Source organism: Parambassis ranga, chromosome 8 (genome assembly GCF_900634625.1).
Source record: "Parambassis ranga chromosome 8, fParRan2.1, whole genome shotgun sequence".
Classification (NCBI taxonomy): domain Eukaryota; kingdom Metazoa; phylum Chordata; class Actinopteri; family Ambassidae; genus Parambassis; species Parambassis ranga.
The window spans coordinates 11,016,293-11,138,188 of NC_041029.1; the positions used below are offsets into that span (position 1 = coordinate 11,016,293).

General features: G+C 42.7%; 1 protein-coding gene across 1 annotated transcript; it reads right to left on the reverse strand.

Moving 5' to 3' along the window:
• Positions 1–1,638: 1,638 nt before the first annotated feature.
• On the reverse strand, positions 1,639–109,438 carry znf385c (zinc finger protein 385C). The gene is made up of 10 exons (XM_028412028.1): positions 109,359–109,438; positions 68,288–68,617; positions 20,774–20,916; positions 15,409–15,519; positions 11,550–11,769; positions 5,564–5,932; positions 5,290–5,477; positions 4,106–4,204; positions 3,493–3,582; positions 1,639–1,873 (listed from the first exon to the last, which is right to left on the reverse strand). The coding sequence occupies exons 2-10, from the start codon at positions 68,613–68,615 to the stop codon at positions 1,643–1,645; spliced, it is 1,779 nt and encodes a 592-aa protein (XP_028267829.1). The 5' UTR covers positions 68,616–68,617; positions 109,359–109,438; the 3' UTR covers positions 1,639–1,642.
• Between the last annotated feature and the right edge of the window lie 12,458 nt (positions 109,439–121,896).

A 121,896-nucleotide genomic window follows, 5' to 3' on the forward strand; every position in this document is an offset into this window, starting at 1 on the left:
TCTTCTGCTGACAAATCAGAGTTGGCCCTTGGCTGTGTTGGAGTACATGATACATCATTGCAGGTGTACAATATAGAATAGATAAAGCCAGTGATACACTTAAAACACATCATAAACATATTGAATGTATTGCTTTTAAATGTGAGACTCGTCATGGATCATGTGATCATTCTCACCTGATTGTTTTTTTTGTCACTGAAATCAACATGGGATAGTAAAACATACATCTAGAAGTGAAAATAAAAAAATCAGAATATCAACACAATTTTCATTGCTTTTGTAGGTAAATCAGTTTTAAGGTGCTTTTTAATGTGGTTGCCATGGCACTGTGCTTTGTTTCCTCCCACGCTGTGTGCAGACACTGCAACAAGATGTCAATCAAATACCGGCGGAGCAGCCTCCCCAGCAACTGTCATCCAAACTTTTTTTTTTTTTTTTTTTTAAGCCCCATCAAGTCCATTGTGTTTTCATTATGTGCGTGTGCGTGATCTGTGTGTGCGCTTTCCCCCCTCCCGCTCCTCATCATCTCACGCTGCGATAACGCCAGAGAAAATCAAGGGCAACAACGAGGCGATGGCGGCGGCGTGAAGGAAAAGAAAAGTCATGAGGGAAGGAAAAAAAAATGGCATTTTGCAGAGTGAGACGTCCATGCCGCTAGCAGGACAGGAACAGGACAGGAACACAATGTTCAAGTTGCACTGCGTGACTGATGCAGTGGAAGAAAAAAAAATCAGTGTGAAGACAGATTTGTAAACTGAAATAAAGTTGAGTTGACAAGCTGACCTTTTATGGACCTTAATGAGTGCTTAATCCTGGGGTTACAGGAAAGGAAAGAATCTGGAGGGCCGTGACTGTGGCTTTGACTCAGAAAGAAAAAGACAGACATGTATTTTTTAAGGGCTTGGGGAACAGTATTTGGCAGAGGGCTGGAGGTGCAAAATGGTGCTAATGGAATTTTAACACATAGACACACAGCATGTAGTTATAGATCCACGTACCACACACAATGTGGAGTCACTATTGTCCTTCAAACGCTTATGAAGAAGTAATAGTCCAGGGAGCTCTTTGATAATTACCATGTGACCTCACATGATCAACAGACTGGCTTGTGCGGCCACACAGGTGCAGTATGGCTCGGGTACAGCTGCTTTGATGACCTGTAATGACCTTCCATCATACCTCCGAACCAATAAACCCATAAGTTAAAAATGTTTTTAAAAGAGCATCAAGTAAAGGGACCTTATTTTGTGGCAACCACACTAAACATACATCTAGACTTGTCTATATTTGTTCTCTAATAAATTACACAATAATATCCAGAATCCAAACCATGTTGACCCATGAAATGGCTATAAAAGCGGCCTCAGAGCACCAGTCACTGTCTGGAGGCCTGTCCTGCTCCGTAGGTCAGTATAAGAGGAGCAGATAGAAGGCATGATGGGGGATCTTGGCCTTAATGATAAGAACAGGCCCGATGGCCTAAAGAGCAACAGGACCTTGTGCACTCTTCCCATTTTAAGTCAGGCGGGCTGCATAGTTTGCGTGTGACCTTTGTTGTGTGGTTCACACGAAAAAAAAAAGGGCCTCGGGTTTTGGTAAAGGGACAGAGAGGAGGAGCTCAGACGGGAGGGTGGCTGAGTCTTCAGTAAGGGGAGAAGATGATAGGTGTGTGTGTGGCTCGCAGTGGCCCCGGGGCAGGCCGGAACAGTGCAGGGCCCAGGATTGGCGTCTGGATGAAGGTGGTGGTGCCCACTGGGTGGCGCAGGGCCAGTGGGTTTGTTGCCACTGTGCACAGAGTTGGCGGGGTGAGGGGGCTGGGCAGGAAGCCAGTTGTCAAACTCTTGGTCAGCTGCTTCTGCAAGGCCAGTTTAGTCTGGAGAAGACAAGAGGGAGGACACTGAGAAATGAGAGAAGGTTCCCCCACACCCACAGCCCCGTGCTGAACACATAAAACATGTTCATACTACATACAACGAGGGGACCGACGGATTGCTGCTTACATCAACACTCAGCAAACTGTTTGTCAAAGTGACCTCAATGAATGTAAAGCAGCATCAACATCGACCTCTGATGCATCCTTTATATTGTTTCGTAAATATAAATAAATAATTAATGAGGCAATGCAGAAATGTGGTCACCCTGCTAAGCCAGATAAGTAACTTAGTAGCTCCTCCATGACTTCACCTCGACTTTAATGATAAGGTAAGACCTTGCTTGTGCATCATTGCTTCACAATGGTCCAGTGCACCACCATCCTTATATCAGCTAACTCTCCCTGCAGCACCTTCACACTCCTGCCGATGCTTCTGTTTTGCCTGTCTGCCCAGCAGACTGACAGTTTTATCTGAACACTTTCTTGATTTTTTTTTTTTTTAAGATCATGTCTCAACTTCCACAGCTCCACTCAACTGCCATTTCCTATTGACATTTCAGACAGTGGAAAATTGCAAGCTGGAAGTGCTTTGACATTTTTTATAGTTTCTGTTTTGTATCCTAATTATTTTTGGACAAGTTAAGTTCGTCACTTAACAGTGTTACCACAACCTTTGAAGAGTCAGAACGTCCAGCAGCAAATGACATTTAGAGAGTGTGCACGTGGAAGAATGCACAAGCATTTCTCATTTAGTGTTTAATGTTAATGTTGCAAAACATCAGGTCTGCATTCAACTATACAGAGTAGCCTTAATCTAGGTCTGCAGAGATTAGTACACATGACAACCTCCTCAGGAGCACAAGGGTTAATTAAACACACACTATACCTCTGTAAGTCTCTCTAATGTAAAAAGGATGGTTCTGACTTATAACTAAATGTTTCACTCACTGGTCATTTATAGGTTGACTTTTTCACAGAGGACCACTTGGATACCACAGAAACGACTGTGCTGTATTAGTATAGCATGAGAAATGTAAGGATGATACTCTGCATGATATCAACAAATGCTGAAAGAAAACCTTTTTTTCCACAAAGATAAATAAATGTTTTTTACTTACTTACTTCACCCTTTGTGACCTTGTCTAGTTTTGGAAATTGCTTTAACAGCACTACAACTCTTGGACCAAAGTGGATAACCCTGGTCTCCATGGATAAGAGACATTTTGAGTGAGCTCTACAAAACTCAACAACGACTTAGTAAACACTGATGATAGTGCATCTCTAATAGATTTAATTTAACAATGCTTTATTCATGTTAATCATACACTCTACTCTTCAGATTACATCACAAATGTTCAATTTTAAATCTTTTTCCACTCTAAGCATTAGGCTGTGTAGTAGTGATTAAACCAGAGGACTTTCATGTCTGTCAAGGACTCAGAAAAATGAAAGCTATGTGTGAAAATAAATGCTATTCTCTTATTTTCTGAATTAACTGACATCAGACACCAGTGAGTAAAAAAACCCAGAGCCATTCCACGGCCAGGCCTAAAGTCCGGCCATCTGAAGCTCTCGCCCTCCATTCCAACCCCAGTCTGGCCTCCTCTCCTGCCACTGACCTGCGAGGAGAGGGAGGTGAGGTTGTACTGGCTGAAGGCTTTCTTCATGGCAGACACAGCCACGCCTGCATAGCCACTCCACCTCACGTTCTGTAGGATGGGAGGAGGAGAAGGAGGAGAGATGGGGAGGTGTGTATATGACAGGAGCAGAGAAGTGATTAATCTGGAGTGCTGATTCAGGCTGCTGTTGTCAGAGCTGGTCAGTGGGGAGAGCAGGACTATTTTAGACCTGTCTCACGGGTTGGGGACTCACTGAGTACAAAAAGTGTGAGCTTAACCTCTGTGACAATACAAGCACACAAACATGCTGCCTCACCAAGACATAGAGGCCCCTAAGTACAATGTAATTTAATCTGTGTGTGTTTGTCTGGGCTGGGGTCAAATCAGTTCACTGTAACAGAGACGAATTAATGTGACGCTGTTTAAAAATGCATTAGTTTACAAGTTACGCTGAATTCACTCCAGTTTTTTTTTAACGAATTTGAACAGCATGTCCAAGCATATCTGCTGTAAGAAAAAGCCAATTATGCTTTGTTTGTCTTCCTCGAGTGTGTGTGCATGCACATTTGCGTGACAGTGTTTTGTTTATCCGTGTCTTTGTGCTCAGACTTACCGCTAAGCTGGAGCTTGGCTGGCTCTTGCTGTGGGGGGTAAATTTGGGTTTGGGTGGTTTTCCGGCCAGCCTATCCTTGTGCCTTCTGCTGTTCATGTGCTGCAGACACCAGAAGAAAAATACCATTAGGCAAACTAACAAGCATCTGTCGTACCACAGAGGAACAGCCCTCAAATGCTATCTGGTGAATTAATAATGGATACACATTGAGTACGACTGAAGTGCACAGAAATTACATCACATTACTTTCTACTGCTGCCACTCTCCTCCTCTGGCTGCAGTACTTACAGGCTTATGTCCTCCTGGGATGAAGGGGGTTTGTATAAGACCGGTGGAATGCATTTAAAGCTAAAGCAGCCTGGCCGCTGCTCGCACATGCCAGAATATCCCATATCTTTTCCACATTCCTCTCCAGCATAGATGGTCCCATGACGCAGATGTAGTATTTAAAGGGGATCAAAAGCAGAGAACTACCCAACCTGGTTTGATATGGTTAGAATAAATACTAGTAGATTTAGATGATATCTGTTAAAAAATAGCTTTTTGGCTGTACTCTACACTCTACTGCCCGACTTCAATGGCTTCATTCATGCGGCTGTAAAGGGAACGACTGCTTTGATTAGAGCTCACACACATTTCCTCCATCAAATTCTCTCGTAGGTCTTTAAATTCCCATCATTCATATTGATCACTTTATTATGCATCATTTTCGTTAGCTTTTATAATCGTGACATTACAGGTGATCCAAGTTCAACATCAATCTCTGGAAGTCTGAGGTAACTGCTCAGTGTGTGCAGGCGGTTCTGATTAATTCCACGGCCACATCATCTGTCTGCGTAGGTGAGGTAATTATATGCAACATTTTCTCTGCTGCCTGGAATGATTGGGCTCCAGTGTTTTTTTTCTCTCTCCAGTCAACATCACTTCTGTGCCCTTTTGAAGAAAATCCTATCAGGTTAGCAACACTCTCACTTGGTATGCCTTGACAAATCTGCAGGACTTTCCTGAGCTTCCATCCTCATCTTTCATTTCATACAGCACAGAGAGGATAGAGCAGTCCCAGAGTGTTGGCTCTGCTCTCTTACTCTCCAACTTCTTAACAGCAGAAACTTCTGAGGTGTTAAAAGTTCACTGAGGTCATAAGTTTGATGTCATTTACTACACTCGTTTATTTTTAACTTTACCTGGCTAAGTTGGGTCTCGGAGTTCACAAAGATCTCACACACTTCACACTGTAAGTTCTTGCTGGGCACTCCGACGCTGCCCTTGCTGGCCAGCCTCTTGCTCTTACAACCTGCACGAGCAGCCACCACTTTCCCCCTGCGCCGTGGCAGAACACTGTGACCCTCCAGCATCAGTTTGTGCTTTGTGCCTAGTGGAAAAAAAAGCAGAGAGTGGACAGGTTTAGTGTTGTGCAAACCTCTAACTGAGAACAAGTGCAAATGTGAAAAGCCTCACCGCTGTTATGTGCTTCCAGTTGGGAGATAGAATTGACTGTGACTTTACAAACAGGACAGTGGAGGTGAGTTTTGCTCTTCTTGGGGTCTTTCTCGTCATCTGTGTGTGGCTCCTCGTTTGTGCTTGAGGCGTCCGCCCGGCTGCCTGACTCGGTGGTAGGTCCAGCGGCTTCTGCGGCCTCTGGGACTTCGGGGGCGCTGGTGTCTGACGCAGTCTCGGAGAGCTGTGAGGAAGGTGAAATCTGAGGAGGAGAAAGGGTGACCAGGTCTACAGTGGACACCTCAGACACCGGCGTCAGCATGACGGAGCTCCTGGGACTCTCCTCGAGCTTAACCTCCAGGTTGGGTGGTTCTAGTTCAGATGGAAGGCCTGCACAAAAATGAGATAAAAGAGAGAATATCATGAAATATGATTCAGTTTAACTGTTGGGCAGCAGCATGTGATATTCAGCATCTGTTCAGGGCAGGTTTGTTAGCTTAAGGCAGTTGGCCTCTATATGTCTGTGCTGTTAATATTCAGTAAAATACCCCAAAACTGCCAGCTGGCTGCTTGATAAAACTTAAAAATATGTTCAGTTTTAGACATTAGATGATTTATTTGCAGAAAATAGTCATGTCTGTGCTGTGCCTGCAAGCACAGTTAATGATGCCTACTAGTTTGGAAATCATATCCGAGTCAAAAAGACAGTAAACATGTGATGTGCATTTTATTCAGGTTTACATGCACAAAATGTTTTAGCTGTTGTTTCAAAAAGGACAATAATTTATTATTTCATTGCAGTGTTTTTTTCCTTCTAACCAGAAAAGTCAGATTTCAACAGAAAGCAGTAAAAGACACAAATTAGTAAATGTGGTATAATACAATACATGACCAATGGACGCTCTTATATGCTAACAACACAATGATAATGATAATGTGCAATAGGACACTCCTAGAGGATAAATACATCATTGATCACTGATAATTTTTTCAAAATTTTTCAGTGAGGAAATGTTTAACTAAATAAATAGAAAAACATCTGTTACAATTAATCCAGTGAAGCTTCTTCCTAGATGTTTGCCCATGTTTTGCTCTAATAAATCAGTCATAATGATCAATGATGATGAGAAGAGATTATTATTTTTCATATAACACTGTCCTTCATGATGTGTGTCATGTGCAGCTGGAAATCATAAAAAGTTCCAAATTCAGGGCAGCATTTGAATATTTCATTCTGAATTTGTCTTGATTTCTGCATAAATTACAAAAACAAGCAGTATGTGGAGGCCTTAGAGGTGTTTACAGGGATTATTAAGAGGTGTGTTTGGTAACAAATATAATGACACAAGTATGATACTTATAGGATTAGTAATAAGTGAAATTGCAACTTCTTTTTCAATGTGTGACGTGTCTTTTAGTGACGTTCAACCTTGCCGTTCAGGGCAAAAAGAAACTAAAATCTCCTTGCATTTTAACCAGCAACTTAACCTTTTGACTGTAAATATGTAGCCATCAGAAATAATTCTAACAACCATTTTCAAGCTTTCAAGCATTACTTCTCTGATAAACTAAAGCCTTTGTTTTAAAAGCATGTGCAACAGACTAGATAAGAGTTGGTTTAAGAGGTAAATGCCATCAGCCTCTCTTCTCTTTTCCTCAGTCTCCCTCACTATTCAAAACATCAAGTGGACCCTGAGTCAATACAAACAAACCCATCGACTGCCAGGCCCAGCCGATAAGTCACTAGTGCTCCATTACACATCTCTCCTTCACCCCATCCGCCTCCCCAGGGAGTCACACACTTCACCCCGAAGCACTGCGTGCTACACTCTCTGAATATCTCTATTTCATTTAGTGAGCTTTCTCCCCACACACACACCACCCACCTCAGAGCAACTATGCTTCATTGATTTTTCCTTTTACGTCTCAGAGTAAATTCATCATTGGAGATAAGGGTCTTCCTCTCTCATTCCAGCTAAAGAAAAAGAAACTATATAGGAGCAAGATTAGACAGTCCCCTCGCTGTAATGAGAGTGACCCTTGAGGGATTTGAGCTCCTCTCTCTGGGAGAGGTACAATCCTGAGTGTATGTATGTGAAAGACGAGGCCACCTGAGAAGTCTCCAGAGGGGAGTGATACTGATCAATGGATTTAGCAGGAACCGTACAGAGGAAGACAAGGAGGTTGGTGGGAATCAAAGGATTCAGATCACAGGGGACCTAATTCAGCTGAGAATCATTTCAAATATCCCCGCTGAGTTTCAGGTATGTTCACTGTATTTAAGAAACACTCTAACCCCTAAGAAAACTTAAATGTTCTTCCATTACATACATTCTGAAGTCCCCTGTGCCATCTGACCATTGTCAAGACTGCAAAGACGTCCGCCATAAATTGGAAAAACTGTCAAAACCAAAGGCCAACATATTGGCAGTGCCAGCAAGCCCTCTGCGGAGTGCAACCACACAGCAGCAAATAATGAATTTCTGGATCGATGCTGTGCAGGCAATCACAACTTTAATCCATGTTTTTAATAGTCTGACAGGCTTAAACATAACTTGGACAATCTCAGTTCAGCAGATTGATCTGCTAAGAACTTTAACCACAGCCAAAGGAATATGAATATTGGACTCATTATGCATACACACACACACACACACACAGAGGGCTTGATTTAGCGGGCAAACACTGATTCAAGGCAGCCTCAGAACATAAACAACTTCCCAGGGGGAAAAAATCCTCACTTTAAATCATCATTACTGTGGTGACTGTCAGAGTCCCTGCAAAGACGGCTTCAACAGCGGAGTCAATCAAAGCCGAGGGTGATTGATGCTTGTCATGATTGATGCAGGCTCTCTGTCTCTTGACGCTGGCTCTTTCACTTGCTCGCCCAGTGTCCTTTGTTGGTCCAGGACATGGTTTATAAGCATTGATTAATCCCTTTCTATGACTGGAAAGACACATCCCTGCCTTCCCTGTCTCCTTCCTGCATGCATGAATTGTGATAATACCTTTGAATGTCTACAACATTTAAAATTTTGATTAGCTAGTGGATTGTATTGGTTGTACATGTAAATGAATATTGTTTATTTCGCTTCTACTTAGTCTGCAGCCAGCACTTCCTACTCATTAGCCTGTAAAAGTCTGGAGATGCAAATCGTTTGCCAGCTCTAGGGCTGTTATTCAAACTACAAATACTTCCACATTGTTTGTATGATGCTACAGACATAAGTGCAATGCTGGAGAGGCATTCAGGGCTACTTATATGAATCAGAACACAATGTGGAGGAATGGCAGCGCATGGAGGAGGAAGAGGCCCCTGCCAAGCCGAGTGTCCTACAACAAAACCAGTGATGGATCGTGTAGAGCTGCCTTGTACCAGGCAGGGGAGGAGTCCCAGTCTGCCAGACAGGCTCCTTCTGGATGAAGTTGCACAAGCATATGGAAGGTTAGACTTGGACAGGATGTCATAATCCCCCCCAAAAACAGGAAAAAGCTAAAAAAACAGGCTCAGTGAAGCAGATCTGAAGATAAAAAAACTGTTTTGCTTTTGTTTTACAGCAAAATTACTGTACTAAAAACATGCTATGCACATTTGAAATTAGGTGATAGATTATCATCAGTTTAGCTTCACTTTAGTGCAGCCAATTTTATGTTGCATTCTTGCCGCACTTGAAACTGAAATTTCCCAGTTTGTGTTCCACATGCACAAGACCAATGTCACCCTGACTTTAACACGTCTGAGGAAAAAGTCAGGGCCAAAATTTCAACATACGAGTACTCAGAACACAGCATTAATCACAAATAACAAAACATGAGCACATTGCATTGTGGGTGTTGAAGTTTACCTCATGTGATTTTAGGAGCCTGTGCTAAGCTTTATGAAAAGAGTACCCCTCCAGCAGTACACCATCTCTTTAAGGTTAGCTGACCTTGGTTGTCACGGTAACAAAATAACTAGTTGGTTAATGTAGAACCCTAAAGTAGTTAAAGGGAACCAGCATTTTATGGCTCAAACTATCCAACTCACTCCTTACTCTCTATGGACTTTGTAGCTTGTAGTTTCATAATTTGCCATAATTCCTCAGAGGTTCTGTCTCATCATGTCATATTGCTAAATTTGTATGTTTTACTATTCTTGTCAATTGTGCTGTGACACACCCACATTTTAATTACTTGGACCCATTCCACAGTGGCAGGGCCCCAGATTTAGGTGCATTGTGAACTCCATCCAACGCCTCACAGTCACAAGGTGTTGTATGAATAGTAGCCGCCTCCTGTGTCTACATGTGCATTAGCAGGTATTGTGATGCAGCTGAAGTGGCTGACCTTGGGGGTCCAGAGGAAGTCTGTTTATTCTGAGCCAGACAGTCAGCGTGCTTAGAGGCAGAGCCGACAGGTGTGTTATTGGTTCCTGATGGCAGACAATGTGGGCATTACCCTCAGACAGCTCCCTACCAGCCTTTAGTTTCATGGCAGACATAACTCATTTCATAGAGTGTTAATTTGGAGCACTATTCCATTACAGTTTGGCATTGTGGTGCATGCCAGCGCTGGCTCGCACTGCTGCATTTCAATTTCACATTAGGCCAATCACACAATTGGGCTTATTAAAGAGTGTTCCTCCTCACAAAATTGCCTTGGAGCTGTAAAATTATTCACAGCATAAGAACCAGCTATGACTTATCTACTTTCTCTCTCCACTGACCCTCTCCTCCACGTTCCTTCCTCTCTCCCTCAGTCTCCTTCATTCATTTCATCTTATCTTTCATTTTCCACTCATCATCTCGTTTCGTCTCCGGCGCTGCTTCCCTCTTTCAGAGCTCCTCTTTGCAACGGCGGAATATTAAAATGAGATTTGATGAGAAGCGTTATCAGGCTGCTGGTCTTTTGTCCACTTTCTCCTCTCTGAAGGAGAATGTTGGCGCTGGAGGCAAGAAATATGTGTGTGTCCATACACACATGAGCATGCCTGTCAGGGGGCATAAACTGTCTCCCTCCTCTCCCACTATCTTCATATCTCTTCTCTGATATTCCACCTTGCATCCAAGCAGATTTTGAAATTCTGCTCAGATATAGATCTTCTCTGGGGCAGGGAAGTTGAAAAGTAGAGTGGAGAGAAGGGGGGGAAATGCGCTTCCTCTTCTACACTGCCAACACTTTGGATGGATAAATGAAAAGTATGGAAGTGCAACATGAGATGGTCATGGGCTCACTCTGCAGTCAAATGCCATTGGAGCTGATAGAAAAAGTCAACAGAAAACTAATGCACTTCTCTTCCTTTATCAAAAGTTAAACTGTTTTTATTATATCCTTCTAAGCTTCTGTAGATTTTATTTTTAGACAGACTATTAAATGAAAAGCCTCCTCGACATTGTGCTCACAATTATCTCAACTGTTCTTTTCACGCAACACAAATACACCAACTCTGCTTCTGCAGCTACCCTCTCTGACAGAGATAGACAGGAGAGATCAGGGGGGAGTAAGGGGTGAGTCACGCAGTGGAAATTAAGAGGCAAAAGAGGGTAAAAACCATCCCAGTGAGGCGCCAATCGATTTCAGCCAGACCCTTTATTTACACAACATCTCTTGCTCCTAGACTTCCCACAATCCCACAGTTCTGCAGCGTTCTATCCATCACAGGGACAAAGAGGGCCAGGTCAGAGTAGTTCTAGAAGGGGAACAATGTGAGGTGAAATTGCTGAGGTTTCAATGCATAGAACGGATAGAGGAGCAGGAGGGTGAGGGATAAGGTGTACGGAAGATGTAATCTCAAAGTGTAACACAATGGAGCAGAAGGAAGCAGATAAGGGTGCCCGGGATGTGCAGCAGGAGGATGAAAGCTGTCAATAATGTGTGGAGCGTGCTAGTAGATGGGGTTTAGAAAGATGCACTGGAGCAAAGGGAGGGAATTAGAGGAACCAAAGCGTGATAGACTGAGAGGGGTGGAGATGGATCTGTTACAAAATACACACTCCTGCTGCTCCGCTCTCTCCATCGCTGTACCTACTTGTTCCTTCCACTAAGCTTGTATCCATAAGTGCAGGAAGAGTGGCCTCGGAGGTGGATGTCTTGTTTTTGTCCCGCTCTCTGTCTCTGTCTCTGTCTCGGTCCCTCTCCCTCGCTGTGGACGAGGCCTCCCCGGCTCGCCGCTGCCTATTCTTCTGGGCCTCCATGGCTTTAAGTTTGCGGGCATGCTTGTGTCCTTTATAGTGGGCCTCTGCTTGGTTCTGTGGGGAAAAAAAGAAAAAAGCAGAATGGACTAAATGCATTGTCTGCTGGAGGGACTGGAGTCCACGTGCAATAAATGTTAAAATGCATGCCTGAATATTCACTTTCTCGCAGGCATAAGCATAGATAGCTGCAAGGAGGAGAGTCTGTTTCCACCTGATAACAGTGCTGGCACATTGGGAGGCCAGAGGTATAATTGCATGTGTAATATGCAACAAGAGAGCAGGATTCCATCTCTACGACTACCCCATTTATGCGCACTGTAAGAGTCAGCCTGTGCAAAACCTAGACACGTGTGGCAATACACACTAATGTCACACACATTTGAGCACTCAAACACAAATCAGACGCAAAACACATTCTGACGGGAGCAATGCAGCAATAAACACGCAAATTTCCCTCCGGGTAGATCATGATTTACCTTCACATTCTCATCACTCCGACGGCCCTGTTCAGTCTCAGAACAAAGCCCCTGCTGTCAGAACAACCGTGGATACATAAGAATAGCAGAGAAATCAATACAGAGATCACTCATTAAAAACTACAACAACCTCTGGGGGTCAACCCTCATCGGCCTCTGATGTGAACAGAACACAATTATTGAAAATGTGAGGCATTGTGAAGGAAATACTGGTTCAATATGACACAATTATTACAAGACTATTGTTTCATATGAGCTTTAAACAATGTACAGATTACTGAGTAATATGAACATTTTCACATGGACTAATTAAGGATAAAGGAATACATACTAGTAGTCTAGTCTTATTGTATGTTTGTGTATGTGAAGCAGTGTGTGGAGCTATACAACAACAAAAAAAATCACACCATGTATTGTGTTACCGAACTAACAGACCTCCAAGTGTCAGACTGTGACTATACTAGCTGATCCTTTGTAGACCGACACATCCTAAGATTCACTGCATGCCTGTGATGGTTTGATACAGTTGATTTCACAAACAGAACTCAAATGGCCAAAGAGCAAACTTTAAAATTTTAATATTGACTGTTGCTAGGCAACAGACATATCAAGTCAGGACATCTTCCAAGGATCATTTAGCAACCATTGTTTTGACCTAGTAGTCTATGATGGACGCTATGTAGACTGTGTCCTGTGATGAGTGCAGACATATGGGACATAGCTTGTAGTACTACTTTCTGCCACAAGATGGGATAGTGAGTAAAATCTATTCCATCCCTGTGAAACGTGAGAAGGTGAAGCAGAGGGTATAATTGCCTTTTGTCAATCATACTGATTGGTCTGTTGCAACAAAAAACATTGCTGCTTGTGTAGCATTAGAGCAAAGACACACTTAAGGACATACATCACCATCTCCTGTCTGATGTAAGCTAGTGGTAACTATGTGTACCTAGCAAGCCTAATGGTGTGTTGCCGCTAAATAAAGTGACTGCCTAAGCATCTGTAAAAACAACTCAAACACATCAGCACATTGTGTGACTGATCGGCTGTAAAAAGCCTTGAGTGGAAAGCGAAACATTCAGCTGGTGGATTCTCAACCAACCAGCCCCTCCTTCCAACTGAGTCTCAGCGGAGGCCGAGGGACAAGGTGTGAAATGAGCTTTGGTTTTCACCACCACAGCAGGAGAGACTACAGGGAGACTTTTCAAAGGGATATGAGATTGTCCACTGATTAAGAGATCCCTGAGATAAAAGCAAACGTGGGACTGTATCTGTACATGTACATATGTTGAGGGGGTGTAAGACATATCACTTTCCTTAACCTGGAAAAGGCATTGAATCCTCTCTACATAATGTCACATTGTTGGAGGAAAAACCTGACACACGTTAAGTTGCTTGTTTAATTCAACAATCACTGAGCCGCCTCATCTGACTTCAGACTGCGCAATTTCCCCTCCAGTCACAATATGTACAGTGTAAATAATCCTTTTTTTTATCTAAATTACCAGTCAGTTGTCTGTTTTTCAGCTTATTTGCTATAAATACAGGCAGCCCAATCACAAGTGACAAGATAGTAAAGAAAAGGTAAGATACTAAATGATTTCTTTGCATAAGCACACAAAGAGAATTAATACTGTACAATGATTCTATTCATGTATGTCTAATATTTTCCTGTACAACAAGTCAGTCCCACTGTTCCTAGATGACAAAATCTCCCTGTAAAGCCAACATTCCATGTTTTTTTGTATGCATTAAACAAAAAATATACACGAGCTGTGCCTCACCTCAGGGAGCGCTTTGCAAACCAATCTGTGGCCTATGAAAGATTTCTTATTTATGTCACAAGCTGTCTTAAAGCATCCCTCACTTTAGCACTCAGCTGCAAAACTTTTGTTTGCAGAGCTTGCTATATTTCTATATAACGGTCAGAGGAAGGTACAAGGGATTACCTTACTGGATCAGCCAAGGAAAAGAAGGCAGCACCTTAAGGCCAGATATTTATGTGTATGTGAATGAATGTGTAATGAACTAGCCTTCCACAATGAGTAGGCATTTCATCATCATCATCATCATTATCATCATCATCAGCCTCAGCCTCAGCCTCAGCCTCAGCCTCAGCCCATCCATCCACACTAACCTCCACCCTCTATAGACTTGCTGTGTATTATAACATTCTCTATGTGTGCTCTTTTGCACCTGTATCCACACCCGGCAATGCTGTCACTATGCACTGACACAGCACACCTGTACATCTCTGCAGCAGAAACCAGACTGTCAGCTGCTGTTAAATTGCTCTTTTAGGTCAATTTGTGCTATATTAAGGAGCAGAGAAACCTGCTTCTCCTTTGAGCATTATGCATGGGGATAACTTGGTATAATATCTGAGCAGACTCTGAGGAAGGTGCATGGAAGTGTTAGGAGAGTATTCATGCTCTCCGAGAGACAGATAAAGCTACAGTCAGACCTGACACTCCTCTTTAAGTCGGTGTGCGGAGGCTGGGAATGGGATTTGCTCTAGTGTGCGAAGAGCACGTCTGCGTCTCCTCTCCCCCTCAGCTCACTGTCTCCTGTGCATCAGACTTGCTTTGAAGATAGTCCAAATAAAAGTGTGTGTGTGTTTTACTGTGCCCAGGCCTGAGATGTCTTAAGGCTGGACTATTATCTATGTGTGTATATGAATATGCAAGAAATGTCATGGGATGTCTGCCCGTGTGCGTCTGTGGATGCTCTCATGTATACAGTATGTGTGTGCAGTGGAAACAGAAAAAAAGGAACAGGCAGCTAAGACTTCTGTCTCCTGCTGTGGCGGCTGATTGTTTCTGCTCTTTGCTGATAAACGGCAGCTCTCCCTGCTGTCTAATCCCTCACACCAAAACAACTCAGTCACACACAGATTTCAACCAAGAAGAAAACTTTTACACACATAACCAAAAAAAAGTTACATGCATCCATCTGTAGAAAAAAAGACACAGTTTGTTTTGATACACACACAGCATACAAAATGCAGTGTCAGTGGGAATGATATGAGCTGAGGTAATTGTAGCGAGGTAATAACAAAGACCAACACTTGACTAGACTATCGCACATCCTCCATTCTTCTCCGAGGCTAGACTCACTTTCTGGTAGAAAGAGCTTCTATTTAAGTCTTTTTCTCTCTCACCATCCCACAGACTTCCTCATAAACACCACAGCATAAAGCCAATGAGCCGTTTCTTACCGTGGAGTTAAAGCGCAGGTGGCAAATGTTGCAGGAGATAATCTGTTTCTTCTTGAGGGGCTGAGGGACGCCAAACGTGTGGTTGATCACTGCCTTCTGGACAGGGTCCATCTGAGGGACAAAGAAAACGACCAGCACAAACAACATTAAGTCCATACTGTTTTGATTTTCCCAACAGAGAAAAGCAACTTCATCTCAGAGGTGAGCTGAGGTGATGTTATTTCTTATAAAGCCAAGTTCAATCTTCAAAGTGCGCTTTTTTCTTTTTTAATAAAATATCCTCCATCAGCAGACAGGAACACTTTTTGTTTTGCATCAATGTATTATACACACACACACACAGGACACACAGTGACCCACAGTTCGCTCAGTACAGCCACAGGCAGTGTTCCTAACCCTAAAGAAGTTGCCAAAAGGCTGCCAGACAGTCCTTGTCAGAGGCTGTTGTACTTATTTTTTGACTTTCACCTTCTCCTCCAGAAGACTTGATATCTTCATTTCTTGTTTTCATCTTCTATTTATCTTTAGTTTAAATACTTGGTTAGTTTTAGAAAAAGAAAAACAGCAATGTGATTGATACAATGCGACTGTCAGGGTCCCATGGCGTCCATTACTGATAATATACTATTTGTGAGTCATCACACCCTTGATCATCCAGTCTGCTTTGTGTTATTAGCATTTTGTGGGTGTGTGCAGATCAAACTCCTATATTTACAGCGATTACACCTTTGTCATTAATGCATAATGCCATTTTAGATCTAGTGTGTTTTCAAGGGATGCATTTATGTCACAGTAGATAAACCTAACATATGCATAGGATCACATATCAGTGAGTAATCTTCAGTATGCACTAAAGATCACAGATGATCTGAAAATGTCAGTATCAAAGAGTTCCTGATCTAGAGTTGCAACAATCTAAAACCTCCCCATGTGCCACCAGAGGGCATGAAGAGAATCTGCTCCTCACACAGTAATCAGTGCATCACTATAAAAATATATTCATAGTAACAACTAAGAAGATGGGATGTGCAGGGAGTGCGTTTCAGTGACAGCTGAGCAGGTTTATGCCTAAATCTGGAGCACATAAAGTCTCATGCTGTTGCATTACCCTTTAATGTGCAGTCATTGACTGAGCTTCATGTCTCTTTCGCCTACACAAAGAACGACGTGACCAGCAGCTGTATTTTGATTACATATGCTCATTAAGAGCCAAACATCTTAAGAGTGCACTTCAGATTGAAAAGATAAGATAACAGGGCAGCACCTCAGCAGAGGCCTGCTCTATCATATTCTCTTTATGTAATTATTGCACTGATGCTGCTACTGATCCAGCAGGATGCAGAAAAGAGATGGGACTAGTACAAAAGTTAATACATTCAGACTTACTGTCACTGCTGTTCGGTGGGAAAAAGGATTACATTTCTAAAGGCCGTCAAAAAATCATAAAGCCGATAAATTTACACAATGCTGCTGTTGTGTGGCCTAAAGCACCTGAAGCAAAGGGTCAGTCACATATCAGGTACTTACACCTTTATTATTCTGAATGCATAGAATTAACACAGGCATGTATGACAGACAGTGCACTCTTCTCATTCTCAGTAGCTACATGAGCAGAAGTGAAAGGACCATTAACCAGTTTTCAGAGTTGTACAAATATGGTGGCTCGGGTTGGTTGTCAGCAACTGAGTGAAAAAGTGAGCACACAACCTGCCATGTTTGATTTGAAACCACACAAGTACAAGTTCACTTAAATCATTTGGTACACACTGTGTTATATTTCATGATTTGTTAGATTAAACCTCTCCTCAGGGAAGGGGAGGCATGTAACAGTGTATTTGGACTCTAACTACATGAGATAATCGTTCTCTTGCACCTCAGTGAGTTAGCTTCCTCATTTTTCCTTGTCTTTTTGAGTCAATGTCTTTCTTTGTATCTATTTCACATTTTATAAAGTTCACACCTTCAATATAAGGTGGGCTCAGTGACCAAACTCCTTACAGTAAAGTTATAGAAAAATAAATGACGTCTCATTGATGTCAGTGACACATAACACAGATGAATGGTGTTGTGGAATGGTGGAGTGTTTTACTATTTGTTTTTCAATTTTTTTATACACCTGTAGTTTTTTGTGCAATAAAAAGATGAAAGGGAAAACATATTTTGATCTCAGATGGATGCTGCTTCTCATTCTATGTCTTGACCTTAGCTGAATTTTAAATCTTCTTTTTAAAGACAGTAGATGCTCTGCTGGTGTCATTTCTGCTTTGCTAAATTAAGTAACATGGCCACTGTGTTTAACTAATAATTAAGAGTGTGTCAGATTCACTCTTGATGCATTGCAGACTGTAAAGTAGTCATCAGGGCTGCCTCCTCTCACAGGGTAGAATATATTAATCAAACACCTCCCCCTTCTCATCACTATAAAAAAAAACCCCTTAAACATCAAAACCTCAAAGACAGGGCAGAGCCGTGATGTCTCAATACAGCACTATGCTGCAGTACAAGATAAAAAAAGATTCAGATGTTGCTTGACGATGTTTCTGAGAGGTGTCAATAACTCTGGGTGCTGTGCTATGCCTTGCATCAGTGGGTGAAATTTAAAGCATCCACTGGAGGATAAAGTTTGCTCTTCGTGACTGTATTGGCCATTAACAGCAACACAACTGTCATTATACATTCGGAGTCACTGTAGCCCACAGTAAAAGTGTTTCTAGGGAAGGTTTTAGACAGACTAATTCAGTTTTAACTGTCCCAGGGAGGCACACTATATACAGCAGAATGAAAGCTGATGCTTCATTATGAGATCTGCGTTCCACAGTGACAGCTGATTTCGCTGAAGCACCCTTCAGCACCATATCAAATATAACAATCACCTTGGATCTTGCCACAGGCTGGCACAGGGTCCAGCCAAGTCCATTCTTCTCACTCACAAGGGAGAGGGGTTCTGAGAATGGCTGAGAAGAGCACCGCTCTCACACTGACTTGTACGGCCATGCTCACCGGCAGCGGCACTGCTGACAGCCTCAGCTGCCCGGAGATGAAGGACTGTTGATGGCACACTGCCTTTCTTTCTTTCTGATACACAAGCTGTGAACATCGGATCCGTGCATGCCACACAAAGCTGTGCCGTGTCCAAGCAGCAGCCTTCTCTGCAGGACTCTGTTTACTACAGATTCCTCACAGCCAGGTGTGAGAGGGAACATAAACACACCTGACTGTGCAGGAGGTATATCTCTCCCTGAGGGCTATCTTTACCTTTGTTGCTTTACTTTGGCCTCTTCTACATGACTCAACGCTACCTCTGGGACTGACTGACTTTTCTCTTCAGCAGCTGCAGCCTGACCACAGAAACCTAGCTCTCCCACTCCTGCTGCCCTCTGTCCACCTCAGCAAGGCAGGCTGCACACAGCTATTTGTTTTAGGTACTGAAGAATGTGCCCATTGTCTGACTGCAGCCATCCTGAACCAACTGCTATAAATGCGTCTTTTGTCCAAACCCTCCGTTCTCCCCCGCCATCCTGGTGCAGACAGAAGTTATCCTGCGCCGGGCTGCTGAGCCCATGATGGGGTTTCAGGGAGAGAGAGAGAGAGAGAGAGAGAGAGAGAGAGGGATGAGGAGGGGGAGGATGTAAGAAAGGACACCAGGGGAACCAGGGGATATTTAGCTTTGGAGACAGGTGCATTCATCTTTCCCCCCCCCGCACACGTCTGGGACAACGTGTGCCTTATCAGAGCTAAGAGAACCTGGGGCTCCCCGTTGAATGGACTTTGTGATTAATGCCACAGCTGTGCTGTCAGACCGTGTGTTAGGGAGGCTAATCATCTCCTCCCGGGACTGAAGCGACACTGATTTGATGTTATTTCCGTGGTTATCATAATTTCTGCATTCTGGTTATAGGAGATTCCAAGTCCTACTGCGAGTCGTATTCTATCTTATACAATGACTGACTGAGTATCATTGCAACCCTGAAAATGTGATTTCCTTTGTACTGGTTTGCTCCATTTATCTGTAATCTACTGCCTTTTTTCTGCGATGGTGGCTACTAAATAAGCAGGAATAATAACACAGTGCTTTAAATGCTAACGTACTTTCAGAGGTTTGCCACAAATTATTTTTACCAGCACAGAGAAGCACAGACGTCAGTTTGAGAATAGCAATTTTCTCATAAGCAAAAGGCAGACAAAACAATGACCAGAGACCTGCCCCATTGCCTCCACCACTAATATAAATACGTGAGGGTGTTAGAGGAGTGAGTGTTTACCATGCTTCCTCTCCTGCTAGCATGCTCAGTCCTCCACATGGCAGCGCAGGCAACCTCATGAACCGAAGCAGTGGGCGGCAGAACAAATGAATAAACTGCACTTTTCAACATAATGTACACATCATGCACCGACCTTTTAGGTCTCATCCAGCCCCCTCACACACCACCAGCCAGATGTCTATATCCCCACCACTCAGTGTGAAAATGTATATGCTAAAGCCAAATGCTTTGGCTTATATTCATTTACCGCAGATAGTTTCGGAGTGCAATGAGAGGAGTGAACACGCACACAGTGTAAAAGTAGGATCAAAGAAATCAGAAACGCCTGCACACATACACACACAGAACGACAATGGGCATAGTGCTGGTAAGTAGAGGATCAAAGACACAAGCTTTTAATTCCAGGCACCAAGGCAGGGTAAGCATCAGAGCCAAGGTGCTTGAAAACCGAGCGGTTTGTTGCTGACGTTTGAAACAAAGTAATAAGGGTCTCGTCTGTTGAGATGCTGATGCTGAGGTGACAAATACTGAGAGGTGCAACGCTGCTAGAATAAAGATTATAACCTAAAACTGAGGCACGGCCTTTGCAGAGCTTTGGAGGCTGAGGTCTGACAGGGGGAATATAGTGAAAAACAGCATTAAGGGACACCATTATATTGGTCCATATTTCTTCACACAGTCAGTATGAGGTGGAACCCTGACACCAAATTATGGATCATAACCCCTGACCCTTTCACCATCGAGGTATGACCCAGAGCACAAAATGATGCTAATGTGTCTGCTGGGGGTTGTTTTTTTTAATCAATACCAGTGATGGTGCTCAGATTATTCACTGTTACTCCGCTTGCTGAGTTCAAAATGTTAAAAGACATTTTTTCTCTCCTCAAGATCAAACCAGAATAATCACAATATTTTTCTGCAGAGAAATGAGTCACCCCTTCACATGTCGCTTCTGCAAGATCTAATTAGGCACCTTGTTATTTACAGGCTATCCGAGGTGCTGCTAGGCGTCTTTGTTGAAATTCCTTGTTGATAAAAGTCACTCTTTAATTCCCCTGTTTATCCGACTGCATGATATGGAAAGGAGAAGCTGCTGGACTCACCGTGTTGAAGTTAGGGAAGAGGCTGAGAGGAGAGGATCCATTGAGTCTGAAGGGCAGGAGGTGTTTGAGGTCGAGCTGAGGCTGCACGGGCCGTCCTGGGACGGGGAGAGAAGCCAGTAGGGGGCTGCCCTGGGCTGATGTACCTGTGCACACACAATGAGATGGATGGTAGAAGTTAAGAAATGTTAACACATGGGACATTTCTGTCACAATGTGACTGCAGGATGGAACTGCGCTGATGGCTTTCAAGAGGTCAAGTGCAGTGCTCAGGGGAGGTCTGACTTTGATTTATTCGAGACCAGAGGCACCATTAAACCTCCAGCTGACACCCGGCACACATTGTACAGCTCCTGTGTGTGTGTGTATGCTTGTATCTGGGACAATACAGTGTGTGTAAAGATGTGTATGCAGAAAACAGGAAGTGTACATGTGTGTTTTGGATGGGGGATTGGGGAGTTTTTACCGTAGACCTCAGTTGCCCAAGCTTATCCCCCACAGACATGCACCTGCCCCCTCTCACGTGCATACACACACGCACATAAACACATCATTTAATTACTGATTTATTGGCTAAGGAAAGGTGCCTGCACAAGGGGAAGATGGGAGATATCGGATTTCAAATGGAGCAGGGATGAAGAGATTTCTAATTTTCCGCCTGGCTGCATTTCAGTGGGCCGGTGCGCTCAGCGGTGTGCAGGCACTTATCCCAGCACCAGGATCAATCATCGGTGTCAGCTGTGGGTCACCACCGCGGCCACCCCAAAGTATGCCTATCATATGAGTGCAACACACGCACAGCACAGCGTTACACTGTTGTGTGTGACAACACTCACACAACAGGAAAAAAACAATAAGTGACCTTACAATGATAACACTTTGACGCTTGGAGTCTGGTAGGACTTCAAATCAAAGCAAAAGATCGATGTTTATTTATGCCATTATGTTATATTAATTATTAACTTAAATTTCTCAAGACTAGTGGAATCATTGAACAAATTATAAAGCTATCATCTCACCTATATTTTTAGCCTGGTTACAAAACAACACACTCCTTCTCGTGCTGACTTTGAACACAATCCCTTGAAAGACAAAAGCTGTTCCACTTACAGTTCACCCAAAGACTCAAGGCTCAAACAGGCCTACAACGCTGTCACATCCAAAATAAGAGAAGCTGTCAAAAGAAAGCACTGCAGTTGCTCTGCAAAAAAAGTTTGTTGTGGCTTATAAATTGTGCATTTTTTAACAATAGCTGTCAAGGTTATGGTATGACAATGGTTGCTGTGTGAACTACAGAACAGAGTGATAAATGGAGACTCTGTCAGGAGCCTGGATCATGGTTTTTCTGCGGCTTGGCAGGATTGGTAGCCATGACGCTCTGTGTGTGTATGTGTGTGTGTGGTGCTGAAGCTTTGAGCATATGCTCCTCAGTGTTGGGATCAGGCTTGCCTTTGCCATGTGTGGGCTCTTCTCTGCTGTCTGTCTGACACCCAGAGTGAGGCAGCCACAGGACGGACTCAGCCTACAGACACGTGGGCGGCAGCCGGCAGGGGGCTGCTTCCACAGACACACACACAACATGCACCTTGACACACACACAAAATACTAGGAGAAGCTGAGTCTTCACTTGGCAGGGCTATCAGAGAAAAAGCTGGGCTTGCAGGGAGGACAGTTATCAGCTGATAGTGCTTTCCCACCTCTCTGTGACTCCCTAGGCAACTTATTAAATCAGCGCCTGGCTGTTTGCCTCTTTGGTTGATAACACTGGCACGGACGCGCAGCCTGAATCCAGGCATGTTCGACAGCGAGCAAGGGAGCGTGTGTGCATGCACTCGGCTCACATGTACCAGACGAGAATCACACACGCACATACAAACAAAAGTGCCTACGCACCTCTGAAAACAAATAGCTCCCGGGGCGAGGAGGAAGTCAATATAAACACAGTCACATACACACACACAAAAATCAAACAAGGTATAATTTTGCACTTGGCACACATTGTGTGTGTGATTCTAGTAGGAGGACACCTTAAAGAAGGTACTTTCTTAGCATTTAGTTTCTACAAGGAGGATGTATTTTTTCAGTTAATGTCCATTTGATTTAATGTGTATGTACACATATGCCCTGTCTGTCCAGAGTTATGTCTGCATCAAAAGGTCAGGTTTATTTACGCCTCACTTGTGGTCCAGAGTCCAGACAACCACTGGCAAGACCCTGAAACCAAATGTCCGGTCTCTTCCTCTCGTTCCCAGATGACTTTGCTAACGGATCTGACTGTCTCTGCCATTCCCTCCCCAGGCAACCCTCCTCCCCCTCCTCCTTCTCCTCCAACCCATCACAACAACGCATTCCTCCCTCTCATGACTCACTGGGCTTGATTACACAACAGCCACCATCACATTGCATCTACTCAGATGTGTGTGTGATGCACCCGAGCCGTGGAATTCAAACATCGATTTTTCAATTATTCTCTGCATGCTCATCTGAGAAAATAATGGATTCCGATGTACACAAGCAAACATCCTTCCTCATTCCTCTTCCGCTTTCACAGAATTAGCCGTTCAACCCTTAAGTCCTTCTACTGTAATTCTCCTGTCATCACTCCAGTGCTCCCTTAGGTTTCTGACAAATTGTCTTTCCTCACATCAAAACACCCCCGCCCGCCCCCACACTGTGCATATTCCTGCTGCTGAGGAAAGGAGAAGGGGAGGAGAGGAAACTGCTTTTCTATTTGTGGCCCAGTTTAATTATGTGGAATAGTTTCTGGCACGGCTGGGTCTTGGAGTTGGGTGACTGGATCTCCACCTTCTTTTCCTTCCGCCTGCTGTTGTCTCACCTCTCAGAGACAGCCTGTGATTTTGCTCAGGATGAACTTGGTGAAGACAGGTGACGCACGGCGCATGATTGACAGACCTCCGTCACCCTGATTGGATGAGTGCAGTCGGTCTGTTATTTTGCAGATATTCATTTTGGCTCTGCAAAGTGTGGTGTTTAGAGTCCGGTATGTCCTCATTTACAGCCCACAGAGAGTAGAAGCACAAGGACACTGTACCACAGCAGACCCCGAGGACCATCATGACATTGGCTGTGCTGTTTGTAATAGTAAAGTATTACAAAAAGTACACGCTGAGGTAAAGAGAAAGAACAACTTTTGTTATACAGTTTCCTGTGGAGGCTGCCTGAAAAGGCAAATATGATGAAATATTTTGTGTGAAACATTTTGAAGAACACACCAGAGATGCACCTACGTTTGTCTCAGCTTTTGTGTTTGTCTTTGAGACACACGAGAGCTGTTTCCTTCTATGATTTCTGCAGAATTTAAGGACATTATGCAACACATCTCTGATGCTCAGCTGTGACTGCCTGCTGACTAACAGTCAGACTGTCTGTTAGACCTTCATCATCAGGCCTCTGATCTGATTATCCAGCTGTGATAATGAATATCTACACATCTAAACTTAAATGAACAGGAATTTGCAAGGGAAATTGCTGACCGGTGAAATGATGAGCACTAAGTGCAGGCACGACATGAGAATAATTACCCCGCACCATGTGGATGATTCTTTTGTCGGCTGCCAAGTACACATAATAACCTCTCTTTTGATGAGCACAGCCCTCATATGCCAGTCAGTGATCGTAGCATTCATGCAAATACGCCGAGCCATGACATGCACGCTCAAGAGTCATGACACGATGTTGCTCATTGTGCATCTGCCACACTCTTGCCACACTGTTTCACCCCCCGCCCCAACCTCCCCCCGTGCCCCCCACCAACCGGCCTGCAACCTTCCCAGCGGCTTCTGCTGCTGCCCTGCCTCAGACCACTGGCTGATGGGACCAGATCTGACAGCGCAGGAAGAGCCGGCGACTCCAACTCACTGCATAAATATAGAAGCGAGCCTCTTTACTTACAACAACACAACCGACAGAGAGGTATGAAATAACCCCAGACGTGCTGTGCATACAAATGGCTGCTAGAGACCCGCTCTGCCTGGAGATTGTAAATTGGCCTCATGGTGTATTATAGGCTCACAGCCTTTCGAGGGCACGGAATGACATTGCGCTGCCGCTGGATGTCCGAATGCACTCGGAGAGGGAGAGAGAAAGGAAAGAGAGGAAAGTGACTCCTAACAGCCAATTAGCTTCTGCTTGATCAGGAGGTGGTGTGAGGGCCACCGTGAGAACTATTATAGCATGGGCAGAGGACATTAACCACAATCAGTTTTAATTAAAGATTTTTTTTCTCCACTCTTTCTTCAAGTGTGATGGTAATCAGCAAACCTGAGTTTTAGATAGGATGTGACAGTGAAACAGTGCAGTGAGATCATAAAAGGACTTCAATTAACCTTCCATTATGATTAGTTCATATGCTGATTTTACATGTTTCTCTGCATCAGCAGATATTATCTCCTCGTGTTAGCATACAGCCTTTAGCTGAAGGTTACTGTTTTTATTTCAACAAGCCACTTCAAGTGAAAACTGTAAACTCTTCTCAGCAGCATTCAATTTAAACCCCTCTCATTTTATCCCTCCTGCTTCCTATCTCTCATTTCCTCTCCTCACCTTAAAGCCTTTTAAAGTTGTTTATTTGAATTGCATTTTTTTTTTCATTTTTCTGGGTCACTCAGCATGCCGTGCAGGCTGCACCATGAGCTGTATATGTTGTGTAGTGAAGTGTGTAAGCTGTGTGCTGTGGCAGTTTGTACTTCAATGTGCGCGCAGCAGGCGGATACGTGGTAAATATGTGCGAGGAATATTTGAGTGGAGCTACGAGTTTACCCTGTTTGATGTCAGAGCGGTCGACCAATAAATACACAATCGAGTTGATTTTCCTCTCCAGTGTGTGTGTGTGTGTGTGTTTCTGTGAAGGATGAAGAGCTAAGAGATTAAAAAAAACATCATCAACACAGATAATTTCTAATGAGGATTAAGTTTAATCTCAGCAAGCTCTCTTCTTTTTGTGACACCTTTTGAAGCTTATCTTCTCTTTAAAAAAAAAATCCCTCATATGTAGTTTTGCCCTCGTTTTTCCATCTTTTCCTTAAATTGCAGAGGGTGGCAGACTGCTCCATGTGGCCCCATTATATGCAAGGCTAAGCACAGTTTGACCTGCGACTGAAAATAGAGCACTCTCAGGAAGAGGGATGACTTCATAACTCTTTACACAGAATTTGAATTTACCTTTCTGTCAACCCAGAAACCTCTCATGTGCTCCTGCATTAATTCCATCACACAAAAACACGTATGAAGTGTCCAAGAGATTTATAGACTCCAGGCAGCTCCTTCACAGTTTACTTAATGCTACACAGAGGCTAATTTACAGTTGATAAATAAAATACGAGCTGACATAGAGGTTTAAATTAGATCAATAAAACACAGCCTCTGGCTTCAGCGGTGACAATGTCTCATCACACTGTTAGCCTGTGACAAACAACAAGGATATGGCTCAAATGCAATTATTAAAAGTGTGACCCTGTCTGTATTTTACTCGTAGGTTTGATCCAACATTTTACACATACCCAGAGATCACATTAAAGTTTTCATTTGTGTGTTTGGGTCTAAAGTATTTGGCAGCCCCGGTAGCAGGACCTAGTAAAGATGCTCCTTCTCCCAGGGTGTGTCTGTAATGAGTTCTGTCAGGCAAGCACAGGGAGCAGCGCGTTGCTACCGAACCCAACCTGAGCAGAGGCAGAGGCCCATCTGTCAAGCAGAGACGATAAGCCTGGAGCCATCCAGAAACAAATTGCTCGGCTTCCCCACTGCGAGGCCCTACAAGGCAGCCGGCTACAGGCGGGCAACAGAGACGCCGCTGTTTCCTGATGCCACGGAGGGAAAAGGAGGCGGAGAAGGGAAGTATCTAAGGCATTAATCTATGCAGATGGCGCCGATGGCCAGTCATTGCTCTACTGAAGCAGCAGCTGTACTTCAACGTGACAACAAACAGAAAAAAAAAAAAAAAAATCACGAAACATTTTTATGTCTTTGCTTTAATAAATCTTCCACATTTGTCCTAATCCCTTCGTCTTTGGAATACAAACATAATGACAGCTGTCACAGTGTTGGAAAATCACCAAAGCAAAAGCACGACAACAAACAATTTAAAGATCGTCTGAAGGTTAGCATTCCTGTCCATCAGCAATGTAAGAGCGATAGCATGCGGGAAGGACAAACCCTAAGTTGTCATGCCACAGGATTGACAGGATCTCAGATGAGGTTCATTTCCGCAGCAAATTGAGTCATTTGTGAAAGTGGCATTTAGTGCGACATCGCTTTTACATGAATAAATATCAGGCTGGTCAACCAAGCGTCACGCAGCCATCATGCCAACTGTGACGACTCATTATAAATTGATTAGATATGGTAGGTGAGCCGGGCCGGTTGGATTCTGGGAGAGGGAGAGGACGGAAAATAAAGCACAAGACGAGAGGCTGCTGGTCTAATTTTAACTCCTGAGCTGATGAGACAAGAAGAGATGAAAACATCGGCTGAGATGACATAAAGGGTGGTTGTTGTGAGGCTGAGATGAATGCACAATGATGATGTAGTTGCAGCCTAAACACGATGGAACTATCCTCTCCTGAATTCCTCACCAGATGGGAACAGTGTAACAACTATTAATGATTCATTTACAGTTGCGAATGGTGTGAGATTTGTAACTGTGCAAACAAGAACATTCCCTTTACTTATATAAACAACAGTCTGTTTGCTGAGAGGATTGTACTGTACATTACTCGCATATTATTACATTTATTGTTATGCTCGTGATAAAGTTGTATTTACAGTGAGTCTGTAAACCGCCTTCCATCAAACGGCCTGATGATCATCTAACGCCAATTCCAGCTGAATCTGTTCAGCCTTTTCCTCGCTCATTCCAGGTTCTTTGTTTTAGACTTTTCTTATAACACACCTAATTTAAATTCTGCTTTCAGGCATGTGTCTACGTCCAATTAAAACTCTTAATGGAAATTTGTACTGGCTATAAAAAGGCAAAGCTTTCTTGTTCTTTTTAAGTCGTAGCTGTAGGGCCACTTTTTTCTCCTACTTTTTAACACAAAGCAAGGGGAGTAGGAGACAGCTCTTATATTATTTGAGAAATAGAAAAGCAGTTACACAGAGCGCCACAGCATGGGAATGACTGTGGTAATAAAAGTCCTCCAGCTGTGAGAGTTAGCACAGTGGTAATGCATATATTAGCTGAATTTCTATACTAGATACAGTAACATGACAGAAAACTAACTGAAATTCGCCACACATGCCTTCTTAAAGTATGTATGAATTGTGTGCATTTAACTCTCGGGTGTCCACAGGTAAAATGATTGGCTGAATGATGTGCTGGTGTTAAAAACCAATTACCCCCTGCTGTTTTTTAAAATGCCCTTGCTCTCAATCAGTGGCAGCTTTGGGAATTGAACTAGCTAATTTTGCCCAACCTAGGCTGTAATTGTTTCAAATCAGCCTCATGCCTCAGCATCACTGCCAGAATAATTGCTCATGAGCGGGGAGATTAATCTACAGAAGCACATCTGTGGAACTTAATTTACGGGTCGCAGTGCTTTGCCTTGTGGATCCATTAGACTCATTTGCTTTTCAATCCCGTACAAGCATATGCAGCTAAACAAAAGGTGAGACAGTGGTGGGGAATACCTGGAGGCAAGCAGATACAACACACAAAACTGCTGAATATTCATCCAAACACACAGTTTCCAACCCCCGTGTGGATGGAGGCACAGATAGCAGTGATGTTCATGGACACAAAGTGAGAAGAATACTGTAGGTCAGTGGTCCCCAACCACCGGGCCGGGGACCGGTACCGGTCCGTGGGTCATTTGGTACCGGGCCGCACAGAAAGACTGAGCAAAACATATATTATTCATTATCTGAGTCTGACAGCTGTTTCATTTATAAATCGATCAGATTCATCCGCCTGTGCCTTTAAGCACCTGCCCAGACGCTTGTCTCGGTCACGGGATACGGAACCCCAAAATTAAGCCCACAAGCAGCAAAAATAAATAAAAAACAAACGTCTTTGGAGAGCTTCTTCGGAAAGGGGAAAAGGCCTAACGAGGGGACAGAAGAAGAGGAGCCTACCCCTTCAAAGAAAAAGAAACCCGCATTTAATAGACTATATCAGGAGTCCTATTTAAAATACGGATTTATTGCAACAGGTGATTCTCACACACCAAGTCCGCTCTGAGTGATGTGGCGACAGACTCGCAAATGAGGCAACGAAGCCTTCAAAACTGCGAGACCGAGCACCCTGCATTAAAAGACGAGCCATGGAAGAAAACATGAACAAGAACGACTGAAGCAATTAATGACGGCCAAAACAAAATTACGGAGTGGACTGGACATAAGAAACACACTTCGGGTGTCATGTCTCCCATTATCCCCAGATGGGACCGCCTCATTGCTGAGAAAGCTCAAAGGCTCCCACTAATTAAGCATAAGAGTAAGAGTCTGTTTATGCACTTTGTTTTTTTTTGTTTTTCTGTGCCGGTCCGTGAAAGTATTGTTTTACATGATACCGGTCCGTGGTGCAAAAAAGGTTGGGGACCGCTGCTGTAGGTCAGACATAAATGAGTGCTGACAATGCACTGTGATTTAGGAAAAAAGCATGAAAACACCAAGAAAGTAATGAATTATCTCAGCACATGATGAAAATAAACACAGATGTTCACAGCATAAGCAAAGATGAGCTGTAAAAACTGACTAAAGAAATGTTTTCAGTGACAGACCTGGCTGGGACAAACATGTGTGATGCTTCGACGCTTTTGAAGTTATTAAGGTTGACTTTTCAGCTGTAACATCCTGCTCCAATAGTGTTGTGTTTATTTTTGTTTGTTAGTTACAGGCACCATCTGAACCACCATGCCGATGAGTCCTGCCTTAACTGGAAGCTTTTTCACTCACTCACATCATCACAGGATGTCACAAAGCTATGTAAACACCAGTCCTTTGAGCAGTTTTGAATCAGCTTTAGCACAGCTGTGCGACCCTCTCCTCCCCAAAATCATTTGTCTCTCACGTCCACGTCTAAACACCTGCTAATGTTGAAGACTCCAACACAGTCCACAAATTCTTACAAAAGGAGGAGAGGTGTCATCGCGTGCCAAACATCAGCCTCCAAACAGCGACGGCCAAGAAAATCGGTGATTGGATTTTGCACCACTTTTATGCAGAGAGAGGACAGGCCGTTCGACAAGCTCTCTGAAGAGAAACAGCTGCAAGCTGCAAATTGGAAAGCCTTTGTGAGAAGCTGTTCTGCCCTTTGTTGTCTCCTTCCTCCTCTCCTCAAAGTGCTGGCATGCAGATGTCTCCTCTCATTCCTCATGCGTAATTACAAAGATGGGAGAACGGCATAAAGGGATGATTCTTCATATGAGGCATTGTACTGCAGGCGGCACACCCGAGCCGTCGGCAGCTGGCGTGTTTTCAAAACTTCAGCACAGCAAAGGATTTAACACCCTGCTCCCGTGCCGATACTTCCTTGTGCTTCCGAGCCCTCTTCAACATGACATGCCAGACGGGATAATGCGGTTGAAAAACAATCAATGTGACCACCAGCAGTGGTGTTATATACCCTCCACTCCAGCTGTAGGGCCCTCCTGCTCTGCCTGGGTGTAGAGAAGAGACATGGGACTCGGCAGATAAGGATTCTTATCAGAGCCATTGCAGGTGTTTGGTGGAGCGAGGCCATAACAGGATTCCTAAGTTGCTATTGGCTGGCAGGATTTCACTTGATGGGAAAAGAGTAGAAGTGCAGAGGGATGGATGGGTGGAGGTAGTTGGGTGATGGGCGAGCCGGTGGCTATGGTGCTATAATTGTGAATCCCCCCCTCCCCCTCCCTCCCCCCACCGTACACTCCTGAGTGCCACAGTAAAGCGCATCTTAGACACCTGCTGGTGCAGCGATAAGGAGTGAAAACCAATCACTCCAGCTACCCAGCAGCACTGACTGGCATCGTGCTGCCTCTCAACTTACTACTTAGGAATTCTCTCAAATATAACTGCCTTTCTGTCATAGGTCAGCTCCCTCTGTGGGCAGACACCGTGGGGAGGAGAGGAGGAGTAAACAGGGCCTTCTTATATCTACAAATCTAAAGATGCAAAGCAGCATGTAGGGCAGAAGTTTCTCGTGCCACTTCAGACCGCCATTTCAAAGCAACTTCATCACCCGCAGAGGTCAAGGACGTGTGGTCTGGCTCTGAGTGAGTACTCAGACTCTCTGGAGAGCGTTTCTCATTAGTGCGATTCCAGCTGAGGATTATAATACGAATCCTTTGGATAAGTCTTCGCTCATCACAGAGAGACCATCAGCTGTTGCAGTCAACCAGCGCCAGCTCTTGAATTATTCATTTCCTGTTTACAGCAGGCGACAGGTGCGTGACCTCTGTGATGAGTGCCCTGGGTGTCTGAGAAAACTGGTGACAAGGGAACGGAAGGAGTTGGCGGGGGGGGGGGCGGGCTTGGAGGGACAGTGCACGGAGATGATGATGATGAGGAGGAGGAGGAAGAGGAGGAGGGGGGGCAGCGGGGGTTCTTCATGCTGTTATTTTGTTTTCTGCAACGAATACAGGTTTTTTAGGTGTCAGTTTGGGAGACTGTAATAGAAAAAAATCTGAGAATATTAGGGAGAGTGGCAGAGAGGTTAGGAGGGTCCGCCTTGAGCCGCACTTCAGCTGAGTGGCATTTACTGTAACCTTTCCCTTGGCTTTTAATAACTGGCGGAGAAACAGCAGAAACACGGATCACTGCAATTCACCAGGGAGCACTGAGAATTGCAAACGGATATCCCATTGCTCGTGGCTGCACAGAGCCTATAAACACCCAGGATGGAGCGTGAACAGTGACTCGTTTCAGCTCTTGAAGAAAACTTGCATATTTGGAACGGCAGGCAGCAAAGAAAAGGAGGGGAATAGCAGTTGAAAGGTAAAGAAAGAGGTCAGGAGAGGGAGATAAATAGAGATACTGCAGGCTGCTGTTGCAGAAGTCAGACAAAACATGGGGGTTGTTTAGTTTAACATCAATGAAGTACCAGTGGAATCACAGGAATTTAATCTAGTTCACTCAGCCTTAACAACAGCCTGTGACACCTGATGGCTTAAAAATAAGCCTCCTATTTTATACGCACATATTGATGTGGACATCTGCATGAGCACACACTTGCAGGAATGCATGCAAAAGCAAACAGGCTCTCTGCAAAATGATGAATGGCTTTCACCTTCAGGCAACTGGAGGAAAGAGACAGACGTTTCTCCCCTTCGGCCAACTCTGCTTCAGACAAAATAACAAACGGCTGAATGATATAGTGAGCTGTCCCCTCTGGTTGCAAAGTGGGAATGGAACCACATCTCTGAGACAGCAGCTACAAATGGCCCATCTCTATATCCACCATCTCTTTTTTCCCCTCTCTCTTGTTCCTTCAGCTGTGCACCCACAGAGACCTTGGCAGATCTCAAAGACAGATTAATCTCGATTGAAAGTTGCTGAAGTGTCCTCAACCATCAAAGTATCACTACTTATCAGGGGGAAAGAGTGTGGCGGAGAGGAGCCAATGAAAAGACAGAAAATAGGCTTAGGGGTCACTTGGGACAGACAAGCACCCCAGAAGCAGACAGTACTCTAAAGTACATCATCCTGAGGCATTGTCAACACCCTCCAAAGTCTGAGTTTGTCAGGGGTTAACAGGAGGAAGCAGACTGTTGTTGTTGTAGCTGCCCCTATTTTGGGTTTCTGTTCTCTTGTACTTTATACAGTGGTGACTTTTGGTCAGTAGAAAATAGGTAGAACTGCAGTGTGGTCTGCATTATTATGCTGAGTCGTTGCTATCCTGGAAGGATGCACATTAGACTACACTGTGTCGATTTGAGCACGAACCAAACAACTTCTCCCATCTGTCTTCTCCATTTTTGTCAGTTGCCGTGGCAATGTCCCTCCCCACTGAAAATATGACGATTTTGCTTAAAAAAAATAAAATAAAAAAATAACACTAACATATGGCCTTTATTTCTGATGCTAAGGGACTTCTATGTAAGTCAGTGAGGGCATAAGTGTTATCACTCCTGGAAGGAAAAATATTTTTAGTATGCCTTGATTATTTTGGACCTCTCAGTACAAGCAATACATAGGGATTCAGTTCTCCTCATTAGCATGGTTTGTATTTGGCTTTTTAAATGGACATCTGGCATGACATCTTTGTAGCATTTGTAGTGGTTAATTAGTGACTTGTCCTGGCGACTGTGCAATTTTATTTTATTTTTAAGATTATTATGACAGGAACAGCTAAATTAGAATTTAATCATTCTTGTTATGTTTATAATGTAAATTTAAGAGCCTGTAGTCATCCCTCTTGAATTATACAATAAAATTATATTTTTAATTAATCACAATTGCAAATTTAGTCCTTAGTTACTGTGTGGTATAAGCTACAATAATTATTCATTTGTTTGAATTATATAATTATATTAAATATAATGAATGTGTATTTATTTTCAGTGTGAGCTGCTTAGCCAGTGTGGGGCTGGGACATCGGTCCAGACATCATGAATCAATCCCATATCCTAAAAGTTACACACACAAGTGTTGCCCTCTCTATGCAGCTAATACACATGACATAATAGCGGTGTAAGTAGAGTTCGGTTGACCTTTGGCTAACATACTTTAACCTCGTCTGACTGTGACAGTGCGGGCCTCGCATCCGCACACGTCTGCTGCTGTCTGCCGAGACAAAGAGGATTTAGCGCTAATCTGGCTTTAACAGCAGGAGAGCCTACTCTCCACAACAACACTCCAGAGAATAGGACTAATCAAGACATCATGAACATCAAACAGGGAACAATTACCTCTAATAAAATCAATTTTCCTGATTGACTGAGAGAAAGAGAGCTGACACAGTGATTGGATTGGACTTGATTACACTTTGTGTGTGTTTTGTTTAGGGTCATGAAGAGAAAGAAAGAAAGAAAAAAAACACCAAACAAATGACTTAAACAGGCTGATATATACAATGGAACCCTGGTATTTTCACAGCTTGTGAACTCACAGTATTATTTTCATCCAAACACTTGGCACATCAGACAAAAACTCCACCGCTTCACCCCTTACTGATACAGTGACAACAACCTGCACATCAGGTCTGAGTACCAAAAAGGGGCCTGATGAGGTGGCAAAAATGGATTTGATTATAATAGAGAACAAACGTTGGATTTGATTGCAGTAATGAGCAAATGGTTTTAACAGGTGGAAGTGTAGCTGGGGAAGTGTACAATTCGCAATCCCTCTCTCATTAGTAAGCAAATGAATTCAATCACCTCTCTATGGTAAGCGGCTTGATAAATCCCTGCAAAGTGGTGTCTGGCTTCAACAGCAGCAAGCAGCTTTAATAGGTGCAGAGCTGTTAATGCATCATTCTCATTGACTCCCTGTTCCTCTAAGATCAAACCTGAACACAAGCGTTGGCCTCGAGCAAACAAACCCAAGTCAATGAGGCTGATGCTCCACAGGGAGCAGCAATGACTGTTTTTTTTTATGCATTGGCTCCAATAGCTTTACAAATTGTATTCATATGTCCCCCGAGACAGCGGCTGCATGTGTTCAAAGGGGAGGGGGAGGAAGACTCCAAACAATAGGGCAATGAAAATCTGAGGAAGCAAGCTGTGCCTTCAGCTGCTCCTTGGCCTTTAAACATCTACAGAATGAGAGCTTTTCACCAAGATCAGGAGCTTTGCAGCACAGTTACCACCTGCTGCAGCAGGACGTGACCACTGGGGCAAAAAAAAACATGAAGCACAAGAGACAGAATGATGATTTGCAAAAAAATTTGGGTAGCAAACACCAACATGGTCCAAAGCATGTTCAACACACACACACATCTGCCTTGAGTCTTATTCTCCACACTCTAAAAATGTCTTGAATGAGGCTGTGACATTTGCAGCATCAAAGGCCAATCGATACATTTGTTGTGTTAGAGCACGCACAGAAGTGCAGCATTTGGCGACAGCTTAGGCCGAGTCAAACACAGACAAAACTAATCTCTCCATGCCTGGCAACAAATCCACTCTGCAGCCATAATCAATTCATTCTTCAGCACATACATGCGCACACACACAGATGAGCAGAGCACTGCGATGATTAGCTTGTCCCACTTAATCACTTCCTAGACACCTGCAAGGTTGGAACAGTCTTGCGTGATTATGTGTAATCATAGAAATGTCACATTTGAATGATAAGCAGCATGAGAAGACGGCTCCAAACATGACGCTCTGTGTATTCATACCATACAATTATTAGCTATACTCACACAATAAAAACTATTCGCACAAGTCTCACAAATATATGAACAAAAAAAAAAACACATTCACAAATGTAATCTCTCGCACATAGTTTTGCATATGCTGTGCAGGCGTATAAATACACACAAACACCCACACTGGGTTGGAGGGGGGAGAGAAGCCTATCTGCTGTGGATAAAAGACATCCCTTATCAGCTTCCTCATAGAGGAGCTGGGAATGAAGGCATTTACTCAAATGAAAGAGGCAGCTTTTGGAGATAAGCCGAGAGAGACGAAGCCCAACTAAGCTTTCAGATTGGACTGGGCCTACAGAGGGAACAGAGGAGGATGGGAAAAAACACAGAGAGGATGGATGGATGAACTGGCGGATGATAGATGGGTGGATTGTTGATGAAGTGATGTGAGGATGGTGCAGGCTTTTTTTTTTGGTGTGAAACAGCTGTGTGCATACAGAGGAGGAGTGTGTGGCTTTTTTTGTCTGCCATGGAAGTGCTTACATAAAGAGTATTTAGAGTGATGTGGGTGTGAAAGCTATTGTGTTGACCCCAGTATTTAGTCTGCGTGGGCGCGCATGTGCACGTCTATACCTTCTGTCTATCCCCCCGCTCTCAGAGCTGGCCCTGTCTGCACAGCAAGCTGGCACATCTTCTCTGCTGCGCTGGGCCGTGAGCCGCGCTAGAATAACCCACTTCAAAGAGACCCATTGTCACACACTAATGTGGCAAACGGCAGCTAGCGCTACAGAAATCAGCACACACTGTGACTGGATATTCCCTCTGAGTATCTCTCTTTCTCTCTCTCTCTCTCTCTTAGATGAGGACGGAAGGGTGGCGTTGGAGGGAAGGATGGGGGGGTTGGAGAGGAAAGACAGGGAGAGAGTGCAAGATAGAAAGAAAGTAAGAGAGGTTTGTTCACAAACACACCGCTGTGCCAACATTAATCATGTAGACTCTCATAAAATCATTAGAGCTGATCATTCCCAGTCAGGCTCTCTTCACAATAGGCTCTGTACTGACGGAGAAGCAAGAACGCCAATTTCTGTTAGAGGCCAACACACACACACACACACACACCTTTGTAGTGTTACGATACAAAATATCAACAGAAAAGTGAGACAGCTGAACTAAACAGCAGGCTATAAAGGACTAGATTACATGAAGAGCTTGTGCTTATTGTACATGTTTTATACAATATAATTATGTTTGCACCTCTGAAGACACCCACTGTATTATGTACCTGCTTTGCATTCATTTTCATATACATCTTCTGCTCACAGTCTGATTACAAAACACAGTCTTACTGCTGATTGCATTAAAACGGGATGTGAAATTGCCAATTAGGATTTATATATTAGTGGTTTTTCGATTGATTTCCGTGCAATAAAATGTCTGGCTGTGGGTCTCTGCACAGAAAATGCTTACTAAATATATATTGGTGATTGCAGCTTGGGTGCGTATGCACAAAAAAAAATGCAAACCACATGTTTTGGTAATTGCATTTTGTGAATTGATTTATGTATATTGTTGATTTGGTACGGCAGTGCAGAGCTTAGTGCTACCCAACAAAAATTAAGTGTTTTTTTTTTTTATTATTATTATTCCTGTTGCTGGTGTTTTGTGTTTGCATGCAACCTTCCTTCTTCTGTGTATGAGCAAACGATCAGCTATTAATTCCCAGCCACTGTAATTAATCTGGAGAGCGGTGGGCTGTGAAGGAGATGGCATGCAGTACAGGTGGAGGTCAGCATCCAAGCGGGTGACAAAGAGCTGGAGCTAAGATGGCCATCAGACCCGGATCACTGCGTCTTCTGTTTACACTTATAGCTATTTACGCACTCACTGCACTCTATTTGGACCCTGGGGCATGGCAGATCAGTGGTCAGAGCTTCAGGTTCTGATGGCTGGAGCTTACAGCTAAATCGATGGCCTTTGTGCTCTGTGTGTTATATAGACTGGTGTGATACACAACTGAGAATCACAGGTGAGAAGGAGATGTTCCATTTTTAGGTTTACTTTCCATTTCTATCCATGCTTCTGTCTCTAGTTTGTTTCCTCTTCCTTGCTGAGGTGTTTTGTTTTCTTTCTTTTCACCCTCCAGTCTGCTGCTCTTGAAGGCCTATAGCTCACTCATTTAAGGTCAGAGCATCAAGTGGAGTATAGTCTAACTAGTCGCCCACTTCAGCTGCCTTGCCTGATGAAGAATTCCTACACTCACACACACAGTGGGAGGCGGTGTGTTGCCGTTTACCTTCTAGGCCTCCATCTTTAGTCTAAGCACCCAGGGAACGAGAGGCTAAGTGGTGAGGTTTTGGTGCAGAGAGCAGCGTGGGACCATTTCTCATGTTGTCAGAGCTCCCGCTGGGGCTCACATATGCCTACAGCCCTCAGCATCCAGAAGCCATCACTTCAGCAGGCGGGCCAATCACACCCACGCTGTCACTTCAGAGCAATGACGCGAACTGTCACTCACACTTAGACATTTTCCCTACGGGTGGGCCCAGGGCCAGAAAGGGGCAACATAGAAACCATGCATTCTAACACAGCACGTGGAAAGCAGAAACATGTAGCTTCTGTCACAATACAAATGGCACTACAAAGAGCATACAAGCCTGTGAACACATAGAGGACAATGATCTCATGAACAGAAGAGGGTCAGGGGGAGACTATGGAATAGTTAATTCATTGACTGGTGATCTTTGCTCCTTGCTGACCTCTAACCTGTCTGAAAAGTGCCTGCAGGTCCATCTAGACAGGTCTAATTACAGTTACTGCCACAGTCCACCCACTCAGCCTGCTCACCATCCACTCTAAACACAGAAGTAATTTACATACAAATATGAAATTTCACTTTGATTTATGACATGCTATATGTACATTTTCTCTGAGTTTAGTGCAGATGAATCAAGAGTAAGTCAAGCAACGTTTACAGCTTAATGCATTTTCAGATAAAAGATGCACCAGCATCTATTTACATGTATTATTCTTTCAATACCCATGATGCACCTTTTCCAAAAATCAAAGTTGAACTATTGACACACAATTTAGTTAAAGCATTAGAAAATAAAAAGAGGAATACAACAACACAAGTCTGTCTTCTACTAGTTAGGGATCCTCTGATCTGCTGACCAAGATCAAGTGCCAAAAACTGCAGTTCCTTATGTGACCACTTGAGGCTGACATGAGCTAAAATAAATAAACTTCACCACAGATATAAAGCTGACAGGGGTGAACATTTTTATATAACTTATAAGTTTACCATTTTTTAAAGTTTAAAGTTATGCATCATTAAGGATGCAACTACTTTAAATGACAGGTGGGTGCCATCTCACAACACAAGCTGCCTCAGAGCATGGCTACCTCAGCTTTATTTATTATAACACTCATTTTTCTATTGGATCACATACACATGTATGAATATAAAATCCTTGTGTCATTGTTTACTTATATTTACTTATACTTCTTATATCATTTTTAAAATGCAGCTTGACTGATGGCAGACTGTGCCTTATGCTAGTAAACCCTAGTAAATATAGCCTCCAGCCTACACTCTTTTATTTCGTTTTCAGATGTGTATCTTTATATCTCCATTTGATGTTAAAGGAATTTATACCTTAACAGCTCACCTTGTAGAATTCTTCATACAGCTTTGGTTTTTTTTGTACAGCGACGCAAAACAGAGACCCCCCCTTTTAACATAACACAAAGAAATCCATCAGTCTAATGTCCTTATTGTAGCACAGTCATCTCAGAAGATGCTGCAATAAAACTGTATTATGAGAAGACGTGACTCACGCTCGAACACCAGCATTTTCATCACAAAATGACAAAAGCACTGAACATAAGAGGCTGACAACGTACAACACTGTGAGTGCATCCATGAATACAATCAGTCTTTAAGCTTACACCTCATGGACTGATCTCAACCAATAAAAGACGAAGCAAGCTCAAGATCACAGCAAGACTAACAAAATATGAAGGGAAAGAGTTTTGGACTAATAACACATCCTACTGCTCCTGTTACCTGGAAGCATTGACTGACTGGAGCAATAAAGTGAAAACGAGCACAGGCATCGACAACTGCATAAAAATGGAACAGTGGGACTTTTCACCAGTGGGAAAAACATATAAAAAGCAGTAATAATATACTATTTGCGGCAACAGTAGACATTTCTTTCATTTTCAAAGGCAGCTTTTATGGAGGATGCAGAGTAATAAGGGCTGAGGTGATGAAAAATAAAAAAGTCACTTTACATATTTGTCATTTGAGGTGAGATGTTGGTTGAGCTAATAGAGTGGCTTTGTTTTTCCTGTGTGTGTGCATGTGTGTGTGTGTGTGTGTGTGTGTGTGTGTGACAGAGAGAGAGAGAGAGAGAGAGAAGACAGAGGTAGGCTGAACAGGAGCTGGAGAGCTGCCACGTTCATCCCTCTGGTCCATAAGGGATGAATGAAAAGACAGCAGGCTCGAGAGATCCATCCATCATAATGTCTCATGGCTCACACACACACACACACTCAGTCCAGACACCTACAGCTGCTTTAACCAAAAAAGACAGACATTTAGGAAAACACACACTTGAGAAGATCTTGCTGAGGCTGCTGGTTTGATGATGGTGCAGATGTGTGGTTGTGGGTGGGGGGTGGGGGGTAGTGGACCGGAGCCCTCGGTCCAACAGTGCTGCCTTTTCATTAACCTCCTCATTTACACCCCCTCCGCCCTTAGAGCTACTTCAAACACACTTGCTGTTGCTACCCTGCTGCTTGGGAGCTTGTACAAATTGAAACTGGAGCCAAGGGCAAGTGGGCATCTCAAGGTCAAGGACTACAAGTAAGACTTTGCATTAACCTCTGCATATGTAAAAATACCACAGTGCTGGCTTTTCTATTCATGAACAAACCACTTGTGAAGTTTTTTGACTTATTTTCTATTAAACTGTCATTGCTCTGCTTTCAGGGTGTGGTCAGTCATCACTAAGTGGTCACAGACTGTAATCCTAGCCCCATGTAATTACCCCTGATCAAGCTTGGGACCCTGTTTAGCGCAGATTAGCCCTGCTTCCCATGCATTCCCACTCCCCACCCACCTCAGATCGTACAGATAAAAAAAAAGGCTGGAAAAGGAAGAATGGCACCCACTCCCTGGTGAACTGACCTATAATCATTCCTCCCACAGTCCTGCAACCTGTCCCTGTGAGGCGGGCCCCCACTACCAGGTTGTTTGCTCTTCAACTCCTTCAGGCAATGCTGTATCGTAACAGAGCTCTTAAAACATAACAACATAGTTAATAATAATAATGGCCAGTAAAGGCTGTCATCTGGAACTAAGAAGAAGCTACAGCCTCAGCAGAGCTCCCAAGTGACCTCTTACAGCTGGCTTTTAAGACGACATAATGGCTGAAGTGAAATCAGTGCAAGACAAAGGCCGGAGTAGTTAGGGGTCCATTTGACAGAACAGTGGCACTTTATGAGCGGACTAAAAAGGCGAGAGCGTAAAGGAAGGCACTTCAGTCAAACACCTTGACACCGGAGGCTTCGGTGGCCCATGTGCATCAGTCTGAACTGGATGAAGGGGGGTGTAAATATCTGGAGAAATGCTAATGTGGCATCCATTTGCATGAGTCATTCGCCCATGCACCGAAGCCATTTTAAGAGCACCGAGATCTCCAAGCACCATACGACTTCACTGATGACCAGATCCATCACATCCAGAGGTCTGGTCTGCCTCTGTGTGTGCACAACCAAACCAACAAACAAGCGTGTTTCCTTTGCATGTTTGTGCTGGATATGGCATCTTTTCCAATTTCTGTCATGTTTTGTATGTCTCCGTCTCCAAAATGGGGAGCACTAAAAGCTTTATCCAGCCAGAGAAACACAGATAGAGTTCCATTTCAGTAGGAAAAAAAAAAGAACTGAGCCATGTGGACAGAAATCAGTATTTCAGGTGAAGCAGAGCAGGCCAGGTCCATTATTTATCCCTACTCTCAACCCACACAAAAGTACATCTTCAGTGTCTCTAACGTGATCAGACGCAAGATGGAGTTAATTATGGAAACACAGGGGAAGAAGTTGTGAATTTAGTGGGCTTGTTTTTGACGCAGGCAGCTCTGCCAGAATCAAATTCAATCAAAAAATAAAAACAGACTTTGAAACTGAAGATTCATTTAAAATCTCACTGCTGTAACAGGTCAAGGCAAGATGATCACATTTCCAAAGACAAATAACAAATGGCTATTTAGCAGTAATTCGAATAAATTTAGGAGCATATCTGACGTATTATTGATATTCAACATTTAAAAACACCCCCACCCCCCCGATATGCATTAATGTGTTCACAAATATTTATTAACTGTACAATCAAAAAAGACCACTGTCATCCCCATGATCCATCGTGGAAGTGCACTTTATTTTAAACCAACTTTCTGGTGTGGATCTGGCTGAGGAATCCAAACCTCCGCCTGTCAGGACGCACACGTTTGGTTTCAGATCCAGTTGGTCAATCTTTAAAGTCTTTAAACATAATAGCGTCACTTTGAGTGCTCAGGTATCTTTAATGTCTCCGCACACTTTGCGCGCGCCTTTGTGTGTTTTGCGCTGTTGCACCACGCCATCCACATGGACCTCTTAAGTGGTTACGTCTCTGTTACTTTTCAGAAATTAGTCACAGGGTTGGGGCACTCTGTGCAGCTACACTATCACCGCGAAGTACTGAAGGTGTTTGAACACTTACCGATCAACATCGTGCCTCCGGTACCGTATCCGCGCGTCTCTTCAGCTCAGTGTGTCACCTTGCGTAAAAACGGCACAAAGAGATGGGGGCATGCACGCCGCGCAGGTGCGAATCGGAGGGGCTCCTGTAGTTGTGAAATAAGCCTCGAAACCTGCTAGAGCCTCTTGTATTTTAGAAATGACAACTCTTTCTCTGCGATGCTGTATCCGTTCCTCTCCCGTCTTTAGTGACCAATCCCCGAGAAATCTCAGATCCTATTGATGCGCGGTCTCCTCTGTTTAAATCCTATCGCTCGTGCTGCTGCTCCGCTTGGCCTGAAGGAGGCGAGGACTGGGGCTGCTGGAGAGGAGCGGAGTGTAATTGCCTGCTCCTCTCTCTCTCTCTCTCTCTCTCTCTTTGCTCTGCTCTCTCGCTCTCCCGGAGTCCTCTCTCCTTGTCATCTCTTCCTCTCCGTAGTCCTACCTCTCTCTCTCCTCCTCTCAGTAACTTGACATGATAACTCCAACAGGAAAAAAATGAGGTGCTATTTTGTTCTCACACTTCTAATACCTGCACAGCCCGGCAACACGTTAGCCTCCCCTGTCAGAGTGACTGCCTTACAGGTCAGCACTATAAGGTTTTATTCATATACATGTTGAGCCACGCAGGAGGTGCAGTGGGAAGCGGTGAACAGGTCTGGGTGGCAGCAGCATGACAGGAGCACTGTAAACATAAAGGCAGAGGAAAAAGAATATTTTCTGAGACAGGTTTCCATTTCTGCTCTCATAAGGAAGATTTGTGTGCACTTGTCAAGGCAGCTGCCTTGTGTGCGTGACAGTGTGTGAGTGAGAGCGACTGCAAGTGATGGTTTCTCACAGTCATCTCTCTTGCCAGTCTGCTCCTCCTTTGTGTCTCTTCTTGTCAATGCATCATTTGGTGAAGCTGACACATATTCTGGGATTTGGAATTGGCTCGAGAGCACAGAGAGCCTGCGTGTATTAAATTTCTGTTTGTTCAAGAAGGCATGTGCGCGTGCGTGCATGTGTGTGTGTGTGTGTGTGTCGGTTGGTGGGTTGGAGCCTTGGTGCAATGCTAAGCTGTCCTGGAGCTACGCCAAAGCACATCTCCCTGGGTGCTATCAGGAACTTAATTACAGCATTAAATTGCTCCCTCTCCGCCTCTCCTGCTCTCTCAGTTCACTTCCCCTTCCATCCCCCTTTCTCCCCATTCCTGCTCTTTCTCTCTCTCTGCTCCCTCACTTCTCCTCAAACTGTGTATCCCTCCTCCTCTCTCTCTCTCTCTCTCTCTCTCATCGTCTTCATTTGTTCCTCTTTTTCATTTTCTTACATTTGCTGGTTTGGCAGAAATGCCTGCTGGTGCCGCTGTGTTCATGTCATCACTGTTGGAGAAGGCATCATGTTGTCAAATGTTTTTCAATTGTTCTTGACATCTACTGCGCAACTGGAGAATAATGAGCTTGCCTCTCTCGTCCATTCTCAGCGTCTGATTTCACACTTATCACTAATCTATACATGAAGCTCTTCACCTGTCAGATTGTTTGGGTGGCAGCAGTAGTGATCATGTTACTGACGGAGAGTTCCTGTTTTAAAAGAGAAATATTGCCTCTGACAGAGTGCTATGTGGGGTGTGAGCTACCTATCTCCTCCGATCCAGGTTTTCGTTGCCCGCTCATTCACAGAGGCAGACGCTCTCCCTGGAGGCAGAGCGGAGGACACGGGGGGCAGCTGGGCTGTCCTGCTGCCTCATGCCAACCGTTGGCCTGCGGGCTGGCATGCCAGAGCCGGGGCTAATTAGAAACACGGGAATGGCTCCAAGCTTAACATCAGTCGGCCTCAGCCAAGATGATTTGTTCTAGCCTATTTGTTCTATATGTTCAAAGATGGGAATGGAATACTCCTCTCAGTGGGGCTGTTAGAAGTCCAAAATTGTTCATTTTTACAACATTGTGACCTAGAAATGGCTTTTATAGTACTTTAAAGCCCAAGAATATGCAGTTACACATTCAGCACACTAGTAAATAGAATACCATCATGACATCTGGGTCAATCAACATCCAAAGGTGATTCTAAGGATACTCACTGCCAGTCTGCAAGCTATATGAAAGATCTGTATCAGACAAATGTATGTAGACTACACATGCTGATCTCAGTTTACACCACAGACTGCAAATAAACATGGACACAAGGGCGTAGCTTTAGCGGACCAATGTAAGATAAGATAAGATAAGATAAGCTTAAACTTTATTAATCCCGAAGGAAATTCGGGATTAATTACTAAATTGTCCTCACAAATAATTTGATCCCCTCCAAAAAAAAAAGATTCTCAGAAAGGGTTAAATTCCATTCTTTTCTGGCGTCCTAGCAATAGATATCCTCCTGTCCCAAAGCCCTTGATATTCTGATTCTGATTACGTTATATCAAGGGCTCTGGTCCTACCGTAACACATATGGTCATGTGATCGACTGTGCCTTTCCCTGCTGTCACGTGTGTAGCTATGTTGGTTGGCAGCGCCAAAACACATGCTAGACAGTGAGTGCAAGACAGTTGTTGCAATCTTAGGTCCCAACCAACGTTAAAAGCAAATCTACGCCCTTGTATGGACAACATGACATCACTCATAAATGCATGTGGAGCTGAGGTGGACAGGCAGCTACGTTGTCACGAATGGGGAAATGATCTGTGGACACCTAAACTGCTTTTTTATTGTAAACAAGCTGTTTGGCATTGTTCCATGGTGGGACATATCTGAGCCCCAGAGGTGGCTCACTGACATGGAATCACCCTCCCTCTGAGCCAAAACTGCTTAAACTTATCATGCTAAAGCTGCACTACAGGTGCTGATAGCAATGCACCTCATGTGTGTTCTACAGTATCACAGCATCAGCTTCCATTTATTGTCCTAATATCCCGATCCAAATTATATTCATAATGCTGAGCAAACTATAACTGAGCAAGCAGGAAGTAAATTGATTTTTAGGGTGTCAGACCAACGGAGAAGAGACAGGAAACTGAACAGTGCACAACAGGGCACGGCAGAATCATCTTATAATTGAATTTAAATATAGGTGTATGGAAAATCAATTTATCTGTTCAATCATCATCTAAAGACCAATTTGCAGCAGCCTTATACCAAATCACATTATGAGTGAGGACTAACAAGTCACTATAAATCAAATTATTATCATTTTAATTTGATAAAGTAGTCATTTGTGTCAACTATCATTACTTAAAGACAGATTATTTAATGCATGACAAAAGAAAATGCAAATTAACTCAGCTATCTATTCACTATAGTAGAGCTGAGCGCCTCAACTAAGAGAATAACTTTACAATAACATTTTATTTGCCAATAAAACCACAGCAGTAGGAGGGCTCACAGCTCTTCAACATCAGCTGATCATTGAATTTAAAATTTCTATAGTTTTTTTTCCTTTATGCACAGAAAAGAGGTGGATGGAAATACATTTTTTTTTGCGTTGGATAGAAGCACTGCTATTCAGAATTCTATTATCCACAGTATAGAGGCAGGTGTGAGACTGTGATAATTTGTCATGGTCATTTAACAGAATATCATGAGGATTTTACAAAAACATCAGTGCTGCTCGTTTCAAGTTGCCAGGTTATGTGACTGTGGGGCAGTAAACGGGGCAGTTAACACTGGTGGACTGTTAAAGGATATTTACAAAGCTGCCGAGAGCCAAGTATCTATGGTGATGAATGACAAACCCTGGAGAGAAGAGAAGGTCAAGCTGTCACACTCAGGTTTAATTAAATTGTGTTGTCTTGTCCTCAGTTTCTGACAAAAGCCACTGATTCCAGCTATTGTTGTGTGATTGTGTGATTCGAACGGACCAAACAGGAAGTAGCAAAAGTGTGTTTCTAAAATGAAATTTAAAAAGTAACATTAAAAATATTACAGTAACAAAGGGGATATAACTATGCTTTTTTGAAATTGTTTACACTGTATGTGAGGATGGGAAGGTGGGTGGAAACTGTAATTATCATGCAGTGTATGCATGAGCGCCGTAGCATGCCGGTGCTGGCGCCGGCGCCGCGTGCCTCGTTGTGGTTCAGGGTGGGTGGAGGTTGGATATGTGTTGGAGAGAGCTGCGGCGGGGCCTTGAGTGATTAAGTCCTGACAGAGAAGTGAGGGAGGGGCGAAGATGAAGCGTGAAATATGGAGATAGCTGCTGTCACCCGAGAGGATGACAGCGGTGTACGGCGCCATGCAAGCCTAATACCATGTGACATCAGTTTAGCGGTGGCATCTGGGCATCTCTCAGCATCCTACCCTTCCTCTTCACTCCGTTTTTCCTCCATAACTTGCACAAAGATGATCTCATAGGAGTTGCCTGATCAATACAAAGTGTGACACCCTTGTAACATCCACCTTTTTGATGCAGCGGTGCAGTGTGATGGGAGTGACATCCATGCGATGGATGCCATGCAATACAGATTGTATTCTCCATCTTTAAGACAAAACCACTGTCAACTTCTGTGTCATTTACTGCACGGCCCACAATATGTGTTCGCCACTAAATATTCAACAACACATTCACAGCCAGCTCATCTTATGGGAACTCGGACAAATGCAAATGTGTTCGAAAATGATGTTTTCTGATCTCAACCGCACGCCAGGACATAATGAGTGACAGGCTAATTTATGAAAAGGCACAAAAAAAGCTGGTCCTGCCTCTCTCTCTCTCTCTCTTTGCTGTTCCGAGCCACCGGCCCCCTCAATTAGAGCTCACTCTGCCAACCTGCTGCTGAGGCCCGAATAGGTAATGACTGGCAGCAGCAGAGGAGGCAAACAGCCATATCTCTCTCTCTCTCTCTCTCCCTTTGTCTAAACCAACATTTTTGCTTTCTCGCTCTCAGCTCTCTGTCTCCCCCCTACCTAAACTAACAGTTTTCACTCTCTCATAACATCTCTCTCTAAAGTAAACTCTGGACATTCTCTTTCCTTTCACATCTTTCTCACTCTCTTTCAAAGCTCTCACACCTCCCTGCTTCTCAATCCCTCTGTCAATTTGCTGACTTCAATGGCATATTTTTCACTATCTCTCACTAGCTCCCTCAGCCATTTTCACTGACAAACAAACAAATAATTTGAAACACACATTGGAAGGGGGTTTTTTGGAGCGTAGCCGCCTGACTGACTACCTGACAGAGAGACTTACTAAGTGACAGAAAGACTGGCAGGAGGCTGTGGCAACACTGAGAGGGTCGACTGTGAGGAGGTAAAGTAATTTAAAGATGGGTGGACAGGAAAGACAGATGCTGATGGTTGACAGCGTGAGATGCCCAGTGCCATAAACGGTATGTGAAAGACCATGAAACTCTACAGCTAGCTTGCTCCCACTTTTTTTTTTCCATATGTAGAAAACCAAAGAGAAAAGTTAGAAAATCTTTTTTAGATTTTGGAAAATCTAGATTTTGAATTCATTATATCACTTTAAAAGTTTTTTTTTTTTAATTTAGTGCAGGAATTAGAGATGCTTTATAGGTCAAGGCAGGATTTCAATAAAATTATTCATTGTAGCAGTTGTGTACATGTGTGCACTCAAGGGCTAGGAAAAGAAAGCTCTTTAGCCATATTTTAGCTACACAGCACTGGCTCCGTGATTACACTTACAGTACCTGCATGGTGACTGGCACAGTGATGGTGAAGAAGGAACTGCAGTGGATAGGATCAGCAGAAAAAATTTGTGTAAGTGAAGTTATATTGATCCAAAGACAGACACCAGACTCTATTGACACAAACAGCCTTTTTACTGTGCAGATTATTCCATTCTACTGCTGTCTAAACAGGTTTATTAGTTTGTAAATGTAATGATGGGATGTTATAATCTGAATGAGCATGTAAAACAAGAGCTGATTAGAAAGAGCAGAAAATGCTTAACGGTTAAAATAAAATGATGATACAATTCTGCATTTTGCTTTTTTTTAAGCCTTGTTTTAGGAGGTTATAATGTGTCTTACTGCTGTTCATTGCTTTACTTGCATGTCTCCTGCACACACCAGCATTGGATAGGTCACACGATCTCACTTCAAAGAAACTGAACTATCCCTTTAACTCATCAGAGCCCTCAGGTCGTCTGATGCTGGTACTGTAATGGTTCTAAAGTGGCCGACAAAATGAGCAGGGAAAAAGCTTTCAGTTATATTCTCTATGACTGAGGAACATCTTCTAATTTACATCAGATCTGAAAGCTCAACTGACATTTGTTACAAATATACCCCAGGCGTTTAACTGATATGTTGTGTTTTAGTTTGTTTTATTACACTTTTTTTAACACATCCTTCATATTTCCATAGCTCCTTTTTGCATGAAGCATACTGTATGTAAGTGTTAGTTTTAATAAGCCTATATTATTAATAGGGATTAGCCAAAGTTGTTTAATGAAGCCTTTTCAGAATAACAAGCCAAACAAAATCACCATAATGTTTTTACTTTTTGCAGCAGAACATTGTAACAAAGCACTTATTTAAAATAACTTAATACTGCAACATTTACATCCTCCTATGTGACTTCAGATTAGTCACTTTAATAGCTTCTCATCTGGAGATGTGAATGTGTTGTTCAGAAATGTATTTTGGTCAGTAGGTGGTCGCACTGATGAATTAAAAAGCATGATAAAAAGAAAAGAGAAGTAATGTTGCATGAGGACACACACGGGCCAAATGAATCTCACCAACCAAAACCATATTCAACCAAATGTCTAATAACTTTTATACTTAACAATTAATGAAATGATTTCATGCATAGCAAGATGTTACACTCATGTAAAATGTGCTGCATGGAAGTAACTGTATCCTTTGCATCCAAACAGGCTTCACCTGATTGTCACTCAATATACTGGCAGCTAAGGTGTGTGTGTGTGTGTGTGTGTGTGTCTATGAAAAACTAGGTGATCATGTCAAATACCAAGATCATGACTTAAGCCTGAGCAGGAAGATGCTGTCATCACAGCATGACATTGCTGACGAGGTGTGTGTGTGTGTTGTGCTTGTAATCTCTAACACCTGCACATTTTATTTCATCACAACAGGAGAGAGGACGCCCCATTTAGCATCACTGTCACATACGGTTTCACAGACAGACATACACAAGAGTGAAAGTGTGTGAGAGTGTGTGTGAGAGAGGAAGATGGCTTCCCTAACATAAATAAATCATCAATGTGTTTCGTCGCCTTGGTTGGGCTCACAAGTGGAAGATGAGGGAGGGAGAGGAGGAGGAGGTGGTGGTGGTGGTGGTGGCGGTGTTGAGGGAAACAGATCATGTAGGGAGGGAAACTGCTGGCTGTGGGGAGTGAAAGGCAGGTGGGAATCCTGATGTCGGCTTCATGCCTCAAGTGGGGTAAAAAAACGTAGGAGCATCTGTTGTCACACTGACGTAATCACAGCTAAGAATAACCGCTTGAGTCTGTGTAACATCTGTGAGAAAACCAGCGCACACTATTATAATATATCTACCGTACTCACATTTGAGAAGTTTTTGCTCTGGTACAAGGTAAAAAAGACATTCAGGAATTATGTAACATACATTTTCCTCACATGATGAATCAAAACTATTTTGAAAAAATGCATAGAATTAAAGGCTATAAAGATATTGGTGGCTACTGGCTTACTCACAAATGGACAACGGCACCAGCAGGAGTCAACTAGACAGACAGCTCATGACCTGTGACAGCAGCCATCTGTCACTCAAAGCAACTCTGTCTTTATATATGCATGAGTTAAAGCCTTAATACAATAAAAAAGGTTAGATAAAACCCTCAATCAGTACAGTTGATCATGACAGTGGAATTTTTCTTCAGTCAGTGTGTTTATTTCTGCTGTAAGGTGGGACATTTTATCATTGAGGTCTGCAGAGATCAACCTACATGTGTCCATGTGAAGAACTGGAGGTTTTGGTACTGGTTATTTTATCCATATGTTGACTGTAAATAAAAGTTTTGAGGAAGTATGTTTTTTTCTTTATATGTTAAATATTAAATGTTTTGATGGCAGCTGCAGCAATGTTTCCTTGCTTTCTTTCTTGCGTTTTAATGTTTAATGTTTGACTTGATGTTCTGCATGTGCTATCTTTCATTCTCCCAGTCTTCAGGCTCATAAGAATGACTAAAGCTATGCAACGTGAGTTCAGCCCCACTGCTAACTCGTGAATTTGAAGGGGAAGCAGTGTTGATTTTTTTTTTTTTTTATCTGAACAGCTATGTTGACTGACATTTACTAAAAGATTGCCTTCAGTGTTAGTGCTCTACAATAACATAAAACAGCTGAAAATCAATCCTGTGTTCATTAGCAGAGTGTATTGCATTATGCTGGCCTACGATTTATTAAATGGCACACACATTCACACAGTCAAGCTTGATTTTCTATTATGAGAAATAGTGTTTCTTGTTTATTTAATCAGCTTTAAAGGAAAACAATAATCTAATATTCTTTAATAATACACCTTAAATATAAAAACGAGGAGTATTAAGCTATATTTAGGGACAGCACAAAAAAAAACACGTATAGACTTTTTCAGTATTCACCTTGAAAGAACGTGTATCTGTGGTTTCGATAAATAATACAAAGAGACAGTCAGTGAATGCGTGAGTCAGATAAAGAGAAGGAGAGTCATCGCGGTGGCAGAAAGCTGCTTTGTACACTGAAGATAAGGCTATTCAGAGTTGAAAGCTCGTGCTTTCATATAATAAATGGGACTAGTGGCCATCATTTAACTGAGCAAGGTCAACAGCGTTTATCTCGGTCAGGAGAAAGTGAGGAAGGGACCATATGATGCACTTTAGATTAATGTTAATTTTTTATCAATCAGAAATAAAACTATTACCCTTTAAAATGCCTTAGAGAAGAATCTGTGCAAATAGAGAGACATGATGGCTCTGTGTGGCTACACATCAAAACCTGCGCAGCTATGACAGTAAAAACACGCAGACGAAAAAGAGCCACGTGTCATTTCATCAGATTTACACAATGTGACAGTGCAGCAGCGGACCATCATAAGAAGGATGGAAAGAGAAGCACAGAGAAGAGGAACGCCTTAAGATGTGGTTCAATCTGAAGGGATGTGAGAGGATATTGAAGGTGAGTGGGGAAAATAATCCATTGTGAGGTATGCAGTGAGCCGCCGACGGCCCAGTGGAAATACTGGGGTTTTTTGCACTCAGCTGAAAAAATGACAGCGTCTGACGCACCTGATGGCGGGTCTGGAAAATCTGTAAAAAAGGGCCTATAAAAGTGAAAGACTATAGGGTTGGAAAAAAAGCCTGCATGTACACGGTGTGACTCCCTGTCCCTTTTCCTTCTAGCACCAAGTCAAAGTTACAGCCCCATCCGACCCATGACCTCACTCTGCCCTGTCTGTGAAGGTCGGGGGGAATCAGTCAGCATGGAGAGACATGAAGGCAGACAAATGTCTTGCTACCCTCTGCACCTCTCACACGGAATGGCAAGAAGGAACAAAGTGTTGAACAGGCTGTGTGTGTGAAAGACAATGGCACAGTCCTAAAGGTCTACAGCCAGGCATGCTGAGATTCATTTCACCGCCATTCAGCCAGATAAAATATCGCAGCAGTCGTGGCCTGCACCCAGTGCCCCTGTGTGTGTGTGTCTATTTGTCTGCATGTTTGTGCCAAGGTGTTGTGTGCCTTGTCCGTGTTGTGCCAGCCGAGGAACTATGGCTTGTGCCTCTGCTATTGTGAGGATACATCGCCTCCTTGCCTTCCTGTTTTTTCCATCCCATTTCAGCAACACTTCCTCCTCCCCCTCCCTCCCCGTACCCGCCTACCCTTTGTACGCTGGGTCACATGGGTGCTGTGGGCGGTTTCACGTCCCATCATTTCCTGTGGCGGACTGTCAGGGCAGATCAGGGTGCCATGCGAGTCTAATGCTGACAAGCTGAGACAGCTCCGCTCTGACTGGGAGGGGTCTAGTGGACCAAGCACAATCTGCAACCACCATCACCCCCCTCCTCCACACACACAAACAAACATACACACACATGCTGCAGAAAGCAATCCACATAGCAACAATGTGAGCACCACTGTTGCAAACCCTGTGTGTATGCATGCGTAACTGTGTCACTACAATATGAGTCATAGTGGTGTTTTTTTTTGTGGTTGCAGTTATGAATTATTACTGTTAAAATGTAATCACATAATAATTGCAGGCTTACAAACACACATAAAACCAGTGAAGGCACCATCTTTCATTTGTGGATGGTGCAGGCTGGTTGCCTTGCTAAGGGCGAGTAAAAAAAAAAAAACACAAAATATGACTGATGATCACCAGAGAGGGCACAAGGCCCGCTGGCAGAGAGACACAAATCAGGCACATCTGACAAAGGACAAGGTAAAAAGAACCCATAGAGGCACACATGCAGGGACAGCGAGAGGCAGCCGGTGATCAGTGGAATCTAGGCTGGGCTGTTTCACATTGTGAGGTAAGACAGGAGGAAGCAATGGCCTGATATCTGGACTGTGTCACATCTACACCTGCACACCATCTGCGTGCGTAACTGCGAGCACGTGCATGAGCTGATGTGGACTTACGTATGCCTGTGTGTGTGTGTGTGTGCACTCATCATCAAAAAGCCCCAGGCTGGAGGTGTGTGTGTGTGTGTGTGTGTGTGTGTGTGTGCACAGAGACAGATGTGGTTTATATATGATAAAATGCCTGTTAAAGGGAGATGGAGCAAGTGTCGGGATAAAGAGCGGGGGCCAACGAAAAGAAAAGGAATGAAAAACTGTTTGACAGAAACAGACTAACAGTTTGGAGAAGAAGGGAGCTCAGTGGAGACTGGCAGACAGAGGAGCTGGAATAATAGATGGAGGCAGTGACAGGGAGTTGATGTGATGGTGAGACAATAGATAGACAGACAGGTTCTGTCGGGGGAGCAATGAGAGTGTGAAGCGCCGCTCTTACAAGACCTTACAACACTCTCCTCTTTACAATGGTGAACAGCACACTTCAGCTCACCCACCCCCTCCTCCTAATACTCAGTAATTCCCTTTCATTGATTATTGATTAATTGATTCAAAGAGATGGCAGAAAGAATAATATAGAGGGGTGTGCATTGATTTGTTTTCAGCTTCATCTGAGTGGATCCTGCAGTTTAGCTGTGAAGTGGTGGACATCCCCAATCACCCCAACAGATGTGATTCATCTGTTGGGTCTTTGACAAGGAACAAGACTTGGTACAAAAAAGAAATCAGGTTTACATTTGTAGTCTGAACAGCACTGACTAATCATGCAAAAGAGGTGATAGGTCTGTCATCCCTGGTAGCAGTTCAACAAAAACAACTTCTCTGACAAGCTATTATGTTAAAGCTTTCTGGTGCTTTTAGACTCTTTGCTCAAGAGTCAGTGTGTCTTGGCACATATATCGGCTGGGTACACAGACACCTCTGAGCCTTGGCCGTACACACCAAGCCAATCGGCCCTAGTTGGACCCCTTTTCAGCCAATTGTGCTTTGGCCAGACTTCTTCAGATTTCTCTGAATGGCTGTTCAGCTTAACAAATCAGTTCACAAGAAGTGAAAGTGATGAAAGCAAGCCAACGAAAAAGTCACAAGGGCAAGCAGAGTTGTGCATATTGATCCATGCTGTTGCCCATTAGAGAGGCATGCTGAGTTACTGAACCACAAAGTTTGAGGTTTCAGTGAGTACAAGTGCAGGCATTTATTAATAAATCTAAAATCAGAGTGACCAAAACCAAAGGCTGCAGGACTGTGGTAACACTTCTACACGGTGGGAAATACCAGATTGAACCAGCCTTGGAACCACAGCACCCCAGGAACTTTTACTGTAGACTTTACAACAGCTCTGTCTGTCACTATTTACACAGCTCTACTGGTGATCAATTCCAAAACTACAGTGGCAAAAAAAACATTGTTAAGGTTGGGGAGTGATAATGTAGATGAATAAAAAGGCAATAATTGCAGGCATAAGACCACTTCCACATCAGACAGACATCTGACCTTTATCTTTAGTTATAAGGGACACAATCAGCATTCATTGTTAAGTGACGTGATGATGAAACCCTCTTCCTGCACTAGAACCGAAAGCAACTCTTTAATACCTCATCCAAATTTTCAGCTTTTGTCATTCCAAGTCTGAAAAGATAGAAGTAATTGAAAATGTCTGCTGGCAACAGAAAGACGATCCATACATGTGACTACTATGGACACCCTTCTACCACCACTGGGTCAAGTTGAGAATGACTGGGAAAATCAACCAGTTTCACTCATCATTAGTTGGATGTACAAACCATTGTTTTCTCAGCTTCACCATACAGATCCTTAACTATGATCTATGGACTAATGTGGATTTTTTTAGAGGGTTTAGACACAAAAGTTTGCGGACACACTGCATCTTTAATAAAACTAAGGATTGATGTTTCATGCTGTGTATTGTGGAAGCTGTGTGTGCAGAGCCTGTGTGCTCAATGTGTGGAGCAACTGGAAGGCTGGAGGGAGATTAAAACTGCATCTCTGCACCGGCTTCTCCGCTCGTTTTTTAGCTCTGGACCTGGTAGAGAGTGAGAGATGAAGGCAAAGGTGACCAGCGGCCTCTTCTGAAGAGTGTCTGATTAAACTGACTGAAACGGTCTGAAGCGAACGGCACAGCCTAACAGACAGCCGAGTCGCAGTGACATGCCAACAGTCGCCGCAGTGCAGTGCTACCTACCAGCCATTTTATATTCAGTTCTTGACAAGCTGCGATGGAAGAGGGAACAGGAAAGGGTGGGGGGGCTGCTTTTCTGTGAAATGCCTCAAATAATTTGCATGTGAACACGCGTGTCATTTCGAGCAGGAGAAGAAAATGGTGGCAGCATAGGGCAGAAACTGTAGGTATGGCTGCACAATGGCTTCATCTTTTAAACAGCTGGAGGTCCTGTCCCTGATTAAAGGCTCTGGGAGTAGAGTGGAAAGGCACAGAAGATGGGAAGTGGTACATGACTGACAACTAGTTTATTTACTCTTCTCCCCAGCTTCTCTTTCACAGACACCACTCTGTTCTGAGGCTACAGTTGCGATTTTTTACACTCTTTCTGTTTGTCTGACATGGGAAAAGCTCACACAGTAAAAAGGTCTCACGTGTACGAGAGAACCTTTCTTCCACTTTTAATCTAGAATCCTGCCAAATTCCTGGGTAAAGTGGAAGTGAATAGCAGGTTGCTGGTGCAGGGCTTTGCAGGAATGTCACAGGGGCATGACCACTTTGACAGGTATATTCTCAGCAGGGGGAAAGCACAGGTGAAAGGTGAGGTTGAGTGGGATTTGTGTATCCCTAGGGTAGAGGAGGAGGCTGGGGACGTTGATCCCATGCTCCTGTGAGATTGTCATGCCCTTCCTGTGCGCATCTCATTGCCCAAACGGGTGCCAAGGCCATTATCAAGAGCTACCGTTACTGTCTTTTTTAAAAGTTATTCTAAAAATGGTTTCTGAGAGACTTCCAGCACACTGTTTTCCTTTTTATGGGCTCTAATTCAGATGTTCATCGGTGAGCCTGCTCCTCTGCCCTGGAAAACCATCTATTACCTGGAAAACCAGGACAGCGTGTAATGAAGTACAGGCACATGCAATATTCATGAGCAACACAGGGACTTTAGTGGACCTTGACATGACCTTCAATCCACCGGTCGGGATAATGCTTGATTTACTTTGCACACCAGAGCCTGTTCTTAACACGAATGTCCCATGAGCCCCTGTAAAGTAGATCCTCCGTGCGATCTAGAAAATACAGTGTCGAATGTGTGGAAAAATATAGAGGAAAAATGAAAGTAGCCTTTTATCCATTTGATGACAGACAGGATCAGAGACTGAGTCTGACCTCTTTTTCTATGGTGTAGGTTCTTTGACAAGGCAGAAAGGGATTGACTCAAAATTACATCCACACACAAACACAGACACACACATGTATGAAAAGATAGACATTGCTGGCTAATCCAGGCTAGCTTCGGCAGGCCTATAGGGGGCTGGTCTAATCCTGTTATCGGGCCCAACAGATGCTGTTGACAGAACAATAAGCAGGGGGCCAATATGGCAGTGCAGCCCCAAGGAGGTCATGAGCCAAACTCATCACAGCAGCAGCAGGATCACTGGCTGGCTGGGGCAAGCTGGACTCAGTGCCGGTCACACACACTGGATCTCGCCTTGCTGTGACAGCCGGTCACAGTGATTTCCTTCCTGGTATGCAAAATGCTTTGTCTGCAGTGTCAGAGGGTTTCAAGTGTGATGCTTCCAGGCGTGTTTGCAGCATGTAAGATACAATCTGCATCTAGTCAATACAACATTGTTTTTTATACTCTTTCACCAAATCTGTTTTCACAACACAATTAGCCTTTCTCATTTATCCTTATATTGGATGAATGAACAAAAACTGTAGACAGTTTTAGATGGAGCGGAGTGATCATTGTGTACACACATGGTTTCTAAAGAGAAAGAATTGGCTGCTTTTATACAGTAACCCTTGATTAAACTCATTACAGAAACATTTTTCACATTACTGTTCAGTTTCATGTTTTTATGATGACAACAAAAGAAACACGTTCATAGCAAATTAAAAATCAGTCAAACAATCAGATTTACCTCTTATTTACAACTTAAAGCTATAAAGTACAAGACCTATGTCTCCTCCTGTTGGCAAACAAAGTAATTACAAACACTGCTGATGTGTGTATATGACGCAGGTGAACTTGTCTTCAACAGCACGACTATCTGCTACTTGGCTCTTAGAATAAGTCTGATTGAAAAAATGCTAGCTAGCCTAACAAGAAAAGAAAAATAGCTTTATAGAGCTAGCAGTGTTGTAAAATTTGTCCATATCACTTATGCCTTCTTTTAGCTTGAATGCAGGCTTATCTGAAGCATCAGAAAAACTGTATTAGCCGTAGACTATATATAAAGATAGATGACATGGCGATGGTGGATTGCCCCCTGGTGGCTGGTTGCAGTAAAGGTCATAAACCCTGCCTCTTTATGTCAGTGTGTTATCTAATTATTGTGTGCTAAAAAATAAGGAAGTAACTTCACAGCCAAAGCAGCAGCCAAGCGATACAAACAATTTGAGGAAGGATGTGCAGAAGTGGGTGTTGCATCCACTTCTGCATCAAGCACGATGCAGCTTCACTTCTCTGCAGACTCTGGTTCTAAGATGGTGTCTTCTTCAACATGGCAGTAAGATATTTCAGCCTATGGTATCGACACAAATTCCTACCTAGCACTGCAAGACTTAATCAGCACTGAACTTCTTCAGCAGGATGTAAGAAACATTTGTTAATATGTACCTTTACTCCCTTCAAAAATTCTGTATACAGGATTTTGTGGCTGTACCTTTAATGATAGTTTGGGTATCTGTGATGTGCTCTCCCTCTGCGCCTGTGTGTGTCTGCCATTCCTTCTACATCACAGAAGAAAAAGACTGCCTGGGGGTTATGTCTCAACTTCTAGCAAAAGCTCTTTTCTTCTGCACAACGACTGCACTGCACACAACATAACGTCTCAATGTCAGATACAGTATAGTATTGGAAACGAGCTCCTGCACACAGTCATGCACCATGTCAGCTCGCAGGTCTCTGCGGCAGCAGCTCTTGTCTGACACACACATGATGTAGAACAAAATCAGCACACATTTGCCTGTCAGAGACTGAATCTGAATCGGCCCGTCACCCATACACAGTGACACAACGTGCCTGCAGGGTACACAGTCACTCTTTGTTCAGGATGAGGAGTGTGAGTGGTGAAAGAAGGAAAAATTACTGAGCTGATTGGAAAAACTAAACAGGAGGAAAAGAAAAAAACACAGGATTAACATGATTGTGATGTTACAACAGGAGGTCTGTGACTGACGTTTCTGATAGCTAATAGAAACTAGAAGGCTACACACGTGAATTAATCACAAGGATAGAGATGACAATGACGCTGGCTGTGATGATGAGGAGGAAGTCTGCCTCCCCTCTCCCTGACTTTCTGCTTTGTGTCCCAGTTTAACTAAATCCCATTAAAAAGGCTTTCATCTCACTGCACTTCATTACTGGCATAAATGCTGCAGCTCACCCCAGAGAGAGGCAGGGATTAGATGAGACGAGCTCATCTAAAATGTTACGCTCTCGAACCCCAGCAGCTCTTTTAATAAAGACACTCACTTTAAATTCTCCATATTGGATTATCCAAATAGACCCCGCAGCACAGAAGGTGTCATTAAGGTCGGGCTTGTTGTGTTATAGGCTTGCGTGCAGGTGTGTGTCCTCGTGCCCTTGCGCAACTCTTTCGGTTCCTTTAAAAATTAGAGCGGGTAGAAGATCACTGGAAAATTTGAAACAAATTCTGGGAAGAGAGAGAGCGCAGGGAAAAAATAAAGAGAAGCTTTAAAGGCATAAGAAGGGAGAGCGAGCACCGCAGGGAGAGAGCTTGGTATTGTGTGTGTATGATTGGATGCGATGGGTCAGAGGCTTTCACACGCGTTTATGAATGCTTATTTTAAGCAGAGCCCAAGCTGGGCTAATCTTTACTGCTCGCCTGAATGAGGGTGCTGATTAAAAGCTAATTATACGCTACAGATTTGGCCTCTGGTGAAGACTCTGCTGATTTGACACGGCTTGGACTCCGGCCTGGGTGCATGCCTGTGGGCTTCAGCTAGCCGTGCGTGTGCCGACAAATCAGAGGGGAATAAGACGTCAGCATGCATGGCGGTTGCTGTGAGGTTTGTGTTTATGGTGGTGGAATGTATCCAAGTCCATAAACAAAATGCTCGACTGATGAACAGGTTTGAGGTTTGCTTTAATTTTTTCTTCTTCTCCATAACTTTAGATGGAAATATTGAACTTTTTATTCCACATTTATCTAATATCTGAGGCTGAAATTTACTTGATATATCTCTATATTATTATTATTATTTCTAAAAATGTTATACCTCAATAGCTAATGGTACTAGCACAACTTAAAGGTGTTATGTTTCTACCATATAACAGCCTGAAGGATCATCTGCTGGATAAGCTATACAACCGTTGCGGTGACAAGGCCTCCGGCCTCTGGTGTGTCCTGGATTCAGTGGCAGGGGGAGGGGATATGTTTGCTGTGCAAGGATGCAGAAAAAGGTTCAAAACAAGCAGCCACTGTTGTGTTGTCTTATTCACCGACTACCTGTTAGAGGTGCTTGTCAAGTCTTTGATGTAGTGGAATTGTCTTATCAAAATGGGTAATTGAATGTTATTTGTGATACTGCTACAAGAAGATGTCTTTTTTATCTGTGGCTATTAGTTTCAAGTTATCTCGATGTCAACATTAATTTAGGGCAAGCCTAATATTTCATTTTAAAGCTATTATCACATATACAGATGGCATGGAAATATTAGCTGTGATCCTACTACCGTACTCCCATCCAGACATATCGGCAGAAAACTTGATCAAATCATGACACAACCTGAAAATACAACACTGCCAGCATGTTTGTCATTACTCTGCAAATCTGCTCATTTCTCTTCTGTTCGTGTCTCTTGAAACTGTTCCCTTGACGCTGAGCTTTTGCCTGCCTCCAGCCTCCTCAGAGGTTTGTTAGTTGTCGCCTGCTACTTTGAAAACTCACTTAGTCAGAGTTGACTGCCAGACCTCTGACAATGCTGCTAATTAGCTTTCAGCTTTTTATGACTCTCCTGAGTTTGCTGCTAAACAAGTGCAATTAAACATAAAAAAATACTAAAATGAAATTCTCCTAATAAATTTTGTGCTCTACTGTTAGTCCAAATGAAACAGCACTGAACTGAACAGAACTGGCTCGACATCTGAGTTACATTGCTGTCTGTACTGTTTTGACTTTCATACATCTTTGTATCCCACGGCCCCTCTCTCTCTGTCTCAGGAGGACTTCCTGTCCTGTCGCCATTCCACCCCTCACTCACACAGACAGACAGTAGGGGGTTAATATCTCTTATATATGCAGCGGGCAAGAGAAAATAGACTCAAACCTTCGCTGCCTGTTAGCATCTTGTCCTTGACATCATTACTCCTCCGGCATGTCAGTGTTCCACGCCTATGACCCCTCCCGCAGGAGCTAACCCCAGCGCAGCAGCAGACACACAGAAGACAACATGTCTCACAGCCAATTGCCTAAAGGGAGTTTCTTTAGCTATTTATGTGTTGGGTAGTGACAAAGTCAGTTTGTTCGACTGCTTATTTTCTTACGCAGGCTGCATTACTCATAGCAAGAATTTCAATAAAGAAGCACATAAAAATGCATTAGTTTTTTTATCAGCTGCATAAAAGAGGTATTTGTTTTCTTTATGAGCTGAGAAATAAACACTCTCAGTGAGGGTCAAAAAGTACTTGGCTGGAGTGTTTTAATGTCTCACTGCTAGTACTTATTGCTGGGTGCTGACATCTTGCATTTTAACTATCCCCCTGGGTAACAAGATAAAAAAATTGTTTATTAAGATAAAAAAAAAAACATGGCTCTTATCTTGTGTTGTTATATGAAGCATAGCCAGTTTAAAATTAGCTTCCACTGCTGATCCAAAGACAGAGGAGCAACAGCCTGCAGCTGCTCAGGTGTCTTGTCAACAACACAGAGAAGACGACTCTACATGCTCACCTTCATGTCAAGGACACAATCATTCACAGCGAGATCACACCTGGTCATTGCAAGTGTGTGTATGTGTGTGTAGCCTATATATATAGCCATATATATATATATGTGTGTGTGTGTAGGAAGGGGACTGGGGGATTTGTTTGTATGACTGGAGGCATCTTGACAACTCCTACCTTCCCACTCCCATTTCTCTCTCTCTCTCTCCCTCCCTCTTTCCTCCTCCACCTCTCTTGCCTGTCTTTATTATTAGTGGCAGCTAGAGGCACTGGACCGGAAAATTCCCATCGAGAAACAAACCCACATCTGCATATTACAGCCCTGTTTCACGTCTGCCATGAGCGAATAAATTAATACATGAATAACAATGAAAATCATCCATGAGTTGCCTCCCTGGCTCTCTAAAAGGCATTGTGTGTGTGTGTGTGTGTGTGTGTGTGATGTGTGCTTGTATCATTGTGTGTGTGTGTCTCTTTTGGTCGTGCTTATGAGGGAACTGAGACTATTTGCATAAACCTCTAAGAATTGGCACATGTACTGTACTGTAGGTAAGATCAGGTAGCAGTTGGGGAGAGGAGAGAATTCAAGGCTAAGTTCTAAAATACCTTCATTATGCACTGAAAACAAACACTTCCTGTTTTTTTCCTTATGTCAAAAACAGTTTTTAGTTTTTTTCTTATTTTCAATTTGGGACATCTTAGTGTGGCGGATTAGGGACACTGCAGGATTGGCAGGATTCCAAATGAAAGAAAATATTAAAGCTAACAATTAAAGACACTAGTAAATTAAATAAAATACTTGCACTAGTTTCTTTCATGTTTATTATTAAGAAAAAGGTAAGGAAAAAAAGTCAGGCATGATTTCCCGTATAGCTCCACTGAATTTTAGAGAAGCTCAAATGTGTGTCCTTGAAACTTTACTTTACTAAAGCCAGGATAAAACCTGGTTGGTTTTGTTGTGTATGTGTCTGTGCATCATACTATTTTGTTTGATGACATTAAAACACACACAAATGCGTTTGTTCTTCTGTGTCAGTGTGTGTGTGTCTGTGTGTTGTCTTCTAGCCCAGTGAGATGTCTATTTCTGCATTTGCTACTGCACCATACATGCCCTCCTCCCACCCTCACTCTTGTCTCATCCCGCCTAGTTTACATCTGTTTACGCATGCTTGTCTACTTCAGTTTCATGTACGACACAGCGAAGGTCTCTTGAGGTCCACCACGCCGTGCACTAGCAAATACTCAGATGCTGTCAGACTGTTGTGCTGCTGATTCTGCTCATTCCATGTGATGCAAGGCTGTCATGAGATTCAACCAAATTTCCAAAAAATGATCCTCTATCATCCCAGTGCTGGCAAACAAAAACTCAATGACCATCCACAGAGAGGCCGCTGCTGCATGGCCTTTGTTGACGAGGCTGTGAATGATGGGAGGTACATGTGAACTCTGGGAGGCTGAGCAAACTTTCAGGGGCCATATATCATGTGTCCATTAGCAGACAGCCCTGCCTGGCTCTGTAAATGACGGTGTTTGTCTTTGCCTGCTTCTCTCCCATACCTCACACACTCCACCCACTCCCTCTGTTCATTTACCCCTTCCCTCTATCTCAGCCTGGCTGATGTGATTCTTCCCCTCTCAGAACCCGTGTGTGCCTGCTGCCTCTTCCTCGTCCACTGTCTCCCCTTTATTCATGGCTTCCTTTCTCCTCTCTAACCTCTATCCCTGCCCTTAGATGTAACTGGTAATATGTCACTCTGCCTCAATTTTGCCCTGTAATGATGGATCAGAGGATGGGTAAGGTAGAGGTGAGATGAAGGTGGGTTAACAGGACTTTTTTCTGCCTAAAAAGAAACCTTTCACAAGCTTTTTTGGGGTGAGTCTAGTTGGAAGAGAAAGAGATGGGTGGTTCTATGTTGTACATCGCATGTACAATATGTCCGAATGGAGGTAACAACAATGTTGACAGACAGTCAATGAATTAAAATATAAATAAAAGGACTTTTCTGTAAAAGACGGGGTCATGTCAGGTGACCAAACTGACAAAATACTGTTGAAACCGCCTGATATTTTCTGACATTTAGCAAACTGCCAAACTCATCTAGCAGATATGTCTGCAGCAGCTGTGGCAGTACGAGTTTGTGTATCAGACAGGCCAGATAAGGGCTGATGGTGAGATTCGCTTGGCCTTCTCTGTAGACGGAGCCGGTCGACCTGTCAGAGCCCGGATAAACACAGACATTGGATGACTTCTGAGAGATGCGCCCCCCCCCCTTTCTCTGTGGCCTTCTGAGTACCTCATGTTTGCTGCTCCAATGGGCGCTGTGTGCCAGCCTGGTATGCCCATCGACCTTTTCCCAGAGCCTGAACCGCCGTCACACAGAGGGCTGCACCCTGGGGCAAAGTGGAGACAGGGGGGGGAGGAGGAGGAGGAGGAGGAGGACGGCGAGAAACGGGAGCAGAGTGCATGGCTGCACAGTCACATCGCATTTCAGGTGGTTTACGCACAAGCAGAAGACAATACAGGAGAGAAAGTGTCTAAAATTCAATTATTTCAGGGGGTATTGTGCAGATGTAAAATAGGTCAGTGTAATCTATATACCATCACAGCGATGTTCTCAAGAGGTGTTCCCAGAATTAAACAGAAGAAACAGACTAAAACACCAAGGTCAATGCAATAGATACACATGCATGTCCAAAGGCATGTAGAGAGGGAGGCAATTTCACTCTGCTGGGAGGAAACAAAGAGCAAACTTGCAAGGCAGCACAAAAATAAAATACAGATGTGCAAATGCATTCATGCGGAAAATCCTTGCCTTTAATCCAATTCCTCACGCTTTATTAAAACAGAGGCAGAGAGATAGAGTCAGACAGAGACTGTGATGAAGAGAACAACCATGACGAGGAAACACACACACACACACATGAATCAAAGGAAAAGTGAAGACATAAAAATATCCAGATTCTCTCACATGCTTTTAGTCTGGCAGAGGAAACATTTGGAAGCAACAAAACGTAGCAACGCTCAGATTTATGATTGTTGCCATGGGTCACATCAGGCCAGGTTGCTGACCACTCTCCCTGTCTCCTTTCTCCTTCTCTCTCTCCACACCCTTCCATCATCATTTGATCATCTGCTCTGAAAGGGAGGGAGATTTATAGTGCCACACTATCCATCCACATGTATTATAGCAGCAGGGAGTGTGTGAGGGCACATGCATGGGGGTTTTCTATTAGAGGGTGGAGTGGATTTTAATTGACTTGACTTGATCTTCATATGTCTATACATGACCATAATTAATAACAATGCTCACATGTGTCTGTCTCCTTCTGAGGACTGGACTCGTTGCTGCTCATAGAACAGAACAATATGGGCTGCCCTGCACCTAGTAGTCATCCATCAAGCACTTGCATAGCTGAATCATTGGAATCATCACACATTAAGGCTGCTAACAATTTAACTACCAGTGCAGCGGCCAATTAGGAGCAGAATGATATTATTGCTCCCCTATTAAATCACAATGACACCAAAATTAACACATTCTGACAACCATCTCGTCACATATTAGAGACAAGGTCATCTCCAGTAACCATCAACACCATCAACTGTACGACACAAAAGGTCAGTTATTCTTATATCCTTTTTGTTTCATTTTATTAGCTTCCATCACAGCAGTTATTTGTCTTCCACATCTCAAAATGCATATATTTATATATTTAAAAAGACACTGTGGCAACTTAGGTCTTATCTTTTGGCACACAATGGGTCAAGATAAGCAGTTAACTACTTTCATCATCAGTCACATGGTAATGCTCAGAGGTATTTTTTTATAATAGATCTTTAATTATATTTTTCTTCATGGTGCATGGTGGTTCATGCTGCAGGCTAATTTTCTGATCGTTAGAGGCAGTTTGTTCAATTAGGACCATGCTGTAAAAAGAAAAAACTATTGCAGTATGCACTACAAAATAATTCAAGTGGAGTTTCTGAAGAAACATTTGATACAATTATAGTTTTAATTAGAATACAGCAGCTGATGAGGAAATGATGGAGGTCATTTCAGACTCTCAAGGCTTGTGTTCGGGTCTCATCAGGTGCAGTCTTATTATTGTCTTTTTATTTTGGGCCCAGCTCAAACATAGAATGTTAATGCTCAGAGATAAATTGGGCCGCTTTTACAATGACCCTCTGTCTGATGCTAAAACTTCACATATGCAGCATTTTCTGATCATGCACTCAAGATTATGAGCATTAACATATGCAGTCGACAGTGTGTGCCTTAATTCTCAAGCAGTGCACACAAACTCAAGAAAACTCTATGTGGATGTGATCAGTGTAAAACATTTAAAAAGGCGGGGTTTCCATTACACACTCACCGATAGCCTATAGCCTTAAGGAACAAATGAAGAAGACAGAAGAGACATCTTCTGAAGAGGTCACAATGATATATTTATCACATATCTACATAGCACTTTGTACCAGTTCTGGCTGAATAACTAAATAAATCTGGCACTGTAGCTGTTTCTTTTTGGACAGAATGAAATATACCCAACATTAACAGTCATAAAAGAACCGTGACAACCTAAAAAAATATCAAGTTAATATTCAAAAGTTCATAAAGTTCACCTTTTGTTGAGCTGTTTTTGTTTATGCTGTTTATTCCATCTTCAGGAAACCAATTTGCTTCACCCTAAAAACAAGTCTCCACTATGAATATTTAATATCGTTACAGAACATTAAGATGAAAATCAGAATATATCAGCTGCATAAATTAGCACCTGAACACACATTGTCAACCTAAACATCTGGACTCCTTTTCTCCATCCTGATCAGTCAGCGCCCTTCCCTACATATTATCCTCTCTGAAAGCAGAGTGAAATCTCTTAATCACCGACACATCCGTCTTTTAGTATGACTGGCTGCTCCACATGTCCAGCATCCATGCCAGAAGGAAGGAGAGAGAGAGAGGGAGAGAGAGGGAAAAAAGAGCCTGGACCCACTGTCAGCTCAGTGAAGCAGAGAGAGAGGGAAACACGCGCCGACATGGAGACGGCTCGGTGCGAGTAACACACACGTACACACAGAGAAAAAGAGATTTAAATTATCTTATTTAATCGCCATGGAGGCTGTAGACCTTTAAACATCCATACCATGCCTGACTGTACATATGTGGGCTGACATAAACACAGATGTGCCCAAGCAGCACAAGTTACACACTCTGTAGCATTTAAGAATTCTAAAAATATCAGAGGAGCAAGATGTGCACGTACATATGCAGACACACACACACAAACACAGCAGACAAGCTGTGGTGGAGATGAGGACAACACGGCAGGGCTGGCTGCCTGAGGGAGTCAGCAGAAGGTGAGCAGAGATAAGGCTGTGTGATTGTGACTGCATGTCAGAGAGAATCTGCACACCACAAAAGTTCAGCATGCCCTGCGCCTCACACACACACACACACACATTACACAACACAACACCCACAAACTTTTGTATATGCAGCCTGCATCACCTGCAGCAGTGTAGCAACACAGAAAAATTTAGACTACACAACACATGGCCTGTGTGCATGCAAAGATTTGAGTGCACTGTAGTGTGAACTTAAAAAGTGACCACAAATGATTCACCGCTTTGAATTAGCGCACATCTTCCATTAAAGGTTGCACACAAACACACAAAGAAGACCGCAGCCGGTTTGTCCCAGATAAAGGAGACACACACCAAGAATTTCTCTGATAACATGTCACAGCATGCAATTCGAAAAAAAAATCGGTAAAATCACAAAACTAAACAAGCCTGATTACACCCTTTTCTACTTTATTTATACGCAGGTAAATATCTTACTGGGCTAAGATGCCACCCTTTGGGTGTGTGTTCTCACTCCTGTGTTCTGTCCTTGAGCATATTATTAAAGATAAGTCTGACCGTTTTGTTGAAAGTTATAACCATTTATCTTTGCTCTGCTTTGCAAACATCAAAAACCTAAATTTGCTTAGTACTCCTCTTTTTCCTGTCTTCTGCATTTATTCTATTGTCAGTGTGTCTATTGTCAGACAAAGATAAAATAGCTGCAGAGCCTAACTGCTGGATTCTTACTGCTGCTGTAAAGACCTGCTGAATTCAATCCATAATTCAGGAAAATATCAATTATAGATCACATGAAGAACTACAACAATTTAAACATGTTTTCAAAAGCTTAGCATTATGTGCTGATTTGATAATTTGATAATAAGTGATTTTACACAAACAATGAATTCTTCAATATATAATTTAATTCAGTTCATGAGGTTCTTGCATAATTGTTCTTGGAAGACAGGAGCAATAGACTTAACAGCTCCCCAGAGGACAATATGTGAATTACAGTGTACTTACAGTAATTCAGTGCTCCAGTATACAACGTGAGCCAATTATCTCCAGAGAGATGTAAAAACTCAAGGCCACAGATTACTCATCTTTCCTGACTTTAAAAGGAACTAAAGAATATTTTCTTGGTTGTAAAACTTCCCCCTTACTCATTCTCGACCTAATGTGCCCTAATACTCGCAGTGACTCAACAGCCTACGATGAAACTGATCCGGTGTTAAAAAAGTCATTTCTTTTAGTAAACAAAACAAAAATCATGCAAATAGTAGATTCACCCAGAGGTCAACAAGTAAGGGTGGATTCTGGGTCGACAGAACCTTTGCTGTAGGCAGCCATTCGCTTACAATTCCTTTCCTATATCCATGATGAAGAAAGGTTCTACTGACTCTAAATGACCAGACAGGTATCTAAAAGATTACTTTATCACATATAACTGTGGATTTTGTGAATTAACTCTCTTTTAAATCTCATTTCATCTCCAGTAGAGTGTCTGCATGGCTTTTCCAAGGAGCTCTGTCACAGACAGATTCAGCAAAAGAATAATATAATATAAACTCTGTTCTTAAAAATGCATCAGATTCTAAAAACCGAACATATTCAGAAGCGCTTGTAGTGCTCGCATATGAAATTTAGAGTGAATGAGCCATTTTAGCCAAGCCCACATCATTGAGCATCCGTCCAACGCTGCATGACATTAACCTTATAACACGCACTGCTAGATGAGGTTATTCCACTTCCTTGTAAAGTGCATTAATGTTCAAAAGTGATGATTGCAATGTGGTAGACTGGGACACACAAATACACACATTCAAACATACACATGCATCCAAAACAATCTACCACACTCTTTTGACTGTTTTCCTGGAGGGCAGATGTAAGCCATGTGATTGCTTCCACTACAGAAGCCTGCTGTGCTCAAACACCATATTCTTCAGGAATGAAATACCTCTGCAATCTCACATATCACAACATAGATACTGCACACCAAAGCATGTTACCATTCTATATATTTTACCCTCATGCTCGCTTTTGTTTAGTCTGTGTGTGCATCCTCTTGGAAAGCCTGAATGAAGAGCAAAAAATGTAGTGTGAACAAGCCCGACCTAACGGAGAGGCTGATCCCCCTAAAGCAGAGTCCTAAACGAGGCTGTGCCTAGAATGACAAAACTTGCGTCCAGCCGCTCCCCTCCCAGGAACACAACCATCAAACACAACCAGCACTTAATTAGCTTCTCACTTGCTGACTTCAGTCAGTTCTGCTTCAGTTGCATGTGTATTTGTGTGTCCTCAGCCCAAGGCTCTGTCTGAACACATTTCAGCAAATAGAATCCAATTTGTTTATCTTCTATTGAATGCAAGTATGGGGGATTGGCACGGGGAGGTGAGTGACAGTGTACTGTGAACAGTGTGTGGGATTCTGCTAATCTGCGTGAACCTGTTGTGTTAGACTTTGTTACTAAATCTGAGCAGAGTGCTTTATCCAATTACATCTTCATTTGCAACTATAAACAAACAAATGGCAAGTAAAAGGCCACTTCAGGCCTACCTGTGCTGTTTGGCATCTTGCCATTGCTGATCTGTTTGAGTCTCTTCTGGTGGGATTTGCCATTGTAGTGGATCTGGGCCTGTGCAGCTGAGTTGAGTTGGATGTTACAGACTTCACAGAGTGTGTAGCTCCGCTGCTTCCTCTCCCTTTTGGGTCTATAAAGTGCAGAATGCAGGACGCCCCCTGGTGACTGCTCATCTGACACTGCACCCTCCTCATGGGTGTCGAGGCAGGGCTCGCTGTCCATTTGCATTCCCAGCCCGGCGCCGTTGCACCTCTTATCCAGGTTACCGTTGGGTAGAGATGAGGGGCTGAACGGACGTTTCATACCTGTGTCAGAAGAAGAAGGAGAGAAGGTGAGAAATATAAAAGAAGTGAACAGGAGGACACACCTTTGATGCTCCCTTCCTTTGAATGGAAGGGCGACATGTGCAGCACAGCATGGAGGTGGCTGTAAGTCCTGCATCCCGTACATGGAGGTATCATTTTCCCCTGCCTGGCCTGACCTGGCTCACCCAGCACACAAAGCCACCCTGTTAAAACCTGATAGCTGCAGAGGACACGGAGGCAAAAATACCCCTGATTCCTAAAGCTTTGTAGAGGGGTGTCTGGAATCTGACCCTACTCGTGTCTGGTGTAAGCCGTGCCTGTCAGCACCGCTCAAACACAGTGAAACCTGCTCTTCATGCACGCGATCATAAAGACATTAGGACAATGAAACGGGTACAAGTGGTGGCTGTGGTGGTGGTGTTGGTGGTGGTGGTCCTGGGGAGCAATGAGGCACCACTTGGGGGAGACAGAGTGCTGCAGTATGGCTCTCCGAGGAACAGCGAGGCCCCCTCTGCCAAGCTGTTTAATTCATGATGACTCCATGCCTGCTTGCTGTCTGTGTCCCCCCTGCAAGCCAAAATGCTGCAGCAATGGAGGATCTCAGCCAAGCAGTGCCTAGATCTAACAGGCAAACAGGAAAACAACTGGGAGTCTAGGGCCTGTGAAACAACTCTGACAGCATTTGCTGACAATAAGGGTTCAAATTAGAAAAGTGGGATTACAGATACTCCTAACACTATAACTGTGATTGCACCTGTCTGCTGAATATAGGAGGAGCAGAGCAGGGTAGTGATATTTAAAAGATACAAACAAGCAGGAGAGCAGAGTACCCACAGAGGGAGGAAGAAGCCTGAAAAGAGCCATTTGTTTCATATGCAGCTACTCTCTCCATAAATAAATGAAAAGGTGAGTCTATAGTAACTATGAAAGAGTGAGACATCACCACTGGAAAAAAAGGCCCTGAAATACACCCAGCTGTGCATTTCTTTCTGCTGGCTTTTTGCCTCCGCCTTGAGTTATTTACGTAAACACCCAAACCACTCAGGCACACACACACACTCATACACAGAGACCAAAGTAAAACCGGGTCTATGATGCATACATACCTACATGAATAATAATAAAAAAAAAGTCAGACCAACAAATGTGGACACACACAAGTGCATACACAGTTCTCAAAAACACATTAGAGCAAGCAGCCTCCATGAAAGCTGCTATTCACATTGCCAATCTGGGAGCACTCAAGAGGCTCCATCAGATGTTTTCTCAAAAGCTTTGAGCAGCGCTGCTCTGTGGTACCAGATGAAAAAAAATAATCTCTGTAGTCGTTATCCCACGCTGCCTCCTCGCACTCATGCCAAACAGTTTAGCTAGCCACCCCAAATTAGCATGGTTGTAAAGACAAAACCTTCGATGAAGCTACACTTTTTAATCTGCACAGACATTGCACATTGCACTACACATTACATGCTTCTGTCCTCTGTCACAACTTTGATATTCAAATAGGCAGTGGAAGGTTTTTTAAAGGTTCTATCATAAATTTAAAGGGAAAAAAGCACCAGGCATGGAGATAATGCAGTTGAAAGCATAAAAGTGTAAAAAGGTATCTGGTTTTCATTTATTATAGATTGTGTGACCTGTTCAAATTCCTGCACAGGAAGTCCATGTCAGTGTCCATTAATGTTATACCTTTCAGTGATCAGAACCATATCTTTAGCAACAGTCCAGTTCAATGCTGTTTATTATTTATCCTGTTTATGATGTGTGTTAGCAAGTGATACAATTACCAGCTGATAAACAGAGCTAAAAACCATGTCAAACTCAAAACAATACATTATCGCTCACACTCTATTTTTAACCAGGGACGAACTCGCCTCTTGTGCCCGAGGACTTTTAAGCAGGAACAGGTAAACTTCATCATCAATGTTCTGCTACAAGAGAGAGAACAGGACAAACCACTTTTATCTACAGTAGCTGTACAGCTGGATGGAGGCCCAGCAGGACCAAAAAGGCTCCCACAGCGTTCACCTGTGAGTGAATGGCGTGCTGAGTCTTTAAAGACTCTTCCAGATCAAGGCAGGAGCTGTGTGAGACAGGAGCCCATGCTGCGTCCACACACAGAGATCTGTAGGCCAGCACAGGGCAGGAGGCTGTTAGGGGGTAACCCTGTGGGAGGAGAGGGAGGGCGGGAGGCTCTGCCAGCCGGCCTTGCCACCGTTTCCGCCGTCTGATGCACACCGGCCTCCGCCCCTCGGCACATGGGAACCATCAATCACTGCTGCGATCTTGCTGAAAGACCCAGGCTCACCCAGCATAGCAGCTCAGCAATAAAAACTCTATTTATGATATTATGTCTGCTGCTCACTGATCCTGAAATACTATAGCACCCCCCCCCCCCACCAGCTTAAAACAGCTCTAACCACCGGCCCACCTCTGAGAGAGCACCCCCACCCATCTAGGGTGGTTACAGTTGGCACAGGGGCGACGGTTCTTCCTGGTTCGGGCAGAAACTGGCCTCCAGATGGACAAGCAAAGACACTGTAGGCACGTTAGCAGCTCATAAATCACCCTGATGAGAGGGGGACACCGACCAACACAGCAATGGGAGGTCACATGTCCACATCCAGTGGATGTGTACTCTTACAAACAAAAGCTACCCTCAGGATTCTGTCAACAAAAACTAAGCAATTCATACAGAAGCACTTACACTAAATCCTCGGACACAAGCACAGCCGACAAAATAAATGTATCCAATCAAGCAAACAGGCACATGAAGAGATGGACACATGAATAAAACAGGAAAAGACTGATCAGTTTGATGCAAAATGTCAGAAATGTTAGAATTCCTTACCATTAAGCACCCCTGACAGCAACGACTTTGAGCAATATGACTGCAGGCAGGGATAATGTGTTTCTCTGCCTGATGTGTATCAGACGGGTAAGGAGCTCAGAGCATTTTCTCCATCAGGTCAGAGATCTGAGAGGGGCAGGAAGTCCACGTGGACACACAGAGAGGGAGAAGACAGGTTCTTGGATAATTGGCATCATCAAAGTATCATTACTGTCATCATGACTGTATTGTCATTAGTACAACTACAGAACGGGCCTGAGGTCTTTGTAACTCTTTGTGTCCAGTGCATCAGTGTTGATTATGTGAAGTCCAGGCTGCGGTCCTCTAATGAGTGTAATTATAGAAGAGTCAGTGCAGAGCTTATTGAAAAAGAAGCTTCTGTGTAGTGCGGCTGGTTCAGGAGTCGAAAGCTGGGAGAGAGTGTTTGCAGTCCCTATCACCCCGAGCCCGGGCTGGAGAGTAAATAAAGAGCAGTGGCACATAAATTGATGTGTTTTCTCTAATCTTTGTTTGCAGCAGTTCTTTGGCAGCGCACAGGGAGGGCATTTGTTCACCCTGTGTGTGTCCTAGCAAAATAAAAATTGTTTCACTGGGGAAATTTATACAGCGTCGCACTGATACTATCACTGAGGCTGCGTTTTGTTTGTGTACAGGTGGCCGCACAGATTATTAATGTGGCAGAGATCAGGAGTTTATAAACAGATAAATGGTTGGTTTAAGAAGCTGATGACTTGACCGCTTATTTAACCAGCAAGCACAATTGTCATTCATATAATACATAACTTATCATTTGAAAGCATGGCTCAAAATCTCATCAAAGATCAAAAGTCTCCACTGCTGAAAGACTGCAGTTCCTTAAGTGGCCACTTGAGGCTGGCTCCCAAAGTCAGTCAATTCCCACAAACTTCTATGTTAAAATGCTAATTTTATGTCGGTGTTTTTTCCGATTAACTCACCTATTTAAATTGCACTAAACCATGCAGATATACATAATTGACAGTTTAATTGACAGTTCTATGACACCGCAGAACCTCTCACAAAGTTCTGTAGGCTTTATTTATGCCTGGCATAGCACCTATGTGGTTCTTCAACTGCAGCCTAAGCTGTTGTGAGCATTTATACCTGTGTCAAGGGACACTCAAAGTCCTTTACAGTGAAATGCATTATTCATTTACACCACATTCACACAGTGGTGGTGGTAAACTACACATGTAGCCTGATGGAGACATGGCTACCTACGGCCTCTCCGACCACCACCGATTCATTCATACACAGTCATACACCAGTGAGTGTGCTGGAAGCCATGTGGGTAAAATGCCTTGGCCAAGGACACACAACAACAACTAGGGAGAAGCAGGGTTTGACATGTACTGAACACAATGCAGCAGAGATTAGAAAGACTGAAAAGAAAAGATCGACTGTGACTAAATACTTTTCTAATATGTTTGAATTTCAGCAGGGAGATGTGCAGATTTGCTCGTCAGCTAACGCAGGTCAGAGACCTATGAGCAGTCAAATAGGATGTGGTTATTTGCTGGGACTTAAATCATAAAGCTAAAGATCTTTATTTTGTCTGATGTTCCCACAAACGTTAAATTAGCCTCACACATATTGCTTTAGTACCTGCTGGTGTGTCTGTTTGGAAAATAAAACATAATTTAAATTCTATCTAGTCATTCATTTAAGAAACTGACAATTTCCTTTGAATATATTTATGACAGAAAATACTGCATAACCTGCCAGCATGTGGCAACTCAGTCAATAATTTCAAAGCTGTCTTGTAATTGCAATCCATGTAAACTTTGGCAAGATTGTTTAGAAATGACACAAATGTCATCACTACAGAGATTTAGATTACATATGACACTCACTTTTGTTTGGATGGATGTACTTTTTTTCTGGCTCTGCAGGTGAGGATAAACAATTAGAATATCATCCAAGCAGACAGACTCTTCAGTCTGCCTGAGGTCAACAAATTCTAACCCGTCTCTGAATCATCGTCATCTCCTATGCAGCTTCTTAATGCTGCTTTATTTTCCTCGAGAACAGAATCAACAATCACACTTCTTCATCTCTCTCCTCTTCTGTTATTCTGAGATATTTCCAAATCTCCAACATGCAGCCCCGAGGCTATTAATGTGAGGTCTCAAATTGTGTGAAAGACAGAGCCTCTTTCTGGTTTACTGAATATGATTGTGTAAGCACACAGTACACAAATTAATATTTATGTATCTCCATGGGCTCGGGTGCTTGCAGCATTGTTTCTGAGGATAAAGGAAACAGCATTTTTTTGCTGGGATGGATTGTGGGCATTCACAAGAAGTGTGCCAATCTATGGATCTTTTTTTTTTCTGGTGGGAAAATATGCAGGCATAATGGGACAGATGTAGGGAACGCATGAATCTGGTGCACTTACAGACAAAAACAGATTAATGAAAGATATACAGAGGCAATCTTCTGCTTTTCTTCCTCTAGCTATATTTTTCAAGTGCAGCTTAATCCTTTCTGTAAGATTTCAATAAAAACCTTTTAGCACTTTAGAGAGGGCAAAAATGGAGTGAATGAAGATGAGTTATTTAAACAGCACAACTATTAAAGGATGAGGGGAAACATCTGCTCATCAGCTTGCACGCTCCTGTTTGGCAAAATCAAAATGCATTTATTTTTATATTAATAGAATGCGTTTGGAAAGCCACATAAGGCTGTAAAAATAAGAAAAGTGACCATTTTCGGTTTGTTTTTTCTCCTGTTGTTTATGCCCTTATTAATAAAAAGGCACATTTCTCTTCCTCTGTTAGTGTCATGCTCTTGGTCAAGCCTAACAGGAGATTTTAAAGCAAAACACTGTTTTTACAATCTCTATAAAACGCACAACCACTGCTCTGAATATGCTGACTCCATCCAGTGTGGCTTCCATTCATTTTTTAACCACAAAAAAAAACAGACCGGTCCAGATTTTTTTGTGCTGCTATTCAAACATCCGTCTGCCTCAAGTGTGCTAAAGTTAGCTCGTGCAGGAAAAACAGGCCCACATTCGCCTTGTTCACATTTCACCACAATCTCCACTGGGGAACTGCCCAAGAGGAGTAACCACAGACACTGGGAGAGGTTCCATACAACACTAGATATACTTAGACATGGACAAACCCAGGCTCAGCCACAATGTGCACACACAGTCCCACCAGCCGCACACACACACACACACACACACACACAACAGATGAGGAGATGCAATCGTTATTTTCCTGGAACATTTTTGGATTGGTAATTTGTACAAAGGCCAATCTAAGAGGTGTTTATTTCACAATCCGCACCAGCTGATCAACACGGTCGCATGACAGTTACAGCAATATTTGTAGAAGCTGTTCTCAGCCAGGAATAAATCGAATTAATTCTTTAATGATGGTTGTCTGCATCCCAGAAGGAATCTGTTGGCTGAGGTGTGACACAAAACGCTGGCAGTGTGAATGTCATGCCCGGTGGTGACTGGTATATATGCAGAGGTATCCTGATGATCAGATTCACAAATAGCATCAAGGACTTTTGCCACCGCTGGCTTAAACATGCACAGCTCAGAGACTCTCTCAGAATTATTAGTACTGACTACTGCTGGCTTCTCCTTCACTCACATTTACTGTAAAACCTGCCAGAAAAAACCACTCCACCATTCCCAAGGACAATCTTCGCTGTACTTTTTCATTCACTTTAACAGTAAAATCCATCAGTTTTCATTCAGCTTTATCAGCCTCAAGATGCTGTGCTGTGGTCTGTCAGATGTCTGCAGGAAAGGATTAATCCAGAGCTGACTGCAAAGAGATTTTGCACAGAGACTAGATGGAGGCTCTAATTCTGCATATATTTAAAATGATAAGGAGGCTAAATAAGAATGATGTGCCTGGATGTCGGGCTCAAAACACCAATTATCACATGGAACAAAAAGTCAGAGCCAAAACCAGCTCCTGCTGTCATGACGATGGGTTTACTGTTCACTGTTTTCCACTTTTATTTTGAAAGTTTCATTTCCCTTGTGTGTTCATACATGTACATCTGCTGCTATACTGTAGTCAGATAGAATAACTGGCTTGCATAAAGACAGAGAGTTTTGTGCTGCTGCTTCCCTTCAAAGAGTGTACTGATGCATAGAAGTCCACAGCTCACAATCACCAATCATCATTTTCATCTATTTTATGCATGTACTCTAACTTTCTCACCTCCAGCAAACCCACACACTTTCATTTATAAGATTCCATCATAATAATAACAAAAAACTGATATATTTTCTGCAGGAGTGTACAATTAGCTATGCACAGTTAAACAGCAGGTTTACCCGCACAGAGAGATGCACACTGCTGTGCAGAGCCAGGCTTCTGTTTGAGCTTCAGCCCAAACTTTGCCCATCTGCAACAAGCTTCTCTGCACTTTTTGGATCTCAGAGATGGGGTCCTGCACCAAAAGGGTGCTGTCTTCAACCACTCTCTGTAACAACTACTACTGCACAGCTTGTGCTCCAGCCTGACTGTCCCGTCAAGCACAGTTAAGTGCATATTCTACACAGTGGACTACAGCTGAGAGTACAAACAGACAAATACAAAATGAGCTTCACCAACATGAAGCCTGCTCCTCCCTGATTGTTCTCACCTGGAAATATTTTTTACATTTACTGCAGCTTTTCTTTTAGATTTCTTTGCCATGTTTCTTGTGCCATACTTTGCAGTTTTCCTATTTGTTTTGGCTCATTTACCTTTTGGACTGTTTGGACTCTCTATGCTTTTGACTTGCCTGGCAGCATTTTTTTATTATCAGCTGCAAGTAAAGCTTTCTTTTTCCTTTTTCCCTGACTCCTCAGTTCTGCACATGGATCCTCTTCTTCTTTTGAACTGACACCATAACAACTCCACTCCAGTGACCAAAGCATGTCATTTCTCCTCACAGCTTGTGTGACAAACATAGCAAGCACTCTGCAGACAATGGAGAGGACACTCTACCCTGGATTGCATGACTGATGGAGATGAGAGGAAACAGATTGCCTAAGGAGAAAGAAGAGGAGGAAGGCGGATGGAAGTTGGACACAGGTGCGGTTTAATGCTGTTTTGCATACTGTTGTGACTAAGCCTCTTAGGAAAACTTCCCTTTTCTGCCAACACTTTCCTGCACACGCAAAAACAAACATGTAAACACGTTATTCCACTAATATGTTTTTCAAGTGGGTAGATGATCGCAAGGCCATAAATTAAAAAAAAAAAGTACAGCAGAGTGAATCAGCAGGCATCTGTGCCTGTGAATAGCTTCTGGTCTGAGAAAATATGTGAAGCAGACATTATCTCATGCAGCTTCTTATAAACTGTGTAGAACTGAGGAATCCACAGTGTTATGATCACACGCTATTTTGACAAGATCGACCTAAGCAGATGTCAGACTCAGCTGGCAGAGAGACGGGGGGACAGTCACAGGCTCCTGCTGGCATGACATTAACACAATCATCTTCATCTTTTTCAGCCAACACATCACCACACAGGAGTCTGCTTTCATTCCCTCACTGCAGGAAAAACTGTCACTCAGTATTTATGGTGCACTCCACACATTTTAAAAGCTAATATTTAGAGCAGACTTTCAAAATATATATTAAAATAAAGTCATTTATCCATCATCTGTAAAAAAAAAGTTCTATGAGTAAGATATTAAGTTGTCACATACTGACAAGGGTTTATTTGGTTTTAAAAACAAATATAATTATTAAAAAAGAATTATTGTTATTTCTGTCACAAAAGTAATTCATTTCTATGATTTAATTTTTATTCCCAACTTAGTCTCTCAAAAAAAGCCTAAATTGCACATTATGAAAGTCATGTTAATAACCCTTTATATTCAAGAAGTGTGCTTTGACACAATAATACCCTTGATTTACATAGCACTTTTAAAAACAGTTACAAATTGCTAAGTGCCTTATAAAATAAAAAATAATACAACAAAAATCTATACTTTCAAGACAAAATGGAGAATCACAGCGCTGCTACAAGGCTGGACACTAAACGGGTGAACTTCTTGGTGGAAGGTATGCGATCAGTCCATCATAACAACACACAGTCACTTCAGAGGGTGCATCCACAGATCAGTCTATGTCTTTGGTTTCTAACTACAGAAAAAGACATGAGAGTATGTTGTGTGCTTGGCTAGCAAGTCTGTTATTACACTCTCATGTGGCATATACAGAGTACTTTTCTGCAGACTAAAGCAATGCTGGAGCTGTATACTGCTGAAAACCTGATAAATGTGATTTCCACTGCTACTGAATTAAACATGGACCTGCCCTGGTGACTTATTTGAAGAATAATCAAATAACTCTGGTAGATATGGAATTTTTTGCTTAAAATGCACATCCCAAAAGTTACGATATACAGGTTTGTCATCCAGTCTGCTGACCCGTCAGACACAGCTGCACTTACAAACTGTACACACACTTCCAAAACACCAAACTAAGATGTTGCACACTGACTTACTTACAGGAGCACTGTTTGCTTGCCCAATTAGAAGACAACAACACAAAAATGAGATTGTGAAGCTGCCATGTACAGTGATTCCTCCCACTGGTTTTCCCTGATGACACCTTCAGGGGAGGAAGCACCTTTTGTAGGTGATGTTTCGCTTACAGGCGTTCCTAATGAGCTGCTTCCTTTGTCAGTGTGGCGTCTGGGCTTGGATGTGGAGAGTTGTAATCACTGTGTGGATTTGATTGCATTAGCCTCATCCCTACCTGTCGTTAACGACATTAGTTCTGTAGGAGGAAATTCATTAGACACAGAGAGCTGAGTCGGTCTCCCTCACATGCCTTTAGACACACTGACAAATTGCCTCCTCTGCTGTAAACAAATGTAATTTGGCGAGGCTGGCATATATGAAACAACAAACATCCATCTACAAGCAACTTCAACTCAACCCATCTGGCATGGAAGCAAAGTGAGGTTCCGTGACTTCAAATCATACACACTACATAAATCTAAACATATGCACGCTCACCATCGGTGCGACAGGAAGTGGTCTCTGAGGAGAAACCAAAGAAGGAGCTGTCCCAATAAAGGGAGATAAAGAGCAGTGCTGCTGCCGAAATGCTGCTTCAGCGAGTGTGTTTCAGCTGCACGTGTATCTCTGTGCGTGCATGTGTATTGTGGTATCTAAGAGTGAGTATCCAACTGTATTATCCAGGGATCAACTTTGGTGTTGATGCTGGCATGCAAGCTGTCCTTGCCAATAAGCTGCGGCCGCATCCATCAGTCCCTGTCGCTCTCGCAGTGCCAGCTCTGATAAGAGGAAGGATTACCTACCGAGAACTGTGAGTACTCACTATTTATGTTGCCATGCTACTCAAGGGGGACACACACACAGAGCGGGGAGATTATTAAAGGCGATACATACAGCGCTGCGCAAATGTTTCAGGTGGTTTATGTGTTTAGCTTTTCAGCTGTACAGTACCAGCAGACAGGCGTTTGATCTAGGGAAACAAATCCACGGCATGATATTTAATGCGATATTCAAAGACCCAGAAAAGAAATTCTGCTTATTTTGAAGTGAAACAGGAACAGCCAATGTGTTCAGTTCTCAACGGAAAGGAAAATAAAATGCTCTCTCTGTTGTCTGATGTCTTTATAAATCAATATCTTTAGTAATAAATCAACACCATGTTGAATAGCCTGTGTTGTAGGTCATCTGGGCGATAACAATATATTCTTTTTTTAAACATTTTCTGTCCTTATAACACCCTTCTAAGCACATAGGAGCCCTGAAACAAGAGATCTATCTTTGTGAGTAGTGTGTTAAATGATTAACCTTCTACAAGAGCTTAATAATCTTAAACCAGCAATTATAACTCCCTGGAATTCTCCTCTGAAGTGCTACCAGGAAAGAGAAAAATACATGTGAGGAGAACAATGCTGTAGAAAGACTGAATAAAGGGCAGTGACGTATGGGGTCCCTGCTGAGTTCACTGACTCTTTAAACACATTAACGCTGGCCACTGCCACCGCATACACTACTGTACACCACCACGCACCACACCTCCCGCACACAACTGGCTCACTGCCGCTATTCAGCCACAGCTGTTTGTCAGTCATAGCGGTGCCCGCCTCAGTTACAGTTCTTTGATCATGCAGCTTCACCATCTCTGATTTCATCTAATCCAATAATCTAGTTTAATCTCATCTGCCTAATCCACATAGTTTTGTCAACAGGTTCTTAGCAATGGATCGAGTTCAAGTTTGCGGTAGGGGACGGATTCAAATCATTTGTTCTAAGCAAAGGCTTCAAGCAAACTTTCAAGTTTAAAGGAAACTTTTTAGGTCAATTTTGTAAAATTACCATTTTATGAAAGGTTCAAAATTAGTTTCCTTTCTGTCATTAGTCATGCTCAATGTCACATTGTGGAACCGCATGTGCTGCCCTGTGCATATGCTGCATAAGTATCTCAGAGAAATTATAATCAAGACTGTGCCCATAATGTGGCATCCTTGCTGTGATCGACAAAGTCGGAGCAATCAGACGGAGGCTGCTGCCCCTGCAGGGACTCCAAAAGTTAAACAAGAAAAAAGGCAAAGATGAAGAGCAGGGGCTGCGAAGGTGGAGGGTGAACAGCACCGGGGCGCGCTCCTACCCACGCCAAGGCTCTGACAAGGAAGTGTGTCTGCTTTGTTAACTCTCGGGGCACCTACTGAAAGACTGCACACATCATCTGTATTTGGATGCTTTCCAAAAAAAGGACTGTGAGTACAGTCAGAGCTGATGAGCTTAAGAAAGCAGCCACTGCGGAACAGAAAAATGAATGGACACATTCAGGGTCATAAATCAGCTTTCAGTAACCTCTGTGTGGTATCTGGGTTACATGTGATCTTCTAGTGGAGGGAATCATGGCTAGTCTGTAGCCGTGCCATGATTGATGGCATGTAATTACCGCAACACACACACACACACAGGCGGCTGTCTGCTCTAACACACACATAAACAGAACTCTCCTGACACTTAGTTTGAGTCCTTTCCGTGATGAATATAGACACTGCAAGGTTGTGTGACCTCTGAACTCTGTGGGCCAATTAAGTCGCCCCTTAACATTCCTGCCTGTGCTAAACATCACGTCCTGCTCCCCGTCGCACACTCCAGTGTTACAACATTAGCCGTTGTCATTTAGTATCTTGCCAATTTCCTGTCTGAAGTGAGAAGGTCAAGAGACCTGCTAAGACTCAGGTCAGAGAAGGCTCATGAGGAAAAACTTTGCAGCATGTAGTGCTAAAAGTACCAGCTGTATTTCCATAAAACACATCACACCTACATGCACCAGCACACACACACACACACCCTCTCCCCCCTCCCTCACAGTCGCTGGCACATCTTCCCCTTTTCTATCAGCATGTAAAAGACCCTGAGGAACCTATTAACACTGTTAAACTAGGCTAATTATGTAGCAGACACTTCCAACACTGAGAAAGTGTGTGTCACAAAGCATGATTGTGTATGATGTGTGATAATGTGTGTGCCTCCTAAATCGCTCTCACAGGAAGTGAAGTGAATCAATCAGGTTGCCACTCATAATTATGGGGCTATTAATAACAAAACAGTCCGCTGTTGCCTCCACAACAGCCATAACCGACGGAATGACTCCACTAGGAAAATAGTTTTATCACCATATCAATTATTTAGCACTTGGCAGTAAACAGAATTTGCATGCTCTTTATGGCCGCGCAGACAATTCACTGCTGCTACTGTATCTGTTTCCTAATGTATTTTAGGATAACAGCAAGGATCAAGGGCCCCTTCCATCACTGTCTTAGTGATAGTGACAGAACCAACTGGTGCTCATCGATCACACGCTGCAGAGGAATAAACATACTAACAGCTCTTTAGAAGCAGAGGATCAAGTTGCTGAGAAAAGGCCAGGAGGTGTTGATGAACAAGTATATGATGAGGGAACAGATATACAAACTACTAGTCATAATGCAGTTTACAGAAGAGGGAGGCAGAGATAATACGGGTTCCTGGAGACAGGTTACATTTGTACAGGTAAATATTTAAAAACTAAGCTGAAATGGCAGCTGTTGTGTCTATACAGGAGGAATGTTTGTCCTTAAAGGAGTCATTTGTAAAATAAAAATTTAAAAAAATGATTTTAAAAAATCGTAAAAAATAGAAGAGAGTGTGTATTAGTTGTTCATGGAAATGGGGATATAAAACGTTAAAATAAATACACAGGTTTTGGTGGAATTTTTATATATAGCTATGGATGAAACTTCCTATGATGTCACCCGAGGTTTCTAAAGAGTCACTGTCACCACTCCAAACTCCAAATATAGGCACTATGTCTCAGAGTCTCACACTTTTTAAAGGTCAATAGATGAAACAGTAACTGCAACAATGGCAAAAACTCTTCAGTGGCCATTGGAAAGCAGGAATAATGTCAGAGCCAAAGAGGGTTTAAGTCTATATTACAGATTTTTATAGTACAGATGTGTTGTCATGCCTCTCCCTCTACACACCACCTAAAATGCCCCATCGCTGCTGAGTGACAAGGGGATTTAACACTAGGTTGCCACAGAAGTCAGAAATTGTGCCAACACATCCTCACAAATATCTTATAATTGCATTTATTATGGATAGCTAGAACGTAACATATGGACATATGGTCCGTGTAATATTCAAGTTCCAATGTTTTGCTACATTCTCAGAGTGCCACCTCCACAGATGACATGCTGGCAGCAAATACGCACACAGTGGTTGTTTCCAAGGACTGAAAATTAACCTCATAATTACATCCTCCTAGTGATGACAGGCTAGAAAGCACAGTTTGTCTGGCAGTTCATCATAGTGGTTGGTTGTTGGATCCTTTCTATGCCGTAACGGTGTCTGGCAGGGGCGGACACCAAAATGGGTTGCTCAAGTTTAGAATTCATGCAAACAGGATCTGAATCAATTTAACCTCACTTAGGTTGTAAGGGAGTTATTTTTTGACACAGATGTTATTTGCACATTTGTGGCTAATCTGACGATGGGAGCTGACATTACTACCTGCTTATGTGAATCTAACTTAAGGCAACCAGAACTAGCATTTCACAAATGATAATGGTTTGACAGGCCACAGTAGGTATAAAAACTGAGACAACAATGTGATCACTCATATATACTGCAGGCTTAGCCTGTCCAGTCATCCTAGTTCTTTTTTTTAGTCCATATAAAGAATTAATCTGGTCTCTGTAGCTTTGAGTAGTATTTCTAGGGGGCAGTACCAAACATAGATGGCCCATAAAACCAACAGATAGAGAATAAACTCAGCGAGCAGTGAGGTAAGCTGGTGAATGACTGTTGTCTTGAAAGTCCTAGTTCCTGATTTTATTCTGCAAATATCTTTGAACAAGCAGCAATCATCACATAAGTCCACATCATTTCAGATAAGTGGTTACAATTGATACGATAAGGTTTGTACCGAGTGGAAATGGCTTTAAAGTGGAGGGGATCCAGACCCAAGCTATGGAGTGAATGGGTATGGCTAACCAGGCTACTGCAGGCTAATACCACTCCAACCTGGCAGTCTACCACAAGTTTAACATATCAGTAGGTCAGTGTGACACTACGACGAGCTGTTTGTTGTTGTTGTTCCATGCTGGCTATTATACAGCATACGCTCTTAGAATAGTGTAATGGATCAGTGGATACGGTGGTGACAAGTGAAAATGTCACCGGGTGTTACAACAGAACTATACTTAGCTATTATGTGATATATGACCATACTGTACACTCACTCTGAGAGGTGGCCTTGGCTCGTTGCTCCTGTTTGAATCACGAATGAGTGTGACTTCGAAATCAGCAGCAGCTAAACTGGGATTACATTCTTTCTTTGTACAGGGGGTCTGCCACTGCTGCTGCTGTTTCTCTAGAAAGAATTGAACCTATTTGATCTGTGACTGAAGATGCTTGATGCCTCAGTGGTCACACAGCATGTGTAAAAAAAGAAAAAATACTGGCACACAGAGATAAGAGAGTGAGGCGGACCCACAGACCTCAGTCACCCTGGGATGAGCAAACCCTAGAGCTCAAACCCTCCAGGACACACGGCAAGAGCAAAATATCAACAAGTGTTAGACAGATAAAGGTTTATTTAATATCACACTGAAAATGATTTAAAAAATGTATTCTAGCATAAGGAATCCTGAGGAGTGCAGAGCTGTCCATCACTTTCCTTACTTATTTGGATTAGTTAGTCATAATGTCCATCCCACAGGATTTCTGAAAGAGGAATATGACAGCATCTTATCAGCTAAAGTGTGTGGGCTTTAAAAGTCACAAAATCATCCCTGGCAGGAGGTTTTCGGCCTCCAGATGTTTGTACAGGAGATTCAGCGAGACTCTGACAGCACTCTGCAAACAATTTATCCAGCTACTGTACAGTTTCCTGTTTAATGACACTTTCCATCGACTTGATCAGTGAAGATATTTGTGCTAACATCTTAGGGCCCTTTTGACACCATAGCCTATTTCCATATCTAGGGAAGCTGTGGTGACAACATAAAAATGTAGAAACGTTGAAACGTGCCCTCTAGAAACAATCTCTGTCTCCCACTTCTTCTCAGACTGTGAAAGTCTCCATGAATTTTCTTTCAAACAACAGGCTTTGAATTTTAATCAAGGATAAACATTACAAATAATGCACAGATTGGCAGGAGGGGCAATGTGTCAAAGACCTCTTGTTCTCGGCAAGAGGAGAAATTTAATTTTAGCATAATAACTGAAGTTAACTCAGCATCTTTGCGTGCCATGACTCTCTGGTGGACAAATCGTACAGCTTTTGCATATACAGGGTGGTAAGAGAAGATTATGTAATGTTTTCTAAGAAAGAAATTGTAAAAGAAAAAAAGTGAAAGACAAGTTGCCTGTCACAAGAAAATGGATGACTGCTGTCACTGTGCATGAAACAAACTGTCATGGGATGTTACATGTTCACAGCTTCAGCAACTTCTCAGTCTCAGCCACAGATCCCATCCCTTTCTGTTCAAGCAGCACAAAAACAATTATTAGGCTGTGAGTTTGAAATGAAAAGACACATGCAACAGAGAGATTTATACTGGCTAGAAATGACCATACACTCTATCCACTCATTTTAATCTAAAGCAGGTACCAAACACACACACACAACAGCGGCAGTCCTGCAAAAATGTATTGTTTGCAATTCATTTTAGCATACAACAGTGTTAAAGAGAGTGTACTGCACCTGCTGCTTTTGTAGAGACAGACATATTCATAAACGTCCCAGATCAATAGCTAATAAGAGAAACATAATAACTACACAATGGTGCGTCGAACTATGTAAGCACACTACATTTTTCACAAAGTATAACCAACAACAAACACCTGGTGTGTGTATCTATCCGTTTCTTTCTTCACATCCCACTAAGGGTTTTTAGCTTCAATTTAACCAGTAACTTTTTGCTTAAAATGAACTGACATCTTTAAAAACCTCTTGAACTACTCCTGCAGTATGAACCAGTCGTCTGCTGCACATGCTCATTATTCATCATTTTTGTCAGAATACAACACTGCTTCTAACCAGACATTCATGCCTGAGCTGGCTCACAGCCTTTTCTCCATTTATGATCTATATCATTTATATCTATTCATTAGCACCCACCAATACAGTTCCATAAATCACAGAGGACAGACAAAGGTCTAACTATTGATACACAACTAGCACTAGTAATGATTATGATGACTGTATGTGACAAAGTAAAATGACATGATGATGATGATAGATGGGCACAGCAGTGAAAAAGCACCTCCACAGCCAAATGGAAGTGAAAAGACTTCCGCGTGTTCACCTGGCTCACACAATGAGCAGTCCACAGACAGTGAGCACACAATAATTCTTCGACCAATTATGCCATTATCAGACCATTACTCCTTCATTCAATTATCATCCCCAGGTAGGCGAATGCCAGCGTGCACCCATTACAACCTACTTTGCACTGGAAATGATAACAGCAGTGGAGGTTGTTGAATGAGGCGAGGGACATGAAATCACTTTTGCGATGGCAAATGGACTGCCAGCCCAAAACAGGAGTGACTTTGATTATGTCGCTGTATCACTGCCGAGGTGCTGCACAGGCCGAGGTGGTGAGAGAGGAAAAAAAGAGGGAGAGAAAAAATGTCAAAATAAGAGCCGGTCCAGACTCAGAGATGAGACAGAAACGAGTTGCCAGTGTACAGTGATGTGGAGCTGAAGTGGTCCTGACGGATGAGCAGCTCTGATTGGCCGGAGCAGACGCTGAACACACATATATAGGACGCACGAGGACATGAGGATGGCTAATGATCCATGAAAGAGAATTACCCCTCTCCTCCACAGAGGACAGTTGCTCTGCTTGTCACATGAATAACACTTATTTCAAATGAACCTACCATCTATTCATGAGCCACGCGCGTGTGTGTGTGTGTGTGTGTGTGTGTGCGCTCATATCTCGTCATACACAGTCTGGAAAGACTAGAGGGCGACTAGACCTGTAGAAATATATCTAACGTGTTTATTTATCCAGAAGAATTCAGCTCTGAACAGTTACACAGTCTTATTAAAAGGGACATGTCTGTTTTTCACCAGCTCCTGTATCTCTAATTTTGTGCCTGCAGATAATTTGGGATTTCTCCTAAACAGAACAGACTGGTGCACCCACTACAGCAAGCCCTCTTACATGAATAACGCAATAGGCGGACTTACCAATGAGTTCTTCAACATGCAAACTTCCCTCCTACATTAAAGGTAGGGTAGGAGATTTTGAAAACAGTGAGAGTCAGCCAGATTTTGAAAGTAAACACACGCCCTTTTCTCTCTGAGTTCACCCCGAAGCCACACCTCCCAACCAGTCTGTGACTTCGGCCATCATGCACGTACCTCTCTGGTGTGCGCAGAGCAGAAAGAGAGCAGCCAACCAGCCAACTCTACGCGCAGGTGCGCCTCGTAGGATTGGCTGATGTTTTTAGCGTTTTATAGCTTCCACAGATGATTAATATTCTTCGTTTTAATGCGAAACTGCCGAACTAATTGGTTGCCATCGGATTGTAAAGAGAAGTTACACTAATTTAACAAAAAGTGCATCAGAAGGAAATCACCTTTAACATAAAGCTCAAAGAAAAGAAGAGTTTTTTTTGTCCTATAAACAAATAAATATCTTTTTAGGCAATCCATTTTATGTTACCGCAAATAATGAGTGTCTATAGAACTAAATTATACCATTTAGACACCAGCAAGCGGGAAAAATAAAAGATACACATTCCCAGACCTTGGAAACAACACCTGTCCATGTATCTGCCACCCACTTGTGGTTCTATGTAAACAGTGCATGTCAAATGTATTAGAAAGTGGGAGTCATCCCCATTTTAGTCAAAACTGGCCGCAGGAGATGGGAACGTTTTGCAAAAACTTCTTCAACGTTATGAAATTTGTGTTTTTACCAAAACCATGATCATTACCTTAAACCTAACCGTGCTGTTTAACACCTAACCCTAACAAGATGATCAGAGTGATGTTTGTCCTGAAGCGGTGTCAGTGAGGACACAAACCACAGCCTGTAGCCTGGAACAACTCTCCTGGCTCCTAACACAGACGTTCATGAGCACATTCAACCCAAGGTCACATGACATCAGACCATATGTCCAGATTTGCTGGCCTTTCAGCCATGTGTTATTTCTGGGGTTGGTGAATAACTTCAAAAATGGGTCATATATTTGTGAGGATGTGTTGTCAGAAAGTGGTCAACAGTGGCAACACCATCACCACTTTTAAGACAGTGTCTTGGGGAAGTCAATTCAGCAATTCATCTGCACTAAAGCCAAGCCCTCTTTCTATTTGCTGTTTCGCCCTGTTTGTACTTGCTGCTTATGTTTGCTTTCTGTTGCTTATTTGGTTTAGGTACCAAAAACAGTTGGTTAAGTTTAGAAAAAGCCCACAGTTCGTGTTAAAAATCCATCTCTTTACAAAAATTCAGGGTGATAACTTCATATGCACTAATGGTCGCCTGTGTAATCTTGGTTATTCTCTCCTCATCAATCTTTACAATGCTTAAAAGAGCTAATGGTGTTCAACCCCCATCTGAAAGACCACAGTAATATAGACAGATTCAGCATCGCTGGTACATTTACCATTAAATCAGAGCCAACCTGCATTTTGTGGTATTAGCAGTACTGATGTTTATGCAAGGCGTTTCACCCAGAAGTGTAACACCTGCATTGTAAATCTGTCAGAGTCTGTTACTCTGATTCCACACATTGTTGGCAGCTGTATTATTAGCATTTTATATTGTTTAGGTTCCCCTAATAGAGCTGCTAATGCTGCTACACCTGTTCCGTTTTATGTGCTACATAAACAGTCTGCTCAAACTTCCATTTAAAGGATGCAGTGCTCAACTCCAGCAGTTGAGGTAGGAAAAACACATTTAAACTGGGTCACATGTAAACACCTTTACCTTGTGCACAGAAGGAGTTTTACTCCTCTCGGTGCAGATTATTTACCATCTGTTAATCACAATGAAATTCTAACCTCAGCCACCTGGCACAGAGGCAGTCAGTAACAAGGGGGGAAGGGTCAGTGGGTTTTTAAACCAGCCTATATTAGAGGTGGCATGAGAACCGAGTGACAGAAAAAAGGGTTAAAACAACTGTCCCAAAGCCAGTGCTCTATTTACCCTTTTGATGGGTGCGGGGGTAAACTGTCCTTGAGATACTGATCTATTGCTTTTCTGGCAGGACTATCTTCATCCAGGCCATCTGTAGCTAGGGGGGGGACAGACACGTTGATTAGATGTCGCTCAAGGGACGCCTCCAGTCTGTCAAATCATTCCTGCCTCCATCTTTTCCCCCTCTACACATAATGCTGTACCTGCTATAACTGCCTGTGAACCCAAATAAGCAGATGAAGCTCTTATGATGATGCGAAGGAGTGCAAGCAATTAGGATTTGGTTAATGTGTGAAGAGAGTGTGGGTCTGCACGTGGTTCCAAACACACACACACACACTTCACCCTGTGGATGACTCTTCGTAGTGAAGGGCAGTGGATTACAGGCCAGTAAAGGCTTAGCATGTAATTCAAACCATTTTCCATCACATTTGTACTCACTTGAGGCCTAATCCCACCTGATTAACATGCCAGTCAATGGGGAGGTCACCTGCTGTATCAGTGAGGATGGATGCTGATCAGAGAAGCAGTGACACACATGCAGGTGGAAATCACAGTGGCTTATGTTATTATACATTATTATTACTAGTAAGCATCTAGAAGTAACTGCAGGCTAAATTATCCTACAATCCATAGGCGTTTAAATACCAAGCATTCTGTCTCACCCACATCCCAAAAACATCTGTGCCTGATAGATGCTCAACTCCTCCACACTGTCAATATACAACCCCGCAGCCAAGTATTTTATGGCGGATTATTTTGGTTTTAGCTTACACACTCACACTCACACTGTGACACACACACTGTCACACACAGACACAAGGGATTAAATAAGGGGTGCGTCACTCCAATCATTTCATAGTTATTACAGTCTGAGAATGTGGCAGAAGCAGATCAAATTGAAGCCCGACGTCAGACTCTGCAAGCCTGCTGACATCCTTGGATGAGCCAACTGTATTTTAGGAAGCTGTTTTGCTGGTTTTATCAAATGAATGGTCTCTCTCTCTGTCTCTCTCTCCCTGTCCAATATTATATATATATATAGACACACACACACCCACACACACACACACAAATAATCTTCTGGGGCTAGCAGAGGCAATACTCCTATATGGTTCAGCCTTCTTTTCATCTTCACCACAGCTGCATGACCCCAGTCAGCAAATGGGACTTTCACATCATGGAAGACAACAATAATCAAAAGGTCAAAGGACAATTGGTCACATTATGGCAGGAATCTGGAGTGGCACTAAAGCTGTGAGAGCAAAGGCATTTACACATGAATGTCTGCAGGATGGGAGCAGGAAAATGGCACATACATCAACAAAACTTCCATCAAACAGATATTTCTACAATATTATTATTGCTTTATTTGTTGTCTGGTGATTTAATATGATCTATTACAATAACAGATGCTTTGCGTTTAATGAATAATAACATGTTAAATCCCATAACACCTCCTAACAGAGCTGAGACCACCATGGAGCTTTGTTTTAAAAAACAGCATCAGGACCCATCAGCTGCTCAATAACAGAGAGAAGTGTTTGTGATTCATTTAAACTTTGGGGATTATTAAAATATTAAATGAGTATATTAATGTGCTATTTCTGCAAATAACTTTTCTATTCAACAGATTTTATTGGTTGTTACAGAAGTGTAGTCGGGGTCACCTACCAAAAAGTCAGGGAAAGTGTGGTGTGGTGTAATAAATGTTAGTAGATAGACTTTAAACACTGTTGAGTGAACTCATCCATCATCCACTTTCTTAACCTGCTGTGTGCTGTAGGTCACGGGAGCTAATCCCAGCTGTCAATGGGTGAGAGGTGGGGTACACCCTGGAGAGGTTGCCAGTCTATCACAGGGCTAACATAGGGACAGACAAACAACCATTCACGTTCACACATAAGGTCTATTTAGAATCCCTAATTAACCTAACATGCACATGCACATGTATGTGGGAGGAAGGGGTAATGTGAAAAGCCAGATTATACATACACACCAAAGAGTCTCAGACACATTTTCAACCATGGATGAGATGAGGTTGATTTTGGAAGTGGAAAAGCTCAAAGCATCGAAAGCCTGAAACACACGTAATGCATTTTGAAACTTTAGGGTAAAGTTGTATGTGCTCAGTGTGCTTCTTCTAGTAGGAGTGCACACACACTCAGGTTTATATCACTTTTTAAAAGCTGTTGTTAGTATAGTACATTCATACCCACAAGAAAGTATCACCATCCAAGGTCATTCAGAACAGCAAGTGAATGTGCCATTAAGCTGCTGCTTGATTCAAACTTTCTTTTGTTCAGGAGCACATTCTCTCTTTTACTAGTCTGAGCTATTCAGTTGACTTTACAAGCACTGCACATAAGGTTAATAGCTCAGCATGCTATTGTTAATGACAGTGATCAGACAATTTCTGCAGCCTTTGCTTTATTTAATCAAGCTTTTAAGATGTGATTAATGTCCCAGTTATCACAGTTGAGATCTCTCTGTGTGACCAGAGTTCGCCTTGATATTTGTGCAGACACACACAGAATGCAGAATTTATTCAGCAAGTATAAAAAGGCATCTTTAAACATTAGCTGGCAAGGTCTCTACCGCTGATAAAATATCTGAATCACACACGTGTCACACTCATTGTGGATGATTTGCAAGCACACTCAGTGCTCGCTCACATTTAAAGTTTTTCTGTCCTCAGCGGTGATGTGAGCAGATCGCTGTGTCACATGCACCGAGGGCTAAAGAACTGATGTGACTGAAGAAAAGAGGAAGAAAAAAGAAAGACGTGAAGTGTGGCAGTGGGCGGAGTGTTTGACATTTCTTGTCCTGAAGTAAATAAACATTATTAATGTCACATCTGAGTGAGTCAGTCTAATTTGCTGAACTTGCTGAAGGGTAATAAAGTTACAACTGAGGAATTAAAAAGTTGAAGGAAACATTTGGGGCAACAGTGGAAATATGGTTCAATTAAAAAGGAAATGAATCACTGACTACAGGTAGCGTAATTAAAAGATGGATTATCCATCTGAAAAATAATGACCAGTTTAACACTGTTGGTGAGGCAGGATTAAAATAATAAGCTATTTTATTTACACATTTCCCAACATGTACAGGGACAAAAAACTGTTTGAGTGGAAATGGTGATGTCATTGAGTGTGGAGGTCTGACAGTAGCTGGTATTAGCTAACCAGCAGTGACAGCTTTGACAATGGCTATCAAGCAAAAAGCAATAGAAGGGGGGTCAGGTCTGAACTTCCACTAGACATAGTGATCAATTTTTTTCAGTCAACATGCAGGGAAAGATTGTAGCCCTGTAACCCTGTAGGTTCACCTTGGCAACAAAGTCCAGGGGGATGGCTTTATGTTTGACTTTCACTCTTATAAGACAAGGTGAACAGGCTGTCTGATCAGCTGTTAGCGTTTAGCAGCAGTGTGGCAGTAAGGAAACAGGTACACCATGGATCCTGCTGTTAAACATCAGGATGATCAGAAGTCATGATCACTGGAAAGTTTTAGAATATTGTCTTCTAGATTACAAAAATGAAATCCTTGCAGAACAGTGCACCATTAATCCGTTACATACTGCTATAATGGCAAGGAGCTTCAATCATTATTGGCCGATAAAACAGGAACTACTGCACCATACTGTAGAATGTAATTTACCCAGATAAACAGTTTTTCATGGAGAGCAGGATGTCAGAGGAGGACATGCCCACACACACCCTCACACAGCTGATTACAACCCCTGGGAAGGTCCAGAACAGACCTGAAAGCTCCTTCTACTCCTCCCACACTAATTCTCCTCCTAAGCCCCCTGATCCTTTTCAAATTAGACAGAAACACTCAACGAGATCAGCCCACGCTCTACTATTAAAGGAAAGTGCTCCACAACCCACCTGCACACCCAAAAATTGTTACCCAGCCCAGGGGAATTAGAATGCTTTCACAAATACACGTTACATTTTCTGTAAAAGCCTTAAATGGAGCAGTTTTAAGAAATTATGCTAATGTTGCTAAGCAGATCCAAACTGAGACAAATTTGTAGAAACTACTCGTCTGTGGCAAATATATGGTGCTGTTCTGCTGGAAGTGCTTATCAACAAAACAACCTGATGATAAAACAGGGAAAACTGGACAAAAGAACATTAGACTAATTTACCTGTTAATGCAGGTTTAAAATAAAGAGTAGCAGCGATGCAGTATCCATGAGAGATCCATTTTTAATAGGATCTCTCATCTTCCTGTAGAGATTGCAAAAGCTGTGGATTTAACGATTATCAGGTTTTGTGCTTGTATTATTCACCACTTAAAAGTCTATATGTTCTGATTTAAGGAAAAAAATGATTTTAGTATGAGTGTATGGCTGTTGTTTGTATTCCTTAACAGCCATTTATTTGATATATTTTAAGGTCTATTATTGAGGACAAAAAGGCATCTGCAGTCATTTGGACACATGCATCATTTCTTTAAACAATACCACTGTCTGCCTCTTTGAACAGGGACAGTTTAAATTGCACTATTTGAAGAACTACGGTGACTAACTAACTACGGTAAAGACACGGCTCACTTTCTGCCATTCTTGGCTGCATGTTTAAATGTGCTGCAGGACAGGCTCACTGTAAATGTGTGAATGTGAGAGAGTAAAAATCTCACTGTGTTTGTATGACAATATTCAAATTAGTTCAATTGTAGAATTAACTCTTACAACAGTAACTAAATTAAACCATTTACATCAAACAAAACACTGCGACTACAACTAGGTCCTCGGAGTCTGCTGTTCAAGATAAAATGTTTCTTATCAGGCAACACAATCTTCTTTGATCACACACAGACTGAGACACAATAACTGTGGAGCATCCACAGCAATCACAGACAAAAAGTAGGACTCCGCATTTGTCAGTATTCAAACTCAATCAAATCAAACAAAAACTACATTCTTTAGTGTGAAGGCAGGCTTTTCAACTAGACACATTTGGTTTTGTTACCCTTCTCCCTAATGAGAAAAAAAAACAAAATACTACACACACTACTCAGTAGATCATGTTAAATCACCCTTAGAGAACTCACAAACATTGGTGTTAGATCAGGCCAAGTTATGAGAAGGGACATAAGGAAGAGTGAAGCCAGCCCCTCCCTGTTGTGTTTGTTGTTTTTTTTTGCTGGGGGTGGAGGGGAAAGGGCTTCGACAGTCACCCATGCATGTAAGGCCAGTCTGTTGTAATTTAAAGGCTCACTTGTTTAATAAGCTAGGTCTTAATTTGTTCACACTGAAAGACAGAGGGAGAAACAGGGAGAACATTCACTGACGAAACCAAGGAAATGCCATCCTATGCACGCAGACACCTCTATGGATACCAATATACATGCAGTCCCACGCAATTCAGAGGCACATGTTTAAAATGAGGGCAGGGATCATCAGTAAGGGAGAGGACTGACTGGATTTATTTATGACTCCCTTCAAATCTTTGTGGTTCCATGTCGGCCACCCTATCCTCTGTGTATTATCAACAAATTGGTGAGGTTCAGCAGGCACAATTTCTGTGTAGACGCTAAAAAGTAGATCAAATCCAACAGATTGTTGAGGGGGGAAAAGTCATGTCCTGTGGTGTTTTAGTAGAAGGAGGTTTGAGGTTGGTTTGAGGTTACATGCTGCCTTAGAGGGTGTGGAGCCTGTCACTGTCATAGAAACTCTCTTCTCTTTCCTCCTCTTTAACCAGAAATCCCTGGCCTAATTAGCTTTTTGGTTAGCACTCAACACGGCAATTAGACATAACTAATATTAGAAGTGCTAGACACAGAGTGAGAGAGAGAGAGAATTCACAGGAAATGTATGCCTTGGCAGCGACATGGCTGACACTTGAGATAAAGCCACACACACACACAATCACACAGATTGAGCTCCCATGAGGCACTGCAGTGAAAAGACATTTTTTTGTTCAACTCTTGTCTAGACTGTACATATTTTTTCCCTTTCCTCTCTCTGTTGCGCGAATGGTGTAGGAGTTCCAGCAAAGCCTGAGCCTAGCCGGGAGAATGGCTCAGCTGGCTGCAGAGATAATCATTACGCTCATTGGGATTCTGCTGTGCCTTTCTCAAATCGTTGGCCACCGCACGCAATTAAAGCAAAACTGTCATGCTTGATGGTCAAGCTTTGCGGGCGAGCTATCCCAGCTGGGACTAATGCCTTCATATGGGTACCGCATTCTCCGTTTATCAACAGAGCAGTGAAAGTTAGGGGAAGATTTCAGGCTTTCAGGTATTTTTAGAGATGGCTCCAGTAATAGTTGGGCAGGCCATCAGTTTGGTCCAGACTGTAACAGACGACCAACTATTCAATTCAATTAAAATTGATAAATCTTTTTATAGAATTTTCACTAATTCTATAAAATCTCAATATATTCCATGCTCAAGTGACTGAAATGACAGGTGTTTACACAGCTATGTCTCAAGTGACTGTAGTAAAGTCACCATGGTAGCTAAGAAAAAAATGGCAGTGAAACTTGTTGCAGATAAGAAAAGTTAACACTGTACTATGTTAACATTTTAAGGTAGTTTGGGGTGCTAATACAAACCATAAGTTTTTCTAAACCTATATAACCTATAAGACCTTATAGCCTACTATCTCCCATAACATGTGACATGTTGGGATTGATTTTGCAATCAACTTTCTTCATTTGTAAGGATATTGGCTTGTTAAAGCTGACACTTACTGTTAGCATGCTAGACTACTACAGTCCAACTTTTCCAAAGTAAAACATCATAGTCGCTTTCATGTTTGCAGCATCTGCAGAAATGCAAGGGTTTATGTGATGTATGTACAGCTCTGTGCCAACTTGTACCAGCTGTGCCAGGTAAACTGCCCAGGCAGAGAAAATAAGTGTATGTATCTATAGGTCATAGATCCATCCAGAATTATAAGGAAGTTTTCGTTTGTTTCGATTTATTTTTAACATTTACAGTGTTGTAGATCAGTCTGCAGGAATTTGTTCACTGACTCTCTAAACTTCAGTTCTGCTTGCCAACTGTTTTAATTTGGGTAGCTGAAATGTTCCAGGCTGTATGCGCATCCCTGATCAACCATAAAATATAGCTGAAGCTCCCACATTGAACACGTTTTAGTCTATGCACATATTTAGCTTTTTTAAGGCCTATGACCTATCTGTACAATTCTGAATTCTGGTTGTGTATATATTTGACAAGGTAATGCTGGTCCACATTTCCATAATCCTGTTGATAAGAACAGGTAACATTAAAGTCTTTCTGACTGAACACTGTAACACCTGCAGCTCCTGATAATCACACACTGAATGCTGATTCACCTGCAGCTGGTTGGCTGACAGCACTTTAAAAAGAATATCAGCTTTGTGGCAATTAGGACATAAATAGATTTTTTGTGTTTTGCCCACTAAATGAATTACACCCTACTACACGACACAGTAATGAAACACTGACACAGTTGTAACACTCCAATAATCTCATTTCGCTCCTCTTCCTCCTCTCTGGCCATGAATGTCCACAACAATTGAACAGCACTAATGAATGGCAAACTGTGCTTTCAACAGACTTGCATTGCTATAATCAACAAAACAATCAAGCGAGCTGTAGATAGACAAGGCAGGAGGCAGAGAAAAGGAATGACCCCTCAGAACTGCTGAAATAGCACCTCAAGCTGAATGATAGGACGGCTACACCACAAAAAAGAAGGATGGAGAGTGAAAAAGACAAGCAATGCACAGTGTTCTGTGCTTTATGCTCTCTTTGTTGTTGTACTGGAGAAAGCTTTCTGCATGATAATAAACTCTGCAGAGCAGTACCCTTTTTCCCTGTATTTTCATTGTGTACCAATCAACTGTATGTTTGGCATCTATTTTTCCTGTCTAATTGCTGCGCCCCTCCACCTCCTCCTCCTCCCTTCGTTTCCTCGTCTCTCAGCTCAGTCGTTCTATCCTTGTTTCTGTCTCTGGGTGATGAGTCAGGGAGCAGCAAGGGGTCCAAGATATTTGCATCAGTACCTCGCCTCATTTCCTTTCCTAATGGGAGACATGGGAGCATGGCAGCAGACAGAGGTAAATGTGTGTGTGTGTGTGTTTGTGTGTGTGTGTGTGTGTGTGTGTGTGTGTGTGTGTGTGTGTGTGTGTGTGTGTGTGTGTGTGTGTGTGTGTGTGTGTGTGTGTTTAGGGGTGGGGGGGGGGGGGGTTGTAGGAGAGCAATAGATAGGTGGGTGGAGGTGTTGAGATAGACAGCTAGAGAAAGAAGGATGCTATAAAAAGAAGGACTGAATGATGGGAGTGTACTTGAGTAGGCTGGTGGGCACTGGAGAAGACATTAGCATTAAAATAGCAAACAGCCCGCAATGCAAATGATGTGCGTCTCTACAAGTGACTCATCTGTAGCCTAAGTGTGTTGATTAAAACAGAGGTAACAATGATTCAGTGTTGCTTGCTTGATGTGACAAGATCAACCTAGACAACCCCTTCTCCACCACCACCTACTCCTCCTCCTCTTAGAGATGCTCAAGAGCTCACTGATTCATCCACTCTGCTAGCGCTGCAATGCTGCTACTTGTGTGTGTGCAAACGTGTGTTTTTGGTGGTGGGCAGTCGAGCACTGCTCACTCCAGTTACAGGAGGAGAGGCCCACACATCATCCCTATCACAACAATGTGCTTGCTTGCCAGTGTGAGTACTTCCACCTATTGAAGTCATTAGGCTGACAGCCACTGGTGCACTACCCATTAGCTGGCAAGCTCCGTAAAATTATGCACCACAAACAACACAAAACAAAATATAGGGTGGTTGAAGACCTGCATGTCAGTTAATAAGACCAAAAAAACAACGCAATAGGTCCCAGTCCCAGCCTGTTCCCACTCTCCGCTGTGGGACTCTATCAACCAGCTGCAGGAGGTGATTTGGACCTGGAAGCATCCCTGTTTGCCATCCATCTGGTACTGCACTGCTGGGAATGGATTCAGCGTAAGCTTGCCTCCGTTTGCAGCAGTGGACAATGGTGTGCCAGACCCCTGGGCTGGCACCACTCTGTGCAGAACCTAATGTTAGTGTTATTGCTCTCCAGGGGAAATGTGCTTTGTGTCCCTGCACAGCTGAGCAGGCTACAAGCTGAAGGGAGGGAGAAGGGAGGTGGGGAAACCATGAAGGGCAAGCCTGAGGGGATGAAAGAGGGGGTTGCCAACCATGGAAGTTTTTATTCAGGGTAAGACCTAGGGCGACAGTCGGAGGAAGGAAGGGAGGGCCTGTACATTTGGAATAAAAACTTCCGTCCCGGGCTTATGCTGTGTGACTGCATAGGCATAAATAAGAACTCCCACATCTAAACAACTAAACAGTGCAGCAGACTGCATTGTGACATGCAAACCCATACCCATTGCACTCCTACTAGTAACAGCCATGTACCGCTGTACGTCTAATGTGTCCTCATGATTGCATTTGAAAGGCTCATGCTTAATATCTTCTTATTTTTTCTCTTACTGTGTGTGTACCTCATGTCACCACACTACAATTATGTGAAGGAATTGTTGATGTCCATTGCATTTTTTCTTATAAATGACTACAAGAAATATGTCATTTGTTACAGCTAATTCTGTATAAAGTCAATGACACTTACTTAATGTCACAAGTGTAATATGAGGTGTCAGCATTAGGATAAAACCCTGTGCTGTATCTTTACCATTAGGGGTAATCAAGGTACAGGGGCACCATCAAGGCAAACTTGTACTGGGTGTTCCTAAACTCAGATAGTCATTCTTCAATCTCTTTTCTGGAGACATAAGAGGAGATATCAGGCTAAACAAACAATATAAATATGTGTTGAGAGACCTTCAGGGAGGCAGTGCATGCGTTCACTTGTCAAGCTGTATCAGTAAATGTTTCTGCAAAATACTCCATATACTTCTCCAAATATGACTTTTGGCTCTTCCACCACAAATTGAACAACAGCTTGAGAGTGGCTCTTTAAAAAAAAGATGTTATTTTTTCAGCATTTTTTTTTGCACTTGACCCTCCATTCATTTTGAGGCTTCATCAGAAAGAACATGGGCGTCTCTGGGTTACATGTGCACAGGGATAGGTGGTCCATGTCTGAAGACAAGTAACCTGACCTTTACATGATGAATACATCCCAGGCTCAGAAAAAACATGCGGACGAAGGTTCTCACTCATCCAGGTCAAAGGTTGAACCGAGGTGGATCAGAACTTGGATGAGCAGCAAAAAGTCTTCAAGAAAGTCCAGATGCTTTGCTTCAACCTTTTTAATGTTCTTAATGAAACCATCTTCATGTATAAATTTGGGAGATTGTTCCTTTATTGTCTATACCATTGCTGGTTTACCTGAGTCAGGTGACATTTGAGAAAAGGATGCTGGTGATGGCCATGGCTGCACTGTGCTTGTTCCTACTTAAAACAATTATCTCCTCACTTGTTCTTTAATGGGGATTGACATTTAAATGAAGTAGTTAATGTGTGCCAAGGACAGAGTATGCCATGTTAACAATTAAAATGCTGCTTAATGGGGCATGCCAGAGCTATTTTGAGTGCATGTTGTGGGAGAAAAAGAGTAGGGCATACTCTATTAGTCAGAAACCAGAGCAAATCTGTGAAGTGGGCCAAGGTCGGAGCCGATCCTTCGTCTCAAAGCTAGCTGCTCATCATCCAGGCACTTCAAAACCCCGACTAGAGTCATTAACATAAACACCGACCTGGGAGAAGGCTTTTAGCATACAAAAAGTGGCCATCGAGGACGTTCTCTCATTTATGTAACACCTCTCTTAGCATGTTGAAAGGCGCGAGCTAGCGGGTTTACATGCAGGCTGAGAAGTGCCCTCAGGGCCCATTACCCCTTTCTGTTCCAGACTGACTTCCTCTCATTTCTCACTCCTTCGCTGTCTGATATAAAGAACTAGTCCCTAATGTTGCAAACTTGGGTACCAAGGAAGTTGGATTAACTTGGCTAGAGGTTCTGGGCCAAGGAGATCACAGAGCGAACAAGAAATACGAGAAAACCAGCCTCCAAAATGAGACGCTGCAGCACGTATCTCAATGAGGTATGTGTGGACAGGAGGAAAACAAGATGGAGTACAGAGAGGGCTGTGCCAATGGGAGGTGAAGGAGGAAGTTAAATACAGAAATAAAGAGCTCCAATGTGTGTGTCCTTCCCTCTCGTCCTTCTGCCGTCACCCCTCTAAAGGCTCCAGTGTACCTCTCCGTCCTGGGCCAGAGGGGGAACAAGGCTGTTCTCTGTGCTATTGCTAGTCTGTGAGGGGTCGGTCTCGCTGCAGGCAGTTTGAAAGCAGAGTGTGCTTTTGGGGTTAAATACGAGCCCAGCTTGAGGAGGCCTGTGTGTTCATGTGCCACAGAAAAGTTTACCATGAAGGAGGAGCACCTTGATACAGGCTGTGAAGTGGGCAGGCTGTGCAGCTCCAGCAGAGGCTATGACTGAGGACAGTGTTAAGAAGCCTCTTCCATGTTTCCATCCTGCTGTCAAGAGGATTTTGAGCAAACTTAAGAAAATCCTCCAGAAAGTAGACTTCAAAGCACACAGGCGGAGGAAAAGTCATACAGTTCATATTTCCCTTTAGAGTTACTGGTATTTGTCAGGCTATGAATTTGTAAAGTTATAGTTAATATTAAAATTGTAAAAAATTATAAAATCTGCCCATCACTACATTCTAAAAATGAATATTAAAACTATTACTTTGTTTTTAAATATAAATGTGTGCATTTTAAAGTCACCTACATGGCCTTTCTTTGTTTATTATACACTTGTCAGGCCCTCACAGGTTACAGGTTGTGAATAACACTGATTATATAGTTACTGTGGCAAGCAGCAAGTTATCACACAAAGCCCACCCCATTTCAGATAAATCGTTTTAAATGAAACTGGCCGTGAAGGGGAGAGATTCCAGACCTATTTCACCAAGAGAGTAAATAGGTATGGCTGGCCAGGCTATGAATAATGACTCCAGTGGTCAGTACTTATCAATAGTGTGAGTTTCTATGCAGGCTTAAGCTAACCAGCTGCTGGCCTCAGCCTAATATTTAATGAAGAAATAACAACAGGGTGATTAATTTATCATTAACAAATACATAAATAGCATTTTGCATTTTGGAGTCAGGTTATTTAAATGAATGAATGCACTGATTGAGTATTAATGGATTTGTCACACCTATGGGAAACTGTCCCTGATTACTTGTCGGGGATCTGTTTTATAATAGAGTTGTGCTCAGTCAATACATCCCAAAAGGAATAAATAAAACACTGTAGAGTACCAGCAGCACATTTACATAATGAGACCGACATGGACACGAGTGTAGGTGGAAAATGAGGTGGAATACATTTCCTTACATAGAAAATGCTGATGGGTGAATACTCTGTTACACACTACATGCTTGTACATATACAAGCAGGGCATCAGAGCTCCCAGGTTCACTTGTTCAGATGCTCACTCAGATGTGTTTCTCTATAAGTTTTCTCTTTCACCACAGTACTGCATCAAGCCATCGATTTCCTTTTGTGGTTCAATTTGGCTTTGAAGTGGAAGAGTGCCTTATTTTGATTCAGCCCTTGTTTCTGGGTAGAAAGTCACTGAGGCATCCCTGGTTCTAGAGATCCACACCACACTGTTCCCTCTGCTGCAAGGATTAGCACTCTCAGATACAGCTGGACTTTTTCCAGTTTGTCTGACAACAGAAGCAACTTGAAAAACTCATACTGTAAGTTGATTACAGCAGCTATTAATGTTATGTTTACAACAATTATGGTCTCTGTTGATAAGTTCTAATTTCATGGCAACTGTACAGTAATGAATGTTTATATAACACCTCCTCATGGGCATCACTGCTTTGAGTGGCAGACAACTGCTGACTTACATTGCCAGCTTCCTGCTTCCACGGAAACTGGCGATGTGTCCACTACACTGCCAACATGGCAAGTTGGAGCATCTCACAGGGACTCAAAATGGCTTGTCAGAAGCCTAGGTGACATCACAAACGGTTTGTCCATAGTTACATACAGCCTATACTCTCCAACTGAATCACCTTAACTGGTTCCTTTCAATGTGGAGGGGAAACATATTTACTCTGAGCCTCTCACCATGTTCTATACTCAGGATCAAGGCCTTGCTGTGGAAAAAGTTCCAGCGTGGTTTAATGATCCACTCAAGCCCATGGCCAACAAGTTCCAGCAAGAACACAATTAACCTGCATGAGGGTTGCTTTTTTATTTAAAGCAGAGGCTGCCTTTTGAAGTCAGTATCTATACTTTTCTTTCTTGCCTTGAACTAGCTGTGCGGCTGTGTTAGAGGGCAGGTGGATCCATTCCTGTACCCTCTTTATCTTTTGCCGTGCCGGCTCTCTGGCAGCAACACTGTCGCAATTGTTAACCTAACACCAGCGGCCCTGTTTTGTCAGCAGAAATGTTCCCCCGAAAAGATGCCCCTGCCCCTCCTTACAGAAAGGGAAAAATATATAGTTCAATTATAGTCTGTCCAGCCCGAACACAGTTGCTGGACAAAGAGTCAAGCTGATAACTAATGTAAGTGGAGCTCTTTGTGGACTCACCTTCTGCTGCCTCTTTCACTGTGAAGTGGCAAACAAAAAGTTTAAATTTGACTGAAAAATGTGCACTGAAGCAGGCCGTTTAAACTTCAGCAGTCAACTCAGGATACAGCGGATGTACTGTAGGAGTGGTGACTCGCCAAACAGTAAGAAATGGAGAGAGACATGGTGAATCAATGCAGTTAACAGGAGTGATTTAGTGGATCAGCGAGTCGATGTGTGCGTCAGCTGTGTGAGTTAAGAGCTGATGTCTCGGCTGCTGCTGCAGGGCTAAGAGGGATTGTAAACCGGAGGAAGTGGAGTTAATGTGAGATCTCAGAGAGCAGAGAGCTGGCCTTGCTTTCTTCATCCACTCTCGGCCTACCAGTTTGACACAGATGATAAGAGGCCTCAAGCAGAGTGCAAACGCACATCACCCACACGCAACAGAGAAATGAAAAACACCTCAGCTATAAATCAGAAAATGGATAAAGGAAGATACCACTAAAAAAAGCACACAAGGATGTAAGTGTGAAAGCATACTGGAAAGCAGCCTGGAAAGAATCTCAGTTTCCTAGAGGTTCCTAGCCCACATATGGTAAGAGGGTGATAATCTGAATTTTAATCAAAGGCCAGACCACCACTGATAGGTTTGCTAAGCCTCATTGTGAGGAGATGGCAGACGCAGATAAAAGAGGATGGCTGACTGATATAAGCATTTCTGAGTCAGCCACTACGTCAATAGTGGCATCAGAGTCTCTTCCTCTGAATCACCGGCGCTATCAGGCTATCTGGGGTGACCTGCAGCCACACCCATCAATATCCATGGTTCAATAAGAGACACAGTAAAACAAGAGTCGGGTCCAGCCTTCCAGACAGAGGAGGCGACTGCGATCAGCATGGATTAGATGTCATTCCAGGGTGATCAATGAGAACGGGAGGTGGGGAGGGGGGAGGTTTTGGTGGCGGCTTGGTAGGGTGGAGGAAGCTTTGGTACCACCTCCTGCTGGCTGTAATGACTCTGATAGCTGATATCTATAGCTGTTGGAGGCAGAGAGGAGCTGCGTGCTGTGCAGGAGATAAAACAGATGCTAGTCTCGAAGGACAGGCGCATGAATGGAAGCAGTGGACAGACAATGCACCAAAGCAATCACACACACACCAGCATTGTATGGAGTTAAAAAATTACCTTTAAACATTTCTGTGTGTAGAACTCTAAAAGAAGCAGTATAGCAATGTGTTTCAACAAGACGACCTGGGTCAAGTGTGAGAACTGTGCTGAGAAAAGTCACACATTCACTTTATGACACGAGTATAAAGTGATTATGCACAACACAAAGCTGTTCCAACTTGTTAATTACACACTGTTGGAGTGAACACTCAAGTCGCTTCCAACAATATTTCCTAAGCAGCACTGGAAGCAAAACAGTGACTGAAGTCTCACGGGTACAAACAGTTACATGTTCACCCCAAGTCCTCTGACAGTAGATGCAAAAAAGATTATCTAAATACCTGTGGGGTGCCGGTCTTACCTAATGACTGCTAGTGTTACATATTCATCATTTGCTACTTACTGCTACTATCATTTGGGCGCCACTACTGAGCGTACAATGTCTTCTGCCTGCTGCTCTGAAATGTTTTTTTCAGATGTTGGCAGTTTTACTGAAATTATCTGCACTGTTCAAACATTTATGCTTCAGCCAGCCACACTGTTTATTTCTATTATCCACAGAGTTCCATTAGGATCGAATGCATATTTCACCAGGGACAAATGGACAAAATCGCAGCTGGTCACGTCAATGCGATAGATAGTGCGTGTTGAGTTTAACTCATTGACAGTAAAAACTATGGACAGAGCTTCCGTGACGTCACCCGTTTGTTTCTGAAGAGCCGTTTTGAGTCTCAGTGGGAGGTTCCGGGACGTGATGACCACGCCATGTTGGCAGCGTCGCGTCAACTAAAACTCCGAATATGGACAAGAGGGGGAGCACGAGCGGGGTTTAGGGGGCGGGCGATCGTGGAAGCAGGAAACTCACGCTGTGATACGTCAACTGTCTGTCACTCAAGCGGCAACGCCCATAATTAGGCGTAATTTTAAGTCCGAATACAATTGAAACGAGTGAATTGTAAAAAAATTCACCCCCCGTACAATTGACACTAGAAGAGAACCTATCATCTGAGACCACAGCGATTTTTCATACCAGGCTGTAAACATGTTCTTTTCTGCTGTGAAATCGGCCATTTTAACATGGGAGTCTATGGGAAATTACTCGCTTTTGGAGCCAACCCCCAGCTGTTGCAGCGTGAATTACAAGTTTTGACACTTCCGCATGGGCTTCCACTTTGAGCCCCGAAGGTTGCCGCTTGGTTTAACTACTGACATGTCCAATGTTCCCTATTCCTCAGCATTCATTGTCATGCTGTCACCCAGCAGTCCACACCCCTGTCCCAGCCCGGCAAAACTGGGGCCAAAACCTCAAAAGTGAAAAAAGGAGAGGCAAAAGTGAAGAAGAGATTTGAACCTGAAAAAGAAATCTGAAGCCGAACAATTGATCTGAACCTCAAGAAAGATGTGAAACTGTAAAAAATTTCAAAAATTATTTTGAAATTTTAGTGTTTGAATGAACTTTTTAAGTGAACAAAACGTATGACCCTGATTTGGCTCCATGGATTCAGAGCAGGTCTTCTGTGTAAATGAATCCTTTTAAACTAGTCTTGGACCTGGATATTGAGATTGTTTCTTTTTTTGTCATTTGAAGTAGACAACATCCTCAAGACCTTAGTCAACAAAGAAAGTCAAGACAAAAGCAGACCATCACAATGGTGGAGGGAGGCTGCCTTAGGAAACACATGAATACTGATTAAAAGTCAGTGGTCATCTATCATGAACTTCAACCAATCATAACAGTTGCTCCCATCTTTGTGAGAAAAATGTGTGCATTAAAGTCACTTTTGGCCTGTGCCCTCTGATACAGCGAAAACAAATGCATCTAATTCCATACATTTTTCCCCCATACTGCAAACCTGAGCTGATTTATAATTAAGGTCTTCGCTCCCTTAGCAAAAACCAGATAAGTTCAAGGCGAACTGTGCTAAAAAAGCAAAATATCATCCAAAAGCTTTTAAAGCAGAGCAACAGAATAATCCCTTGCAGCAAATATTTTTTTTTACTCAAACTAATGCATTTGGTTCATTCAGCACAGCACCAAACAGCAACCAAACAAAAATAGCTTGTGATGAGGGGTGACATGATTTCCCACTGCCTGGGATTTCACAGTAAAGTCTCCAAGCTTACCAAATAAAATGACTACATGAATATTGCTATCGTAATCCTGACACTGGAACACACACTATCCAGGCTAAGAAACCAGTCATAATCTTAACACAGAACGTTATGAACATCAGTCTCACCTCTGTAATACTGATGACTGTCACACCCTTTGAGCAAAACACTGAAGTCACAACAGGTCTGGCAGAGCTGCACTGAAAGACTGTGGTTGTGCTAGGCAGCTTCCAGATGTTACCGAAAAAAAGTGAACCCATACCTAAATAAAAAAATCTGCATATTTATGAAAGCTGCCTATAATAGCATGTTTCTGATCAAATGATTGAGCCACTGCCCTTCCTGAGGAGTTCAGCTGGACCCAAACAAGCGGCCTATTTAGTATTTGTTGTTGTTGTGCACAGCGGTTCAGGAGGTGTGCCTGGCTCCAAACACTGAGCCAGTGTTAGGAGCACTGTCATTCACCAGCAGCATAAATGCACCACTGTGTACATGCATGTGTTTGTGTAGGTGAAGGTGCCGCTCTACACACTGGAGGCACTGTGAGTCATGATGTGTGAATGTATGCAGGCATCTTTGGTTTAAGGTGGGGAGGCAGACTTCTGCTGCTGCATGATTTCATAATCTAAACCAGATCCTCAATATGAATGAAGAAAGCCTACCTAACTTCTCACTGCATGATCCACTGCTGTTAGGGCTCAGGGTGAGGTGTCACCAGAAGACAGAGGCAGGCAGTGAAACCCTGGGTCGTCAATGTCACTTCTCTGGCTCCCTGTGCTTCCTGTTGAGGAGCAGGCAGCCTCTGCTGAACCTGTCCTCAGGCTGAGCACCTCTGGTCAGGCATGCCAGTCAGCCAGGCAGGGGTCTGAGGCAAAGAGGGAGGGGAGCTCACAACAGGAAAAAGGACAGCCTGCATGCCCTCGGCCGGGCTCTGTGCAGCTGTCAGAATCCCTGTCCCCTACAGAGTCCTACCCCCACTCTGCCTCTACCACCTCCAGCCTTGCACAGGGCAACAGCAGAAAGCTCAGGGGTGAAAGGATACCACTCCAACCATGCTCATCACTCCTGGGGCAGAGTGAGAGAATGTCTTTGGGGACACATTTCCAGTCATTTTAATATACAGATGCTGTCCTTTCATTGCACCTGTCAGCTTGTTAGTTGCCCTGTCAGTCTCTACCCATTCTCAGGAGAGTCATGAGGAAATGTATAATTTTATCAAGCTTGATTGTTAAAGCAGTATCTGACAGGGACACTTTAAATGGCTTTTTTTTCTTCCCCAAAATAACAAAGTTTGATGAAATATACTGTATACATTGTAACAAAATGCTTGTTTCCATGTGTGCTGTCACCGCTGAGTGTGACAGCATTTCTCTGCTCTGCCATGACAGGACAGTGATGTCCCCCGGCTAATTGGGAATTAGCTGTGTGTTTGCTCTGGCAAAAGGAAAAGCGGCCAGCGAGTACGTCCCTGCTTTAGCACAAAACTTTTCACAGAATGCAAACTGAAGGTCACTGTGCGATTTTCAGCGCGGGATAAAATCAGGGGCTGTACAGACGAGCACACGCGCACACACACACACAAACAGTCTCAGAGAGGGGAAAAAAGGTAAAAGCAGAGAGGTCAACAAACATTGAAAGGTGTAGAAATTTCAGTCTGAGGCCCGGTAGGCTCCAGCTGTGTGTGCTGCTCTATGTGAGCGTGGCTGGTCACCTTTGCTCAGCAGGTGATCAGAGCGCAGATATCAGCAGCAAGGAGGAGGATCAAAAGAAGGTCAGAGCAAAATAGCTAGAGGCCAGGCGAACAGCAGAGGAGCAGAATCAAAGAGAGGATTGCAAGGTGAGCGGCAGCAAAATGAGCAATAACAAAAGAAAAAGGAAGAAAATCATTTCTAAAAAAAGGTTTAAATATATTTGCATAACATTCCTCACATGCATACATTTACAAAGATTCAATTGTCTGCATATGTTAAACTGTATATCAGCCACAGCACAGAAAGAAGGGAATACAAGGGGAAGAGCTAAAGGCCCTGAGGTTGCTTGTCAAGACAACAAGAGGGAGATGTTGTGCTTTGCTTGTGCATCGTCATAATGAGAGAGTCACTGTAAACCCCTCAGCGTTACATCTAGCCTGTCGGAAACCGTTTACTTTACCTCCATCAACATTTGTGAGCTGTAAATGGCCTCTTTCTCCTTGTGTTTACATTCTACCAAATCTGGCCAGATGTCTCATTTAACCTGACGAAGTTAGGAACTACATCTTCTCACATGACCAGCACCCCCCACAAAACATCCCTGTCTTCCATGCAGCCTCCGCCTCTCACATCTACTATTAATGATTTCACTCAAATGCCCATGTGAGAGGAGCAAGTGTTTTTCAGTGGTAGCATGAAACCTTTTTAAGAGTTTTTTTTTAACCAGGACATGCTCCCTGAAGTGGAAGTAAAAAAAATAGTATCCACAACCAACAGCACACATGCACTAACAGATGGGCTGTTTGTGTTTTGCTGTTTCACTGCTGCCTACAACAAAATATAGCACTACACATAACACAGGGTGTAAAAGTCCCTAAAAGTCACAGCCTGAGATGGCTGGGTATATTTACTGTAAAGTGAAAAGATAAAATGTAGTTTCATCTATTTTGTGACTGATTCACAGCATCACTCTCACACTGAACCACTTCAGTTCAGGAGGATGGAGGTGTGGGTGGGTTATTGTGGAGTACTGGAGAGGTTCAAATGCAGAGCTGTAGGTGAGAAGATGAAAGAACAACACAGTTCTCTCAGTGTGGACTGGATTTAGTTGTCAGTAAATAAGCAATTTAATCACTTACGCCAAAATAAGAATCCAGAGCATCAATTTAACTTCACAAGGAGCAGCATGTACAGCATCCAGCTCCTCATTATGTACATCAGGGTGAGACTAAAGCACTTTGTACTCACATCTTGACTTCTATTCTGCGTTGCTCCTGGAAAACCATAACGCTCCCAAACAGAGTTTGTAAATGATGAAGTGGAATTTGCACTTGAAAATTTATGTTACGCATGCCCACAAGACTGTAATTACTGCACTGTCTTCCTGAAACCAAGCGTACCGGACTGAATGGCTCATGGCAAACATGTGTGTCATTACACAACATCTTCTGCTCTCTAGTCTCAGTAAAAACACAGCAAAGAGAAAAACTCAGCCCTTGTAAAACGATAAAAGTGACTGTATAAAATGTAATGCAAGCTTTATCAGAACACCAAGATAAAAAGAAGAATTCATCAGTCAGGCCCATTCAGCAGGAGAAGCCAGCTCTAAAAGGTGCTGTCCATAAATAAAGTCTGAGCAGAACAGCCGCACTCTGTCAATTCCTCTAAGTCAGCCCAGTAATATTTCACTTGATTTATCAGACCTCTTATTTGTTACAACAAACAGACCAGGACAGCAGTGAAGGAGGTGTTCAGTAGAAAATCCAATAAGTGTCAAGTGACACTTTCACATGCTCCACAATGACACTGGGATTCCAACGTAACATTCACCGTCTGTGATTTGTTCTTTTTATTTTTAATCAAAGCACTGCCAGCATTGATAAAAGGGCCAAACTTAAGGATTTTGTGTGCAGAAGGCCGTTTAATCTGTCATTAGTCCCAACAGACTGTTTGTGATGCAGCATGTGCAGCAGGATTAATGCTTATTGTATGTTTGTCCTTCATGCCTCAGGAACCTAGACACAAAGTCAGTTTTGCCTGAAAGTAACAAAGGAACCAATTCCTTAAAACGAAGGAACCTTATGAACACCAAATATAATAAGTCTTAAAAATTAATTGTCTACTCTAAGTTCAGATAATGTAATATAAAACAGGAAGTGGACAGGCAAAAGTGCACAAGGAGAACTTATTGACCATTTTCATCAGCTGGGATGAGATGGAGTGAGCATCACCCTGCTGCTGAATCTGTAATTTCTTATTTCAAATGTGTTCTTTTTTTCTTGTTAGAAATGACATCTAAAAAAAGAAACCTCATTGTATTTATTTTTAAAAATAAATTAAACTGTGATAATTTAGTTCAGTAACATGGTTCTTTACCTCTGATGGTGTCGTTTAAAATATCTTTTCCTAAGAGAAGATAAGTGTGGAGACAGAGGATTACACGCTGATGCGCAATTACGCACAGGCTCTTAAATCCATAGTCGTTCTCCAAACCACGCGCGCACATAATCCACCAATCAAACGGCATAATAAAACTTTTCAGCGCCTCATGGTTTATGCACTCAACCTGTCAGAAACTCGCTAAACACACCTGCAAATATCGCATCAGGGATCAGTTCAGCCGAATCCAAACTTTCAGCGGACAGCCCGCTCCCACGGGTGAAAGCGCTTTGCCTTACCGATCCTGCTCCGTCTCCGACTTTCCCGGTGCTCGTCCGTACCCAGCAACAGTGGAAACAGATTGGTAAAGACTGCCAGCGCTAAAAGCAAACCTGTCCAGTGCGGCGGCTTTGTCGAGTTAAAGAGTCCTACAGCTGGATGAGCCTTAACAGGAAACGCCTTTTCACAATAACAGCAAACAAGCAAACATGACAGGTGAATGTGTCAGGGCGCGCCTGCCTGAAGGCAAAGCAAATACATAAATAGCCTTTGTATATAAATCCACTTGACTGTCTTTTTTAGTCTTACTACAGCCACACGTATAAAAATATCAGTCAGAGAGACTTTTATTTTGAAATACATGACCAGATGTGTTCGCCCTGTTTCTGCGTGTTGCTTGACTCCAGTTCCCACCATTGACAGTGTAAAACACCGACCCGCTGGTGAGACTACAGCACGGCATCAACACATCATCGATCCAAACTGTTCTTCACACTTGGGGACTGTATTAACAATGGTACTATTGATTTTATTATAGCTAAGCCCATGTATAGCACAAGTATCAACAACTTCAAACTTTTTAAGATACCAGTAATAACACTGTCACTCACTTTAATGTTATATGGACAAATAATGAATATTATAATATAGCATAATATATAATTATCACCAAAATAAGAGGCTCAATCAGTTCATCAATGGAGATTTTTATTAATTTGAGTGACACCTGACTCCACACCCACTGTAGTGACTATAAAATTACTGGTCAAATCCACTGCCACAGACAGGGCAGTCAGCTCTATGAGGTGTTTATGCTGGCAGATTGGAACTTTTTCCCAGACCAAAAATAGTTAGAGCAGGAACAATAAACATCCTACAATACCAGCCTTGTTCTCATCATCCAAGAAAAACAGTACGCTGAAAATTTGAATTAAATGCTCATTTCTGATTTGTTTGTTCCTTTAAATTACCTCATTTGCTCATTTTAATCTGACAAGAGCAACAGTAGCATTTTCAGTAGCCCTGATTTTAATGTGCTGAATGGACAATAGCATGGACATGCAAAGGACAGGTTGTCACCAGCAAGGTGATGGATTCTCTTACCTCCTATTTATGCACACAAGATTTGTCCCTCTTCATGTAAATGTTCTGGCGCGAGCAGCGGCCATAAAAATAACCCACAGTCAAGAACACAGTGAATGAAACACAACACTGCCATCTCTACCCACTCACCACAGCCATTACCACCTCTGACTAAGATGCCGTCAGACTTCAGTCCATTAGTGGAGATTTTTGTCTTTTACACGGTGCTGTTAAGCCTTTCAAGGACAAAACTTGAACACAGAGTGGCTTTACACCTTGTTATTTTCCCCTCATTGTTCCTGCCTGCCTGGAGAGCTACTGGTGGTGTCTAAAGGGCAGGATGTAGGCCAAATTCAGAGACTGGTCACTGTCCAAACCCTGCACCCCATTAAAGCAGCATGCACCTGCCACACATGAGGGTACAGACCAGACTGTTGGTGCACCTTGCCCTTTCAGTGCTGACAGTGCTGATCATAGACTGCTTATAGAGATGCGTAAACACATTGACCTTTTTTCAAACGTCTTCAATGACCTCTAATTTAAAAAGGAGCTACATTACATGGGAGCACTTCATTATACCTTTTTTACTCTCAAACAAAAACTCAAACTTATCAACCTCTATTAAACTAATGCATATTTTGTCTAGAAACTCCAGCGGGGGTTACATACAAAGTGTTTTTGGCCAGGACCACAGCCAACCAGCCATGAGAACTGAGAAATAGTTTTGTAAATAACCCGTGTAAAACCTCTACTGATTACCTCATGAGGGATTTATCATGAGGGCACGCTGAAACTTCTCATCTAACTTTGGCAAGAAAGCCATATGATTAAAATGCCCACAGCTGTTCAGACAAGGCCTTCAGAGGCCAAGGAAGCTGTAAGAGGTGTATGACACAATAGAAGCCCTCAATGTCAGAAAGGAACATGAGTTGTGATGTTGCTTTTTGTGTTATGTATCATATATTAGATGGGACAGCACTTATTACCATGGCAACCAAGGCCCAAAAAGGCTCTTTTCCTAAAGCCATTCAAGCCTAAACCTACCAAAGTTAAACTGACTAAAAACAGCAAGACTAAAGCAAACATAAACATTAAGTGAAACTGGAACTTAGAGTTCCATTTTTGAACTCGATCGTCCGCATGCCTGAGCGAGCCCAGCAGCTCCCCTTTTTTCTCCTGATGTGAACTTTTTTGTGGTCTTTGTATGGTCTTACACAACAGGGTGATGCACTACCGACACTAAAGGGGTTCCCGTGGAGCTGATGTGAAGGGAACCAAACCAGATGCGAGAGAGAATGTGTGCAAGAACTTGCTGCTTCTTCTTGTCACTGGTGATTGACTGTCAGTATTAAAACACCTATGTGTGATAAGAGCTAAGGTAGTGTCATCAGGACTACTGAACATAAAACAATACTGACCACATCTGGGGAAAAAACACCAAACTAAATATAATATTTAAAACGAATAAAGATGAAAAACTGTTTCTTAATTTGGTCTGAACAGTGTTTCTTATCGTTTCTTCTCTATCTGCATGCAAACACACCCTTTCTCCTCCTGGTAGATACATCGCCACAAGGTCTGAGCAGCTGTACAGTACAATCCATAAATCCTGACAGAGCTCTACAGACTCTTAAACTCCCACTCACACTGTTCTCAACAATCTGTCCATGCGTCAACCTGGTTTCCACAGCAACCAAAGTGGCAAACTGTGTCCATCTAACGTGAACTTTAAAACCCATCTTATAATGGAGCCTGTGATGGACCAGAGCGACGGGAGTCAGACAAGGAGTAAAACAGAGAGGGAAGGTGGCTGAAGGAATGATGTCACTTCGGGCTGGTGATTAACTTGTCGATGTACAGTGGGGATTTTTCCTGTGGAAAAAAAAGTCATCCTACGCTGTATTAAAGAAACATTTCTCAGTGACATTTCCTTGAGCATTATGCACCACTTTAATGGCTGTTGTGTACACTGATTTAATGTGGCTCTGTGCAAAAGGAAATGCATGGAAATGAGTTATAGTTTACTTTCTGCTCCTTGTTCAGTCGGGGCACGCCGCTGACCTGCTCATGGTCACTTGCCCTTGGCATTGCTTTTAATTAGAAAGCCATCACCTTGGAGCTCATTATGATGGCTGGCCATTGAGGCTCTAATGACCAAACAAAAAGGCTGGTACAAATTTCAGGGGAGAACAACTGAACTATTGAAGGTACATCAAAGAAACACTTTTCAAATGGAGAAGACACTATGTTGCTGTTACCTCAGACAACTATCGACTTCCTGGAAGAGGCATTGCTTAATAATCTGCAGCACAGACACTGTCAGTCAGACCTTGCACGTCCATCTTGCCTCAATCAATTTTTGAGATGCCTGCAGTGGGACAGATTCGTGTGTGACTGACAGTTAGCAAATGGAGAGGATCATGGGAAGGCTGCATGGATACAAGAGAGTGGAGAATACTGGACATATCCACACAGTGTAACCACTTATAATAAACCACTGATGACATTTTATTTAATCACTGCTAAATTTATATTTATTTTCAATTGTACTGAGGTCATACAATTATTTCCACAGCTTTAATAACTTAGTGGCTGAAATAAAAATAGTCCTTAATCAGCTGTAGCTTTACCAGCTGCAATATATGTTGGAAAATATTTTTTTTCCTGCAAACATTACTAATATACTAATAAACTAATCGAGATGGGAACTGTGAAATTGCTAACCTTGGTTGTTTAAATAAATTAAATAAAACTGTAAACAATAAGCAACAAAGCCTCGATACATGAGTATTAAAGAGCAGGGTTAACAGGCAACACCAAGACTACAACACAAATGCTCATTTGTCCAAGAAGAAGGAACAAATAAAGCAGCAGACAACAGTTAAGTGCCACAGTGAATTTGTGTAATTTCTTCCCCTTTCTCAAACCTCTGAAATGAAAACAACAGGTCACCTGACTAAATGTTTTATCAGCACCTGCACTGACTGGATCAAAACAAATGTCCACAGCAACCGAACTGACTCAAAGTAATCCTCTATATGTGCGTCTTGGATTGTTTTGTTTTTTTTTATTCACCTGGAGTACAACACATCAAAGAGATTTAATATTCTGGTACAAACTCAACAGCAGAGTCTTCTGCCATAACATTACAACAGCAGCCATATGCCAACAGCACCCACAGCCTCACTGTCTTGTGTGATTTATAACTTAGCAATTAACCTCCCAGAGCTGCTGGTGGCTTTCATGGCAATTTTCCCAGTGAGGGAGACACAGCTCCAACTGAGGAACAAAGGCTCCCAGCTCTCACACAACCACTGCACGCTATCAGAGTTTTATCCCACTGGGAGGACACAGAAGCAAAAGCTATACATATTAATAAGTGGAAATGCTTATTCCTACACCTTTACACAGCAGTCTGCCACAGAGTTGAACCACTGTCAGTATACCAAGATGCTCACCCTCAGGCATGTATACCTTAAGTGAACATATTTCAATGTGCGACCTCTCGAAATAGACTATTGTACACAGTCTGCTGAGAATATAAATGCAGAGGGAACCTTATCAGTGAGTTACCATGGTGAGCTGCAAAAGCACATCACAGTGTAAAGTTCTTTTTTAACTCTTAAACCTTTATTGTGGATTATAGCCTACCAGATCCTAACAGAATTCTGTAGAACAGACCAGAAATTTAGACCCACCTGTGATCAGAGACTGTATCTAACTATGGCGTCCGTGGGTATCTGAAAAGCCCTTTTGAGTTGGGTGGAAGGCTCCAACTATTGCCATGTAGGCAGCATTACAGTCTGCCTATTGAGTCTTAGTGGAGCTGAGGTGGGGAGCTTCACTAAAAGCAGAAGGCTTGTGATCCGATTCAGTATTGCCTGTTCCTCAAATTAGTCACGCCCATAATTATGCATGATTTTAATACAGAATTAGAATATGCATTTGGTTTATCGGTGTATTATTGACATGTAAAGTCTAGATCCTGATGTACTGTATTTCTCCAAAAAGGCTCAGACATTACAAACAGCTCAGCACCTGCTCCACTGAGCATTCTAAAGTTACTGCACTCACAAGTACAGACAGATAACTTGAACACCAGCTCCTCTGGTCAGACTGGAAGCATAAAAATACTTCAATTCCCTGCATAGCCTGAGAGAAATGGTGAATGAGAGGTATGCAGCAAACGGTAGAATAAAATTAATAAAGACAAGTCACAGAGGACATATTGATATCTCATGCTCACTCATATCAGAACATCTTCCCCTATTCGCAGGTAATGAAACAGTCATAGCTCATGAACCTGCACCCTCACTTAATTACAGTCAGACTGATTTATAGGAAAGAAAATGCAAAGATAAGTAGAACACATTTGTCTTCTCCAAATTTCTCATTATGGTGACTGTGTTATTCTATGAAAGAAAGACAGTACATTAAAAGAAAAATAATATATTTGAGCACTCCTCTGCAAAGGAGTCATTTGTAGGAAATGAGGTTGCTCATAATCAGGGTCTATTAGCTGCATCTACTGATATAATCAGTCCTTCTGTGGCTCCACTGCCAAATGGAAATTATTTTCTTACACTTTCTCTTCAAACTACCTTCTTTCTGTGCCTACTAAATGGTCTTCACCAGTTGAGTGGAAAGTCTAAACTGCCTGTGAATTTATCTATGCAGTAGTCCTGTGATGGACAGGCAACCAGACAACAGTGTTTTCCAATTTTTATAAGCTTTACTCTTTTCTTGCAAAGCCAATTCGCATTAGCTTCTGCTCATCTGCTGTACTTTGTTGTGACAAAACAATGTGTATTGTTACTGTGCGTTCACACCAAGTGCGACTAAAGCTGTAAAATCGCTTTTGTCGCAAAAAACTACAGCTGCTTAAAAAAAAAGTTCTGTTCGCCTTTGTCGCACAAATGTTCGATTTTGCTTATCCATTTAAAGGAGTTGCATGCAGCTTGACAGCCATATGCTAGGACTTTGCTTGTAGATTCCCCTCCAATATAAATAATATATATATATTCTCACACATTTTATCAACTCAGCAGGCCAGAGTCTTATTGTGGCGCTCTCTAAAAGCAAAAAGAGAAGGGTCAAACAACACCGGGTATCACCGATAGCAGTGACGAACTTCTCGCATGTCATTTTGATAGGAACTAAAGTATAATAGGAGTTTCTGAGTATGTTTCCTGAGATCCATGCAAGCGAAGAACGTCTACATTTTGATTGGTTGTCAGTGTTTTACAGCTGAAACGTGTCGTAGCTGATTTGCATAAAGTTCAGCCATCTTCAACTTGTTTTAGTCGATCTAGTCGCTCAACTTTTGTAGCTCATCAAGCTTTTGTAGCTTTAGCTCTTGCCCATAGAAAGTGAATGACTTCTGGCATTTTTACAGCTTTAGTCGCTCTTGGTGTGAATGCAGGGTTACTGTGTTAGTATTTACCTGACCCAGATAAATTAAAGGAACATTGTGTAAAATTGTGTATCCTTCTCTGGAGGGGTGCCAGTGAAAAGTCCAGATCAAGGTACAGCAAGAACCCCATGAGAGACTTAAGACGTATGCAAACCTTGTGTGCACCTGTCATTACACTTCAGGTGTTAAGTCATGCAATACAACAGGGAAGAGGACACTTCATGGTGCACATTATGTCAGGTATTATCTGTAGTGGGCTGCCATTATGATTTCTACATGTATAATTTTGTTGCCATCAGCTGAAGCATTTTGAGATTTGATTTGGGTGAGAGTAGAACTTACAGGGTGCAGCAAGGTGTGAAATGTTTATTGAATTGTTCTTGCAGCTGTAATGTAAGTATTTTGTCGCCCTTGTTTCACATCACCCTCTATTATTCTTTTTATTGTCTTGATTTTCCACCCAACATCTCCTGTTAAGTGACCTCCTAATACTTTTTGTCTGTCTTTGTTCATTTTTACTCCCCTCTCCTGCTCTCTTCTCCTAAACTCAGCTTCTAATCATTTTTCACTCTCCCATACAATCGTTTCCTCCTGATTTCCACCCCGCCTCTCACTCTGTCTCTCCCGTCCCGCCTCCCCCTCCCATTTCTTTAATCGTTCTGTTTTGCGCTGAAGGTTACTCTTGCCTGCAGGGCTGTGAAAATGTCAGAAAGGCCCACTCCATTTTCAGCTACGTAAATAGCCATTTCCCGCCAGAGCAAACCCACTTTCCCGGGTCTGACCTGCCACATTGCACATCACATTTTCCCACCTCCATCGGTAATACCTGAGCGCTGTAGTTCGGGGGAAAATAAGCCATGCTGTCACTTTGACAGAACAGTATGCTGCCATTGTCTTCTCTTTTCAATTACATTACATACAACTTCGGAAACACTGCTAAATAAATTAGAATGGAATGCTGCTAATGTATTCATTAGCCTCATCATAAGGAGAAGAAAATGATGTCTTTTAAATTAAAAAAAATAATTGTCTGATATCATACACTGTAATGCATGGAATTTAAAATTCTAAAAATTGGACTGAAAAATTCTAATTTATTCTCAAAAAATGCAACAACAGTGCTAATTTCACCTTCCAGTGTGCACCTAAAACAAGTAAAAATGGACTTTTCAACCTTGCCTAAAACCCACTTTGTTCTCCGCAACATGCACAAACTGTTCACACTGTCATTTTAATTTATCAGCACCAGAGAAAATATGAGAGTAGGTGTTCATTGACAAGCACAGAGAAAGCACTTACAGTGCAGAAGAGAATGATAGAGAGAGGAAAAAGCCTCTCTCTTACTTCTTCAAGTCACAGAGTGTTGCAAATCAAATTTTAGTTCCATTAAATTTTTACTCCCTAACACTCAAAGGACTGATGTGGTTTTTAAGCGAGTGCGTTTTGTATAATTCTCTAAAGATTCAGTGTTTTCTCTGAATTAGAATAAAGCTTTGAAAAGACGCTTAAAAGGAATGTTGCAGAAAATATTAATAGTGGATTTCTACTCTTGGTGAAGAAACTAAATCAATTATTTGATCTTTCTATAACAAATATTTTTTTTATTTTTTTTGTACAACACACTTTTGAGCTCCCCGGAGGTCATGCAAGGCTACCTCATTTCCGTGTGCCGTGTCCCAGAAAACCCTGACGGGCTGCACGTCACTCCCGTCCTCCACCTCTTCTTCCCTTTCAATTTCCTGCAGCTCTGCAAGACAATGCAGAGTTACATCAAAAGGCCGGCATGAAGGGGTTGATAGCTCACATAAGCAAAAAAGAAATATATATATATATATTTACATTCACCTGTATTTGGCCAACTCATCATCATCTCTCTATGCTGAAGTTCCACTTTCTCTGAGGTTTCCTTTTGAGGAAAAAGCTGTTCTACTACAGCAACACAAAGTCAGGGGAAAACAGGTGCGGTACAACATGTGAGCGTGGACAACTTGCCCTCTTCGAATCCGCGTCAACGCCACATTACACAACTGAAAAGCATCATTTCTCTCACACTTGTGTGTTTTCCGATTCACACTGACAAGAAGTATTGATTCACGCCACAGACTGAGCACGTGCTTCACACTGCATGTGGCTGCAAAAGGACAGATCCGTGCACACGCGCAAGATAGGAGTAGAAATAACAGGGAAATGATGCACACAAAAACATAATTGAACAGCCCAGATATAAAATTACTTCTGGATCCATTCGGGCTAATTTACCTTGGTTTACTCAGTGTTGCGCTTCTCTTAACAATGGATATATTGAGTCAGCGCTGTCAGTCTGGCACTGCCCCCCTGCTGCGACTGAAAATGACTTTCAACAGCTTGATCGAATTAATTGGCTTGACTGTTGGGCAGAGGAGGATAGATAGACCATTAGCTATTGAAAGGAAAAAAGATTGACAAGCACGTTGTTTCTCTGGCATAATTGAGAGGGAGGACAGCGGCTGGAGAGAGAGTGAATGCTACACAAAGAAAGCAGGACAAAGGAATAGACTTTGCAAAAAAAGAAAAAACCGAGCCTGCTTTGTTTCCTCTCCCTGCCAGGAGTCAGATGTTTTGCTGTGCTCCATCTTGTGAAGCATGACTCCCTTTTCTCCTTAGACACAAAACCTATCATTTGGACATTTGTGGAGAGACGACAGAAAAGCAGCTTTACCAAAGACAGGAATAGACATTTGAGGGATGCAGAAAAGGGGGGTGTGGTGGCAGCATGAAAACTATTCAGCCTGGAAACATTTTCTAGTACTATACGATATGTGAATAGTGTAAAATTGTTTTGATGAGAAGGGCCAAAGCAAGAAAAACTAAAGAAAAAAAAACAATAAATGCTGATGCCATTTATGATAACCCAGAGGAGCACCACAGAGCGGTGGGGCTGGAGCTCAGTGGATGCTGCTTCTGTGAGTGTTGCTTTGAGGGCAGCACGGTGGCAGAGGTATGGAGCTCATTCTAATTGGATCTGTCAAAACTCGCCACCGGTTAATGTAGTGCCTCTATTAGGCAAAGCTGCAGCCCGTGACCTGCAGCTCTCCGAGCATGATCAATGGCTCTATTTATTATTTTGCTCTTGTTGCTGCTGTTGTTTTGTCGTCGGTGATGCTGATAATGTTTATGATGATGATAATGGTGATGATGCTACACTTCTTTAAATACTTCTTAACATCTGCGTCTGTGTTGGTGGTACATATTAGGGTGGTCTCAACTATCAAGCTTTGTTATTACCAAGCTTTCTGTTCACAAAATCAAAGTGGCAGATTCACCAGCCAAAACTATAGGCAATTACAAACCAAACTGGTTTACTACCTATAAAAACATGTTATTGACTTTATTGGCTGAAATTATGAGAGCAAATTTTATTTGCTTTTTGGCTACAGGCCAAAAAAAGGCCACATTAGCTTTGTACAGATATTGCGTGTCCCTGACAGAAATATATTCTATTCCAGCAGGAAAAAATCACATCCAAAGTCTGCCCATGCCTTTGAAGCCGTCCAATCAGAGCAGACAGAACAGACATTTCAGGAGGAAGACAGCCTTCCTACAACTCCTTCTTTTCCAGGAATCATGTAAATATGCAGAAACCAATAGCACTCCGTAAACCATTTCAGAAACTCTAAACCCTCACACACTCATCTCGTTCATTGTAAGTGGAAGCTACACATACTGTACCTTGTTTACTCAGAACAGCCTACACTATCCATCCTTTTATGTGATAATACCTGCACATCTTTTAAAGCAAAACAAGAAACAAATAAAAGGAAATCTGGTAATATAAGAATATTATAATGGTTTGACACTGTATGGTCTAAAATGTATTATAAATTAGATACAGGCTAATATAATCTAATGAACTATTTTGGCTGAAAAAAACATGACATGTGTGTATTAAAGTATGATGTAAAATCAGCTCTGTGCAAGGGACTGATGTACCTCCCTCCTGCATAAAACCATATCACCCAAACAGAACACTTTGCTCTCTCCCAGTTTGCATTTTTGGATAAAACTATTTTTAGGGCTGCCTCAGCCGACCCTGAACCATCCCTTAGTTTTGCTGCTATAAAGCTTAGATGCTGTTAGACATCCCATAATGCACTGCACTCATCTTCTGTACCTCTTTCTCTGCATTTATCGTACATGCTACTCCTATCCTTCCTAGCCGCCCTCTTTCCCCCTGTACCCGTTGGTCAGAGTTACTGGCCTCACCTACCTGTTCAGTGTGGGCTGTTGTTCTTCCACCTCTGCCTGTCATTCCAGCAGGTTGACACAAATGGGCTTCTCTTCTGGTTCTATCCAAGGTTTCGTCCTGTTAAGATGTAACATAATACTGTTAATTTTGTGGATGAACAGGACACCACTTCAAGCATGTTTTGGCAAATAATGTTTTTTTTGTTAAATGACACCTAAAACTAAAAAGGATAAAGCTAAGTGTCCCAAGCACCAACAATCTATTTAACCCATCATCCACCAGCTGAATGATACCATAAAGAGGAGAGATGGAATGAACAGCAAATCCCTACCACTATATACAAAAATGCAGATCTGCTTAAGGGGTCAATTCCAACACAACCCCCATCATTTCCTCGCCCTCACAGCCACCTGACACAAGTATAACCCTACAACAATAAATAACCCTATCATTCAGGGAAATCTTTTGACCTTGCTGTGAACATTTCTATTTTTAACCATTCTCTTGTCTCTGGCTCTTCTAACAGACGCGATATCTCACTCTCCAGTTACAGTAAGTCACTCAGGAAATGAGAACAAACTATCCCAAACACGAAATGTAAGTAAACCATTCTGAGGTTTGCTGCAGTGTCGTCTCTGCTTCGCCTGTCTCAGATGGGGGGGAAGGGATCAATACCTCACTGTGCCAGAGCCTCGTAAATCTGTAGAAATCTTTTTATGCTACATGAGTCCTCTATTTATCTCCGGCTACACCGTTACACACAAACAAGGCTTTTTCTGGATTTGGACTGGGCTTCGTGGGGATTGATTGGAGCTGTGTTTATCAAGCAGCTCTGTTGTGTTGTGCTGTGTTGTTGTCTTATTCTGTTCACATCAGATTTCTAAAAGTCCGTCCTATGTCCTGGCAAGGTTACAGATGATGAACGACTTCACTTTCGCACGGCAGTTTTCCTCCTCCAGGACACATGCTGCTGTTCCTCTAATTCCTCCTCTCCTCCCTCTGCTTTATTCAGTCTCATTCTCCTTCAATAAAAAAATATTTTCTTTCGACCCAAACAAGTTAATTTCCTCTTTTCTGTCACACGTATAATTTTCTGAAACACTTGCTGCTATTTTAACTTTTCCTCATTCTTCTCATTTTTTGAAGTTGGTATGTAGAATAACAGAGGCTGCATGTGAGCCTTGACTCCCTCATACAGAATAAATCTTACACTGACCTCAGGGGTAGCCTGTTTTAGTGAAATGTGAAGTGTGTGTTTCAGCCCATGAAAGCTCCTCTGGCCTTGCTTTGAGTCTCACACACACCACCCATCTGTTAGAAACAGTGTTGTGTCTGTAACTAACAATTATTTGAATTAATGTCCTAATTAATAATAATCATTGTCACAGACAGCTAAACCACCTATTACCTACTGCTGGTAAATGAGCTTACCGTGTTTTATTTTTTGTCACAAACAGTCACAATTACCAATTCGGGTCTATGCCAGCAGCCATGCAATGCATTCTGTATCCCAGACTAGAATTCACACTGGCCGCGCCTCATTTGAATGAACTCAGGTAAGGTCTAAGCTATTTTATGAAAATTGTGCAGCTGCTGCCTCCCCCCCAAACTCTATAGATCTGGCGTGAAGACAGATTTATCAACTGCACCATTTACCACCACAAATATTTTCTCAAAATAATATCTGTCATCTACTTTTAATGGTTTCCAGATGAGCTATGCTTGATCCAGTTTAAAATTTAAAATTCAGCGTTTCCCACATACCAGGTAGCAATTTGTGGTGGCACCTTGGCACTGGTGCAGGATAAAGTGTTGCATAGAAATACAATGCATTAGG

Coding starts and splice junctions, on each gene's coding strand:
- znf385c (XM_028412028.1), bottom strand. CDS start 68,615: ATGAAACGTCCGTTCAGCCCCTCATCTCTACCCAACGGTAACCTGGAT. Junction 20,917..68,287: donor CAAGATGCCAAACAGCACAG/GTAGGCCTGAAG, acceptor GTGTGTGCACAG/GTACATCAGCCCAGGGCAGC. Junction 1,874..3,492: donor TCACCTCCCTCTCCTCGCAG/GTCAGTGGCAGG, acceptor TGTCTTCTCCAG/ACTAAACTGGCCTTGCAGAA.